The sequence below is a fragment of the Anopheles arabiensis genome, chromosome 3 (genome assembly GCF_016920715.1).
Source record: "Anopheles arabiensis isolate DONGOLA chromosome 3, AaraD3, whole genome shotgun sequence".
Classification (NCBI taxonomy): Eukaryota; Metazoa; Arthropoda; class Insecta; order Diptera; family Culicidae; genus Anopheles; species Anopheles arabiensis.
The window spans coordinates 95,387,360-95,506,262 of NC_053518.1; the positions used below are offsets into that span (position 1 = coordinate 95,387,360).

Below are 118,903 nucleotides of genomic sequence, written 5' to 3' on the forward strand. Positions count from 1 at the left end.
GGCAGGCATACGTTTTGGGGAGAAGGTGGGAATCGCAGCAAAAGTGTTGTTGTTATACATTGGCTTCGGTGCAGCACAGCCACTAGCTGGAATTGCTGGCTGCATGCTGATTCGGGCACCGGTAGGAATTGATCCGAAAAATGTTTTCGTGCTCGTTCGACAGCGGTATCGCTGTTGGGTTAAAATCCAGCAAACCCAACGCCTAAACACCCGGACAAACGGACTGCCACTGCCCAAAACCAGCCGGCCCTGCAACATGGCGTCCGGTCGGTCGGATAAGCGGGGACACGGGAGATCTGGTCGACAATCGATAATGATGTTGCAATTATCTGATCCCGTCCTGCAGTGCGCTGGACAGGTACGCAGGGCAGCAGTGCATCCTTTCGAAAAGGTTGAAGTATTTACAACGACATCGTGGCCGTGGCGACCCCTTGCAAATGGACAGTGCCGGGAGCGTGTGGTGCAGCCCAGACCCGTCCCGGAGAAAGGAGCTCGGCAGTAAATATTTGCCTTTAAAATGCAACCATACACATACCTGCGGCTAGACCCGAGGGACCACACAGGCGATGGGCTAGTCCTTGGAAAGAAGGGAACGAATAGACCGGAATGGGCAACCAATCGCCCAGCACACAGCGCACTACAGTGCAGTAGGTCAGTCGTATGCGATGGGTTGTGCAGCAGAAGGATGTTGTTTTTTTGTACTCTTTCCTTCCACCGGATGTGCTTTGTAATTGTTTTTATTGGACAAGAAGGCTAACAAACCTAATGTAAACCGTGTTTTTTTAAATATCACCAAAGCTCAAGCTCAACGTCACGCTAGATACTGGATGACATGTTTAGTGTATGATGTTCGTGACTACATCCTCCATCGGTACACTAAAACTGCTAGCTAGAACACACATACGTTTTTGCTGTGCAGTGTGTAACATTCCGACAGCACAGGCCCAGGTCCAGACCCAGGCACAGCACCTTACCGGTACACACCGAGACTAGATTGAAGCCGATTGTGGCAGACGGGAAAGATTGACACGTAATTCTTCCAGTGCGTCATTGTCCTGATCGATTTCCCACCGGGCTCAGCGGTCAGGTATGTGAACGGTGCTCGCTTTGCCAGGTCGAACGAACGCAAGGCCAGATTGCTTAATTTTTGAGCACCGAGAATCGCACTTTTTGCACTGTTTTGATCCCACGCACATCCCACGCGCTGCATTGTGCGAAGGTGATGGTGTTTGGTGCCGTCCCGCAGCGTCCGTAGTGTGTTCTGTTCCTTCTCTGTGTGGCAGGACATTTGTTTCGGAGAAAATCACACATCGTCCAGCCTGACACAAAGAGGACCGAGGCCGGAGGAGCACATGATGTGAGATGTGTTTTGTGCAAGGCCTTTCCTAAGGCTCGTTTTGTTCAACACAAAGCTCTCTCACACACACACAAACAAAATCCATTGCCAACGTTACTTGGCCCTTTTCCCATGGCGTTCGGTGCTGGTCTTTTGGAACTGGAAGGAGCGAAAACCGTTCCATGGTTCCAAGCACGGTACGGGCACGGGAAAAGCGCATTGTCGCCAGTTTCGGTCGTAACAAACCAACCTTTTTTGTTAGACACTGGGATAAAACATATAATAAACGACCGTCCCTTTCGTTGCACGTGCATTGTGGCTTCGTAAACATTTTGATGGTTTGATCGTTCCATCAATCTCGAACACTAACTACCTTTCCCTCCCACTAATCACGCAAGCTTTGGTGCCTCTGTGTGATGATTTCTTTCGCAAACTGCTTCAAACTAACTTCCAGGCAGGCAATATATGGGACAGAAAGACCGCTGCGAGGCGGCGCACAGCTGGAGCCGAGTGTACCTCGAAACGGGATCCACCACCAATGATTGAAACACAAATTATGTTGATGCATTTAGCGTATGCAATAAAACAAAGCAATGATCTATGCTGTGTGGATACTGTGCTCTTTGATCCGAGAACAAAGTCTACCGTTCAGAGCAAACAGCTTATGCGGCCCAGCTTAGAGTCGCCCGATAGCGATCGGCACAAAGCATGGCAGGGAAGTACGAAACAAAACACGAACAAAATGCTTCCAACTTGATCATGATCGTTGGCAGAGAAAATAGTTCACGATCCCCAACCGTTTTACCGACTGGCAGGGACTCACTGTACGAAACCTGCACGAAAACGGCACAAGAAGCTTGTGAAGGAGAGGGACAGAGGGGCGGCGAAGAGGGCGGTTGGCCTGAAAGAAAGCAGCAGGCAAAGGGATGTTTGTGGCAGGGCACACGAGCAGTAGGGGCCAGAGGAGCATCTTTTGCACGACGCGAGAACAAAAAGAAAAGAAATTATTCATAAAATTTAAATTGATGGAAGTAATCGAGGAAAAGGCGAAAGATGAAACCCCCGAGATAAAGGAGCATCGTTAGGCGGATGAAGTGAACCGGAGCTGCCTGGAGTTTGCCGAGGGAGGAGATTGAACGATCGAATGACAGATGAGGCTTACACAGACCCGGCGGAGTGATGGCTGATAAACGGCACGGTGGATTGGCCCCCGGTCGGGCGGAAGGGCGGTTTGGGGCCGAACGGACAAAATAAAATGGTGAAACACATCTCTCACTTGCCAGTTGCCACACCGTGGCTGTACTGTCGATTGTCGTTTATATTCATGCGCGCACATCAAACAATCACAACCATGGTTATCCTTGCCTACTCTAGACGCGCTAATCGCGAGCGAGCGAGAGCAAAAACGTACCCCGGGAGCGAGACAAAGCAACAAACGCTGCGTACTGCCTGCTAGGGTCGTTTTAGGCGAGCATTATGAGCGAGCTCTCCACCGTAGCGAAGGAATTTGGATTATGCACCGTGTCACCTGCATCACTTTCGTTGCACTCACTGTCAGCACTGCAGAGCGCACCTCTCGCCGCTTTGCATACGGGCAATTGATGTGCATAATGTGCGCCCATTTATACGCACCGCATGAAGGCGTCATAAATGAACACACAGACAAGCACTTCTTGGTGCTGCTTTTTACCCTCCTTTGCCACCACAGCCAGGTGTAACTTACTTTAAATGCTGTACACATTCACCTGAAAATAGACACGCACAGAAAAAAAAAACCAATCGCACGTATCACAACGCGTGCTTCCTTCTACCACCGGCTGGTGCTTCCTGCAATGAATTGGTCTCTACTATGCAAGAAAAGAAGTTATATTGAACACGTTTTAGTGAAAAAGTGCTTCTTCTCGATTTTGTCAAAACCAAACTCTGAACAACCCAGACACCCCGAACAAGCACCGAAGCCTGAGAATAGCCCGCGTTACCAACATTACTCACTTTCAGCGAACGAATTACCCGTGAGTCAACGAACTTCCCACCTTGAGCGCTCAAAATTAATTCTTGGGCGTTTTCTAACCTTCATCCCACACAAAACTTCTCAGCTTCAAACATAAAAAACAACACTCCCTCCAATCTTGCATTCATCAAATGTAATGTTCCCCATGCTCTCCACACCTCACTGTCCGCTTCACCACCCCTACCACACGGTAAGCCCATCAATTGGGAATTATGAAAATCATGGAATAATTACTCTAATAGCACTGGAAATCAATTTGTTTTTCTCTTGTCTTGCTCACCGATTCTGCCAGTGTGTCGCTCGCACTACGCACTGCTCTGCACACCAACCAGAATCCAAACATACTTTTTTTCCCCACCACCACCCAAAGGCAGAACGTGTATGATTACATTGTTGTTTGGGGCTATTTAAATTCATTCAACTTAATTATCCTGACCATTTTAAAATATATAGCTTTCCTCGTGTTTCATCCGTCGCCCTGAAGCTTCGCTTTTATTTCGTGCAACATTTTAACCCCCCTCGACAACCATTCGGACTCGACAACCAACGATGGATTGGCAATGTTTTAGTGCAGCATGAAGAGAACACTGCTCGTCAAAGGAAACTACAACTCATCGGAACCAAACCAACAATGGCGACAACCCGGTGCTGGCATGGCCCTGAATGGCGAGTTGCAGTTCTACCATCTCCGCAAAGAGTGCCAAATTGCAATCATACTTCCTGTGCACCGTCGTTTTGGCTAGACGGTCACGTGTTCCCTTTGATTCGAGGATGCTCGAGGGGATGCTCGTTTTCTCGAACGTTTCTAAAACGGGCATATCTGGCATGACGAATTCGAGGAGCCAAGAGGTAGTACTGGTGGTGATACGGTAAAACTGAAAATAATTCTCAATAGCGGATGAAACGGCATTACAATGCAACTGCAATACCGTCCGCATTAACCCGAGAAGCGATACTTATTCGTCCTGCATTCTTGGGACAACGCTTCCTGTTTCGTGCTTTTTTTTCAAGTCTGGCTGATGTGTGTGTGTGTGTGTTAGTGCTTTTTTGTACAGTTTCTTTCTCCTGCAGGGTAAAACCTTTTTTCTCACTCATTTCCTTTCCTTTCTTGGTTTCGGGGGCTGGTGCCAAATTTGGTCGACCGAAAACCGGCGCAAGATACTCCGTGCCACGGCCCGTCCGCCTGCCAGCCTGTCCATGGGCGTATATAAATAGGGCAAAACAAAATATAACCCTGTCGCCGTTAAGTAATTTAATGATGACAACGATGGCTGGTGAAAACAATAACAGCACCAAAACAAGCTACATAAAAGAACACGCAGTCCGGAGCGGCGGACGATCGAGAGGCAGCGCAAACAAAAACATACAATCGTTATTATCACAGGCGTGTGCGGCGGAGGAAGCAGCACCGCACAACGGAACGCATCGACTGCAACGGACGCGTTCAGCGTCCAAATCGAACCTGTTTGCGAATGCGATGGCGATTCGAGAATGGAACCGTACCACGGGCCCACCACTGTATACCGGCCCAGGGCCCGTGCATTCTGGCGCAGCACGGCAGACAGATCTCAGCAGCCGAAGTAACCGAAAATTGGCAATCGCTGGAAAGATGTCGCCACACGAACCAACAACAACCGCGCGCTTGTAGCGTTGAAACTTGCGAGATTTACAAGAAATCTTCGAATCGAAAATCAACTTCAACCGGAGAGAAAGACAAAAAACAGCGAGCACATCGGAATACAATTCGTGTAAAAGCGTGCATTTCGAAGATGTTTTTTTTTTCGCGCTATTCTCCAAAACGGTAGTCCCAATATACGCAAGGCAAAGATCTACCTCAACCATCCCTAAGCGATCGGCCGCGAACGACTTGCCGGAGAGCAAACGTAACGTTGTCGGGATGTGGTTACGAATGCACTTGAATGAGTAAAAAAGTACAGCTCATGGAAGAGCAAAACAGTGTACAAACAGAACAAAAAATACACTGACGTTGCTACGTACCTACAGTAAAAACCATTCCGGACATGCAGAGACTGTCGGCGTGGAGATAGCTAACGGAGCGACAGAACCTGGAAGATTTTGATTTCGAGAATCGATAAATGTCTCGATATCGAAAACTACCACCAACATAATTTTGCTCGTCTTAATGTCACCGTACAAGAATCCTTTTCCTACTCGATCGCCGAAAACAATTCATCCCCTTTCCTTGGCCCTAACATTGGATTTAGTGATCACCCAGTAACCACAGCTTCAATAACGCCTTCTTCCTTCCACTCGACACACGACACAACACAACTACGCAGGCATGTCGGTCTTCCGTCTTGACCGTGGCATGCTGCGGTTAAAATTGAGTGACAACTTTGTTATTAAAACGGTGTCCGAGCAGCAGATTAAAACAGGCTGCCAAGCCATTTGCCCGCTGCACACACAAGAAAACAAGACCCCTTAGTGTTTCCCGCGTGTTCGCGACAGTTTTCACGCTTTATTAAAACATTATCTGGATTTTCCAACCAGGGCCAGACATGTTTTGATTGAAATGTCAACATGTTGGGAGCAGGAAAACAAGACGGTACGAAAAGAAAACCAACAATCTCTCGAATACATAGCATTGCATCAATAAAGACTCATCAAGACTTTGCCATTTTTCATGAGATTTAGTTTGTTTCAACAGCATAAAAACACGAAGGGAGTAAAAGTTCGGAACACGTTTGCAGCGCATTGGAAAACAACTATGAACCTATGTTTATTCACACCCAGGCCAGCCAGCCTGCCAGCCAGCCAGCCAACCTGCCATCCCAACATGCCAATGGTGCTCGAACATCAGTCTTACAAACAACACTCCCATGTCTCCATGTGCTGTACCCGTAGTGCAACTTGCTTCTGTTTCCATTCACAACTGCATGCCTGCGCATCGCAATGCTTTGCACTTGCGTCACGGCGAATTCTAGTTCAACAGTCTGCAGCAGCTCTCCCATCCATCGTCATCATTACCGTGGACGACTCTAGGCGACGTTCCCGACGCCTCGAGGCCCTACCACGACGAACAAGTTTCCACAAATGCCCAATCATTTTACACCGCGAAGGCAGAGCACTAAAATACCAATCAATTAAAACCACCTTTTCGTCACCTTGCTAGTCTTGGTCGATGGTCGGCCAGAGCAAGAGAGGACAGCATGGAAGGCTCCACTGCAACCAGACGCATTGGATAGGCCTAGGGTACTGGAACATGCGCTCGAACGTCTCGAGGTGTGATGGCTACACGGCTCGTTCGTCACGGTTTCCGTGCATTCGGAGGCTTCTTAATGCGTGCCCCATCGAAACGCTGGCCCTGCTGCAAGGCGCAACCTCCCCGGACTGTTGGACCCGGGTGAGGGAGGCGGTGCGGCGGTGTCGACAAGAAAGCGATTAGCTTCCCATTCGCCATTCCGGTTTTCCGCAGGGCCGAGTCTGGAAAGATCGCATACTGGATCCCGGCCATTGAAGCCCACGATGAATCACGGTAAGCACAAACGACAACGGAAACATTCGTTCTCTTGCCACCATGCCGAAGTACACTATCCGTATCCGGAACGGATGGGCAGGAAATTGAAATTGAAGCAAAAGCCCCCCACTCTCCCAACGTCTACGGCAGCATAACCAGACGGAATGAGATCATTTGCGCAGAGGACCAGGCCGACACTTATTGGTAGGCACCCCGTTTCGCGATATCACATCTTCGAGTCCTGACCAAGCTCATCAAACTCTGCTGCCATCAGTGGAAACCGTGACCGATGGTTTAACATGTTGTACCATCGGCTTTTCCAGCCGTACCAACCATTGAGCGATCGTCAGTGAAAGATCACTGCACCAAAGGGAGACTCCAACAACCCTTTGCCGGGAACAGGTTCATCTCAACGCTAAATAAAGTAGCACTTGCGCCGAGGTGCAAACATGCAGAATTAAAACGGGAACTGACAGCACAACACCACTCGAAGTGATTCTTCACCAATGTGTTCGTTTTCCCGCGATACCGAGATAGCAGCTCTCGTGAGGCACACAATGTTTCATATACCGTCTGAGCTGATTTCCGTGCCGAAGATTAATTAATTTCCTTCTCTTTTATACGATACGAACAATTACCGCACTAGCTTAATGAGCAGGGGTGTTGCACTGGTACATCTGTACATCTACATGGTAATACCTACGACGAACTTCGGTCCACGAACGATTGCTCCAAACAGTCGCCCAACGATCACCCTCGATCGTGGGCTAAACAGCGAGAGAACAAAATTCCAAGTAAATTTAGTTACGGTCGAAACAGAAGAGGGTGAGCATCGCATTGTTTAGGCAATACTAAATCAAAATCTGTCAATCAGTGTCAGACCGCGTTGGGCATCGGACCATCGGATCGCTCACCCTCGCCACAAAGAGCACCCCACCTCCTTACCGTCGGCGCAGGGCACGAGGACGATCCCGCTAAAGGAAGAACGACCACCCAAAGATGGAACGATGCGAACGGACGCGATCCGTCGAACCGAAATCATCAATTCCGTGATCCGCGAACGGAAATGGCATCACGCACAGGTCCCCCTCTTCTCCAGTCCTGAGTCGCACCACAATGCTCAGCTGAGATATTCATGCAAGTGTCAGTGATCCTGTTTTATTCTCTGGTTTGGTCGGTCCTAATGAACTCGCGAGCATCGGTTTTGGAGAATGATGCACAAAACAAAACCATCCATCTACAGCGCGCCCCCAATAAGGTTCGCATCAAAACGGATGAATAATTTCCATTTTGGAGCGCGAGTTCTTCTGCACACGCCAGCAAAGCTATTTGAGTCCTGTCAGGAGACTCGACGGTACAACATTTACACCATTCTTTAAAATGTATTTTGAATGTAAGGCAGTAGTGTCTTTTGGCTTTTGTTAAGTTTCTCAAACAAGCAGCGCTCTTCGTGTTCCCCCTTTCAAAACTGAACACCGAACTGAATTATCTGGTGGCTTTAAGTGTTGATCCGTGGTTTAATTTCAAACTAAATACTTCCTAAAAGCCTCAACTATCAAAATACCACACCCACGGGTGACAACACACACTTCACTCATGGTAATAAACTTGTCCATTAGCATACCATCGGAAGTAGGAAATAACTTGAGTCCCTCGCCCCTATGAACGATAGACACGTGATGGTGGTGGTGTATGCGAGCAACCCAGCAGGACGTCGCACACCCAAGTGCTTTGACCGGAGAACAATTCATCCCACCCGAATGTTTCGTCCTACATCAAGCGAACGAGACAAGAAAACTCTTTCGATGGCGGTATCAGGAGTACAAGAAGTTTTGCTGTACCGAAAGGAAGTTTGAAGACTGTCCAATTGTCTCGCTCGGGTCTGTGCAAGCCTGCAACTGCATCTCGGCTATTATACGGCACCCATTTCGAATGACTTTGGCTTTCGGCACGGCTTCCGGTTTTGCCATGGCGGCTAAGAAACGAACGGTGTTCACTTTTCATGTATGACAAATGGTGTCTAATCCCAAAACTGTGTGCTATTGTAAAACAGGGGCTATGCACTGGGCGTTTGAGTGTGTGGTCAACGGCATTATTGCTGCTCCTGATATACGGACTGTTCTGCAGACGATGGGTTGTCAAAAGTTTTGCATACGACCGTTACCATGGGCCGAAAGTGGACCTAACAAGTATTTTCGAAGCGTCTCGTGAACTTCGTTATTTAGCGCTTTTCAAGTTTCTAATAGGTGGTTCCCACTCAACCTTCATTTTAAGCTAGTTAAGACGCATAGACAAACAGACAGACACACACATACACGCACACACACACACACACATACGCATACGAATGAGCTCCTCTCGTTCTAGTGACTTGAAGGAAACATAATTTATCCCAAAAACGGGTCAAATTAATGTTGGAAAGAACGAACGAAATCTATTAAAAAAGGTAACCAACCAACGAAGAGAACAGACGTAGACAAATCTTCGACAAAATTGATCATTAAACAAACGTTTCAAGCCGTTCGCTCGGTCCGGAGAAGAAGAGCTTCGAGTGGTACGAAATGCCCAGCACGCCCAGCACCGTAGCCGTGACCACGCAGGAAAATGAAGCAGAGAAAAGTTGAAACCTCATTCTTAAAAATTATGTTTAGCCTAACCACAAGAGCCTCATCACGGGGCAACAAGCCCGGTCCGGTGTACGGTAGAGTCTTGGGTGCGGGAAGCTGCGCTCGTTGTTCAGCGCGGCCGGGCGAATGGGAGATGCGAGATCCTGAAGATCGTACGGAGATAGGACCGCGCTGTCCAAGCTGTACGATCCCCACCGTATCGCGCTAGGAAGATCGAGGGGAAATAAAACACTCAGATTCATAAGGCTGTTTACACGACCATCATCGACTAGAGCGCGGGATGCGGGAAATAGCTAAGCAGCCACTGGGAGTTTGGGTGCTTTGGAGCCAACCCAGCCAGCCCGCCACAATCCCGAACGGACCTTGTCGGAGGGACAGCGTTCGAGGCGCAAAGGTACAGGGAGAAAACAAAATGAGTTTAAGAACAACAACAAAAGGGGACGCACAGACTCGCACAGACGCTGTAGTCATTAACAATCAAACATTATTTGACTTTGGTCGCTGTTGATGGGAGGTCGAGTATTGGAAGTGCGGATATATCGACGAGATCTTGGGGCGCTCAGTAACCTCATCATTTCACTTGACTCAGGTCGAGGTCCATCGCAGTGAACCATCGTTGAGGTGGTTTGAGGTTTGGCAGCAGGAAATATGCGGTCAATTCTTGTCAATCAACAGCAACGGGGGTAAAAAAAACCTGATAAAAAAAACGATCATTTCAAGATCGGTAAACAACAGTAGTGCCATTTGGCTAGACTTACAAGACATCCAGCTTCGTACACCTATTTCAAAGCGTCAGTTTTGTGGTTTAAGATGATTTTGTTTGTTTTTGGAACGATCGTCTGCTCTTAATGTCCAACGCTGGATGATCGCATCGTTGTGCAGTTATGCAAAGTATGATCTGCTGGCTTGGTCTTTCACCTCATTCGCCTGAGCCCTCGGCCACATTAAACCCATCAGAACCGGGCCACCAACCGAACGATCTCACTACGTAGAAAATTGACCTTCTCTGGATGCTTGGTGTTTTGGTATCGATGGAACGACGAGCACCCGGGAGGTAAACCAAAACCCATCAACAGAATGATTATGAGCAATTTGAATCCCGCCAGACACTCGCACACAACACTCGTGTCTTCCTGTTTGCCCTTTCTCCATCGCTCGCTTAACCATCGATCGTGTCGGGCCGTCCTCTCCCGGCTGCATCCGGGCAGCAAGAACGCCAGCACCCCTTCTAGTGTTGCAAGAGTGTTTCGGTGCGACGCAGCAAAACATTGAACGCGATGCGTACTCCACCGAAACTCCCGCCCGACTTTCACCATACGTCACGCTGTGCCCCGCTCGGTTCAACAGCCCGGCCGGTTAGAATCGATTGGATTTGTGACGGAACGGATCGTTGCGTTAACAGGGGGAGATCGTGCGAAGAAAGTGGAGAAGAAGAACGACACTCTCGAATGACGCGAGCACACGCTGGACGCCATCAAAATCAAAAACCATTATAAGCAGAGCAATTGACCTTGGATATTTGAAGCCTTTTTCCCCTCCCATCCATACAGTGTTCACACCCTCCGGCCGCGGGCAACGGATGTGCCAGAAGAAGACGACGCGGCAAGAAACCGACAGAAAAAAACCCAGAGGAACCGAATAAGGCACCCATCTATCGAGCATCGCGATATGAAATCGTATATTTCTTGGCATGTTTTTGTATACACAAAAACCAAATATCTTCGAACAAAAAAAAAACCGGGAAGGTGACGGAGCAAGAGACCCGAAGATGACTTCACAAAGAATAAAAAGAAGCAAAAACGCACATCTCGACGATGAGCAGGGAATGATTTGCGTTCGATTTTCAATCCTCCTAGAGGTGATTGGTGTTTGGATTATACCGACCGAAGCTGACAATCTGCTCTACCAATTTTGCATCTTTTGCACTGCTGTGTTTCAAAACTGTTTTAACAACCAATGGTACACTAAGTACAATAACGTTTACAGCATGCTCAAGCTTTTCCACCGTAACAAAAGCAGCCAAAGAACACCTCCAATTCGGGGTGGAAAGAGTTGTTAGCGGGTGGAATGAGATGCAGGAAAACACGCCACGGGAGGGTCGGTTGTGGAAAGAAAGCCCCAGACACGAGGGGCGAGGGAGAATAGTGGGACACACTAAAGAAGAGGAAACGACAAGAGCGAACGAACCTCAGCATAAACGAGATATAAATTTATTACTGTTTCTTACGCGAGCGCGTTCTTGTTCTTATCTCTGCTCTGCTTGGTTTCTTGCCAGAACCAGCCCCAAACTCAAACACAGCGGCCCACCACCATCGCACCTTCATCTGGCTGCTCCGTTGTGGTGGCTCCAGTGTCTCGCGCGCTACGATCGTAAAAACGAGGCCTACCACACCACCACCTGGACACCGTGCAGACCCATCATGATTCAGCTCCCTTCGCATGGATCTGTGTCGTGTCGCGCGTTTGGGTGTCGTATTTTGTGGCCTTCTCCCATTGCACGCACCCCCTCCCGCCTAGCGTCTCTATTGTGTGTAGAGTGAGCGGGAACGAAAAATTGAAAACAGGTCTCTCCCTGGCCAACAGTGCCACTAGGGATAGGGAGCGTACGAAAGCGGGATTGGGCTCCCCCACGAACCCACCACAGCTGCGGTAGAGCTCACGCCAAGGGACCCAAGGTCTGCCAGCGAGCCGTAGAGTGGGAGCGTTTTACAAGGACCAGTCGTTTGTGCAGGAACGGATTTGTCTTTTGCATCTCAAAACAGGCCTCTCCTGTCACCATTGCCCGTAAGATAACCCTTGCATCGTTCCTTGAAGCGGGCAGCTGCCTCCGACACTCGCCCAGGATACAAACGGCAACAGTGGAGCGGATTAAAGTCTTTTGTGGATTTTGGTAATTCGGGACTTTCAACTAACTTTGTCGGAAGTAAAAAGTTGTTCTATTTTTTGTGTAAACTACTCACAGCGTCCTTGCATACAAAGCTACATAAACTGTAAAAGGTTCATAATGTGAAATTCCACTTTCGCCAATATACAAAGCCGTTACTCGACTGATTTCGGTCCCTTTGCTAGTTCCACAAACGCTCGAGGTGGATAAATATTTGACACCGATTTCAATCCGTTGTTCTACCGCATGTTGACTTCACAGCGCACATACACACACACACACCCAGCCCACTCCCTTCCCGAACCATCTGTTTTTCATGCCAACATCGCACAGATCTCCATGAGCCATGTTCGCGAATCGCGGTACGCGACACACCCGTCTAAAAGGCTCGCGCACACTGCCACCACTCGCTTGGGTTCGGCGGAAGCGTTCCGTCGCGCTTTCGGGGAGGGAAAGCTACAACAGAATGTCTAATTTATTCTAATCAGCTCCATTATTACGGACTTAAAGGTGACACATTAAACCGTCCTAAGCTGGTGTCGTACCGCGAACGGTGTATGTGTGTGTGTGTGTGTGTGTGTCTCAATGTGAGGTGAGTCTCACAGCAACTTACCAGACACTCTGCCGTGTGGTTCACTCGAAACATGCGTGTGATTTACCGCCCGGCCCAGAGCAGCTATTGACAAATAACTTGCTGTGCCGTTTGCGTCATACATTTTGTTTAAATAACAATCCTTTTTGCCGTCCCACATCCGGCGGTCGGGCGCATTTTTACATGGCCACTACCTATGTTGCTTACAATTACCGTTGGCCATATCGGCAAGTTTCTCAATGTACCAACGATGTACGATTTTGTGATTGGGTTTGTGGGCAATTAAAAAAAAGACTTTCGCCAACAGCAACAGCCCAGCCCAGTCAACTGCGGCAGCGCGTTCGTCGTTGCCGAGTTGTCACTCACTTCAACAAATATGGCTCGCGTACCACGCCCTGCAAAAGTGCGGACAAATTTCATCTTACGCTCAAAATCTCCGTAAGGGAGTATCAATAACAACAGCAAAAAAACGACCCAACTCCTTAAAATAGAGACACCCGTAGTTGACATGGTTTTAAATTAGCATAACGCGCATAGCGTGGAACGGCTCCTGCCATCCATTCGCCATCCTCCAGCCGGAAGCAGGCAGCATGGCAGTGAGATGAAGCAGAAGAAACAGAGAGAAAAGGAAAGAGAGAGAGAGAATAAACAGCGAAAAAAATACAAATCACCAACCCTATAAAATACGTAACGAGTCAAAGAAAAACGACCACCAAACCAGTTCGGATCGTTTCGCAGATTCGACCCCAAAGGTAGCTTCTGGAAGACGGACATCTTTCGCCCCCTCCCTGGCCCGGTCGTACGCGGCTTGTGGGGATGGCATTTTATGTTTATGGCGTGTTTGCTCTTTTTTTTTTTTGCTTAGCCCCTACACCATGTCAAAATCGGTCCATTGTGGAGGACGGGAAAGGGAGGACGGGAAGCGTTTGTTCTCAGCCCTGCCACCCATGCCAGAGCCAAAGGACTCGAATGACAAGCCAATGCGTGATAAAAGCATGTTTATCATGCGTTCGCACGCTGGAAAAGAATCACGGCGACACAAGCAGATCGTGAAGACAAACCCTCACACACACACGATGGCAGAAGTAGAAGAATTGTTATTCTTCTAATGAGATTAACACCGATCTAGTTGGTTGGTGCAAACCGTTTCTTTGTCTGGCCTTCTGCCATCGGTCCATCAAGCACCCAAGCGCGCCCAACATCCGCATCCGAATGTTTGTGCTTATAAGGTTTCAATTTACCACATATAACACCATCGAGTTTTAACCAATCCACTAATGAGTGCTAATCTCACGCATAAACCCACCAACCAATCCCTTGCGGCACGAACGAAGGCACATTGCTAGAAATAGACATATTTATCATGAAGCGCGATGGCCTTGAATATTCGACACATATTGCACGTGACAGAGGACATGGAAATGCGAAACTAGTTTGCTTTTTGCAACCTTAAGCTAGTTCAACAACAAATACTGAACGTGTTTGTTGCATTTTGCCAAATTTCCACTCACACCCACAGGCAGCCACAAACGACGATAGGCAGTGTCAATAAGCAAGCTAAACCGTTCCATTCAAATGAGCTCAAGATCGTTGGTTTAAAATAAATTGCACATTAATTTAGCAGTATTTGAGACATCGGTCCGAACCTTTTTACGCGATCCACGCTTAAACTCGGTCCTCAATTAGTTTATCTTGCCGTTATCAGTCGCCAGTAACGCTTGGCCTATTCACGCATCGCACTCTGCAGCATCTACAGCGTCTTATGCTAACCGACGTCGATGAGTCATTGACACATTGGCATCCGGGGCAACGCGGTTAGCACGAGGAAATAGTTTTAACGCCTTATTTTTGCACACGCGCTAGCAAAAAGCAAACGCTCCGATCAGCATAATGAGGGGGCTCTGGGTTGTTTTTCCCCTGGCCAGACTAGCCTGCCGCTTGTTGGTCATTCGGCTGACCATGCAGCTTCTAAATTATGTGCCTCCATTCGCTTTGCTGATGGGCCGAGGGGTTGGATGATGCAGGGGGGGGGGGGGGCATTGTACGTTCGATTATCGTTTTTGACGTGTTATCGTTTGTTTTGCCTGTCTTTTTCGACGTTTCGATCGAGCCTCGTTCTGCTGTGGCTCTGGCTAGCATTTCCCTCCCATGGAGTACACCCTGTCCCAACAACCCCTAGTCTTCCATGGGTTTATTGCCATTCGATTTTCTCAATCTTCGCACACCCATTCCATCCGCACCCCACACGCCCTGCTGCCGCCAGTGTGCGTTTCCGCGCGGGATGATAATAATAATCATATCGTTTGTTATGTTTCAAGCGTGCTCACGAACGGATGGGTCTGTGCCGAGTGGCTCTCCGTTTCCTCACACTGCTACGAAACGGCGTCGATCGCAGCGGAGTGGAGAAAAACGACTCTAGCCATTGCCGAGGGAAGGTGATCGATCGGTCAATCGATGAGACGCGATCGCAAGCATGTGTAAAGTTGGTGTGGCGCGCTTTTTTCTGTTTTGTTTCACCCTCCCGCCCGACCGGTCGATCAATTTGGGCGCATCCGTCGCGGGTCTGAGGTGAATTGGACGTGGGTTTGCGCTTAGCCCATGGAGAAAAAATAAAACATAAGGACTCGTCGACAATGGCAACCCTCCTAGCTAGTAAGAAGCGGAGAGAAAGGGTTGATAAATGCGATTTGCAGTGTTTAATTGTAGCCCCAGCAAATGTAACTTCGTTGAAGCTGTTGGAACAATTATGCTCATCATTACGTCATACTTAGGAGCAGTAAACCCTTCGTGTTGGATTATAATGAAATTACAGTACCTCAGTACCTAAACCAACATAGAAAAGTGTTTTTTATTGTACGTCAACAAACGAATTACGGCACAGTTATTGACCGATTACCTTTTTAAGATGCATCAAGCGGGAGTCGGAAAAAAACCGGGGCAACCCGGCAAATAAACTCCTTCCACCCCCTGCCCCATCGCACTCCTAGCGCGATTCCATTTTTGGTCAATCCGGTGGCACTTCGGAGAGCATTGCTGCCGGTGGACCAGGCAAGGTGTGCGCACCAAACTCCCCCAAGCTGCCCGTGTCACAGCAACTACGGGGCACAGCCGAGAACAGTGTTGCATTCGGTCCGAGAAAATGCAAAACAAACACATACACCTCGCAGATGTGCAGCTGTGACGATGCGAGAGGAAGGTTCGACCGTACCGTGGTATGCCCTCCCCTCGGCACTCGATGTGCTATGTGCCCGATGCATAAATAATCGTTTACAAATGGTTCACTTCATTTTATTGATACATTATGGGTGCGCTCTCTTAAATCAACTCTCGGTGCCGCCGTTGCGCTACGACTCGACTAAGGGTTGCGGCGTAAACGCGCGTCGCTTAGCGCGGCGGCTTTTGCGCGCCAGTTTCGCGCGAGATACCGGACCTCTCTCTCTCTCTCTCTCTCTCTCTCTCTCTCTCTCTCTCTCTCTCTCTCTCTCTCGCTGCCTTAGCCCACTTGCCGGGCCTCTTTCGGTCGCCCACGAAACTGCATTCGGCCAGAGATTAACTCAAGTTGCTGCGAAAGCAGTTGCTAGACGGGCGGCGAGAAAGGACGCGGCGGGCCTTTGCCAATGCCGCGCACACATGTGCTGCAGGCCCGCGGGTGTAGACAGACGGGTACGGATCGATACTTAACATTTTACATACATTACATTTTAAGCCGCGTCGAACGCGTCGTGAGTGGTGCGTAGTCTATGCGCGTTTCGCTCGGCTGCGGTTTCCATGCGTACGGCATTTTAGGGGCTGCTGCTGCTGTTGCATTTTGTCGCGACGCAAAGACGACGCAATGCATGCAACCCATGGCACGAAGCAATGAAGGGCAGCTTAAGAGGTTCATGTCTTAAAGCACACAAGCTCCGGCACTCGTCATGATCCATCTCGACCCATTTGCCTAATCACGCACACGAGCAGCACACACTCGCGCGCGCTTGTTCGCTCGCTTCGTGTCTGTGTGTGTGTGTGCTGTTCGTATGGCGGCCAGGCCGGTTTCAGCTAAAGTCAGGCTCAAGTGGCTAGAGCCACTCCAGGGCACGGCCAAGGATACTCCTAAAAGTCGGATCAAGCACACACCTGAGTGCTGGGCGGAGAAAAGAAAAGCAAAAAGCGAAAAAAAATTAAAACAAATATTTACCCCGTTACACATATTGGACCAGGCACCATCCACCCCACCCCACTATTGGTTGCTGATGGAAGCGAGCGAGTGGCAGCGTGCCTGCCAAGGGCCCAACAGCGCAGAAGCCCGAGTGCAGGCCGGCCGCAATGTAAAACAATCTTTCCAACACTCGGCACACACGCCGCCTATAGGTGGCCCGCTGAAGTGCTGAAGGCTCTTGAAGATAGAGAACGACGCAGCGCGCACTGCATGTGTATGCTGCAACAAGCCCGCCCGTACCCATTTGGGGCCTGCCTGAGTGTTTGATCTAAAATTCGATCGCTCGAGCACACGGAAGATGAAAATCGTTCTGCACCATTGCACGGGCACGACCAAAGGAATGCACCGGGTGACGCAGACGCAAGCCGTCAGGTCCGTTAAACAAAAGAAGAAGAGCAGCGAAACCGAAACGAACCACAAGAGTAAAGTTCCAAAATATTTCAAAACACCTCCTGCGCGGCGTGGTCGTAAATTATCCTTGGTAGAAAGAGAGATGACGACGACGAAAATACGCATAAAATGTTCCAAGCACCAGGAAGAACGAAGCTCCAGAGAACATGATTCTCTTCTCCCCTCGCGGCTCCCCATCTCCTTCTCCACCTCCCTCCCCCCAAAAGGGCATGACCGACGGGCGCGATCGGGCGAAAACGAACCATCCAAAGTGGTGAAGGTGAATAAAAACACCTCCGGCGATAGCGAAACTTGATCCGATGACGACGAAAACGGCACGGTCGGGGCTGGACGCAACCGACGAGCAAGGTGCGCAGCAGTGCGGGGAAAAGGGCGGTCCGCTAACGAGTGCGCGCAGCCAGCACACACCCGCCCTCTCTCCTCCTTTATCTGCCTGCTTGCGTGCACCACACTCCGCCGTGCGATCCGGTTGTAGGGCTCGTTAGAAGAGTTGAGTTGGGTCAATTAGCACATGGTGAAAACAGCTCCACGCTGATGGATGAGCCGAGGCGCTGGCCACAGCAAGCCTCGAACGATCGTGGCGTGGGCATACACAGCTGCACCAGTGTGTGTTAGAGAGAGAGCAAAAGAGAGAAATAGAGAGAGAGAGAGATCAAGAGTGAGAGGAAAAGAAAATTAAAAAGTAGAAAACAACAACAACACCATTCTTCGCCCTCACTGTGCAGATCGTCATCTCCATTTCCATGGGGCGCTGAGCGGAGCATTCAAGTTGGTTCAACCGACGGCGGCCCTTGGGTTGCAAGCCCCTTTCAAAACGGGCGCTCGGTTTTGAGTCTCGGTCGCTCTCGCCCTGCTCACTGGTGTGATCTCTCGACGATCGTCGATCCCAAATGGACGACCGACGTCGTCCGAGAACGATCATCTGTGTGAGCTTTTCCACCACCACCGGCACCCGGTTGGGCCAACCGAGGACGGAGGCGCGCTATGCCCGGGACTCAGCACTCCGGTTGGATAATTAAGTGAATGATGTCTAATCGAGCGTAATAATTTTTATGCTCTCTCGTTTTCTCCTTCACGCCAACCTTCCATTTCCATCGGGGAAGCCCCATCGTTCCAGACGCCCGCGCGGGCCCCTCGCACACTAGGTGCGTGTGCAACATGAAACCGACCAGGAACGGCAGCACCAGCATCAGCCCCTTTTACGTGCAGGACATGCAGACGTCAGCTTCTGCTGCTGCTGTTGTTGCTGTTGCTACTGCTGCTAGTACCACTCTGCCATGATGATGATACCGTTTCGCCATTGCTCTTAAGATAATTTTCTCGTGGCCTTCTTACCCCTAGCCCTAACCGACTGCTTGTCCCAAACGCAGACGCTGTCTGCTGCTGTCTGCTACTTAATGCGCGTTTACGCTCGCGCTCACGTTACGCCGCTCTGCCTTGTTTCCATGCGCGCTCACACAAACACGTGTGGAAACGCATTTTCTACCGTCCTGTTATCGGTTCAATTTGAGCCACTTATCTGTTCTGCACACTTTTGACGAGCAAATTGAATCTGCTTCTCAGGTGCGAGAACGACCAATTGCGCCTTTGCCACCGAACTGCCCTGGGAAGTGTCAAACCTGGCGTGGCGGGTTCATTGAGCTCAGCTCACTCACCCATCATGTCGCTATTATCTTCGATCGGCAGCGAAGCGCCATCAGTCCAGGCGGCCATTCTGAAAAGCCGCATTCTAATAACGATGCGTTTTGCCGCCCATTGCATCATAGGTCGGGCGGCACCCACCCGAACCAGGCATAATCAATAATTGACTTCCTTTTTGTGCAAATTCTCTCTCCACACACACACACACACCCATAGGGGCGTGCGCGCGATACGCACCGCATGCATAAACAGGGCGATTGCAATTGATGCACTCTTCCCCGGTACGCCGCCTGATGCAAAACGGAAAGCTCGACTCCGCTACGCGCGACTCGGTCACATGTCGTTCGCAAGACCGCCGCGGCATTGAAGCCAATCGTTATGCATGCCAATTATTACCCTAGCCCCGACCGATGCAAGTGCATCTCTGCAGTGCGATTGCACACTGCCGGACTGCATCGTTTATGCATCGGTTTGTGGTGCCACTAGGCAGCACCCGCTAGGGCCACCCCGAAGCCATTGTTGGGTGGTGGCGGTGCCGAACAAGGCGCGCACCCGTACATAAAATCAAAAGGGAAGCTATACCGGAAAAAGGAATACTGGCTGCTTCCTGAGCGGAAGGCATCGCGCAAATCGCAAAATCGAACGATCATTGAATGACTACAGAGAGCGGGAGCGAGGTAGAAAAAGAGAGAGAGAGAGAGAGAGAGAGAGAGAGAGAGAGCTGGAGAGGCGATCTCTAGCCCCGTTCCTAACACGTTCACTCACTAGCTACCATGTTTTCCATCGTGTTTTGCCTTCACTGGCCATACCAAGGACAAGAAAGGATTACAATGAAAATAATGCCATGCACTTCGCATCCCGTGGTCCGTGGGGTTCCTTTTTCTTATGGTTGCACGCCCGCCAGGCTTACCGATGACGCAGCCCGTTTCGCCACTGATCGGGCAACATTTTATCTGTTCCGTTCACGATCGCGCTCAGTCCTCGGGCAAAGTGTGGACGTAAAAGTGGGGCGCATGGTTAGCAGAACGAAGCAAAACAGAGCAAAAGCAGAAAAGCAATACATAGTCTCCAGGCCGCCGCCGCCGCCGCAGCAAATGCGCCCAGCATCCAGCCAGTTGCGCATTTGTGCCATTTGTTGCGCCTCGCCGCTCGCGAAGGCGTGTTTTGCGTCTGTCGTCGTCGTCGTCTTCTCGTTTCGTGAATAAATTATAATTATGCACTTACATCCATTGTGTGTGAATTTCAATTACGCTTAAATTGTTTCCAATGGCACGCCGGGGTGGAGAAACTATCTTTCCACCACGATGACGCGCCACGATGATGCTTTGCGCTTCCCTTCCACGCATCCTTCCGTCGACGCCGAACCGGCTCGATGAGTCAGGATTTCGGACGGTAATCACGGATTCCGGCTCCGGAGGTATTCCCTCGCTCGGCGTTCGGCGACCGGAAGTACTTTTCCCATCCAGATTGCCTCCCTCTCCGCGGTTAGCAGTGGTGCCGGGTTTTCCGATCTTACGAATCGCAGCTCATCACGGATCGTTCTAGCGAAACCACCTCCAGTCCAATGTGCTTCACCCGTGTTGTTCGCTTGATTAGCATGGGGTAATTCTGGACCCTGTTGCTCAATCTAATAGCAACTGTGCTGCGCCCTCGCTCCCAGAATTTGTGGCATGATCACCCGCACTGGCAGCGCATGGCTTTAGCTCCCGATCCTTCGCTATAGTGCGATGGGTCTGGATCTGGGTGGAGCAGACGATCGAACACCAATAGGGGTTACCTCCCCCATCAGCTGCCGGTCGGATGTGGGAAATTATGAGGTCCGTTCGCCTCTACTTCGGCCTCCCGGACGTTTCTCATAATCACCGTTTGGTGCTGCCAGCCTACTCCAGCTGCTCCGTCATTACCGCACACACACACACACACACTCATTTGTGTGAGATGTGTGCTGGTGAAGAATATCACTAATCACTCGCCTTGCCACGAGTGCGAGCTGACCCTGTAAACATCAGCGAATGAAAAACGAAGGTATATATGCTCGCAAGCGTGCAGAATACGCTGGCCTCTTCGCTTCGAAAGCTCTTCAGCGCCAGCCAATGCCAACTGGACTCGGACCACCGACTTGAAGCTGTAGCGGAAGGGCGGTAAAGCGGGGTGCACATGCGGTTATTCAGTCATCTATATCTGTTTGTTTTCGTACGCTCCGCGAGTGCCGTTGGGAAGGAAAACATATCAATCTTCCATTATTTTATTTGCCAACACCATACACGCAGGGAATTCAGTGCCCGCTTCATTACGATTATTTACGTTCGGGTGCCATTTTCGGGGAGTTGGCAAGAAGCGACAGCCGTGCCGTCGGTACCTTGTTTTATCCGGTGGGTACCGTGTACGTGACATCAGGTTCAAAGAAACTACCGGCTATACTACTACCCTAATGGATGTAGTGCAGCAACCACTGCCATGATGTCATACCACCGACCGATTGGTGGTGAAGTGAGCGAAAATTCCATCCCCAATATGCAGCACACAGCAAACCCCATGCTCATGGCAGAAACGTCTACATTAGACACAAGCATTTCGTAGCCACGAGGTTCCTTGCGAGTGCGCATTTTGTACATCTAATAATCGCAACAATAAAATTAATATTTATCACTCGCTGTAGATTCGGTAGCCGATCGCGACCAGGAACACACTTTGTAAAGCAGGAGGAACACCACCACTTGACCACCGCTGCGCCACATGTCGGCTACCCGTCTATTAGCCACGTGGTTACGCACGACGCTTGCGCCCCTTGCGCAAGGCGAACCCTTGCCATCGAATGTCATCGAACGATCATCTGGCAATATCTGGCGCCATCGTTGCAGGCCAGCCGCTGCTGCGGCACAGCTATTGCCTCGCGTTCAAGCTGCGACGCTCCGTTCACCATTGTGACCCCGTGCCAAAACAAGAATAACAGTGTCTCGATGCGTGGGCCGAGGCGCTTGTTAATGTCGTTAACTGCACCGCGGCTCCCAACTCAAACACACATCGAGCAACTGCAACGTTGTTGTTGTTGGTTCGTGGTGCAAGCCAAACGGCACCCAGCACAATTAACAGGGCAAGCGTACGCAAGAACCAACGGTTGAGCAATACGTCACCGGTGGAGTTCTATCGAATCAAAGGCATAGTTGTTTTTTTCTTCTCACTACTGCTACTAAGCAAATAATTGGATATCAATTGCAATGTGCAGTTTGATCAGTCTACGAATTGGAACGTTCGATGATATTCTTACGCCATCAAAGCAGTGCAAATCTTTTGAATGCTATCGCCACCAACACCTTCGCCACGCACGTAATGGTTCGCAGAGAAAGCAACATCCAGCGAATGCATTTGCCAATTACAAGCATGTCTTTTCCCGATGGGCACGACACGTTAGGGTGCCGCCGCCGAATCAAAGCCCGAACCGTCCGCCGCCCGCGACTGTTTTCTCTCGCCGCGCGATACTATTCGGTCGATTTCAATTTAAAACGATCGTGGCGAGTTTATTAGTATCAATTGACGGTGATTACTCTCGGCCGTAACGGTCGCGTTTTGAGGGCACCATCACCAGCGCACTGTTGTGCCGTCTACCAGTCTATCGTTCGACACCACAACGATCTGTTCTCGAATGGTCGTCCGCTTCAACCAGGGGGACCTCCGGTTAGCCGTACCGTTTCATACCAAAAGGTAAGCAGCACTAAACACGCGGCCCTACTGCGTGACAGTATCACAACAAACGGGGGAAATGTCAAACACAGCAGCTTGATGCGTGGTAGCAATATCCCAAACATGCTTGGTGCGTTCTGCGCATGAACGATATCTCCCCACGAGTTGTGTGTGTGTGTATGGTGCTTGTGTGTAAAGTGTCTGCAGGCATGCAGCATTGATTTGCTCTACCGCTTGACAGCTCAGTAAATCGGTACGGTCACGTTAAACTCAGCTCCCAGTGAACCGGGACCAGGACACATTTTTGCTTCCGGACACCTTACGAAGCACACATACAGCTCTTCTCCAACAGGCCCACCGTCTACTTGACTACACTTCCCCAACCGAGCATGGTGAAATTGTGATACGGTAGGGTCACCAGCATCAGTCCACGCGGGCGTTACCGCCTTCTCCCGACCAAGGTTTTCCGAAACCCGAACCAAGCGAACCAAAACGTTGCCCTTTGGCCGAGGATTTTCTGCCACTGTTGCACGATCCGGTGCGTTCTGCCTGCGTGTGTGGGGCGGAAAAAGCGGCACGTAAGTTATTGGCTAGTTGACTAGTTGTCCTGGCGCTGATGCACGCTACTCACCTTATTGATTATCTTCACCAGAGTTCACCGAGAGCGCAGCCTGCTGGCCAGTGAGTGGTCCGTCCGTGCACTGCAGTCAGTTTGGCACGCTTTCCAAAATACAAACCAAACGCGCTGCTGCCATGGCAACGTTTCTGCGAGCTTTCGGTCGCTTTTTCACAAAGCACCCGTTGGCGGGAAATGGACTCGTGTACGGCACGCTGTACGTTGGTGCTGAATTTTCGCAACAAACCATTACGCGAAAATTTTTGGTACGTATTGACTGCTTCGGTTGCGTTTCGGCAAGTAAATTAGTATATAGTACTTATTTGGCCATTTGTTTGTTTACTTTTAGACTGACCCTCCGCAAGATATCGACCGCCCCACACTGGCGCGGTACGCCGTTATGGGAACGTTTATCTACTCTCCCATACTATACAATTGGTGGGTATGCGTCCGGCGTTCTACGAGAATTGCTCTATGATTTCCATTAACTAATATATGCAACAACACGTGAACAAATGCACATTTTAATTGAACATTTTTTTCCCCTAACCATGTTTCATCAAATGAACTCTTTTATTTTCCCATCTCACTTTCTTTCTTTCTTTCTTTTCAACATCATTCAATCTGCATGCGCCTTAATCGAATTGTTACATTCCACGGCACAGAAACAAGCGCGACACAATAGCAAATATCACACATTTCCGCCAACAGCGATGCACAATGCATCTCGTATTTCTCATTATGCCATCGCTTGCACATCATTTCCACATAGAAGCCTGTACACTGGAGAGCAAAGGGGAAATATAGCTGAACAAATTTGCTCATCGAAGGTAATTGCTTTACGTAATTGTCGTGAAAGGGAAAAAGTCTGTAAGATTTTGGTAATGAGATTGTTTACGCTGCCGGAAAGGAAATCTCGCAACGTATCTGCATCTGCTGCTGGTATACTGAAGCATCGTTTACATATGTATAATATGTTTGTGTGTGTGAATGTGTCTTTTAACCGAATTCCCTCCGTTTTCTCCCACATATCCCACCCTCCATCCGCAGGTACAAGTGGCTGGATAAAACATTTCCCGGTACTGCCAAGCGCATTATTGTGAAGAAGTTGCTGTTGGATCAGTTCATTCTTACGCCACCATTGTTGGTAATATTTTTCACCGGTACGTATGACATAGCCCAACCAACATTAGAATACCATACCAGCACCTAACCACCGTGTTTCACCCCCTGTCAGGAATGTCTCTTATGGAGCGACAATCATCAATCACCGAAGAGTGCCGGCAAAAGTTTTTGCCCACGTTCGCACGATCCTGCCTGTTCTGGATGCCAGCCCAAACGCTCAACTTTGTTCTAGTGCCACCGAAATTCCGCGTCGTTTACGTGGGCTCCTGTGCCTTCGCCTGGGTCAACATCCTGTGCTGGGTAAAGCGCCAGAAGATGTTAAGCTCCAACTAAGCATAAGGAAACGCACAACAGCAACTCATAGAATGTCGCCAGTAAGCTTTTAGATAGGAAAATCCAAAGGCCATATATGTTTTACCAAATGAAATAGGTCGCTAGCTAGGTGAAGCGCTTGCAGAGCATTGCGTTTTATACGTCTCTTACCAGTAGCATAAGCCGTTGCGAATGTACGATGTAAACATATTTATTATTGCTATCTGAATGCAATAAATGTCTCTAAACCAAAATGCCGCAACCGTTAGCATGAATTACAACCCCGGTAGACAAATGGTTCGAATCTGCTTTCGAGGTACGATCGCTGGAGAAAAGTTATGCGGCCCAGCTCATCCATTCCTTTCCACGCATTGCATTAGAGTGCGTTCGTTCTACATCAGCTAGCAAATTGTAAATAGTAAATCTCCACTCCGCTAGACAGTTTTGTCCATTTTCTCAGCTGTGTTGTGTGCTCCTGTTTCCCATCGTTTTTCTCATTCCCTTCCTTCCCCCCGCAATCACCATCGGGCCCGCCCGAAGCCATACGCACGGCGAATAGCAACGTAGGTGGGAATGGTATACTAATATTAGCCACGATTTATAAAAATATTTCACACCATGCGCAGCTCCAACTACTCTCCCCATGAAACATCGTTCCCCTCCTCCCCCTCCTTCGCTACTGCTCACTAAATTAATACAATTCCACATAGACTGCGTGGAGTGGTAGCGGTTTACGGTTTACCGTACGCTGGCCATATCCTAAGGTGTACACGTGAGCAGCAAAGAATCGAACCTGGGGGGCTGACTGGCTGGCTGACTGGTTGGCTGGCTGGCTGGCTGGCTGGCTGGGAGGTTCGACAACGCATTTCGCTGTTGTATACAAAACTGAAAAATTGATTATAAACAAATGATTTTACTCGATCGTATTTCGCTCTCATCACCTTACCTTACCGTGGACAGGGACTGGCAGAGATGGTGGCGGTGAGCTGATATGGCCGTGTAAAGTGCACACGGACATCTAAACCCTTTCCTGCTCAGTGGTACATTGTGCAGCCACGCTCTGTCATTCCACGTCGCTTTATTTTTGAACTTGTTATTGTTGGCCTTTTCTTTACAGTTACCTTGAATCAACCCATGTTTTGTTGCATATTCCAGCTAGGAAAGAATTTAAAAAGTTTAAAAAAAGTGAGGAAAAACTGTGGTAGCATTTTCTTTGCACAGCACTGTACCTGCCTTCAACATCTCAAGTCATCGCGCACTACCTTCTCGCCCTCGGTGCGCTTTCTGCGTTCATCCAACCATCCATCCATCCATTGTGTATAATAAAAAATTAAGAATAACAAAAACAACGCAGCATCCAGTCAAGCTCGATCGTTTCCAACACCACACCAGCAAATATGATCGCAGTACAACAGTAGTAGTGGTGGTAGTAACAGTAGTATCGCTACGCTAGTACGCGAACAAGGGATGCAGCAGGGCGTGGGGAGTTCTTGGGTGGTTTCGAGTAGGATGAAAATATGCACCATGCAGGGGGGGGGGGAGGGGGTAGGGGGCATACACTCACTAGTGGACAATGCGGCGCACACGCGGACAGAGGGCGGCGGTGTACGATTTATTTAACGATCCAACGGACGATGGACGCGCGTATTTAGCGCCTCGGCTCCCCGTCTCGTCGCCTACCGCCTACCGTACACGCGTGGTTTATGTACACGGGCGTATTTTGTCGTAAACCAAACCGCATGGCGCAGTTTTCCTCTCCCAAAAAGAGAAAAAAAACCACCCGCACGCATTTTCCACTGACCAATGGGAGCACAACTGGGGGCGAAAATAAACTCGCTCCTATCACACCAATCCCAGCCACCGTTCCTCCAGGCAATGCTACAAACCATAACTTTAGGAAAAGTGCAACAATCCCTTGGCTGACCATGCTACACATTCATTGTAGGACCACACATTGAACAAAATCCGAGGAGGTGGAGGGGGTTCGCTTTTTTTGTATGTTTTCAGCCCTCCAGATCGGGGGGGGGGGACTTATTTGTATAGCGGCGTTTGTAGTAAGCATTTTGCAAACCGTCAATCACGATACCGTTCGTTCGGTCTTAGCTGCGCAGAAAGACGCACCAGCTATCGAGGCTGTGCTGGTGTTTGGTGCTATACTGGAAACAAACAACATCTAAACGATCAAAACCCCAAGCGACACGCTGCGGGTGCACAATGTAACACGTGTTTCATATTTAACCACGTTTCTTCCGCTATTTCGTCCACTTCCTGGTGCCACAGCGGGCCCTTCTGTTGGCCCGTTGTGGCACACCGCAGGATACGAACGGAGGAAAAAGGGCACATACACCGATACGCCAGCGTAAATTTTGACCGATGCGTAATTATGTGAAGCGGCCGCCTGGTTATTGTTGTGAAGTTGTGTAAGAACAAGCTTAAATGCGCTATCCAGAAAATATGTTTTCACAACACCGAGAGCTGTCTAATCTTTAACGATGTTTCCTTTCCCAGGCACTGCGTAGTTGTTCCATGTTAGGACAGACAATAGTCCCCCATCTGCAGCAGCATTAGGCCAAAGCATGGTTTCCAAATTACTATTCAGAACGTTACCGCAGTTGATACTAGGTGCTAGGTTACATGACACACTGCTACAAGTGCGTCAGTAATACTACCTCCATTTACTGCACTTTAAATAATTGCATCACTGACATCAACGCAAACATAACTGCATTTCACCCGAACCATTTTGCGCAACACTGTTGCATACCACATAATGCTTCTGTTCGTTCTTTTGAATGGAACAAAAAGAACACAATACACAACACGCGCTAAAAAGTAATCTACATATTAACCCCTAAAGGTCAACATTCATTGCGCAAATTGAATATTTTCGAGCTTATCTACAAATATGTTTCGAGGGTTTTGTTTTGAGGCCAAGCAATATATCCGCCTCTTTACACGTTGCTATAAAAGGAACATAAAGGATAGTTATGCAGCAACTGTAGAGCACGATTTGCTTACAATTTCTACCAGATAGTGCCCAGTAATGATTGCCTTGCTGTCTTCGCCGTCGCCGTTGTCACAGAATTGATAAGGATTCATGCCACCGAGCGCGACGCGAAGCTACTGTCGTTTAGCGCTACAGCACATGTGTTCGGTTATATACCGACAAACGAACACAAAGCGACAAAATGCATTCGCAATAGCAACTACTGGGCAGTCAGGACAGTCGCAATACCAATAATTTAATATACATCTTTCCGTGGTTCGTCAACGGAGCCGTTAAACCCTCTGCCGGTGTCTACGTGCTCGGGGCGAAAGCTATAAAAACCCTGCCGCAACATTTCGCTCAACTTACTTCGCCCGCGACGGATCCCCTGATAACACCGCTCTACCATCGACCGTGCTGTGCAAACGACGGAAACATCCTTACGCATGATACTCTAGCGTGTGTGCTTCGCGTCGTGTAAGCCAACAGCTGATTGCTGGAATCGGTGCTTCCGCCACTGACCTTTGCCAAGTGATCCTCGCATTTTTGTGGTTTTGTGTGTCGCGTTCCGTCGAGAGCGCTCGATCGATCAAGTGCAAAGTGAAGTGCAAAGATTGCGAATTCCTTTCACCAATCCTCGGTTCCTGCTATACGCCGAATCAATGGCGCTCGAAGCTACCACATTCTTCGATTGGGCCTCCAACCAGGGCGTTTCCTTCTGGGAAGTTGTGTCCCGCAACTTTACCCATCCTGGTCCCTTCGGTCCGGTGCCAATATCAAACAGTGCACAATTAGTGCCGGATGAAAATCGACTCGATCTGCTGCTATCGCCGGCGCAGTTTGGACTACTTACTGGCGTTGTTTTGTTTCTGTTTCTGCGACACAAAATAGCCCGATGGAGGGAAGAGCACAGCCACCTCAAAATGACCAGCAGCGCAGACATTCGCCGGGCAGCGTACACCTTCCTAACGTTTCTCGAGTTCTTGGCGCTCGCTCCGTTCTTGTGCACGATTCTGCTCGTATTCCAACTGTACCGTACGGTGATAGGAGCTGTGCTAAAACACCGCCATGGGAAACATTTCAAGGGCTTGCTGGACGGTGCCGATGTCGTTTGGGCAATTGAAGATCAAAACTCACGTGGCATGATCAACATCATGGCGAACGTAGAGGAGCCCGTTGCGACCTGGACAACCGGTGAGAGCTCGATGAGCGCGGAAATTCTGCTGACATTACGCAAACGCATCTCCTCGCGACTCATGCGCAACTACCGACCGCATCCAAAGATGTTCTGGAAACGCAACGTAGAACTTGGATACTACTTTTGGTCCGACCAGTCCGAGCTTACCGTAGAAGACTACATTCGCTATATGGATACAATGCCCTTAGCTGATGGAAAACGATTCATCGAGGAACAACAGTTGCGGAGTTTGCTGAGCAAAATTAACAATCGACACCTTCCAGCAGATCACACCTCCTCGTGGGAAGTGCTTGTAGGCAGGCAACCATTGCTTGATAAAGAACGCAACATTCTCCAGTATCCGGTACGTCACGCAATACCACGTCCAGTACCGGAACAATCTTCTTTAACCTCTGTTCTGTTTTGCCCTTGCTCCCACAGATCCTCTTCCGTGTCCATCATTCACTAGGAGACGGAGTGGCCCTGATGCGTCTGCTTCTGGAAGCTATTGTCGACAAGGAAGTACCATCGCGCTGGAAGCATCTGTCCAAGCTAAAGGTGATGAACATCGACTACATCCTGAAAGAACAGAAAGCCTCCGATCATCACCATTTGACCATAGGCGAAACAATGCTCCAGCGCATATGGAAAAGAATTCCCTCTCTCACCGATCTAGCAACGCAACGGGACCACATTTTGCGAATCCTTTGGACCATCTACACTGCACCCGCCTTCTTTCATGATGTATCTAGACGTCAGGTCGATAACAACTGCATCCACGCTTCACAAATGGCCAACGAGAAGGTGGTCAGCTGGATACACGAGGATCACAACCGTGATACACGCTGGGTTGAGATTATCAAGCGCACTAAACGGCTTCTGCCTGGAACGCGGTTCTCGGACGTTTTCCTCACTGCACTTTCCTCCAGTTTGGAAACATTCTTTGCCAGCAAAAATGGTACATCGCCAAAAAACCTCACAGTCGTGCTTCCTGCAAGGATCGAGAAAGAGTGTAAGTTTACGATACTGAACCATTCATGGAATACTATTTCCACCTCACAAGTTCTCACTACTAATATGTTCGTGTCTATCTGCAGCTCCTCACTTAAAGCTACACAATCGCTTTTCGGTAGCTCTGCAAACGCTACCAATTACTCCCGGTATACAGATGAACGACACCAATAGGCATTATGCACTCACTAAGCGTATTTTGGCGGTTAATAGTTATTCCGATGTATTGCGTTCTTCGTCCGACTATTTGGTACGCACATATACAATCAAACAGACAGATAGCAGATATCGTCATAACAAGATAACAATCTGCTAAATTGATACCCTTTCGATACCTTTCGCAGATTAACTATTGGATCATGTCTAAAATGACTTGTCTCTTTCCGGAGACCATACTAAGGAAGATTCTCAAAAGCGCACACAGCACGCTGGCGATCTCGAATCTACCGGGACCGCAGCAGATGCCCCGTATTCAAGGCAGAGAGCTTAAGAATCTCTGCTTTTTCATTCCCAATCTGGGCACCACTGCCGTTGGAATTACGCTTCTTACGTACGGTGGTAAGCTACAGCTGGGTATACTAGCCGATCGTGCGGTCATTCGCACAGAAGACGAAGCCCACAGCATTCTCCGTGGAACGATCGAGGAGATTGAACGTATGGGCCAGTTATTAGATGAAGTTTGATTAACTAAAACTTGTGATTTTTAATTTTGACCTATGTCTCTCGCATTTAAAATATACTATCATTATTTTAATTAAAATCTTCAACGTGTGCGTTTATCTACAAGCCATTCGGTGTTAGCTAATCACACGAGGCCGGAGTGCCAGCTTTTCCTGCTGTTGGAAGTTTGACCACGATTATAATCTCGTACAATTTCGACTAGATGTATCATTATATATCTTGGGCCTGTTTTTTTTTGTAACAGTTTTCCTTTAAATGGTCATTTCTTTCTAAACATTTATGTTCTATAAGGTTGTATCAAATATGGTGATTCTATATTTTCATATTCTCCGCCACTTGCTTAACCAACGCAATTGCATATGCAATATGCAACTAACTTGTTCAATCTATTGCAACTAGCCCACTTCAACACAATCAAGACAACCGCATTACGATAAGCAATTCAGCCTATTATTTTTCTTCAGCCTTCTGGAACCTATTATTTTCACTTTACAAACTACTCTCAGTTATCTAATATCAGCCTGAATAGTCAATATCCAATATCAGGATGAATTGTATGCGTTTGTCAATAGATGTCCTTGTAAAACCATGAGTCTATTTTTTTTCTCTTTAAATCAAAGTGACCTGAACTTTCCACAAACAAAATTAAAGTTCAGTAGAAAATAAACTATTTCAAAACCAGCATGTATTGATAACTGAGAGCAGCATAGGCCTATCGAACCTGTTTATTGTTCCAAAAGAGCACGTCGCGACTACACTGCCTCACTCCAAATAAAAACAACCGAATGAAGCAGCTAACCAACACGTGCTCTTGTGAATCTTGATAATTAATTGAACGTTGCTAACAAATTTTGCAGGACTGCCAGCGAAACAGATTCCTGTTTACGTTTCGTACTCTAAACGCTAATAAATGATCATGATGCATGACAAACGTATGAATACATTTCTTCGATAGGAACTACGTAGTAAGATCTAGGACTGGGTTTGATCTGAACATTTTCGAACTAAAACATATTGCTAACAGAACGTATGACAAAGACTAACAGAACGGAATCTACCGAGAAAACAGAAGATAAACAATGATTCCAGCATTTTTTTCCCCCGATATTTGCTTCTCTACCCATCAGCAATCATCGCGTGCATCTTGACGCATACATACATTCACAATATCGCAAGCCTCAATCAAAAGCTCTCGTTTCCGCGACATCTTTGCCTCAAGAGACACACGTCAATTACTAATTAGCTATTCGTTTAAACGCTTAAAATACACATGATTAGGTAAGCAGGGGAGGTAATTCACAGACTTTTGGTTATGTTGTTAAATATTCTTTTCCCCCACCATGTCTCAAGGTCGAATGGTTTGAAATCTACCAGCAGCGGATTGGGTGGTTCATTATAATACACTGTAGACGTGCTCGATGTCGACGATACAGAAGATGTACTGCTGTTAGAAGATAGCGAGCAATTCGATCCTGAAAAGCAGATCCAACCATTAGAACAAAATCGGTATGATCATTTGTTGCATTCGTCTTACCCGTACTATCCGGTGAACCAGGTACATCGTAAGGATTATCAGCTACCACCATATTCCATGCTGAAAAATAATAACACGGTGTATGTTAGATCGCGCAACGTTAGATTCTCAACCATAGCAGCTGATGTCGGTAGCTTGTTTGCAAAACGCATAATTCGAGTTCAATGAACGAACACCTCCCATCCATCCTACCGACTAATGAATGTGCCAAACTGTGCCAAAAATAATACACTTTCACATGACCGTTGACGTAAAAGCACGGGTGAAGTAACAAACAACGCGCACACGATCAAATGTGAATCAAGCTAGTAGAGAGAGAACCTGTTGTTGTTTCGCTAGCTACTGAGATATTTTACTAAAAGGTCAAGACGCGTTATGGCCCCATGTGCCTTTCAATTTCACTCTTATCACATACGTTGGTGCCGTTCGCGCTGTAACATCACAGCACGAAAACCACATCATCGATTCATTCTCGTGCACAATCGAGGTACAGCACAGCACAAATGGTACAGAATTTTGTAACTTCAAACAGGATGTTCTGGCACGCAAAAGGATGGATGGATCAGATAATCTTTATTTGTTTAGGTCGTGAACCAAGCGATAACGAAATGATTATCTAAATGGTTGGGCGATTGCTTCACTAACGGCATATTATTGAATACCTACAATCATTGATGTATTTGATGAGCTCTTCATGCTGGGGACTGACATTCTGTTCATGCTGCTGCTGCTGTTGCTGCTGAGCCTTTAGATACTGTACTGCAGCGGATTTTGTGGACGCTTGAAACACAGGCCGGGGCACACTGCAACAGAAGAGAAAACGCAAATATTTAAGATACCGCTTGCAATATAGTATTTGTACAGACTCGTAGTCGCACAAAGTAACATTAAATATTTATTTCGCACTACGCTTCCCCCAACTGCCCTGCGCCTCACACCCATATTGTAACAAAGCTTGTGTGAGGCTGCAATCCAATGAAATTTGTTCACAATGATGAAGGAAAAAGCTTTTCCTCTTGTTTGCATTGGTACACTTTCTTTTCTACTTTGTACAACACTGATTTTCAAATTATTAACATCCAACAAAAAACTACCTGATAGATAAAGGCATGCCATTTGCTCTTCCGGAATTTTACGGATAATCCGGACGCAAACCTACCACTAACGATGTACAAAAACTACAAACCGGATAATAGGACACGAAAACAAGATGTGGTATAAAGTTTATACTTTCTCAGAAGGATTGCCAGACTAAAACCACTACGACGAAAAACAAAAAAACATTTTAACAATAAACGACAACACTTATACCAATTTAAAAAAGACAAACAATCAGCATTTGAACGCGCCTCACAAGTTACATTTTGCTTACAAGGAAGTTGTTTAAGGATGTGAAACATTCTTTGGGTGCAGTCCAATGCAACTTTGAAACGTATGTTTCATTGCAAATGATGATGATCATCATCATCTCGAGGGCACAAAGCAGCCTTAGTGTAGCAATCATGATAATGGTAACAATCTTCTCGCACATGCCGCTTCTAAATGGACCACTTGAGCCGACCTTGTCAAACAAATCTTTACTTCATTTCATTTTTCTTTTCATTTTGCCCCTGCGCCTTATCATTTGCTTATGCTTTCGGCGTCATAAACATCCTCTTAAGAAGTTTCCCTTAGCAACCAAACAGTAATACCTGATTGTTTTCCTATTGGAACCACCGTACAATCATACATTCATCGAAGGAAAAGAATTCATCGTTGAACCGGCATTCCGTAACTTTAAAAATAGTTCTGTCAATCATTATCCATGCTGCCGCTTCTAAGTGTGGTTCATAAATCGTTATATAAAAAACTCCACGGTCTCTGCCCTGCTCGTAAACACGTGACTACCATACGGCTGCTGGGCACATCTTGGCAGGAGACGACGTTGATTTTTTTTGTTACATTTCGCTACCAGCGACTAGCCGTTCCTGTTTCTTTTTCTCATAAATCGTGGAACTGATTCCTGACATTTAGTTGATTAGCTTTTTCCATAACCCGTGTTTCCATTACCACGTGTAGTTGATGTTTCACCTCTTTGCTTAATAATCAGAACGATACGGTGTTAAAGCTAACATGTGAATTGAATTAACACCTTGAAGCGTTTGGAAAACTTTCCCAACAGTGCTGAAACTGATGTACTGAATGCAATTGCCTGCATGGGTTCAATTTCGAGCACCGAGTAGAGCGATTCTACCCATTACATAATGCTAGCTCAAAGCACGCAGTCAGAATATATTTCAGAAGTCACTCTTCGCCGTTCCAATGCAATTGTCCCGCTTACTTCCATCATACCGTTAACCGTTCCTCACCACATTGCCTGACGTTAGCGGGTTGTTATGTAAACTTTTGCGATTTCTCCACTCACCTGAATTCACTGCTAATATCACATTCTTTCCGGCCCAGGTCACGAAACAGTTCGTATTTCTCATAGTTTTGTGGTATTCCTGTGGTCACAAATGAGAATCAACATAAAATTATGTCCTGCAGATACAAAAATCACATTTTCCGTTGCTATTCGGCACCAACTCTATTGCACAACATTGCCTCAGCTGTTTTCCGGCCTACTCCTGCACAGTTTCTCGCAAATCTTACCTCTCCGAGTTTTTGCCACCAATTTACTAGGCCCTTTCGATACCGTATACATGATTTGTACTGTTCACTTACACCACGATTCAACTTTTGTTTCAATAATTTCAATTCAAACAAATGTCCCTCCACGAAAACAACACACTTCTTGCGACGACCGAACTTGCCCAAGTGACAATTTCAAGTGGAAATCGTGAGAGTTTCTCCCTCTCTACACGCTCCCAAAGCATCGATGCTCTGTTTGACAACCCAATTGTCACGCAGAAAGCGCCCGTTAGCAATTCAACTGTATGACTGTCATTTTGGAAAAAAATATCAACGTACATACCTAAATTTAAATGCTATTTTTTTATTCAAACTTGTTTGTCTGTGATTTAAAAAAATAAAAACCATTTGCCTAAAGGAAACTATACGATCTTGTTAATGTGTTGCTACTGAGTGGCTGTTTTTTATTGTATTATTCCTTTGATAAACTGTGTAACAATTAAAGCCGCAGATATTTCCTTTGATTATTCGGTTGTCTAGTGTGGATGCGTTGATATTTTATTGCCGTATCTGGTGATAGTTTCACCGGTGCTCTTGGAGTACGTATGCAGTCGAACTGACTTAGTAGATGATGATCGATTTCGTAGTCTTTTCTCCGCTTGCTTATAGATTTCAGGATCTCCTCTTGGATGATTTCTTCTTGTTCTAAATTGTATATACTGGAGCAATTGCTGGGTTCCAATGTGTACATTAATAGACTATTGCTAGCACCGCTACTCAACACCGGTGTCGATGTAAGCAACGTCACTCGTTGACCATTTTCTCTCTCAGCATCTCGATTCATCTCGACAACGCGTGATCGCTCCAAATGTGTACCAACTTCGTCATCAACTTCTACCAACTGTTCAGCATACGAAGTAAAATACGATGGATCTGATGGACGATCGTGCAACGATTCCATTGTTTGCCGCAGTGACCACGAAATTTTAATCACAATTGTCACAACGATCGCACTTATCCACTCTACCAACTCCATGATGTGACTGAAGCGTCCGTACTCGGTTATTTCAGAATAGTAACTGAACACGTTCTCTATGGTTTACATAGAATTCAACTTTGTAGCTGTGTAGTCATTGCTGTTATGGGGTGCGTACCATTTTCAGACTCAACCATACATAAACGATTGCCACAGGTAGTTTTACAACTTTTTAATGTGAGCTTAGACGAGACGAAAAAATAATAATTGTACCCAGCATAGCCGCACTGTACCTTTACATGGAAAATACTCATTCCTAACAGCCCAAAAAAAACGTTGATTTAGGTAATTTAATGTAGGGTCATGTTTCTAAAGATTATTACGGGTACTAAATATTCATCGTTTTTGTTACATCCTGCACTGGAGAATATTCGTATCTGGAGAAATACCTAATGGCAAATGTGTTACATGGGTACAGACTAATATGCTTGTCCAATTATGCTCCCACTGTGTGGTTGAACTGCTGTCATTTAAGCTAGCTTGCATTGTGCCGGTGGTTTGTAAACATGGAAAACTCGAACAGCACGGAAAATGCTGCTACAATCAAACCAGATGCAGGAATACCACCAGACACTGTCGCTGATCCGTTCAGCAACCAGGAATATCTTCAAAGAAAACTGTACTTCCTTTTAGAGCATCTTAAAAAAATGCACGGCGATCTGCCAGAGTAAGTATGTTGTTTACATCGAACAATTGCACGGCTGGTGTAAAAAGGCTCCGTATTTCTCTTTTTCAGACAGTATCAAATGAGAATATCTTACGATCTATTAGCTGGCCTGGCGAACTCTTTGCTAAACGATACGATCTTTGAAATCGTAAAAGGATTGATGGAAATTCAGCATGTAACCGAGGCTCATTTGATGCAAGTGCGCGAAAAAGTCGAAAATGACCACCAGCGTACGTATGCACCAAAGTGAGTAAATGGCTCAAAGTTCTATCACTAATTCTTTCTATATTCGCTACAGTCGAATTGAAACAATGGGAATCGAAAATACAGGATCCCGAAGAGCTAGAGCATATTGTAGCTCTGATGAAAATCAAGCATGGAAAGAATATGAAGGAAACCGATATGAAACTAGTTCTTCATCTCGATCAGAAAGTTAAAGATCAACAATCCACTCTGGAAAAAGCAGGCGTTCCTGGATTTTACGTCACAGACAATCCAAAAGAAATCAAAATTCAGATGTATTTATTGGATTTCATTCTACGACTTAGTCGAATTAAGTTTGAATCGAACAAATAGCATACGGATGAATTTGGATTAATACTGGCTGATCCGGAGACAGGTAATTTTCTCAAGCTTAGCTAATACAAGAACCCAACGTTAGAAAAGGCCTTTCGCCTGGATAACAATCATTACATGGTAGTGGTGGAAATCGGTTGGTTGTGTATGGGTAGTTTGTGCATGTGTGTGTGAAAACATTGACGTCGGCAGATTTATGCTACGATCTGGAACATGTGGCTGTAGGAGACGGGAATAAAGCAAGCCGCATCTTCCGTAGCTGCTACAACTTCTGTTTCTTTGCTGATTTTCGCACGCTTAATGTCATTCGTTTCAACAGCTGATGCAAAATTGTAAAACTCTATACATTCGGTACATGTAAATGCTACATATGCTAAACTACAACTGCATACGGCAGCTGATGTATAGCATAAAGTCAATGACCTACTAATACATAGGACACAAAGCAGTTTTATGTACTTTCAAAACATGTTTTTTACAATCGTTAAAAGCACGTGATCGGACATTTGGGCGCCTTTTTGTTTAAGAAAGTAATAATCAGCACAATTACAATCACGTTATCAAACCAAAGCAAAAGACGCTCTTGTATAAAGCATCATATATGCCGCTCTTGGCAACGACTTAATTATATATGTAAGTTATTAAACAACAAAAACTATAGAAATAAAAATCCTAGATATAAAAATAATATATCTGAGTAGTTACGCATCAATATTCAGTTTCATATTTACACGCATCACAAACTGTATCGAAATAAAGATCTCGTTTCACCCTTTCCGAAAAACTTACTTTCACTCCAGTTCGCCCTTTGGAAGTGGCTGAAATCGCGACGAGAAAAATAATTTGAATGAAATTCGCCATCCCACATCGGAAGCAAGTGCGCGCCGTTATCATCGTCACGAGCAAGGTATTGCCCCGACCGACAGCGACGGAAAGTCTTGAATCACCGCCAAGCGAAGCGAGAACGACAAGCAAGCAGCGTTTTACGCCGGCAGGGAGAGGCAGCACGAGACAAAGACGAACCACGCCGGTAATTGCCCATGCGCACGGGCTAAGCGTGGTTTGGCGGTGTGATGATCTTGAAAAAAAAAAACGTCCTACTGTTTCTTCGCAACAATAATGGACGGCTGCGAAGCGTGAGCTTTCTGAGCCGGAAAGGGAGTCACAATTCCTTTTGGGAACTGACCTCACATTGGTACCGCCAATATGCGAGACATTTTCTGCGACGCAATAAGGTTTTGTTGTGTGAATTGGCGAATGTTTCTTTTTGCTCAAATTTGATTGGCTTTGATTATCACAGAAATAGACCCATTTCATCCCCTCCTGAACTTGTCCAATGATTACTAGTTCACGTGCACATTGAAAGCTTGTAGCGCACACTTTCAAATCTCACCGCAAGATAGCTCAAACACTAGCGCACGGTACGCGCACACCTTCAAGTGAACCGACGGGCACATCAGCGCACAGCTGGCACCCCCCGAGATAACCTCATCATCACTTATCGCTCACGAAAGTTGCAAATCATCTTATTTTTCCGTCCCATTTTTATTCATATTCATATACTTGACATTCAATTGTACAACAATCATCAAATGCCATGTGTTTCGCTATCCTAACGAGATATTATTTGATAAAATAAACCGCATGGGACTGTCCTGTAGGATAACCGGAAAACGAATCAATTAACAAAATCCCATTCTGGATTTTAAATCTCATATGAACCGGTCCGAAGGAGGTGCATCTGAAGTGTGCTGATTTGTTTCATAAAGAAAAACCATAACGCTTAGTTGGTATGACTCCGAGAAACTTAGACTCCTTTGGACCCCTTTCGTCTTTTAAACCATACTACGGCGCACTAGCCGCAAACAGTAAATAAGCTCTCCGTAACATTTGATCCCCTGGATCGCTGAAATCGCCGCTAGGATCACCTGATAAGACATACTGTTTCGAAAGTGGTAGTAAGTTTCTTCCTCTGTTCGGTTATATCAAGGCCCAGTCCATCAAGATACAATATGACGTAGCTGTGTTAAAGAAGTGCAACACTTCAGTATTTTATTCAATTTCTTATTATCTATTGTTGGCATCTTCTAAGCTCCTAATACCTTATCACACCAGGTTTATCAAGAACGAATCTGCCATTAAAAAAACATCTTGCTTGTAATCAGTATGGCTAACATCACTTGTCCAATCGCATCGTAGCGATCGATCGCTAATCTATCGGTGATCCAGTTTTTAAATGTAAAAGTGACAACGCTTTATGAAACCGTTGTCAGCAATCGCTCCAGGGACAGAGAAAGCTTCACTGTGTTCAGTTCTCCATCAAGTTGAGAATGGATTATATGCACTGTTATTTCTTTCCTCACAATGCGTCCGGAATGCTTCAACAAAAAATGCCACCGCCCTCGTTCTGGATGACGTACTCGCGGACGTACTGCACCTGATCCTTACTCAATCCCAGCAGATCGGCCTCATCTTCAAACTGCTTCAGTCCGGATACGCCGATGAGATATCCGTTCAATCGAGCCGCCACGTGTGACGTATGCAGCAAGTCCGGCGTGAGTCCGATGCCCTTGGCCAGATCGGTGTGGCCCTGCAGGCGGTACTTTTGATGGTAGCTGAATGAGGAACACAGAACGAATATGCCAAACATCGTGAGTATCTCGTGATTGCACAGAAGGCCAGTGTATGATGAGCAAGGGGAAGTGTTAGACGAATAGACGTGGTAGTGCGTTAAAATGCGGTTAATCTCTACCGTAGTGGTGGTGTTTTCGCGCTTTAAATGCGAACACAGCTTGTTTGATGTTGGTGAAGCCTTTCGCGCCGTCGCCATAGAAACTGAGCTGTGACAGTGAACTTGTGAGATCGACTTGCGGCACACGCCTCAAGTGTACGACCCTGAAAGTTGAACGATCTTTCGCGTTCGGCAAGAGATACTCACTTTTCGGCAGGATAGAATGGACCGGCTGGTGCAATTTCGGTGATGATCTGCTCCGGAGCACGCTTCACCTGCTCCTCTGCCCGGCTCGCTTCCGCAATTTGCCGTTGTTGCTCGTTATGATACAAAATCAGCGACATGTACTGGCGCTTCATGCGAGTGGTCAGACCGTACTCGTGGTTGTTCCAAAACAAATCCAGCAGATCGTTGTAACTGATCGTTTGAGGATCATAATCAATTTCGATGACTTCCGTGTGATCTCCCCTGTGGAAAACAAGACACAGCAAACACACGGGCGCAACCATTAGAGCTGTCGGTCTCATCGACGCACTATGCACAGGCAAGAAATACGTACATCTTCTTATAGGCCGGCGACTCGGTAGAGCCTCCCGCATAGCCTACACGTGTCCGCAGAACTCCCTTGGTGGCGCCAAAGAGCGAATCACATCCCCAAAAGCACCCCATTCCGAAGGTGGCCTTCTCAAAAGGCGTGTCGATCTGATGCAGCGGCTGTTGGGGGATATTTTCCAGCCTTCCAGCTTGATCGTGTGCGTGTTCCTAGAGGGGCAAAGCGTCAAAGGAAAGATTAAGCGTCGACCATCGATGCAGCAGACCTCAGTTCGTTTCTACTTACTGTAGCTACCATGTTGATGGTTTTGACCAAATTAGCAGCGATCGCTCGAATAAATAACGCGTGTATGATAGTGTTCTCACGCAGCTGTCTGAACGATTGTGACGATCGCTCGGCACAAGCAGTGATTTAGGTTTGATGCTGCGGTTTCTCGCGCGCCAGATTTATATACATCCCCCACCCCGCTCGGGGTGAAAACAAACCGGTCCGCTTGTAATACTCACACAACTAACTGGTCCGTTTCGCGATAAAGCATTCGATGTAGCTACACAACTTGTCGTTATTATATGAGGTTGAATGTATTGTGCACGAACATTCAACGATATTTCTAGCCAGAGTTACATTTTTTTAGTTTTCAATTAGATAGCTTCTACAGACAAGAGGCAGATACAGGCAAGATGATAAAAATAACCAAGCAGGTAACCCAGTTTTTCGCGTACAAAAAGTATTTCTGGTTGTAGCTTTAAAACACTCATAGACAACTCATACAGATCTGCTAGCATATGCGTACACAATACATTCGTTATGTTGTGAATACGATAGACTCGGGCCGTATTCGTACACCAACCAGTTAGTTGTGTGAGTATTACAAGCGGACCGGTTTGTTTTCACCCCGAGCGGGGTGGGGGATGTATATAAATCTGGCGCGCGAGAAACCGCAGCATCAAACCTAAATCACTGCTTGTGCCGAGCGATCGTCACAATCGTTCAGACAGCTGCGTGAGAACACTATCATACACGCGTTATTTATTCGAGCGATCGCTGCTAATTTGGTCAAAACCATCAACATGGTAGCTACAGTAAGTAGAAACGAACTGAGGTCTGCTGCATCGATGGTCGACGCTTAATCTTTCCTTTGACGCTTTGCCCCTCTAGGAACACGCACACGATCAAGCTGGAAGGCTGGAAAATATCCCCCAACAGCCGCTGCATCAGATCGACACGCCTTTTGAGAAGGCCACCTTCGGAATGGGGTGCTTTTGGGGATGTGATTCGCTCTTTGGCGCCACCAAGGGAGTTCTGCGGACACGTGTAGGCTATGCGGGAGGCTCTACCGAGTCGCCGGCCTATAAGAAGATGTACGTATTTCTTGCCTGTGCATAGTGCGTCGATGAGACCGACAGCTCTAATGGTTGCGCCCGTGTGTTTGCTGTGTCTTGTTTTCCACAGGGGAGATCACACGGAAGTCATCGAAATTGATTATGATCCTCAAACGATCAGTTACAACGATCTGCTGGATTTGTTTTGGAACAACTACGAGTACGGTCTGACCACTCGCATGAAGCGCCAGTACATGTCGCTGATTTTGTATCATAACGAGCAACAACGGCAAATTGCGGAAGCGAGCCGGGCAGAGGAGCAGGTGAAGCGTGCTCCGGAGCAGATCATCACCGAAATTGCACCAGCCGGTCCATTCTATCCTGCCGAAAAGTGAGTATCTCTTGCCGAACGCGAAAGATCGTTCAACTTTCAGGGTCGTACACTTGAGGCGTGTGCCGCAAGTCGATCTCACAAGTTCACTGTCACAGCTCAGTTTCTATGGCGACGGCGCGAAAGGCTTCACCAACATCAAACAAGCTGTGTTCGCATTTAAAGCGCGAAAACACCACCACTACGGTAGAGATTAACCGCATTTTAACGCACTACCACGTCTATTCGTCTAACACTTCCCCTTGCTCATCATACACTGGCCTTCTGTGCAATCACGAGATACTCACGATGTTTGGCATATTCGTTCTGTGTTCCTCATTCAGCTACCATCAAAAGTACCGCCTGCAGGGCCACACCGATCTGGCCAAGGGCATCGGACTCACGCCGGACTTGCTGCATACGTCACACGTGGCGGCTCGATTGAACGGATATCTCATCGGCGTATCCGGACTGAAGCAGTTTGAAGATGAGGCCGATCTGCTGGGATTGAGTAAGGATCAGGTGCAGTACGTCCGCGAGTACGTCATCCAGAACGAGGGCGGTGGCATTTTTTGTTGAAGCATTCCGGACGCATTGTGAGGAAAGAAATAACAGTGCATATAATCCATTCTCAACTTGATGGAGAACTGAACACAGTGAAGCTTTCTCTGTCCCTGGAGCGATTGCTGACAACGGTTTCATAAAGCGTTGTCACTTTTACATTTAAAAACTGGATCACCGATAGATTAGCGATCGATCGCTACGATGCGATTGGACAAGTGATGTTAGCCATACTGATTACAAGCAAGATGTTTTTTAATGGCAGATTCGTTCTTGATAAACCTGGTGTGATAAGGTATTAGGAGCTTAGAAGATGCCAACAATAGATAATAAGAAATTGAATAAAATACTGAAGTGTTGCACTTCTTTAACACAGCTACGTCATATTGTATCTTGATGGACTGGGCCTTGATATAACCGAACAGAGGAAGAAACTTACTACCACTTTCGAAACAGTATGTCTTATCAGGTGATCCTAGCGGCGATTTCAGCGATCCAGGGGATCAAATGTTACGGAGAGCTTATTTACTGTTTGCGGCTAGTGCGCCGTAGTATGGTTTAAAAGACGAAAGGGGTCCAAAGGAGTCTAAGTTTCTCGGAGTCATACCAACTAAGCGTTATGGTTTTTCTTTATGAAACAAATCAGCACACTTCAGATGCACCTCCTTCGGACCGGTTCATATGAGATTTAAAATCCAGAATGGGATTTTGTTAATTGATTCGTTTTCCGGTTATCCTACAGGACAGTCCCATGCGGTTTATTTTATCAAATAATATCTCGTTAGGATAGCGAAACACATGGCATTTGATGATTGTTGTACAATTGAATGTCAAGTATATGAATATGAATAAAAATGGGACGGAAAAATAAGATGATTTGCAACTTTCGTGAGCGATAAGTGATGATGAGGTTATCTCGGGGGGTGCCAGCTGTGCGCTGATGTGCCCGTCGGTTCACTTGAAGGTGTGCGCGTACCGTGCGCTAGTGTTTGAGCTATCTTGCGGTGAGATTTGAAAGTGTGCGCTACAAGCTTTCAATGTGCACGTGAACTAGTAATCATTGGACAAGTTCAGGAGGGGATGAAATGGGTCTATTTCTGTGATAATCAAAGCCAATCAAATTTGAGCAAAAAGAAACATTCGCCAATTCACACAACAAAACCTTATTGCGTCGCAGAAAATGTCTCGCATATTGGCGGTACCAATGTGAGGTCAGTTCCCAAAAGGAATTGTGACTCCCTTTCCGGCTCAGAAAGCTCACGCTTCGCAGCCGTCCATTATTGTTGCGAAGAAACAGTAGCACGTTTTTTTTTTTTTCAAGATCATCACACCGCCAAACCACGCTTAGCCCGTGCGCATGGGCAATTACCGGCGTGGTTCGTCTTTGTCTCGTGCTGCCTCTCCCTGCCGGCGTAAAACGCTGCTTGCTTGTCGTTCTCGCTTCGCTTGGCGGTGATTCAAGACTTTCCGTCGCTGTCGGTCGGGGCAATACCTTGCTCGTGACGATGATAACGGCGCGCACTTGCTTCCGATGTGGGATGGCGAATTTCATTCAAATTATTTTTCTCGTCGCGATTTCAGCCACTTCCAAAGGGCGAACTGGAGTGAAAGTAAGTTTTTCGGAAAGGGTGAAACGAGATCTTTATTTCGATACAGTTTGTGATGCGTGTAAATATGAAACTTAACACCTGCATTACACAAATTGATGCGTAACTACTCAGATATATTATCAGATATATTACTTTGATTGTTATTTTAAATCAAAATTCGCAATAATTCTATATAATACACACTGAGTTCAAGGAAACACAGACGCCACTTCGTTCATGTGTGTTAGTGCGTTTCATTTAATGGTTTGTTTTAGTTAAATTTCGCCTGTCTAATCAAATGTGCTTCACACAAGCTTTTTTAACAGATAATTGAGCACGCACTATCACTCTTCAAAACATTTTAGACGGCAAATAATCGGTCACGTGTGCTTTGCCTATTCGCACGGTACATGTATGCAAGGAATGCGAACGACCGGACATTATCCGAGTGATGTTGAATTTGAACAGCATACATGTACATATATCATACGTGAGATATTATACCATCAAACTTTTCGGAAATTAGGATGATATTAAAAGTGCGAAAACCCCGCAAAGAAAAATGTTTTGAAAGAAACGAAACGTGCTGCAGACATACATTTGTTTGCATTCCCGCCCCTTTAAATAGATGTGTTAGTGTATGGTATAAATACACCGATGTATGCTGCTTCACAACACACACATACACACATTACACTGTTCTTAAAATATTACTCACACATACGCAGCCAATTAAAAGGCCTTTCAAACCAAAGTGTATGAATATCAGGTGGTCTCGTCCCATACAAATTGACAACTAATTTCGAAATAAAAAAAAATCTCCTTTTGACAGAATGGGTGAAGTGAATTTCCATAGGAACCGTTCGCTTTGTTCTTAGCAACACATACGTAGTACACATTGGTGTCCTCATCGACGGCATTATTTTGATCCAAAAATGGATTTTAATTAGTTCAGATTTGGTTTAGCTTACAGTAACATATATTTTGAGTGCTTTTTAAGGTATTTCAGTGCAAATAACGAAGATTCTAAGATTGTTTGTGTGTAAGGCAAGTCGTCAGAAAGCTTGTTTGGGGAAATGTTTTCACCCATGCTGTCAAAAAGTGACGTTCAACTTTTGCTATAAAAAACAGGCTATGAGACCACCTGATATTCATACACTTTGTTTCAAACGGTGCGATGAGGGGCGAGCGATTGTTGCATAGGTTGTTGTATTAGCTAACATTATAATGCTTCGCTTGAGCTAGCACCGTTACTTGTTTGACAGATGGTTGCAGCTACCGTCTGTCAATCGTAATTCTGTCCATGTTTATTTTTCACGAAGGCTGCTACACCAATAGGCTCCATTTTCATAACCTTGTAAACATTATTGTTGATAAAGTTTAAATTATTTCCCCTTAAACAACAGTGCCAAAACAATTCCGCATACAAAATGTGCAAATGCATCGCTGGAACATGTGTCTGCTGGTAAGAAATAGATACTCACATTTCACACACATTTGTTGCGCAGCATCTATCCATACTCAAAAATTGGCGTCTTTATTATAGCTTTTCCCTTAATTTATTACTTTGCGTTTTCTATAAAACAGACTAAAGCTCCCATGACAATAGGAATATGAACCTTCTTATCGCGGAGCTCATAAGCGAAGCGAAATCAAATCATTGCTTTCTATTCCCAAATGCATGTCTCAACTCGGTCAAATTTGAAACCCATATACCATATTACGTACATGCATTATAATTTTAATGGTTTATTAAAAGATACATTTAATTTTCTTTTCTATTTTAACAGTTGCTGCCAATGCGCTATGAGCATGTTCATATCGCTGCTGTTCGTCTTCATACTGATCGCTGCAGCTGTCGCATTAGGAATTTACTTTGGACTGCTGAACGTGGACGATACAGCTCCGAATGTATCGGACTTCGTGCATAAAACTGGCGATTCTATAAAAGATAGCATTAAGGACAAGTTCCAATAGTTCCTTTCCATATTCTATGGGTACATCATAATTTTAAAGTTTTTACATCACATTGTGAATCTCTCCATAACTATACGCTATGCACACCCGAAAAAAGGGTTAACTACCATTGTAAGCCAACGATAGTGGCCTACAACAATTAAGCTACGCAATCGTACAAAACATAAGTGCTTTAATCGTCTATGCATGAAATGGTCAGTACGACCAGCAAACGTATTATTCATCGCTGCAGAGCCACCCAGAGAAACATAACAAGCATGATCGATACATACATTTGCTCAGGAACAATTACCACTGCTCCGCTCTTCATTCGAAGGCGCTTCATTGTCGTGGTAAGTTTACCAAATTTAAATTCCATCTCCGGTCCTTGCGTTATTATTTCCATTCGGTGACTGACACAATTCACATTCTGTTGGTTCGCCATTCTGTATGATTCATTCAAAACAACTGAACCAATAGTATGTATTTGTTTGTCGTTATACGTTTTCACACTGCACACTGAGAGCTTAGTACGCCCAATAGAGACATTGAAGTTTACGCTAGGTTTCTTTCAAATGTCCCACAAAACATGACCTTAGTTTTCAGTCAACTCAACAAGCTACCGCACTCATACAAGGAAGGAGCTTATCCTCGATTTAGGATGTCATCAAGGTTCAATGGTCTTTTTTTAACCCCGGCTACCTGTAGAGCAAGTGGTGAAGGATATCGCGTTGCTTGCGTGCTAACTGATTTGGACAGTGGGCTGGTTAATAGTTCAAGGACAGGTATGTCCATAACTATTTTGAGCTAGATGTACAACTATACATGTTAAATACATCTATGTTATGGATACAAGTTCACAAATTATCATATTTGAACACCATTTGCTATAAAGAAAGTTCTTTCTCTTTCGATTTGCTTTACGATCACTGTGTAAAGAGGAAATATCACGCAGCAACCGCATTATAGGCAAGGGTGTTGCTGGGGTGAAAATTACTCATACCCTCTTCCATACCGTATATTGAATTAAAAAGGTGCGATAATGGCTTCAAGCGTTCCGACTAGTGTTGGGCGTTCCGGTTCGAACCTAGTAAAAAAGTTCCTTTCTTTCCTTTCCGTTCCCTCCGTTCCGTTCCTTTCAAAATGTTCCTTCCGTTTCGTTCCATTCATTTCGTTCCTTTCGTTCGTTTCGTTCATTTCGTTTTTTCCCGTTCTTTCCGTTCCGTTCCGTTCTTTGCCGCTTCAATATTGTTAGTAAGGTGCTTTTGTTCGTGCGTTCCGTTCTTTTTAAAAACCGGTTTGGTCCGGCTGTTGGGGCACAATCTGTGTTGCTTTCGCTCTCTCACATGCTCACAAGAATATTTATCGCACTTCGTCGCTCATCGTTTATACAAATCGCGGTAAGCGAAACAGGAAATGGTGCAGCATTTAGTATTATGATGCAATTTGAATATCTGTTATACTTAACAAGGGGATTTAACAAGGGGTTGGAAGAGATTGGAGCTTGAAGGTTGGAGGAGTCGATAATATTTTCATTGATTCGAATTGATTGACATGATTCCAATATTTGGCCATTCGATTCGAAGCAACAATTTGTTTAAAATAATTAGTCGGTCTCGTGATTCACTTGTCAAATCATACGTCTTAACAACATGCTCGTCACGGATTCAAGCCTCGAATGGACCGTGATCCCATACATAGGAATGATTATCCTGCGATTATGGTAATTAATAAGTCACTGATAGCCAAGCCTTAGTGGTAAAGGAAGGCTTCGACCGACAATTGTTGTTACATCAAAAAAGGAGAAGTTTGAATAATGCTAGTTAGCTTGATACATCTAGATTTGGTGCCATGTATGATTTCAAATTGAAGAAATGTCTTTTTATATCTGTTTACCATCAACCGCAACCATCCCCCTCCCCCTCCCACTCCCACGGATTATCGTTTGTCGTATTAGCTCTGGGTCGATTCTTTAGTTCCGTTCCGTTCCTTTATTTTAACTTTGTTTTCCCAACACTAGTTCTGGCATATACCAATTGCTTGTGTAGTGGTGAAGCATCAGACACGTTTGAGTGCGATCGTGGTCGCATAAACATTGGCATTCATTACAAGGCTCATTGGTCGAGATCGCAAGACGTGTTTTCTAAAGGTTCTTCGAAAAGTTTTGCAAGCCGTAGGGAAAGGAGTTGCAAAAATGTGTCACTGTGGAACAATTATTGTCTGGTAAATAATCAAGTTTGTTGTTGTATCGGGTTTCAAACAAGTGAATAGAAATCAGTACTTTCCTTTCGTACGCCATAGCCATCGATCATCCAAATGAGCAACTTCATTCCAGAACAATGTCATATAAATCAGAGGAAAAGGCTTTTACCGTCGTTTACCGAAAGTTTACCGTCGATTACTAACATAAAAATGATTTCCGTTTTTACAAGCATGTTTTGCTCTTCCGCTTGAAATCTTATATTGTGAAAGCAAAACGTGAGTGTAGTGTACACTTTTGAACGGCTCTTTCCCCACTCCCTCGTTTCAACTCAAGGTTATTCTTGTTGAACAAAGTTAATTGAGTTTTTGTGCACAATCAAATTACATCATGTGCAAATAAAACGTGGGAAATGTGTCCATGAAATAGAAAAATAGACTCAACTTTTAATTGCAAACAAACGTATGAAAAGGAAATTCCCCAGCGGAGTCAGAATATGTTACGCTTCTCACACGGTAACACTGATACAGTGCCTCAATTGGAAAACCGTACGATTCAATAAAGTTTTGTCTAGTTCAAAATAATTCAAACTAGATTTGTATAGTTTTCCGATTGAGGCACACTGTATGTTATTTCCTACGATCTCAAACCCACACAACGACAACAAACAGCCAACAAAGAAACACAGACTACGGAGTAGACTACGGAGTTACGCGAATCATGAATCACCACACTATCACAAAGATGCATGCAGTAATAGCAAAAATATAGAATTATAAATTGCGTTTGTAAACCACTTCTCATTTCAGTTGCATTCTTTTCGCTATCGCCATTGCCGTAGCCGTTTACTATGGAGTTATTCACGTCGATGAGTCCGCTTCCGATGTAATAAAGGACACTGGATCGAAGATTAAGGATTCCATTAAAGATGGCTTTAAAAAGTTAAGCGACAATTGAGCGTGTTTGCAAATGTTACAACACACAACATAGAAGATGCTACCTGAAAATGGAACACCACCTCACTACCAAAAACGTGCCAGCTATTACGCATACAGATATTTGCTCCCATCTATACAAACACCTACATAATACTATTCCGTATAAAACGAAGCATGTAACGCGCCTACCTCGAAGGTGGGCCTACAATCACAAACAGAGATCTGGTATTAATCTCAGCAGATTGCTAATTTATTAAATCCGCGATTCAAAGGAAGCTTTTTATGAAGAATTTTTGCGATATTAATTGAATAAAATTTCTATTTAACATGTAATCGTCTAATTTTGCTGAGTTTCATGTTTCTTGTATATCTCTGTTCAGAGATCGCTTAACAACTAGCACAACTGACGTACCCAGATTTGGTAACAGATATCTGATCCTCAGTATGCTTTGCATGCATGAAATAACCGTGGCTCCTCTACCAATGGATTCATCCCAAATTTCCGAAATCCAACATACTTCTTGGTTGTGGTAAGTTTTTGAAATCACGAAAAATCAAATGCACACGCCTAATAGCATTTCTGATTATTAATTTCAGTCTCATTTGTACGACACTGGTGATTCTAGTGATGACAATAAGTGTTGCACTAAACATTTTTTTATGGATACGACTTTCAAAAGCATTCCAGCAATAGTGATCATCATGAACCGGGGTAAAATAAAGTAGATAAACTCAACTCACGTTTGTTCCTTGTTAAGTGTACTCAGGTACGAATACAAACTAAAACGCCAGCTTCTTCATTAGCAAAAACATGTGTTGATCAATTTCAAATCCATGTAGATTGTTGGCATCTCCCTGCAATCGCATCAACAGACCACCAAACGAAACGTACGCCGACAGCCGATTGGAAGACTCGGTCTGTGAATCGTCACCTTCAATCCTGTAAACTTTGCCGAACATTACGTACTCGAAACTGTCGGCACGCGATCCTTCTATTTCTGCAGCGTTGTACTCCATGCTGGCTGTGAAAGAAACGATGTTCAAATACAATGGTAGGTAAGACCTTCTACAACAATATTTTCTGTAGTTGTACGTATCCCCTTCCAACCCACTTACCTGCTGTTCCATCTTCGTGCAGAGTCGTTGCCAGAACGAGACGAAATTTGTCTCCCAGTTCCAGAGGGTAAAGCCACGAGTTGATGTCCAATATGAGATCCATTTTGAACGATTCGGATTCACAGTGAAGCCGGCTAACTCGATCAAACTTTTTCCCTTCTGGGTCCATGTCTTTCACATTGAAAATATCTTCGAACAATATTCCCGACATTCTGTTGCCAATGTGAAGCGCGCGTGCCTGCCAAACTTGAGGTTATGATGACCGGTTATTTGGTTTCCAAACTTGACACCACAAACCAGACCGATCTTTGTTTGTTAATTGTATAAAAATGGTGTCTAATGTTTTAAGACGCTATTTGGTACTTATTTTAATTCGATTGCGAGGAATTAACTTTGTTTTAAATGTGCTATTTCGCGATTGCTTGTGGCAATCTCGTTGCCGCACTTGTTTGTTTATTTCTGTGGCGTTGCCATTTTGACGTTTCCGTTCCGCTGATCTGATCTACACCGTGTATTGCAAAACTTGCCCACATCATTATCTGGCAAAGTTCATCGTAAAATAAATGAAAATATTACATATTACAGTTGCTAAATCAAAGTGCTTATTTCTGAGGTATTTTATAAAAATGTGTATATTTTACCAGTGAATGCCACAGTTTTATTATTTCCAAATTTAAATTAGCTAATATAAACGAATATCATACAGTCTGCTCCCGAGTTACGCGCTTTGTGCGTTCCCGAGAAATCCGCGTAAGTCTAATTTCGCAGTTTTAGACCAAACTCGGTATTTTTTATTCAATTTAATACTTTTATACACTTTATCATTTATTTTATACGATTTGTGTAGAACATTATGATATTTTTCGCTTGCAAGTGGATTAAATTTATTAACAAAAATGCAATTTATACTGCATTGGGAGCAAATTGTTCTGATTTGACACTTGATCTATAAAATTTTGAAAACCGCGTACAGGCGGTCCCCGAGATACACGGTTAATGGGGACCGAAAACGGCCGCAAAATACCGCGTATCTCGAATTTCCGCGTAAGTCGAATCTCGTGATTTCCAGCTAAAATATCACAAATTTTCGTGTAATTTTGCAAGAAGGGGGCGGTTTTAGTCACTTTATGAATTATTTGATATGATTCTGACTGAATATAACTGTTTTAAACCTTTTGAAATAGTTTTTAACATTCGATCAAAACGGAAATTATTTGGCAATTTGCAATTGATGTGTCAAATCAGTACAATTTGCTCAAAGAATTGTCAAATTTAGAAAACCGCGTATCTCCGAATCCGCGTATAAGAGGTACCGTGTATCTCGGGGACCGCCTGTATCTCTGAATCCGCGTAAGTCGAGAATCGCGTATCTCGGGAACAGACTGTATCTGCAGCTCGTAAATGTCAATCGATGTTTCCAAACCATTTTCTCGCGGAGTAACAAATATAACAGGTCGTTTGGAAGAAAAAGTACAACTAGCACCATGACTCCGGAATTATCGAATTTTGAAACCGACTCTCCGGCCCGTCAGCAGTACTCAGCGCACAATCCAATAGAGCAATACGTTTTGCTCGCTAAAGGAGCCAAAGGTGCGGCCTGTACGGAATTGATCAAACAGGTACTGGAAGCACCGGGAGTTCACGTTTTTGGAGAACTGTTGGCCATGCCCAACATTGAAGAGGTAAGCAATAATGGAAGGAGGATTGTGTTTGTTGATTTATTTTACTACTGTACCTGATGATTGCCTTTTAGCTACAAAATGGTCCACACGCTAACTACTACAACACACTGAATCTGTTTGCCTATGGAACATATCGTCAGTATCTAGAGAATCAGACGAAACTTATACAGCTTTCCCCGGCAATGCAAAAGAAGCTGCAACACCTAACGGTGGTATCTTTGGCGATTAAAAGCAAATGCATTCCGTACAACGAGCTGCTCGATGAGCTGGACATTAAAAATGTACGTGTGCTGGAGGATCTAATCATCGAAGCAATTTACGCCGATGTGATTCATGGCAAGCTGGACCAGAAAAATAAGCAGCTGGAAGTAGATTACGCCATTGGACGAGACATCCGCAAGGGTGATGTGAAGGAAATTGCCTCCACCCTGCAAGAATGGAGTGATTCGTGCGAAACCATTCTGCTCTGTCTTGAGACCCAAATTAATCGAGCCAACACTGAAAAGCAGAAACGTATAAAGCACAAGGAATCGATCGATCAAGAGGTGCGTTTGGGGGGAGTGATGGAAAGATACGTTCGAAAAGTAAATTACCATACTTTCTGTTTCAGATTGCCAATTTGAAAAAAGCGATAAAAACTCAAGCAGTAGAGTCCGACGAAGCAATGGCTACAGACACATGCCGGGATATCGTTGGTGGGCTAGATCTGCGTAAAAAACCAGCCAAATCGAAGAGCCTTAAAGGTTCCGGTAAGTCGTGGTTTAAAAATTTTACCTAAGTCAACTTAAAGGGCTATTTTTATGGTCAGTTATAGATGATTTCTTGTTGCTTTACAATGGTCTTACGGCCTGCTACCGAAAGCATCCATTTCATTCCGTTGAGTGTCAATGACGCTCTCTGTTCTTTCATTGTTTCTTTCAACATCGTTTTATTATTTTGTTTTGATTTTGTTTTTCATACAATTCACTTATTTTCTCATTCGAAAGGTCCAGGAAAGTCAGTATCGAAATGATTGGCTTAACTCCCTCCCAAGAAGACACACGCGCCTCAGCCTGCTAACCAAAGGGCAGCTTTTGGGATATTAAATCATGAGTGTCTTTTTACTTTACTTATTCACATTATTTATTCGACGTTTCGAGGAAAGACGGTACACGTGGTGCCGTTTCTTTATTTTTCTCATTACTAACCTATGTAATGAAATGCGCGAATAAAAAATATATATATATATCAGCGATTCAAAATGAACGAGTCTAGTCTAAATGAATGATAATCCGAAAGAGTAAAGGTATGCCAATACAGTGTACTGTTTAAAACAATGCGCCATTTACTAGATTTGTACAACTTCCGGCTGAATATGGTATGCCACTAGAACGAACGATTCCTTCGGTCCCACAACTATGCTATCCATTAGCACTGGTTCATTTTTCTCATGAACAGAATTGACACTCAAAATCGCAAGCAAGCCTACTTTCAGGGACGGTTCATACAGAGTCAGATTGATTGTTGGCTGCTGATTTCCAATGTTTGCAATTGTGTAGACAGAGCTTAACGTACCACCTATATTGGCCTGCCGCAAGATGATTAGTACATTCTCTTGCACAAATGTGGCTAAGGTATGCGGAATATATGAAACTATCTGCTTCATTCTAACCAAACTACGATAAACGTGAAGGTGGCTATGTTCATATTCTACAAGCTGCTTTTCTACATTCACTAGTGTGTAGTTCGGTGAAACTGGGAGCCATGTATGGTTTGCTTTCGAGAAGCCAGCATTCTTAGACGAATCCCACTGGAAAGGTGTCCGCTCCGGATCGCGTGTAGTATACTGGTAACGATCTGGGCCCGCATTACAAGCCGCTGGATCTACAGTGTCATTGTACGATATCCATACGTCGTCCATACCTATCTCTTCACCCTAAAAGTATATGCAGTTTTAGATGCTTTGGTTTCGAGCTGATGGCACATATCTGTTAATGCGTACATTGTAAGTAACGGCAACACCCGGCAGCGAAAGCATAATCATATTCATGGAATCTATCATATCTTCGCCAAATCGACTAGCTACACGGTGTTGATCGTGGTTTCCAAGCTAAAATGGATACAAGTTGCATTCGAGATTAAATGTAATACATGCTTCGTACATGCTATTAGACCTACCACCCAATTTGGAACGACAGAGTCCATCGGAGGCATATGGTCGATCCAGTAGTTGATAGTATTCAGAAAATCCTGTGCCGTAGAATCTTTATTGAGATCGGTTATGAAATGAAAATTGAACGGAATTTGTGCTCCAGGCACGGTTTCATTGCCGTAATATTTCATAACGATATCAATAGGCGAGTATGTTTCCGCCATAATAATACGTTCCCGTACGCCGTATTGCTGCTGGAACTCGTCCAGAACGGCACGCCACTGATAAACCATATCAAGCGTTTCGTTTCGATCCTGTGTATAGATGTGCACCAGATAGCCAGGGTCGTCCGGGTCATTGGTGTTTCCACTCAGCGGCTCATCCGGGTACTGGCCATCGGCATCAGGCGCTACTTCGAACAAGGTCGGCACCGCATCAATGCGAAACCCTGCTACGCCGCGTCCCAGCCAAAATCGCATTACGTCTTTCATTGCTTCCACCACGGCTGGATTGCGGTAGTTTAGATCCGGTTGCTTCACCGAGAATTGATGCAGGTAATACTCCTTGCGTGTCTTGCTCCACTGCCAGGCACTGCCGCGGAAAAAGCTAACCCAGTTGCACGGTGCGAGGGGTTGACCGTTGGTATCGTTTGGATTCGGTCGTCCAGGATGCCAGATGTAAAAATCTTCAAAACCGGGCACTCTCAGCTCGGATTTTTTAAACCATTCGTGCTCATCGCTGGTGTGATTGGGCACGAAGTCCAAAATTATCTCCATATTCAAATCGTTAGCCTTCTTTAACATTGCGTCGAAATCAGCCATGGTGCCATACTCTGGTTGAATTTTGTAGTAATCCGATATGTCGTAACCAAAATCAGCCATCGGCGATGCGAATATTGGTGATAGCCAGAACCCGGTTATGTTGTGAAGATCCAAATAACCTAACCGTGACGTGATGCCACACAAATCGCCTATACCATCACCATTGCTATCCATGAACGATCGCGGATAGATTTGATAGAATACAGCTGATTTCCACCACCCGTTATCATTTCTTTTATCATGTTGTGCACTTCGGGCTAGGAAGTTTCCTAAACCTAGCCAACACACAAACAAAACACTATATACGGCAGACAGTTTATTTCTCATCGCACCGCAGCCGAGTGCCGAGACAGACTGAAGAGAGAACACGATCACATTTCTTAGCAGCACCCGTATTATGTGTGCCCGAAGGGAGATAAGATTATTACCCGAATCATGTGGTTAGCTATTTTTAGAACCGCATAACGAGTGCAGCTCGCTGCTCACGCTGCTCACTCGTCTTTCCCGTCGTACACAAAGCATGGAAAGCGATCGTGATGCGATTGTATGCTTTGTACCCCAAATGCAACGCGATGAGTGTGTTTGTGTATCAAGACGCACTAATGCCTTATACGCACGCGGACTGACATGCTGGAAGAGGTGTTTTGAAACCTTTCTTACCTTCAATGTCCAATAGGAATAATCGAAAAGGGAAAATACTACATGCGAACACGGCCGTGTGATTCTGTGTCCCCTCGAGAGCCATTGTCGAGAGGTTTGCAAATAGGAAACTAGTAATCAACGCTTTCCGCGATTATAAGATCCGCTCGATAACGGTAGTAGGTGTACCTATATATACAACTATGGTTTTGAAACACCGACAGCAGTTTGTTGAATTGTGTGCACCTAACTACGTCTGAACTGTGTGCCAGTATGGCCCTCTACTACTGGCTAGCTTTACTACTGTTGGGCTGGTCTACTGTGACTGCCCAGAAGGATTGGTGGGAAAGTGCGAGCTTCTATCAAATCTATCCGCGATCGTTTCAAGATAGTAACGGCGATGGAATAGGCGATCTTAATGGCATCAAAAGTCGGTTACCGTATCTGAAGTCACTCGGTATGACTGCATTTTGGCTTTCCCCGATCTACCCTTCACCGATGGCCGACTTTGGGTATGATATCTCCAACTTTATGGACATTCATCCGAGCTTTGGAACGTTGGCTGACTTTAAGCAGCTGGTGGAAGAAGCGAAAAAACTGCAATTACGCATCATCCTCGACTTCGTGCCTAACCATTCGAGCGACGAGCATGAGTGGTTCAAGAAAAGCGTTCAGCGAGTAAGTGGGTACGAAGACTATTACGTGTGGCAGGATCCCAAACCGGGCACGGAACGCGACCCTCCAAACAACTGGGTAAGAAAGAAAGAATAAGAAAAAAAGCTTCGCTTTGCCGCTTGATGCCGTATCGAAGTCGTTCTTTTGATTTACAAAACTCTGCTTTCTGCTTTAAAAAGGTTGCAGCATGGTACGGCTCGGCGTGGGAATGGAATGACGAGAGAAAGCAATTTTATCTGCACCAGTTTCACAAGAAGCAGCCCGATCTGAACTACCGCAACCCGGCCGTGGTGCAGGCTATGAAGGATGTGTTGCGCTTCTGGTTGGACCAGGGCGTCGACGGCTTCCGAATTGATGCGGTCCCGTGGCTGTTCGAGACGGTGGGTTTCCCGGACGAACCTGTTAGCGGTCATTCCACCGATCCGTTAAGTCAGAACTACCTTACCCACATTTATACGCTCGATCAACCGGAAACCGTTGACATGGTGTATCAATGGCGGGAATTGATGGATCAGTACAAACAAGAGCACAATACCACCACCAAAGTGCTCATGACCGAGGCATGGTCCTCGTTGGATGTTGTAAAAACGTACTTCAACGACAGTAATAACCGGCAAGGATCGCAAATGCCGTTCAACTTCCAGTTAATCATGCGGCTGGATCAAAATTCTAAAGCATCCGATTTTCAGACGGTTATTAACTCGTGGCTGGATATCATTCCTCCTGGCCACACGCCCAACTGGGTGGTAAGTAGTGGATTTCTTCCTACTGGTTTGTTGTAACCTGACCAGATAATTAAAAAAAACCGTTTCCTCGTTTCCTACCAGCTTGGTAATCACGACAAACGTCGTGTTTCGTCACGAATGGGTGGAGATCATATGGTAGACATAATGGCTATGATCGAGCTCACCTTACCCGGCATAACGGTCACTTACCAGGGAGAAGAAATTGGAATGCATGACGTTGATATCTCGTGGGCGGACACTCAAGATCCTGCTGCATGCCAGCTGACCGAAGAGACGTATCAGGAAGGTACACGCGACCCAGCCAGAACACCGTTCCAGTGGGATTCTACTGCAAACGCAGGTTTTACGAACGCTTCTGTAAAACCGTGGCTTCCGCTAGCTACCGATTATCCGCTGGTGAACGTAAAAACACAACAAGAATCAGCCCAAAACAGTCATATAAAGGTGTTCAAGGAGCTGATGAACTTACGCGGCACAAACACGCTTATCTGGGGCTCGTTTAAGTCACTGGTACTTGGCGAAAATGTGTACGCTATACTGCGTTCTTTCCCCAACGACAAACGAACATATGTCGTGCTGGCAAACATTGGCTCCAAGAGCGAAATAATTGACGCTACAAAACTGGACAACAGTTTACCGAACGAGCTTGTGTTTCGCGTGGTAAGCGTATCGTCAAATCATATCACCGGGTAAGCCAAACCTCGCCAAATTTCTTTGACCTGCACTACATCTATCGTTTATTTTTTAGAGAATCGGTCGCAACAAACAACATTCTTTTACAGCCTTACGAAGCCGTAGTTTTGGCTAACCATGCAATTCGATTGGCGCAGCAGCTTTATGTATTGATCGGTGCTGTTTGTATGTTGGTGGGTGTGCAATTGTTTAAGGCGTAAGCACAAAATTCGCTTAAAAGTGTAGCAGTGAAACAATAAAAAAGGAAGATCCTTCAAAATATGTAATTGTATTTTATCATATGTTTTGAAATACTATAAAACCTATATAAGCTTTGAGAAATGTATGATCCCGCTAACATGTACGGCATCAAAGGAAATTAGTTTGAGTTTGAATGGTCCATTGGCCGGATTGTCACAGACCATACATCTTATCTCTTCCGCCTGCCTGTACCACACTCCTGGGTATGGCTTTCAGTGACTTACTGATCTGTACACATCATCGCAGGATAGTCAAGTCAAGGACCTACGGGAATGGGGGAGGGGAGGGGGCACGATCCATTCGGGGTTTGATCCATGACGGGCATGTTGTTAAAGTCGTTGTCGTTGACGACTGTACCACCATTAATATAAATAACCGGCTTAAATCCAAATATCGTTTATTTGTATGCGATATTATTCATTCTTAACCATGTTATGTGTTATGGTGAATGGCTAGCTAAAGCCTTTTCATAGCAGAAAAACCTTTAAGGGTTCTCATTGTTCGTCATTAGATGGAAGTAGATGTTATCGGAATCTCGAGAAATGTATGAAGGTTATGCAGTATAAAGGAGGTAGAAGTGTTCGAAACAAACAAGAATTTGTTATCTTTTGGAAACTTTCATAATAAAAATGATATATTCGAAACGATATAATAATTTGTAGCTCTTTGATAGCATTGAGTTTAAAGAATACAAAATCAAATCACTCACTGTACTGCACTTTAGGTGGCAAGTGCAACCATTGAAGTCAAGAAACAATGCCACCCCCGGTGACCCCTTCAATGCCGTTAGTAGGTATAAAAAATGATCAATTTGTCGCCTCGTGAGTGTCCGGAAAAACAACACCGAACTCTGTGTGATTGTGTCTTATCAATCAGCAAACATCGTTCAAGTCATCGCGTTTAGCGATTCATTTCTATCTCGCATGCCGGCTTGCATAGGCATTGTTTAGTTTGTGCATCAAACAGCAAATACTCATCATCATCAAAAAGATCAACTACCGGTGGCTTCAGGGCGAGCGCGAAGGGAACGAATGTAAAACGCCTATAAAAATAGCAGCTGCCGTATGGCCGGGAAGCATAGTTGTTCCCCCGCCCAACGCAGCGCGTGGTCGTGACAATGTGGTCCACGGTGATTCTTCTAGGTGTGCTTTTGATCGTGCCATCGCTGCTGGCCGACGAACACTGGTGGCAGCATGCCAACTTTTATCAGATCTATCCACGATCGTTCAAAGACAGTGACGGCGATGGAGTCGGAGATTTGCGCGGCATAATGGAAAAAGTTCCGTACCTGCGACGCGAGCTCGGCATCGATGCAATATGGCTGTCGCCGATCTTCAAGTCACCGATGGCCGACTTTGGCTACGATATTGCCGATTTCCGCGACATTCATTCGGAGTTTGGAACAATTGCTGACCTGGAAGCGCTGGCGACCGCTTGTAATGCAGAGGGGCTCAAGCTAATCCTGGACTTTGTTCCGAACCACAGCAGCGATGAAAGTGAGTGGTTTCTAAAGTCCGTCCAGAAGGATCCCACCTACAGCGATTACTATGTGTGGCACCCGGGTAAGACGCTGGCTAACGGGACGCGCGTGCCTCCTTCGAACTGGGTGAGTGTCTTCCGTGGTTCAGCCTGGGAGTGGAACGACGTGCGGAAGGAGTACTATCTCCACCAGTTCCTGGTTAAGCAGCCCGATCTGAACTATCGCAATCCCGCGCTAGTACAAGAAATGAAAGATGTGATGACGTTCTGGCTTGGCAAAGGCGTCCATGGATTCCGCATCGATGCCGTGCCGTATCTTTTTGAATCGCTGCCCGTTAATGGCGTGTATCCGGACGAGGAGAAAAGCGGCGAAACGGACGACCCAGACAATCCGACGTACTTGGTTCACCAGCACACACAGAATCTAGATGAAACGTTCGACATGATGTACCAGTGGAGAAAGGTGGTGGATGACTTCAAGCAACAGACACAATCCGAGGATATCGTCCTGATGGCGGAGGCTTACACGCCTCTACTGAACATTATCCGGCTATTTGGTAATGAAGTTTCGGAAGGAGCACACATTCCGTTCAACTTCGAGGTCCTTAGCAATACGTTCAAGGATACGACGGGACAACAGTTTTACGACAACATCAAGCGTTGGCTGGACGTGGTGCCAGAGAATAGATTTTCCAACTGGGTGGTATGTACACCCGATGGACCCGGGCACCGCACGATTCTGCCTTTCTCATACCGTTTTTTCCCTCTTATTTTGATCTGTTTAGCTTGGCAATCACGACAACAAACGAGTCTCGTCGCGCCTGGGTGTTGCACGGGCAGATCTTTACCAGATAGCGCTGAACGTGCTGCCGGGAGTTGCTGTCACGTACAATGGCGACGAGCTAGCGATGGAGGATGTCTTCATCTCCTGGAAGGACACCATCGATCCGGCAGCCTGCAATTCTAACCCCAAGGACTATCTGCTGTACAGCCGCGACCCGGTGCGAACACCGTTCCAGTGGGACGATTCGGTTAGTGCCGGTTTCTCAACCAACCGCACCACCTGGCTACCGGTCGCGTCCAACTACAAAACCCTCAACTACAAAGCGCAGAAAGCTGCGCCACGCTCCCACGTGAAAATATTCAAAGCTCTCGTTCGGCTCCGCAAACAGCGCACACTGCGCGAAGGAACGATGGAAATGCAGTTGGTAGGCGATAACATAATCGTGATTAAACGGCACCTGGAAGGAGCGAGCACAATTATTGCCGTGCTTAACTTCAACAAAACCACCGAAACCGTTAAACTGTCGTCGGTGTTTCAAGGACTTCCATCCGCCTTTGAGGTGATTACCTCGTCGATGCAAACCGACTACATAGATGGGTAAGGTTGTTCGAACAATTTGACTCACCAATTACTTTCAAGCTTAAACGAGTGGATTTCCATTTTTACCATTCCAGTTCCATCGTAGGACGAGATGAGGTTGTGTTGCCCGCTGACGCAGCTATCGTCTTGGAAGGAAATGTCGCGAATGGCATTTAGATCGCGGCTGTATTATCATTTGACTGTTGTTATTCAAAATATGTAGCAAACTTTAAGTGTATAGTTTGCGAGTGGACAGTTCTCTGCACAAAAATAAAAAAGAATAAAAACTACTCCGGACCATCACGGTACCCTTGATTCTTCCCACTTCCGGTTACGATTCCTACTAAAAACTAGCCCGCGCGGCGAGACTTTATATTAGAACCGCTGTATTGTTATGATTGCGTATTTAGAACAACGTCGTTTGACGTACGTTTCGGTTCAGGATGACGTTTCTACATAACCTCGTCTTGTGGCGGCGCGCTGCTGCAGCACATTCATTTGTAAACATTGTCGCTAAACGATTGCCCTGCGGCCCCCAAAACGATGGATCTCAAAACGTTCAAGTGGGTATACACTCTTGCAATTTGCGCACTTCATACTGTTTCAATGTATGGGCCACTTATTTTGTACAGATTGCTGCATCCTGTGAAGTACTACAAAGATTACCTCGAAAACAACATTCGTCCCGATGGGCGCGAACTGGAAGAGCTGCGGCCACTGGCTATTAGCTTCGATGTGATCAAAAGCGCGGATGGATCCGCAATAGTGAAAGTGGGCAACACAACGGTAGTGTGCGGAATTAAAGCAGAACTGGCCACACCGAATGCGTTAGCACCGGGGCACGGCTTTCTCGTACCGAATGTCGATCTGTCACCGGTATCGTCACCGTCGTACCGTCCCGGGCCACCGTGCGATGAGGCTCAGGTGTACAGCCAATCGGTAGCGGACGCGATCAGCAATGCCCGCTGCATCGATTTGCAGCAGCTTTGCATCTCGCCCGGAAAGCTGGTATGGTGTTTGTACTGCGATTTAGTATGTCTGGATCATGACGGATGCGTCTTAGATGCTGCTATAATAGCACTCGTAGCCGCTTTCCACACAGGTAACGAAGAATGGGATACCACGGATGCCGAGTGCGCTGCATAATACTGCTCCATCGTTTGATAATATATTTTATTTTGCAGTAAATCTTCCCACCATTCAATACAATAGTGACACAGAGGAAACGGAAGCAGACACATCCAGGCTTTTGCCGTTGACGGTTGACTGTGTGCCTGTAACGACCTCGTTCGTGATGGTTGCTGGGTAAGTTAGATATATGACGACAACGCCCAACACGGAGAACCTTATGTATGATTCGATAGGGTAAATAAGACATCATCTATCATCTTCTAGCCGCTTGATTGCGGATCCGACCACCGAAGAAGAAAAACTTGCGAGCACGACCTTAACGGTAACGGTAAGCGATGGCAAGATGAGCTTTTTCAACCAGTCCGGTGGCGATCCAATGGACAGCAGAACGCTTAAAAAGTGCACCGACAGTGCAATAAAACGCGAACGGTCCGTGAAAAAGATGATTCTAACCATGCAAAGAAAATCATCCAGCTGAACGCAAATGAAAATAAAAGGATTAAGAATTGAGAACAGTTTCGGTCATGAGTGTAGCTCATTTTAATTAAGTTTCAGTTCATTATTCACTTTCGTAACAGAAATACATACACTTCGGCGTGTGGCCGTCAGATGAGTAGTATAAGTACCTGGGTGAAGCTGAGAATTCCATCAATAATTCATCATTCGGTCCAACCACAAGCGTCGAACATTATATGTCCGATGGATAGTCCGTTGTAGGTTTCATGGCTAAATCATCCGGGCTTATCCGACTACTAAATGGTTCCTCTCTGTTCCTCTCGCCCCTCCAGTCCTGTCTCTGCTTTCAATATCAAACCAACCACCTGCAAGATTATTCAAAGCAGCACCGCCTCAAACTACATATGGGAAGCGTTTTTGTACATCAGGAACGTTACACTGTGGTACACTGTCTACGAACATCCAGATTCCATGTCTAACATATCATCTAGATGATGGCTTAGCACTGTTTATCGTTACACGCAGCAAAGAGTAGTAGCAGCACTACACGCGATCCTGTTTCTCGGCGGGCAGTACAAACATTTAAACCAACTATCTGTTTACTCTCTTACATACATAATCACATACCTATGGATAATATTTTCTTAGCGCATGGGTCGACTCTTGGTTTAATCAATAGCGTTAAAAACAACAACTAAGAAACAATTAGGAAAAATAACTAAAAAAATGTTTCGTTAAATAATACAAATTTTTATTTACACCAAAAATAAACCAGCTGCTTTGAGTTTCAGTCATACTATTTGTAACTGAATTCTGGCTGTGCATTACACAAATCATACTCGCTTGAGCATGCGTAACCAAATCAACTTAAACAACAAAAAAACGTCGATCCATGTGTGGTGTCCTCGCTTACTATTGAGATATGTTGAACACAATACACCGCCGCTGCCTATCGGTCTCGTCACTTCGTTTGTGAAGCAATTGAATTTTGCAAATTATCAGAAAGATCAGAAACCCATTGGTTCTGCGGTTATGGAAGGCCTGGATTCATTCTGCTGCTTTACATTTGTCACAACGTCAACATTCCCTCTATACAGTACGGCAAAGCTTTCTGCTACATGTTGCTGGCTGTTCTGTCTTTCACACTGCAAAATGTATTGCATCGTTTCGAAACTAAAATTTTACAATTTTCTCTCGTAACATTCCTTACTCCATGGTCTATCTAACTTCTTCTTCTTCTTCTTCTTCTTTTTTGCTCGGGTTTCTTCGGTGTTCCCGGTATGCAATGCCCTTTCACTAGTCAGCCTAACAGCGCAGTATTGTATTTTCTATTTAAATATATTAAATTGTTATTACCTTCACGTGTTTCCGACGAATTTTCAATTTGTTTGTGTTGCCTATGTTACTACTTCTTTCACCCGTAGCATTCGGTACATGCAATATCAACATATTATTATTATCCACGATTATGCTCGTCCCCATTCACTTATCTCTGCCGTTTCCTACTTCTCTATCGGTTGCAATCTTTAAGTTAGTTTGTATCGTGACTGGAGTTACCAACACCACCACGACGACCAATCAGACTATTTCAATAGTAGTAGGTTCTGACTTCGGTAGCGGAATTACTGTCGATACCATCCATCCAACCATCATATCGGTTAAGCTTCACTTATCTACGTGTGCATTTTAAGATGAATGGTTTTCAGTTAATTTATTTATGCATCGGACTACGTCTTAACATTAACGGCAAGGTAATTTTTACTTTTGGTTCGTACGTACGGTCTACAAAATGTGTCGCACTCCTATCACGTATTTCGCTTTAATCAACATCTAATTCGGACTAGCAGAGTGCGATCTGACTAAGATGATGCCTTTTCCTTGCCCCTGTTGACTCTACTCATGCTTAGTTGAAGCAACCATACGAGTTACCAAAAATTTCAAACCAGCCCATTTGATCATTCAATCAAACAAATCAATTTAAGAACACGCGAAGTATCATCAAACCAACACGTGTGATATCAGCCCACTTTTCAGAAAACGCATCAATTTAAATAAATTTGTACGACGTATTGTTCCGCATATGAAGATACAGAATCGCAAACACAGTTGCAAAAAGAAATGAACAGACATGCACAACCGGAAGGAGTTTTTAAAAAGTTGAGACAATGACTTTCGACTTCATTACACGAACTAAAGTCTACAGGTACTGAGAAAAAAAAATCAGTAAGAATGTGTCTTCGGAAATAAAATTAAAATTTTACTCGAGGAAAGATAACAAACTATAGTAGCAGTAAAAATTAATCAATCTTATTACAAAAAGGTACATTAGAGTAAAAATACGCCTCATCTCACTGAGTTTTGAGGAGTTTTGGCCATCATGCACCGTGTTATGCAGTATTTACCAACTTTTCAGTATGCGCACTTAGTGTAACAAACCTCCTCATTGTAATGTTTTTACACATTTTTAGCTTTTTAGTCTACTCTCGGTAACCATGCACGGTAACCAGTAAATGTCTGTTCCATTATGTTCACTTTATCGGAACCAAGTAGACAGTAATACCAACTTTGGAGTTGGAGCAGTAACATGACAGGCAATATTTGACTGATATCGCTTTGCTTCGCATAACTTAGTTGCACTGCACACTGGGGCCCGCCATAGGCTCCGACCAACGTCCACGCTTCGTGTTTGAGCTACAGGAGTAAAACTAATAATAGCAATACGTGAAACTATAATAGCGTTTTGCCAACGTCTTGATCACCTCTGATGGGTATGTCAGACCTACCTAGGCTTCACATCTGTTATCGAATACGTCTGCTACTTATTCATGTCAGCTGCCGATCTTCTCCTATGTTTGCTAGCTGCAGTAGCCGCAGCGATTGCGTTAATATTCGGATGAGCGGTCGCTTGGGACACTGCTGCACTCGCCACTGCCACCGGGCTTGACATCGATAGTGGAGTCATCACCGTGTTGTTTATAATGTTTATCTGCTGAGTAGCTTGTGGTTGTGCTTGTGGTTGTTGCTGCTGTTGTAACAATTGCGGCGTTTGTTGTGATTGCTGCTGAATGTGAATTTGGGTCGTACCTGGCTGTTGTTGATTACTAGCAGCAGCTATTATTTGCTGTGCCGGTTGTTGTTGTTTCTGCAGCTGCTGTAGCTGTTGCTGTTGCTGTTGCTGTTGCTGCTGCTGTTGCTGTTGCTGCTGCTGTTGCTGTTGCTGTTGCTGTTGCTGTTGCTGTTGCTGTTGCTGCTGCTGTTGCTGTTGCTGTTGCTGTTGCTGTTGCTGTTGTTGTTGCTGCTGCTGTTGCTGTTGCTGTTGTTGTTGCTGCTGCTGTTGCTGTTGCTGTTGCTGTTGTTGTTGCTGTTGCTGCTGCTGTTGCTGTTGCTGTTGTTGTTGCTGCTGCTGTTGCTGCTGCTGCTGCTGTTGCTGCTGTTGCTGTTGCTGTAGCTGTTGCTGCTGTTGAAGCTTTAGCTGTAGTTGTTTCGTACTCATGACCAATTGATTAGACGTAGTATTAGTAGTCACGTTTAAATTACTGCCCAGTTGTCCTGCATGATGGGAAGCTAAAAGTGTTCAATAAATATTTCAAGTTCACACTGCTAAGCACACATTTGTATGGCAAGATGTACAATCACAAGACCAGATTATTTACCTGTAATTGGGGTTGCTATTTTCAATGTCGATCCGCCTGCTGTGCCCATTTGCTGGCGATGATGTAACACCCGCGCCGTTAATTGTTTGGTTGCCATCGCAGAGGTGCCTGTGCAGCTAACCACAGGAAGCTGTCCAGCACGTGGACGTTGGCTGATGTTCAACAGTTGAATTTGCTGACCCGGTTGACCAGTATTTACAGTTAACGGTGTGCCGGTTCGTATACTCTGCTGGCCAAGCCCTTTCATACCGGAAGTTACAATTTGAGCTGAAACAATCCCGAACTGTTAGTAAAAGATCCACACGAAATGAGCTAAGTTATCGCTTAGGAGAAATGCATTTACCAATTGGAAGAGAGAGTAGACTAGATCCACTCGTCTGTGGATTTGTAAGAACAACCGTTTGCGTCGTCTGCGAGTTGCCAGAGAGTATGTTGCTAGTACCACTGGCGTTGATGGTGTTCACAACCTGTGTTGTGTTAGTCACTGGGACAGACACTAGCAAGCTAGTTGTTTGACCTGCGTTGTTAGCAGCCGTATTGTTCAATACGCTCGTGGCACCTCCAGATGGTGTTGATGATAGGGACAAAGAAATAGGTTGCGCAAGTCCCGGAATTTGTACCTATGGTTGCGAAACAAAGCATTTTGTTTATTAATTGGATACGCCAAAAAGAAAACGAAACACACAGATGTTTTCTCTTAGAAGCTGCAGCAATCGCTATTATGCCATACTATCTCATTAACCATAGTATCATCTATCTCATAGACATCAGCAAACTAAATGAAGCTCTTGCATGTCAAAGAAGTAAAAGGAATAAATTCCCGACCACCGTGAAATCCACAAGGAGAGTTGTTAACCAAGCATAAATGATTTAATATATTTACCTGCACATTTTGCAATCCAGGGATGGAAGTCATTGCGCCATGTAGGCTGGCAAAGTTCAAGCCTTGCAAATTGACTGTGGTAGGTTGCTGCTGTTGCGTTCCAGCTTGTGGCTGCACCTGGCCGTGCTGTGATTGCTGGGATTGATGCTGCTGAAGCTGTTGGTGCTGCTGCTGAGGATGGATGGTGGAGGACTGTGGTGGAGGACTAGAGAGGGGCGATATCGAGCCTGCGGGTGATTGTATCTGGAGATGCGTTTGAGATTGCTGTTGAGGCGTTTTTGGCGATGGGATGGTAAACTGCAATCCGGGACTCGCCGCCGGCAGGTTACTATTACTAGTTAGATTTAAGCTACTAGATGAAGTCAGTCTTTCGATTAATGCTGAGTTTGTAGAACTATTGCCGCACACGGTAGCGTTGCTGCTACTGCTACTGGCAATGTTGTTGCTGTTATTAGAGTTGCTTGATAATCCACCTAGCCCGACGACGGTCGTTGCCCCAACCACGGATACAGGGTTCTGCATGGTCCCATCTCCATTGTCACTGACACCGGTAGCTAGTGTGGGTTGCGTTACACCAGAACTGGCTGTATTTGCGTGCGAGGCGCTTAAGCCGGTCATGTTGTTAAAGATGATGCTATTTGCATTAGCACCATTCAATGTACCTACACTACTACCAGCACCGCCTCCATTGCTGGCAAGTGAAGTGGACGATGCATTGGAGTGATCACTACCGGGCGAAGCAATGCTCTGTATCTGAAGCTGGTCGGACATAGCTGTACGGCGCAATCCACTTTCTGATGCGACGCTAGTAATATTGCTTATATTTCCACCTGCAGAAAGGTTTGCCGAGCTTTGAGTGGCAGTGAGTCCCTGAATTTGAAGCTGTATGCCACCATCAGTACCGGTCGCAGGGTTGCCAGTCGCACTGACCCGTCGAATTGCTCCTCCGAAAGCGGCAGCAACAACAGCGGCTGTTGAGGTGGCTGTCGCAGCGTTGGTATTGATGTTCAACACACGCTGATTGGCGTTGTTTATTATCAATTTACTGCTAGAAGAGTTACCACCACTAAACGAACCAGTGTTTTGGGTGGAAACTGTAGTACCGGAAGCATTGCCACTAGATGTTGCAGCAGCTGCAGCAGCAACATTGAAGCTCTGCGGCAGATTGGAAGTAGTTAAGATGGCGGGTGGAGATGCCAATTGCGTAGCTAATGCAGACATAGTAACGCGTATATTTCCTGGTTGTTGCGTTTGTTGCTGCTGCTGTTGCTGTTGTTGTGGCCCAATTGATTGAACTGATGTTTGTCCAGATTGATGTTGCTGTTGGTGATGTTGCAAATCGCTTGTTTGAATATTGATGAGCTGCGTTTGATTGCTGGTTCCGGTACCGCCACTGACAGTGATGAGATTGGCATGGTTGAGGATACGGTTTTGAGAACCTTGCGCTTGTTGAATGTTTATTTTTCTGCCTCCCACACTGTTAAAAAGGGCTGCAGCGGTACTTCCACTAATCGTTGTTGTTGTGCCTACCCCTGCTGTTTGAAGATGATGTATGGTATGTTGCGGTTGTTGTTGTTGCTGCTGCTGCAGTTGTTGCTGCTGCTGTTGCTGTTGTTGTTGCTGCTGCTGTTGCTGTTGCGGTTGCTGTTGTTGCTGCTGCTGTTGCTGCTGCTGTTGCTGTTGCTGCTGTTGCTGCTGCTGCTGTTGCTGCTGCTGTTGCTGCTGCTGTTGCTGTTGCTGCTGCTGCTGCTGCTGCTGCTGTTGCTGCTGCTGCTGCTGCTGCTGCTGCGGTTGCTGCTGCTGTTGTTGTTGTTGATGCTGTAGCTGCTGTTGTTGCAATTCTGTTACTGTTTTGCCAGCTGGTAGCGTGAGACTACTGCTCAATACCGGTGAATTGGTCATCGCTGCAGGTGCGCTGTTCAAGAGGCTAAGAATTGCTGCATTACTATTCGATTTTGCACTGGATTGTTGCTGTTGTTGCTGCTGCTGCCGGTTGGTAAATTGATTGGCTGAATTCATTATGCTTATAGCAATTGCCTTGATCTCAGGATTTGTTGTGTGGATCGAGCTGGACTGATTTTGCAATTGCTGTGTGTGTTGCGTTAACTGCTGCGGTTGCTGAATTTGTACCACATTCTGCTGTTGTGTTTGAAGTTGTACATGACCGGCAGATGTTGTTTGCTGGGATAGAGCGGAAATCAAATTTCCCGAAGCATCCCGTGACACCTTTGTGTTGTCCAGGCGAACGAGCAGCGGAACGGTGTTGCCAATTGTTCGAGCACCGGCTTGATTTATTATTGTAGCTGTTTGTCCACCTGATGAGAATGTGAAACTTTGCGCTCCGGTCACTGCATTTCCACCAGCTCCGGCAGCAGTGGCTAACAGTTGCTGTTGTCCGGCAGCATTGGTGGTCATTGTAAGATTCGATATTTGACCAGAAGGTTGCACGAGCAGCAACGATCCATTGCTCAGACTGAGCGTTTGCTGTGGTTGTTGATTTGGTTGCAATTGCTGCTGTGGCTGCTGCTGTGACGATGGTTGAGTTTGAAGCGTAATAGTTGTCCCTTGTGAAGCCGCTATGTTGTTAGCTGTTGTGCCTGCACCAGTGTTTACGATGTTGGTCGAATCGTTGCTTGTATCACAGGTGTTCGTGTTAAACATTTGCTGTTGGTGGCCAGTACTAGCTATTAAATGTTGCGGTTGAATATGGATGTGCGTTTGCGCAGCCTGCTGAACTGGTGAGTGTAATGGTTGCGTAGCTGACGCTGTTGAACCAATACTTATAATATTTGGACCAGCAGTTGCTGTCGATATAAGCTGCTGGTGCGACAAGGTCTGATGAACGGTAGCCGATGGACTCGAAGTAGTTTGCGACTGCTGCAACTGATTGCCTGGAAGTGTGTTAGGATTCGTTGCATTCAGTGTGATGCTGCCATTGACTCCCGTTGCTGTCGCTATTTGTGATGCCAAAGCTGGATTGGTCGCCTGTAACCGGGTAAGCAATGCTTGCGTTGGGTGTGATTGCAACCGTTGTTGAATTTGAGATATTTGTTGTTGAACTAGCGATTGCTGCTGTTGTTGTTGCTGCTGTTGTTGCTGCTGTTGCTGTTGCTGTTGCTGTTGCTGTTGCTGTTGCTGTTGCTGTTGCTGTTGCTGCTGTTGCTGCTGCTGCTGTTGGTGCTGCTGCTGTTGCTGCTGTTGTTGTTGCTGCTGAAGTTGTTGTTGCTGCTGAAGTTGTTGTTGCTGTAACACCTGTTGTTGCTGTTGCTGTAATTGCTGTTGCTGATGTTGTTGCAACTGCTGCTGCTGCTGTTGCTGTTGTAACTGTTGCTGTTGAACGTTTTGTTCTCGCATACCAGCTGTGTGCAACACCTTGGGAATCTGTCCCGGTACAAGATGGGTTATTTTGACAGATTTTCTACCTTCTTCAGTAAATATTTCCGTAAATTGTTGAATATACCGATGGGCATGAGCACGCGTTCCGAGCGAAAATTGACATGCTTCGCCATTTCGTTCGTTCTCGCGATAGTCTCGATCGACATACAGTTCACCAAGATATTCTGAATTGGATGGCCGCTGAAATATGGACAGCTTAATGTGATACACTCTTGTATCGCCCCGATTTACAACACGGTCTGTTTCCAAAATGTATTCTTCGATCAGTTGCGGTATACAATCGCGACTTTCCTTGGGAGCCTCATATTTGCGGGCATACTTCTCTACGTTTACTTCAGAGGGTGAGGCCAGTTCGGGCAGCTCCAGGTTGGGTAGGTTCACAGTCGGCACCACCTCAGAAGGCTTTTTAGGTAAAGTGAAGCTTACCACACCACGCCGGATGCTCTGTTGGCGGGGAGGACGCGCCCGGTACTTATTCATAAAATCGCTAAGTTCCAGCCCAAAGTTGTGTGTAAACTGATCGGTTTTCCTCTTCCGGTTGACTGCGACCTGAGAGAACTTTTTCGCCTGTCGCCGGATTGGAGCTGTGTTGAGCAATTGTCTTCGATGTTGCTGGTTAATAGCCATCATCCCGACTGCCGGATTTGGATCAAGACATAACGGTTCCGCAGTTGCCAGTACAAGCTGACTTTCCAATGCCAGCTTATCCTCAGCACTCCACTCTCCCTCAGCAGTCAGAATATTCACATCGGCCAACAATGTCTGAAAACAAAGATCATATTCTAAGCAAGGTAAACCAATGAGCACCGCCGTGAACTGCTCACCTGATTGGTGGGTTTCAGCAACACATGGAAAGTATCACAGGTAAAAATAGGAAACGATTGTCGGTAGTCGCGAACCTCCGCCACCACACAACCGCAGTAAAACAGTGCCGGACACTTGCTCTCCAATATATCCACTAACACCAACGGCAGTTCCTCTCGATCGATGGATTCTAGCAAATCCTCTTCCTCATATGGCCATCGGATGGTTTCCTGCAGGTTTTCACTATTGAGATCACCAGCATTCGACGTCATTGAATCGTTGCCGGACGGTGGCCCTACTCCTGTTCCCATCGACGGGAAACCCGACAGGCTAGCAGCAGCTCCACTTTTCGAGACCTAAAACCAAATATATAAAACCATATAAAGAACATTTAACAAAGTTACACCAAATCCAGCAGAAGCTTTGACCGCTTCAATCGTTTGCAAGACGGGTTAAAACAATGATGAAATGTTACATACATTCCGACATCCTTCCTCCTGTGACCCGAGTCGAAATGCTAGGGAGTAGCCTTTATTCCCTGGGTACAGATTCACAATCAGGGTGTTCAACTGCTCGCGCAAGATGAGTTTTTCCAGCAAAAAAGATGTACTCCTTAGACTTAGTCGGTCACTTTCACTAGAATCCTCCGCAAGAAGTTCCAGAAATAATTCCCTAAGCTTGTCATGTATGTTTAATCTCTCGTGTGTGCCTCCATGCCCCGCAGTACCGCCTGATGTTGGCGAGGAAGTGCACAGGAGGCCATCGACAGTTCGCGATGGTTGCAGTACCCCGCTGGCCATAGTGACTCCATTGCCGCTGCCCGCATCTTCACCACTGTTATAGTTGTGATGGTATTGGTGCTGACGATATAGGACGGAAGACGAAGAGGTTGATGCCGTGTAAACGTGAAAAGAGGATGCGGACGACGACGTCGAGGAAGAAAGCTTTGTTTTTTTCGAAGGAGTTCCACTCCCGTAGCATGACGCATCTGATGCTAAACGCTTTTCTACGTGTGGATGATGATTGAGAGCTGCTGAAGATGAGCGGTTCGAGCTGCTGCCCGTAGGTGTAGTAGGTGTAATCGTTGTTGTCGTTGTGGTCGTCGCCGTCGTCGTTCTGGTGGTCGGTGAGGATGACGGTGAAGGTGATGCTAGTAACGTCGCCGGCGGCGAAGTGGAGTGATGCCCGGCGCTTAGAGAGGCGAAAGTCGTCAATGGTGAGCCAGGGTTAGGACTGTTGCCGGATGACGAGGTATTGAATAGCGGCGTGCTGTCGTTAAGAAGGGGACTGGGTAGATTGGGATACTGCGGTGGAGGATCAATCATCAGGGACGATTGCCGTGCGGGGGATTTCCTCAGCTTGCAGTAAGCATCATTTAGCATAAACTAGAAATGAACAATCATCCAATCGTGTTAGATATTCTATAAATATTCGCTGGAAGAAAAAAATCTTATCAGCAGTGATCGTGTTTGCTTACGTCGGCTTCTTGGCATGCTGTTGTTTCCAGACTTTGCATTGTGCTCTTTGCCACCACCGACCGCGACTGCTTGTTGATGCATTCACCCAGCAAGCGATTATGGGAATCGCACTCTTTGGATCGCAATGTGTGGGTATAGACACTTTTTTACATTGAACAGCTTACATAAGAAATCTGCAAAGAATATGGGATTTGTTTTCATTATTTCTACCGCAGCTAGCAATACTTCATGTCCTGACACTACACCAAACCCATTCAGTCAACACAAGGTCGAATGCCTGTTTTGCAGACTAATGCGCCATGTAATACATGTACCTCTGCCCGTCAGCCTACAGTACGCATGCAAAATTTCACTGATTCGGTAGCCGTGTTTTGCTTACAAAGTTACTTTCTCGATCGCTGATTCAATGAAAACGCATATGTATGCGAGCAATAAAACTTCATTTTTGTACCTTCAACATCGTCCTTCAATGTTCAGCACTAACAACGGAACTATGTGTGCATGCCTTTTGATTGTCGCATTTAGAGAATGTTTCGTCAATGGAAGCTCATAGCAGCACGAACATAATAAACATTTATCCATGCTAATCCTTACATTTCTTCCACCGATCTGCTGTTGCTGAGTCTGCTGCTCCTGCACTGGCGACAGTGTAGGATGCAATAATGATTGTGGAATCCGCCTAGTGCTACTGCCTACAATAGCGTTACCGCAGTCGCTTTCTTGCCTCTCAAAATACTGCTGTTTCGGATATGTGCAAGTATCACGGACCTTTCCAGAAGACACTAGCAGTTCAAGTAAACGAAGTAATGTAAATTTCTCGTCGATTGCTTCGTCTGCCGAATAGGAGCATTCGGACAACAGCAACAACAACAGAGACAGAATCCTTGTGGCCACTATGTGTACAGCATCATCACTCTGTATCCTTGCTTGAATACAGAAGCATTTAACGCACTTTTGCACACGGTGTTGGATACGCACTACCGAACGTGACGTACAGCAGCTTCACGGCGATCCTTTCTTTTCACAAAACATTCATTTTTTCCTCACGATTTCCTTAAGCCTCTTGGACTGCTTTTTCGTGCCTGCTTTTGATGGACTTTTCAGCTTTTCTCGTTTTCGCTCACACCACCCGTTTCCGTGGGTTCTCTGTTTCCTGCCTCGTCTTTCGCACCTTTCCCTTTCGCTCTCATGCGAATTTGACAATTCATAACTGACAGTTCTCTCGTGGAAAATCTGCACATGTTTACATTAAGGTGCTTGACACTTTAGCTCTGGCGATGGTTGCGGCATCCGCTCATTGTGTAACCTATTTTCGTATCCATAACAAACATTACGCCTACAGCAGGAGCAAGACTAATCTCTAACAGCATTCGTAAGTTTAATTTTATTCCTTAACTAAGCACTAAAAAAACACAAACATTAAGAAACAAACTTACGCTTCAGCGATTAGGTCGTTTTCGCGAGCAAGGAACAACCTACTCTGCATGCCTTAGCATTCAGCAAACACGATTTGTCAAGCCAACCGACCAAAACATTCACTTTGTTTGGTCTGTGATTACCAATTGTTTTGCTTGCATGTACTTTCCTCTGCGTTCGCGCAGCGTTCTGCTCATCACGACCCAGCACCTACTACCGTTGCTGGAGTACTTTTCTTTGTTGCACAGCTGCTAAAACAATCCAGCAGAGGATGCATGTATCGCTTTCCTGCAAATCCTTACTCTAGTAATCGTGTTCCTTGCAAATGACCGCAATGCGTCTAGACCGTATCGGATCTGCTCACGTACGTATGAACGAGGCGTGCGTTTCGCGATTATCACTACCTCAAAACACACTACAGGGATACCGAAAGCACATGTCGAAATTATTCACAGTCGTAACGAACGAGACGATACATGAATTGCTGGATGAAAATGGAACGAACACTTTTCTTTTCCGACGTCGCTTTCGTATATAAACATGATCATGACGTTTATCGTTCACCGCTAATCGCGTCAGAGCTCTTTTACACCGGACGAATGTGGAAATTCGCGCGTTTGGCGAACTTGGCTCATTTACAAATTTATGAATGAAAATCAGGCAGTTCGTGGTACTCGCGCACCCTTCAGGTGTGAACGCAACAAGAAGTTTGTCGATTACACGTTCAATCCAAAAATCAAAAACTTTGTAAAAAAGGTCATTTTAAATTGTTTTTTTTTTATTGAAAATGTTTGCAACACTAGTAAACAATTGTATGTAATACGGACGTCACACTAGGCGTAAACTTCGTGTCCAACGTTTATAGGGTTGTATGGCTGAAATCCAATTTACGCCAAAGTGTATACTTCGTGTGACGTCTCTATAACACATACAGTGGAGCGCCGTTTATCCAGGTACCTTTCATCCGGATCTCCGTTTATCCGTGCTGTTGTTAAATGGCATTTCAATGCAAATGTGTTCTGAGGAGGATATTTGAAAACACGGTTATCAGATCACACTGCAAGAATAAAAAATACCATGTTTTATGGAAAATTTCAAATATTCTCAAAAACGTTAAGTCAATAAAAATTGGGTATTTTTATCAAAACATACAATAAAATTAAAAAAAAAACCATTATAAATGGCGCTCCACTGTATTAACATGTTTTGTAACAAGTCGGTTGAACTGTCAAGTTTGCGAGTGTGTCGAGAGTTCGTGCCTATTTCGGTATATCGAGCTACAGCCGGACTGAGCTACACGTTCGTCGAACGCGCGAATTGTCACCGCGGTGTTCGGAAAGAGCTCTAAGCGGTGGATAGACGTTGCTGTGCGTATTATCCCGCACAAAAGCCTGTTCGTCCGAAGGCATGCTGTAGTCGTTGTGATTTTGAATTTAATCTTTGGCCGTTTGGAAGTTAATTTGTGATTGATAATCAATAATATATTTTGCAATAAAATATTTAAATCCGGCAATCTCACGTGAATGGCAAAATATCCAACACGGAAGAGCAGCAATGCGTTTTATCGCTTAGCAATCTCTTAAGTGGTCGCTTATGTTTACTCGATTTTCTCAACAAAATCAAGTTTTTCTTCAACCTGTGATTGATTACTTAAAAAAAAAAACAATTTTTTTTCCATCCTAAATCAAGCTGCATCCATCTAATCGTTGCAATTTTGGAAAAAATAATTTCCAAAGCATTATTTGCATATTTTTTCTCTACATTACTCATTATTTCTTTAAGTAAATATAAGCATGAAGTTCTTCTGTCCATAAGATGTCTTCATTTTAGAATAAATTTAATGACCCGTCCCGCAAATTGCGTGTGCTCCCTTCTATAACAAAGAGCAGACCAAATGCACACAACGACTATTGCGCCCGATCGTGGAACCCGCCTGGGTCGAGAGTAGTGGGTCAGAAATATTCATTCAATTTCATCCGCTCACACCAGTCTTCCGTTGATCGCCGAGCGCTGAAGTTCATCGGTGCGGCACCCTCGAGCGACGTCGGACGTAAATTGCAATCAAAACCAATACCGTGTGCGCTTGTGTGCTCTGCGTCTGTTAACGTATGCCCTGTGAATACTGTTAATACGTCCCTTTGATTACAACTGGTGCTCCCTTTTCCACGTGGTGTGTTTTTGTTGTTCCCTTTTCAAACGTTCAAAAACCACGAGCGGTTTGAGATGCTCCTGATGAACCTACAGCGCTTATCAGGTTAGTCGGTGATGTTGATCTAGATTATACCACTACTGCACCAAAAACTACTAATCGATGTTAAACCGAAACGTGAAACTGAACAAACGATTGAGAATTTATGTTTTGCTGCAAATCGCAAGTATGCTAACGGTTTTGTGAGTAGTTGAGATACACGTGTTTTTTTTTTTCTTAATGTTCCGTGGGCATGGATTATGTGTGCGTACCTCGTACGTGACCATTATCTTGTGTCTACGTGAGCTTCTGCTTGCGCGAGCATGGTAGAGAAGCTTTTCTGGTTCGAGGCTAAACTTCCTTAGGCGGACATGAATGAAGCAAATGGTGATCTTTGGCACGATCATAAGGAAGTAAAACGAAAAAAGTAAACGCACACACACACGCACTGGCTTGTTTCCCTCGACAAAAACCAGTTGTAAACCAGTGACACAGCTTTAAATGGGGTCTTTTGCAAAAGATCCGCCGTCTTTAAGATGCGAATATAGTTCAGCACGCTAAGAACACAAATGGCCACGCACGCTATTGTGATGGTTCATTGGTTAACGAAGAATAACGCCGCAGCGATGATGATTGCCGCTCAACTCGTGCTATTTTTAGCCACGATCGTATCGCGTTCTAACTGTTGATTAAGCGCCGCAAACTGGTCGACATTCTTAAGAGAGGATCGAGATCGCTACTACAGAAATGTGAATCGGTGACAATGCACACGCATTTCACAGCAAATTCATGATAAAACTCGCTAAAACAAGTTCCTTTCTTACGCTTCGAATCGCACAACTTGAGTCTCGCCTTTTCAGTTTTCACCGAACCGGTTTAAGCCCCAACAATCCAACAATCCCCCCGTGCCCGCAGGCAAATCTAACCCACTCGAGCGGTAGGAAATCGGAGGATTAAAGGGCATTTCCGATGCGCAAATAAAAATGTAAATAAACTTGACCTTCGCGATCTCTCGCCGGAGAGCACGAGGTGCGTTGAAATGGTCAAAATTTTGTCGATAGACCCGTTCGCCTTGATATGCACCGAACCCAGTGGAGCAACAAAATCATTTCCTAGCATTGGTAAAACATAACAAAGGAATAATAACATTTCATAATAACATCTACTCCTAACAGCTAGTTCACTTGGAGGCCGATCACTGTGCCGAAGACTCACAACGCAACCCAACACCCAACATCCAGAATCGTTAAAGCGGCAGCAACGACAGACCCCAACGCAGCATGAGTCGCCACCGTACAAGGGCCAAAGTTTCGATGAGGTCGTGGAGCTGCGTAAGCAGTACCTAACGCCAAATGTGACCTCGTATTACAAGAAGCCGTTGTTAATTCACAAAGGCAGCGGGTCACAGCTGTTTGACCAGGACAAAAGTTATTTGGACATGTTTGGTGGTATCGTTACGGTGTCTGTAGGCCACTGCCATCCGTAAGTGTTATTCCTTTCTTGTTTGTTGATAGCTGCAGTTTGCATCCTTTAATGCCATTTAAACGTCGTTCATGCGCTAGGAAAGTAAATGCTGCCCTCGAAGAACAGCTGCGCACCCTGTGGCATACGACGAACATTTACATGCACCCAAAGCTGCACCAATATGCGGAGAAGCTGGTCGCTAAAATGCCGGGCGATCTGAAAAACGTTTACTTTGTCAACTCGGGCTCTGAGGCGAACGATTTGGCCATGATGATTGCGCGCCTGTACACGGGCAACCATGACATCATCAGCTTCCGAAACGCTTATCACGGAGCGTCGCCATATACGATGGGCCTGACGGCCCACTCTACCTGGCGCTATCCGCTGCCCGGTCTCAATAGCGGCATTCTGCACGCGATGAATCCCGACCCCTACACGGGAATCTGGGGCGGCAAGCAGTGCCGTGATTCGCCGGTGCAAACTACACGCAGTTGCGACTGCCAGGAGGGCCAGTGCAAGGCGACGGATATGTACTATGACCAGCTGGAGCAGCTATTCAAATACTCGCTGCCGCGTGGCAAGGTGGCCGGCATGTTTGCTGAATCGATTCAGGGCGTCGGCGGCACTGTGCAATACACCAAGGGCTACATAAAGCGGGCCGCCGAGCTTGTGCGAGCAAACGGTGGACTGTTCATTTCGGACGAGGTGCAATCCGGTTTCGGTCGCACTGGAGAGCATTACTGGGGGTTCGAAGCCCATGACATCGTGCCGGATATAGTGACCATGGCGAAAGGAATCGGAAATGGTTTCCCTATGGGTGCGGTGGTTACTTCGCGCAAAGTGGCGGAGGTACTGTGCCAGGCCCTGCATTTCAACACCTTTGGTGGCAACCCGCTCGCCTGTGCGGTCGGAATGGCTGTTCTGGATGTAAGTTGTTGGGATATGGTTTATTTAACAGAAAACCGACCGTAAGCACACCCTTTCTTTGCCGTCGCTTCAGGTCATCGATGAAGAGGAGCTACAAAAAAACTCACTTGATGTGGGCACCTACATGTTGAAGGGATTAGAACGGCTCCGGGACAAGCACGATGTAATTGGGGACGTGCGAGGAAAGGTAAGACGTTTTGCTGTTACTTCACGAGCAACTCCACATCATCGAACACCTCCATTGCGGGATCAACCTTCGGCGCAGGCTTTTCGTACATAGGGTTATTGAACGAGGAAGCGTGATGGTTTTCCACATCATCAACCAGAGCTGCTGATTCTTCTCTCTCTTCGTTGGCTAGTTGCACTGCGCTAGGATAGGCAACGTCCACCGAAAGCCCGTCCACATCATTGTTCGGATCGAAACGTGCAAACACGAAGGGTGTTGTGAAAAACTGACGATTGCGTACCGCCGCTCTAAGCCGCGGAAGCAGCACATCGTCATAGTAATACACATAAATAATGCTGAAGAAAGTGGACGCAACGATAAGGGTTAGCATGACGAACGCCAACAGCTGACCTCCCTCCAATGGTGTATGCGGTTGACCGGCGTGTGTTACTTGAAAACCTGTGGAAATGTGCAGAAAGGTGTTACGCCTTTGGCTAAGACGGCATCAAACATCATGGCTCTTACCTGAGGAGAATTGCTTCTCGAAGAACGGTCGCAGACTGTCCATCATACGGGTACTCTTTTCACCATACTCGCCCTTGTCTACGATGATCAGCTGAACAACGTTCGCCCCAGCCGATCGATCCACCCCGATATGAAACTCCACGCCGGAATCGTCCACCTCCCCCGTATTGATCTTGCGTCGCAATTTGTCCATGAACGTTTGCATGTTAAACACGCCCTTGATCGTGGCCATATCCATGCGAAACCAACTACCACATATCGGACAACAGTGTCCCGGCGGATGTATAGGCGAAAGACAATGCGGTACGGTACAGCGTACGTTCGAGCAAATGGCATCCATCTGCCGTGGTTCTTGACACGGGCATTTGTCCGCATTTGCACATTTACCTTGACGGATTAGCGTGTCCTCGGCATTGTAGAACAGGAACTGTCCCAGCTCAGACGACACGAAGTTGTGAAAGCTGTCCAATCCTTCGATCGTATCTCCAAAGCGTACATTTCCAACTTCGATCGATTCGTGGTACTGCATGTCAATTGGTTTCGGCATATTTTTTCCCACCTCGAAAACGACCAGCTCATACTGACAGGGCACACGCTCGGAGTGCGGAACGGCGGCATTGGGTGTCGAGTGGGTGGATCGTTGCTCGTCGTAAGTTGCCCAGTTGCTACCGGAATAGTAGGGTGTGCGCCCGGGAGCGTTGAAGATCGCTACAGAAATCGCCGCCGGGTCACGCGAAACGACATTCAGCGAAAACGAATGGTCAGGAAAAAGTAAGCCACCTTGCTGTGGGAGTATAAGCGACGACACGGTCCAAATGCCCACCGGGAGACTGACGAGCGCGTTCAGTTTGCTGGGAAAGACGATCGTTTGGCCAGCGGTAGGCAAATTAGCCGATACCCAATTCGCGGCGTCCGAGAAGCTTACGTGAGGCACCCAAACTTTGACACCATTGCTAGGATGGGTCGCAACTACTAGCAGGATTACAACAACACTAACTGCGGGAGTTGCTTTCATATTGAATACTTGAAATGAACTGTATTCGTTCTATCCTAGCCCATGATCAGAATGGGGCGTATAGCCACTGAAAACTACTCACTGAATCAGCGATAACCACCCGCATCCCATGTGTGTTTTTTTTTGCCTTTTTCAGGGATTGATGATTGGTGTGGAGCTGGTTGCCGATAAAGAAACGCGACAGCATCTGAGTGCACCACATTTTGTCGACATCTGGGAGATGTGTAAAGACATGGGCGTTTTGTTCGGTCGCGGTGGTCTAAATGCAAACGTAAGTATCTTTGCTCGTATGATTATTTGCGATCATTTCCAATGTCCCATCCGTACATTTCGCCACAATCAATATTATTCTTCAGCTCACCTCTTCTAACGGTATTGATTTTTGATTTTTTTGTTGCTGTATGGCAGTAGTAGATAACAAGCGACAAAAACACCGATAGTAGATATTATTTAACGAATTGAATTTCGTATTGTTCCCTTCCTCTCAACAGGTCCTTAGAATTAAGCCTCCGATGTGTATAACAAAAGCTGACGTCGATTTTTCCTTGCAAGTTCTTGATATTGCCCTGCGCAAACATTCGGAAAAAACGCACTAAAATATTTGAGCTTCTGATTAGCACGGAATTCGCAATAATGAAGAAGATGTTCCAAACATACATGCGGGCACTATTTGGCAAATAAACAATCAATTGAAACACAACTCAATCAACATTCTAAAACAGTTTAGGAATAACTATTTCATTCGAATCTCCTATCAACTAGTTGCTCTTAACACACTAGCTTTTCCTAATGCAATCGGGGCACTCATTTGATATTAACATCGTGTTTGTGGTTATACGTTTATCACGAGTGGACATGTTTAAGCAGAAGCACAACGGTATTAGTATTTTGCATTAGCTAGACTAGATTCTTGGCTTTATTTATTTTGTGTGTGCATGCTTTTTAACCAAGCTATCCGATTGCTTATCTAACCTAGCGCTAATTGAATCGTTCCATCCTTACTAACACAATAATGTCTTCCTTGGTTTTGTTGCGTGTATTTTACCGGGCGTTTTGTATTTTGGAACAAACACATTAAAATTTTTACAATAATCTTCATCGATTTGTTTGATTTGATTATTATAGGTATTACGTATTAAACCGCCAATGTGTGTCAATCGAACGGATGCTGACTATGCACTGGCCGTCATCGATTATTGTTGCGATCAGTACATGAAGAAACAAAAGCGTGGCTCCAGACGCTGACTCTTGTCAACTGTGTTCTACTGTGATTTTTGAGATTCCCTTCAGGTTTTGTGGACACCTGCATATATTTAAAGTGCAAGTATTTTTTTATGATTAAGTAAGTTTATGCCTGCTCTTACGAAACATGACATTCCATATTTTATCTGTGATGTAAGACTGTGAAACAATAAAAAGAACAATAATAAATTCAGCTCTTTGAGTGGATACGATTTCGGATAACAAATGAAACGAAATGGTTTTGTTTTTACTTATACGCTCCAAAAGGTTTAATAATTTTCTTTAGGTATCTTGGGATCGTCTTACTTCGATACTACATTAAATTACAAAATTTAAAATGTGTCCACGTGATATATTTTACCGAAAGTTATGGAATCGAGGCAAAATCCGATGCCCATTAAAACTGCCGCTAAAACGAATTTCAACGCTCAAGCTCGCCAGTGACTCAAAACTTAAACGTTGAAAGGTGCAAAGAAATTATTCTTCTTTAATTAAATTATTAAACTATGATTATTCAGCAAGTATATATTGCATGTATGATTTTTGTTTGTTTTACATTTCCACATATATGTTCGAATCTTAGTTGAGCCGCGTATAAACATATTGAAGACATGCATTCCACCAGCATTTGAAAAAGTTAGTAAAATTACACGTATGCAACAGCATTTTTGGTATGCTACAGACTTGTACCATTCATTTGGGATATAGTTACGGCGTTGGCAAATGCATTGCAGAAAAATAAAACTATCTTACTTGCTTGCTTGTAACTGTTTAGTTCTATTTTTGTTTTTTTCCCAAAAATCCCACCAACTCACAACTTGCCACAACTTGTACACACTCTTATGGAAAATTAGTTCGTTGCTATTCCAGATGGAAATTAAAATGCATATAAATAGGTGAACAAAGAGTTGTTAGCCTACGGACGGTTTTTGACAGTCAAGAACGTGCTCGGTCTGATCTTCGATTGACGTGGTTAGTGTGATTGAGATTCTTTCTTTATCATAATTCATACGAGAGAATGTTTTTTCGTTGTGTGCATACAGACTTACAGCAATTACTGTTGGTTTTCAGTGGTTTCGTGCATGGGTACATGACTGCTAATGCGTTTGGGATCCTTAATCGCTAGCTGGGTCTGGTGGACCAATAAATATCACTATCACCTAGAACAATACAAATATTAACAACTGATTGACTTATTTCACTAGCCTGGCGTGGAAGGACTCGAACGATTTTTTGGAGCCGAAACTGACAGTCGTATCACAACTATGCCTCGATTTCGATCAGTATTTTTTCGTCCGAATCCGCATCGGTCGTAGCGAGCAGCGCTGCTGAGAGTTCCAGTCGCGCCTTTTGTATAACCCATATCATAAGAGCGGCGCCAACAATCACCTAACAATTGAAAATCGATCGATATTAGCACTTCACACTTCCAGAGCACGCAAAAAGAAATGGTTTATTATGCTCTTACCTCCACCACAAATACGCCATATCCTGCCAGTCCCAGAGCAGCATTGTGGTCACTTAGTACCTCGTGAATAGAGCGTAGCTTCGAGCCTAAGTATACGTTAATAGTTTGCGCTGGGAGCAGTCCAATTACCGTTCCGGCATGGTAGCTCCGGGTATTTACGGAGCTTATCTGTAAGATGAAAGATTGACAGTATAATATCAGTTGGCAGTTGACCACGTTGAACACCCGAAAGCCGTATTTACACGCTATAAACAATACAAACACATGCCCCAACCCGAACGTACGTGCTCGAAGGGAAATAAACTAGCAAAATGAAAAAAAGAGAACGTTACTGCTCACCATTATACCATTTCGAAAAAAAACTCTATGAACCAATGTGAGTGCAAATAACAGGCTACGATTATTTTAATCTGATTTTATAAGATATAAATAGGCATTTATAACGACAACTATTCCAGCACTGTACTGATATTCTGTTCAAGGTAACATTCGCAAACAACAGCCAACAGAAAACGAGCGTGAAAAGCTGGCAAAATCTCTGGGACAGTAATGATTCTACCTGCAATAGAATAGCTACAAACTTAAAAAGTTTATAATTGTACACCTTCGAGTAAAGTGGTCCATTGTTAGTTGATTGTGTTTGGGATGTTCATAATATTTGATTTGGCAAAAATACGACAAGGTTTGCTCATTTTAGTATACGCATCTTTTTTCTCTATGCCATTTGCAGTGACTTGACACATTAAACACAGCCTGTTACAAGACTGATTCTACCAAGCGAACTATCACGCTTTTCTAGCCTAGTTGCATTATAAGCTCGAGAATAGTTTCTGGCTCGCACATCACGTGAAACTAAGCCACATGGTGTCACGTTTTACGGATTTCGTTCAAGCATGTCTACTCACGAGGCGACACAGTCTAAAGTCAACTTACGCCGAATATGGTGTTTTGCAGCCCGAATGGTATTGGTGTTAAGCGTGCAAAGAGTACAATTTTGAAGGCCCTTGGTCCGGATATAACCCGAAGGATGGCACGGCCGGTTTCGTTTCTGATGAGCCTGAAAAAAGAGAAATATGACGAAACATTACCAAACGACAAATGCAGCTAAACGCAACCAGCCAGATGTTATGTATGTTGTAAAGCGAACACAGACCGAAAGGCGAATTACGTTTCATGGCCACTTAATAGGGCCAAGTGTTAACCAGTGCGATTTAAATCACCACAACTCTCAATTCTGCCACCCTATGGCTATGGGTAAAAAACCAAATATGCCTGACACATACATATATTCAAACTAAACAAATATGTATTAATTAACACGAACAGAGGAAAAGTCCAGCTTCGTTACAGCCTGATACTACTGTTTCCAAATCTTTGAATTAATTCTTTTGAAGTATTAGACACAAACTTTGCAGCAATAATTTACTAAAACAAAATTAATACTGCAATGTTTCAATGATCTAGAGCGACTCTTTTAAAATATTTACTCGATTACGCTACAAACGCACATAGGCAACCACTTTGATCAGTTGTCAAAGCGGCTGACCTCGATATAAGCGTAACCTAAAACGAGTGAAAATTGAAGTGATGTTTCCACGAGCGGCTGCTGTAAGCCAACGCATGCAATGGTAAATTGCAGAGACATACGAATTTAGTAGTCTAGCTCCCAGCTTCGGCCATTGCCTTTATAATAGCTCCATGATGCTGTTTGTTTGTTTGTTCGACGTTAGTGTAGGGTGCGAATGTCTCTCGCTGTTACTCATGGAGCATGCGTCTGGTGCTTTAATACATTCTAACGCTTCGAAGAATATTACATCAATTTTTGTGTGTAGATACGTTTGCGCTGGTGCAAAAAACTCTTATTCACATTCAATGCGCAATGCACCGCAACGGTTTCCGAAAGCCGGTGATATTTTTAATTGGGAAACAATCAAGGAATGATGGATTTGGATAAATAATAATGACGATTCTGTTAACCGAAATGAAATGTTCGTACTACAACTTAACTTTTAGACTTTTTTTTTGGCTCATGTATTATTTTTGTTCGATTATTCGATTCGATTGTTCGAATCATTAAGCGAACTTCAATTGCTACCTTTAGCAACTAGCAACTAACTCGCTATTGGAAGACATTCTTGGTGAGTGTAGAAACACAAATAATTGTTGCCCCAAGTGTGCTATGGAAAAGAGTTTCAACTGTTCTATGCCACGTAGCAACCGTTTAGTTTGCTGCTGTTGCTAAATTATTTGAACACATGTGCCACGTCACATCCACCCTTTCCTAAATTGAGACTTGTAAATTAATGTTAATCATGAGTAAACATACTGCTCTTGCTTTAGTATGTGCCGTGTCCACTGCTATCTGTATGATACAACAACAATTTCAACAATATTGGCAACAGTGGCGATTTGGCAAAAAGATTCGTGTATCACCATAGTTCATCACAGTGAGTCAGATGCATTACATTATTAAATATTTAAAATATCGTATCTATTCAGCATTTCAATATTACTACGATTAATGTAATTATCAGCATCCACCTATAACACATATAAGCGACTCCTTATCGATCGCATGCGCTTAACGCATGTTAAACTTTTGCGTAAACAAGTAGACTTCTATCATCACATACCAACCATCATGTACTATGTACAGTATTAATTTGCAGTCCCAGAATAACCGCTGGAAAAATAACAGCCTCAAACAGCCCCAACTACTAAAGAAATGTTTGAAATAAATAATACTCACTTGTGTACGGGCAGTTTGCTTTGGAGCGATTTGATTGTATTGTGCGCAATGGCCACACCAAGATTAGCGCCGATCACCACTGTCAGCAGCCCGCGAATGAACCCAAACAGGTAGCCGCTGGCAATGATCAGCACTAGATAACCGACCGTTACGGGAAAACTTACGACGGTGAACATGCACAGAAAGATGACAAATATTATCCACGTGTTCTGCGTTTCGATCCAGAACAGGACACCTTTGGCGGTATCTCTGAATGTGTAGATTAATAGCATGATCCCGATCAGCAGGCACAAGGGAAGCAGATAGCTGAACATGGGCCTACGCTGTGAGGCCACTATGCGCTGCAGCCGGTACAGCCAACTATCGCGCATTGCGATCGTGTCACCGTCTATCGATGGTCGCTTCCTATCATTAGTGATCGTTGCCTTGGTAACTGGCAATGAGGAAGGCCTTGATAAAACTGCTTTTGCGGGTAGTTCCCCGAACAGACTGTAGTTTCCAAACTGTTGCTGTTCGTAAAACGATAGACAAGCGCCGCTGGCCGTCTGTTGCGTCACAGGATCGTACTCATATAAGCAACTGCTCGGTTTCTTCTTTGGGCTAGTTCCTTCCAGTGACACTACTGTGAAAAATGCTTCTGTCGGTTGTACCAATGATACTGGCGATTGGTCCTTTGCAGTAGCAGCCGAATGATGTATGCCCTTAAACAAAGGCTTATTGTGATGGGCGTTCCGGATCGGAGGCGAAGCAGGTGTTGGTATCGTCCTAGGTGATGTGATAGTTTGTGATGCCGTTAGAACGAATGTCGGTGAGGTCAGTGTCGGCAACTGACGAAAATCCTCCGTCGTCTTTTGAACCAATGATATTGCTTGTTCATCGAATTTGATTCCATTCTCGTTCGAACAGTTCATACTGGTTGCAAGATCCACGGAAACACGCAGAACGCTAGGTAGGATTAATTTAAAACGAATAAAACCAATCAGTACACACTATCAACGTTTCAAGTGAGGGCCAGTTAGTTATTCCCCTTTTATGTGAGATCGGTTACCGCAGTTACTCTGGTTGAATGGAGACCGGGAGAAAGTGAGCAAAATACCACAACCATCAACAAATGTGAGCAGTGTGTTAAATCGGTGTCGGAATGGCGACAAACACTCACAAAAGAAATGAGTGAAAGCGGGTACTTTAGCCGGAACTAGCCCACAGGAAGACAATAAAAAAAAATTACTTAACACCATCGGAATTGGTGAATCATAGTATGTAAGCTAGAAAACGTACGTTAAGGCAATTACATATGAAAATAGATTCTTGTTCCACCACACCATAATCAAAACAAAACACGCAGAAGCGCATTCGCACCCAAACCCACTTCCACGTAGATAACATATTGAATAGAATGAGATGAAAAAATGGTACAAAATCGATCGTTTTAATTTACAGCAATCACCATCACCGTACAAAGGCCCACTTGCACTCATTTACCACTGATGCACGAAAACGGGACGGATGGGCAATATGTTCCCATCGACGCTGCGATAAATAAAGGTGTTACTCCAGTAGCAGGGTCCATTTTCCAACCAAAAACACACCAGTAAAGTTACATCTTCCTACAAGTCTGCAAATCTTCCAACGTTACATTGACATACACTGCTCGAAGCACCGCACTATCGTTTTAGAGACTCGTTTGTTGTGCAAACTTCGCAAATGCTTTTTATTACACGCCACAACTGCATTGCGTTTATGTGCTCCGATGCGTACACAGGAACCACGCAAAAAAACTTACTTCGACTTCGGAGTTTCAATGCACAGAGCCCGAGTCCGAGCGCGAATGTTTACATTTTAACTTATTTTCGCACGCATACGAACAAAGTTTTCTCTTTGCATTGCAAACGGAATAATATATAGCACTTCACGACTCGCTCATACTTAACACACAACACACTTCTTTTCTTCACAACAGACTACGTGAGAATACGAGGATGATCGCGCTTCCATCGACAACAAACCTTATTTTTGTATTTAGATTTTTCTTATTTTCTTCGCAGTGTCGTTTGACTCCCCGTACAACATGGCGAGGGTTTTTGACGTTCGAATATCGCTGCACCTCGCTCATTTTCTCTACCTTTCCTTTACTTGCTTCCAGTGGTCTTGCTCCAGCGAGCTTATGTGCCTCCCTCTCCCACTTCACAACGAACGCTTCGTCCACCATTGTACACATGCCTTTCGTTTCGTGGTTGACTTAATTTAGTGTGCCCAATTTTGTTCAATTATTTGCATAGGAAGCGATAACAGTTTAGTACAAATGTAAATAACTTGATGGGTAAGGACCGTAGGAAAGTTACGCAACCCGTAGGAGCTCAATTCAAAGAGGCACACGCAAAAATCTGCGCGAGAAAAAGACCCGGATGAACAAAATGATTGATCTTTAAGCATTACATTAACAAGGCGTGCTATTTTGCATCTTGCCGATCATCATTTTACCTCTAATCCGTCATGCTGTAGCGGGTACATTGCAAGAGATATGTGTGTTGTAATCGTTAGAAAGTGCTACAGTGTACGCTTATCCTGATGTGTTTACTTGCTCTTTTTTAGACAATCACTTAAGACAGATTTTAGTGCACCAGTTTTGTAGAAGAATGGGAATGACTACAAACATCGGTATATTCACATGCCATCATGCAGCTGAATGCATATCGACGGAAAATTGAATACATCGAATGTAAAATTCAGTAAAAAAAAAGTAGTATACGAGCCAATATGCTCCGTAAGTACAATAAGCCATCGGGCTATGAAGTGTAAACTATTAGAAAGATATGTGTACTTGTTTTTTTACATGTTTGCCTCACCGTTTTAGGTAGACTGTGCACTGCTGAGCACGTAGGAAAGGTGAGGGTGCCAAACATTATCCATGGCGCTCTGTCTACGATTTATAACAGACGCAGCTCCACCTGATCCAGCCCTCGAGCACGCTGTGCGATGCTGCGCATAGTACCGTACAGCATGTCGTATCATTAATCACCCTTTTGACAACGCATGTGTCCGCTTTTTTGCCATTTTATTTTTTCCACCAACACAATCGCACACCATCGCGAGCTTTTTGGCAGCCATCTTGAACCCTCAAAAAGACTTACAAAAACGCTCGCCAGCGAGGGAAAATCGCACTGATTTGGTGCGTTGGCGAACTTGTAAAAACCGGTTTTTGGTCTGCGGGTTCCGCGTTTATACTTCCAGCGCCAACAGTTACTCCACAGCCAACGATATGCCCAAGCAATGCCATGTCATTGTTTGGACCTTTGAAAAATGAATACGAATTAAAACCGTTAGATTGGTATGTTATTTCATTTCTCATAACGGGCCTTCTGGAGTAACTTAGGAATTAAGTTTTAGGTGCCTGCCGTAGATGTTGTGAATTACAGAGTTGTGCTCGAGAAATTGTGTACGTAAAAAATACATTGGGTTGTATCTTAACTTTTGCTTTTTTTATAACTTAGTCAACGCGATACAGTAGAAAATTGAACAATTATCGACACTTATCAATACACGTTAAAATACTAGGACGCACCAGCTGAACCGAGCGCCCCTACCGAGAGCTCCTGCTCGATCGGCCTTCATGCACACTTCATTCAGTGGTCGGCACACCTGTCCACACCAGGATCGGTATGGGTTCAGTATCGGTTCCAGGACCGGTATGAGTTCAGTATCGGTTCCAAGACCGATATGATTTCATGATTTTTTTCCAGAACCGGTATGGCTCTAACTTCAACTCCAGCAGCGGTATGGGTTCATCATCATCGGTTCCAAGACCGGTATGGGATTCTGATCTGTTCTAGGATCAGTATGAGTTCAGTTTCAACTCCAACACAGGTATGAGTTAATGGAATAAAATTTATAACTAAAATAAAAAAAAAACCATGCTCGTTGGATAGTCCTGCAATCGTGGCCCGTTTGGCCAACCGGGAAAATGACGCGGTTCTTTCTGAATATAAAAACAAACTTCGCAAGAAGCTGCAAAAAATCCGCTAATGTTTCAGTTTTGTTAAGTTTTCATTTTAATGCCTCGAGTGTTATTACATGGTTTGTCGTTGGTGTTTGTGTCTGTGAATGTGTGTGTGTGAATGTTGACTCTGTATCTTTGTTGTGTGAAGGAAGAATTCTTCTGCCTTTAGTCCATCGTAGAAAATCGACGGAGATGTATATCCTAATGTTAATATAACATTCTTCTCGGCATGTTCTTAACGAAGAATCTATCAAATGCAATTTTTTGTCTGGTTTAGTCACTACCTGTTTCTCCATAGTTTTGGAATTTTCGTTTTAACATGGAATTCATACACCACCATACTGTGTTTGTTGCTTCTGTCCTAGTAGTCCGATCTTCCCCTACTGATGGATAACCAATTTGCTCGATTTTTTCGGCTGCGCTTCAGTGTTAATTAATCTGTTGAGCTTACCTCTTATTTATGTTAAGCTTTCAAATTAACTAAGGAAGAAGGAGCGATTGTAAGGAAGGTCGCGAAAACAAATGAATGCAAACATAACTATTGCAAAAATGTAGAGATCTTGAATAGTGGGCCTATCAGATGTTCAGACGTTTTGTGTAATTTATCTATATCGCTTCATCTAACATATTACAGTTTCCTTCATAAAATATAGTATATTACAGTCTCTTTGCGATGTTTTATATTACTATTATGCATAAGCTATCTCTTCTATTCTTTTGAATTTTTAAGTTGCTTCACTTATGATTTTTTAGGCTTCACGGGCGTTCGTTACATGATGTTTCTAGTCGATAACGCTTGAGAACCTATGAAACTGAAACATTACTGTATTGTTTTGATGGTGATTTGGACTTAGAATATTTTTGTAGTTTGTTATGGTATTAATTCACTTTGTTGCTTTTCCTTCCCCGCAGATTTAACGATCTAGGGCAGACACTGTTGACGATCGTGTTGTTTATAAGCCCGCTCTCCTCACGCTTATAGCTCGTCCTTCGTCGGTTTATCGTCCTTCTCCTCTTCTTCTGGTTGCTGTTTGGTGAAAAGAAAAATTCGGTTACATTAGCGTTACATGCCGGTAGCATAAAGCACTTGCAGTCCAAACGTACCTCATCCTTTTCGCCTTCCAGGAATTTAACGAAACCCTCCAGCGTACGCTCGCCCTTAAACTCCACCTTCTCGTTGTCGCCCTTTCGGTACAGGTAAATTGTTGGGAAGGAGGAAATCTTAGTATGCTCCAACTCGTTTGCAGTTGCGTCAATCTTAGCAATGACTACACTGTCACTGTCCTTGTATTTCTCTCCGAGCTTGTCATAGATCGGCACCAGCTGTTTGCAGTGGCCGCACCACGGAGCGTAGAATTCTACCAACACGTCCTTGGTTTTATCGAACGCAACCTCATCAAATTTGGTGGCTACAAGCACCTTCACTGGCTCTTTGTCCCAATCTTCGGGCAAGTCCTGTGACAGCAGGTGCTGCTTCACCTTGCCATCCAAGAACGACTGCACAAACTCAAGAATCTTGTCTGCTGATAGGTCATTCGTTTCGGGCTTGTACTTGGCCATGTCTTCCTCCAAGCGAATGATGCGGAGCGAAGGGACTTCGTCTTTCTTCATGCCGAAGAATTCTAGGATGCGGGTATGGTCCTCCTGATCGGCGTCGATAGTAACGAACAAGATTTGTTCACGGAACTTCTTAGCAACTTCCTTGGCCGGTTCGACGAATTCCTTCAGGTGTCCAGCCTCCTTTGAGATGAAGAACAGAAGGTGGCTCTTGATTTCTCCACCGAAGATCTTTTGGGCCGTTTCGTGGCTAAAGTCAACAATCAATGGCAGGGCCTGGGCGGTGACAAACTTCTTCAGAGCCTCCTCAGTAGCTTCTCCTTCAAAGACAGCCTTTCCTTCATCGAAATGTTTGAACAGGATCACAGAGCCACACTTGGCTTCGTACTTGGCGTACACTTCCTCACTGCTGGTCACACCGAACGGATAGTCGTCAACAGCGACTGCCGTGGACATGAATGCCTTGGCTTCCTTTGAATCACGATCCTTGAAGAAACCAACCACAGCTACATTATTTTCCTTCAGGAATTCTTCAGCTGCCTCAACAGTTTCGAGCTCCTTAGCGGCCGGGCCAGTCTTCTTCTCCAGCCACGATACAATCGTGTCTTGTTCGCGTCCACCAGTATAATCGACCTGGGATCCACTGCGGAAAAATTTCAGGGTGGGGTAACCACGAATTCCATACTTCTCAGCAAGTTCCGGCTCAACCGTGGCGTCCACTTTGGCAAGTTTGATGTTCGATTCCTTGTCCGCGAGCACCTTGGCAGCTTTAGCGTATTCGGGAGCCAGAGCCTTGCAATGTCCGCACCATGGAGCGTCTGTAAAATATGTTTACCGTTTATATTATTGGTATCAGCAATAAAATGCAAATAATACAATCCAAATTGCGAGTACAGTTATCCGTGTAATTTATTCATAGTTTTGAAGACTAGCACTTCACATTATCATCAAATTGATGAGTATAATCTGTATGGTAAATTATATTTTAGCGAAACCACCGATCTCCCGTGCTCTTTTCCCCCTTCATTTTGAACAAGATTATATATATTGTCATGCATAGCCAATTACAGTCATTGGCAGTGTGTAATGAAGATAACAACGGTTTAATTCTACAGATGGTTGTTTTGCTTTCCTACACATGTCTTGTTGGTTTGATATCTGTGTCTTGGTTTGATATATATCATTACCAACTATAGAACCGAACATATTTTTGCAACTGTATGTTAAGTACATTCATTTTTACTTTGACATCAAGGCAACATAATAAGTGAACAAAAGACCCTAAAATAGTAGATAGGACATTTTTGCTTCATTTTGATAAGTTTTTAATAATTATTAAATCGAGAAACACATTATAGATTTTAATATTATCATATATTTTACAACATTACTTTAAAAGGCGCATGATACATATACTGTTAGCAACAAAAGCAGCCAAGGAAAACAGAATATATTGGAGCCATAAATGCCAAAGAAAACATTAAACATGACCCTGAACTTGAACTGAAAAAAAAATCCACTGATCGAATCTATTATCGGCTGTTACTGACTAGAGATCAGTTAATGAATGCAAACGTTAACTCTTTTAAATCATGCTTCTCTTACTTTTTGAAACAGTTTCCACGTAACCGGTACCGTATAGGGGTCGATGACCGGAAACATAAACGACAGCGTTTTCTTCGTGAATAGGCAAGCAACTGTAAAAAGGCTGCGAGTTTCATCTCGGTACAAACACACGTACACATTCGATGAAGAAAAGACTATAAGATGCGAAAGCGGCTGTGGCGATGCGCGATAGACCCTAGCCACTGACGCGTACAACATTCATGGAGAATATGTGTTGGTTTCTACAGTCTTGCCTCACCAATCGACACGTCACGGCTGCTGAGCAGCTTATTAGAAAAACCGGTTTACTGACGCATCTTAGTCTTCGTAGCTCCCGATGGTGCATGTATTCTCTACCTTACTTTGTCAATTTTCCTAATGGATGTTATGGAAAATATGTGTTCAACAAACTTCTAATGTGTATACACGTACGGCAATATCACGTCCGGCTCGCTAATTACTCGTATCAATTTTACAGCCGAAAAAATAGCTTTTTGTGTGGCGGAAATTCACAAAGAACGAGCGAATTTATCGTTTTGTTAAGATACTTGTAACTGATATGAGAGCTACGAAACTACACCGCAGCCCAATTGCTCCGCAACATTACATTGAGACATTTGATAAGAAACTATATATGGTATTGCTGTGCAAAGGGCGGGCTTTAAGGAGACTGTTCGAAATTTAAACCTTGGACCTACTGTTCCTACTAGGTTTGACACAGCAAAAAAAAAACAAGACTGAAGAAATACATGCTTTGTATGTCACTTGTATGTTTTGCTTTCGGCCACGTTGGTGCTCTTCCAAGGGAACACACCCTAAACACTTCTCTTGTGATTCGTAAGATAAACAAGGTGAAAAAATACGCTGGCAAAGCAGCAACACACACTTCGAAACACAAACATTTGTGTAAACACAGAGAAAAATCTGTATCATCTTTTTGTTTTTTTACGTGTCTCACAGTCCTCTTAGCATCGCGCTGTGTTTGCACAGAAGTAGGCTGCACAAAATGTGCCAAGCTTGTACTGGAACCTAATACACTAATTGGAGCGGTTTGATATGTACCTGATAAGGGAACGGGAAAGCGTATTATCGACGTGGCCTGCTGCAATAGACTTTTTAAATAATCGAAACACGTAAGCGGATTCGCAAGACGATGATCCCGCTTTACGTACACGTAATCGTAAAGGTCAATGACGAAATTCTTCGCCAACGTTTGGATAAACCAAATGTGGGAGGAAAATTACAAAATCAGGTGTACGTATATATATAACACTTTTGTCACATGTATTTGAGTATGAAAATACCGTTAACCGTTTATTTTGTACTAGTAACATTATTCGTACATAGTTGAAAAATACATCACAAAACCGTATGGACTTAACCGAACGACGTCCATAATAATCTTTAGTTTCTTAAAGATTTTGAAGCCATGAACAGCTATGTCCGACCAGCGCATATCTTCTACTAGTAGTTTGAAGCAGCCAGTTTGAAAGTGCGCATAAAATTCATTTAGTTGCCGGCCGGCTACTTAAGAAACCGGTTGAAATCATCAATTTTGCCCACCAATCCCAGTATAGTGAGTTGATGCTTGCTAGGCATTTCGCGATCAACGGGTGAAACGAGGGAAACAAGAAACTTCCACGTATACAAATCTTCCAACGAGGCATGACCACTGGCCGTCTCGGTTCCACTAACAGACGAGCCGGCGCGTTCATGCTCCTACATGGACTGTTCCTTTCTTTGTTTCGTTATCGTTGAGAACTGGTTGTCCGAAAGAGAGAGAGAGAGCAACTCCTTCAAGAACCACAGATAACATACTCCAACAGGCAGAATATAGCGTTGAGGAACATACCGAAACATAGCCCCTGGAGAAATGTGGCTAAACTGACTGACATTGCGTTTCTTGACCGGGTCAAACCGCACGCACTTGTTGGCGTAATTGTGCTAAAAACTGCGCTCGCTATCGCGTATCGGATATTTGATGCATTTATGCATCTCCATAATATAAGTATTTGCCTTAATGGAAGGAAATGCTTGGAATCCTTTAAATCCCAATTCTAACAAATTAAACTGCATTCCTAATAATAAACTGTACAATTGAGGTCATTTGCTGCCTGTCCGATTTTTTGCACTGATTTTTGCTCTGTTCACTACACTTCAGGAATAATCGGTCAAATCGTGAAACTTTTGCAATAAATACGATGAAATAACGATTTCTAATCGAAAAATATAAAAACTGCCCCACTACACTATCGTTTGTACTGCTAAACAATTAAGGAAACGGCTTCGCACTAACATCAGACTGGATCCCATATTGAAACTCCGATTGCCCCTCCCTCCCTACCCCGCAAAAAAAGGAAAAATAAATCTACAGGTACTTACAGAATTCCACGAGCACAAATTCGTTGTTGGCGATGACCGAATCGAAATTGTCCTTAGTCAGTACCAGCACTCCATCTTCCGTTTTGACCTCTTCGGCTGCAAGCGCCACGGTGGCGAATGCAAGCACCAGCCCGAATGCCGACAGCAATCTCATTTTTACTCGATGGGGTAGGAAAACTGGAAAATGCGGCTTTCGTTGATTCAAGGGACAGGGAACACAGGAAAACTGCACGCGCGTTGGCGACAATGAAAGGACAAGAGTTAAAGTACTGTTAGCCTCGCATATAACCGAACTGCGGGGCACCACTGTCTCGAGCGTCGGATCGACCGAACCGGCAGACGAAAAGTTGATCAATGGAAGCTCGAAGGAGAACGGAAGCGCTTTAAGCCACTGTCGCCATGGAAGTGTTGCAGGAATCTGTGGTATACGTGGGACGCTGGGTGCTGGGGTACAGGTGGGAACCGTTTGTCAATACGGTCAGCGACAGAATCTGAGACACGTTAGGGTTGAACGGAGAAATGGCTAAAAATCCAATAAAAATCGTACTTACGCTCACTGGATCACTTGAATTCACGAAAAAACGAACAATTGTATGTTTTTTATCCTCTGACGTGGCCACAAACCGAGGGATGGCTGCACGCACACAATCGCAACGCACAATCCACTGAACTGGAATTCTATCGCAAACGTCATCGCAGTGGCACTGCGGCTCAAAATCCAAGGTTATTGAATGTGTCACAATTGATTGTGTCAGCTCACTTTGTTTACAAAACACGTGCTTTGCGATTCGTGAGCCGGCTGCATGGCTTGCTAAACTTTTAGTGGCAAGAAAAATACGAAACTTACAACGGCGCAAAATATGGAAGTAGAAAATGATGCTGCTATCGCTGAGGAATCTCCAAAAGAAGAGGTGCCTAATAAGCATGATGATAAAAGTGAAATGAAAGGTGAAGAGTACGCGTATCTGGATGCCACCGGGTTCACCTCCGAGTTGTTCAAAATCGAACTTCGAGGCCTTCCCAAGTATTACGGAATTGGTGTAAGTTAAATGGAATAATTTCATGTTAAACCCTGAAACGCCCTTAGTTATGCCAATTCTATTATTTGCAGGAGCTCAAGAAGCTGTTAAACGTGAAGATGAAGCTTTCTACGAATAAGATAAAAATTATGAAGCCTGGAAGCCCTTTCATATTCATTTGCTTTCGCAATCAGGAAGATCGTGAAGCAGCCATCAAAGCGCTTGATGGGTACAAATGGAAAGGCAAATCGCTGTCTGCCTTTGAAGCTAAGCCTGCTCCCGATCCACTGATCCGTAGGCGCAAGGAAGCATCGACCGCGGAAGGAGAACCATTAAATATAAAGCGACGCACGGTGGAAGCATCAGCAACGTCGCTCGCATACCTCACGTATGATGAACAATTGAAGCAGAAACAATCGGAGATGGAAAATGTGTTGCAAAAGTTTGGCAAAGAGCTCTGGTCCTCCATTCCAACGCTACGAACTTTTGTGGAAAAACAGCGTCTTTTACACGGCGGCCTTCCTTGCGCGTTTGAACCGATTCGCCCGTCCCCAATGCAAGACGGTTATCGCAATAAGTGTGAGTTTTCTATCGGAAAGGATGCTTTAGGTGTGAAACGTGTGGGCTTTCGAGTAGGCAGCTACTCGAATGGATTTCTAGAAGTTGAATCGATAGCGCACCTTAAGCACATACCAGAATGCATGAAACAAACAGTCGTACTCTTTGAACAGTTTGTACAAAGTTCCCCATTCGATGTGTATAGTGCCGAGACGTATCAGGGCCACTTTCGGCAACTGACCGTGCGTATGTCGCACGCTACCGGCCAGGTAATGGTAGTGGTTGGTGTGCATCTACAGTCATTGTCAGAGGAAGAGAAACAGACCATGAAGTCTTCAATTGTCGAGTGCTTAACATCGGAACCGGGCAAACAAGCAGGCATCAGTTCGATCCACTTTGAAGTGATTCAAAAACGGCAGCAAGGACAGTACACAAATCCTATAGAACATTTGTATGGGGAAACACATATCGAGGACACAATTTTAGGTCTCACATTTCGTATCAGTCCTGCGGCGTTCTTTCAAATCAACACTCCTGCGGCCGAGGTGCTTTATCAGTGTGCAATCGATGTTGCTGCTCCAAGCAAAAGTACAAGCATTCTCGATATTTGCTGTGGCACTGGGACGATTGGACTTTGCTTTGCCCGCCATTGCAAACAAGTTCTTGGTGTCGATATCGTGGAACAAGCCATCGAAGATGCGAAACACAATGCCCAAAAGAACGGTATAGAGAATTGTAGTTTTTTTGCTGGAAACTCGGATGATTTAATCATGTCGTTGATAAGGCATGCTAACATTATGCCGGATCAGCATGAATCTTTGATAGCGATCGTCGATCCGCCGAGAGCTGGACTTCGTAAGTAATGCTAAAAATGTTGGTAGAACGGTTCAGTTTGATTTTTTACTTCTCTTCTTTCAGACATTCGCTCTATTACACAATTGAGAAATGCCCGGGGACTCGATAAGCTGGTGTACGTGTCGTGCTCTCCCCAAAGCGCTATTAAAAATTGGGTTGACTTAATGCGTCCCTGTTCGAAGCAACTTCGCGGGGAACCATTCGTTGCGAAAAAAGCAATGGCTGTTGATTTATTTCCACATACTCCACACACGGAATTGGTCATACTGTTCGAACGTGAGAAGGAAAGCAAACAGGAACTCGTGGTGGATTCAGAAAATATTTGCACCGATAAACCTGTTGATCCACAGCCGGAGACATAAAACAAAAAGATTAATATAACCATGGGGAAACCAAGTGGTTTAATGGTAGACGTGCCGAGCCATGCAAAGGTTTGGCGCGAATCAATCCCCATCTGGTCAATTCCCTCTCTATCAAGGTCTTAGGTGTCATCTGGTTATGTAATATAATCAAGTCGATGTAGTAAACCTTCCGTAACGTCCTAACACCAAGCTAATGAAGACGAATAATTCTATTGTTTATTCTATTGAAGAGGAAACCATGTTTATTACAGACTAAAATACAATTATGCTATACTACATCAGATTCGTTGGCATTTTAATGTTGTGACGTGTACCGATGACGCAGTTGCAATAGGGCCAGTGGTATCGTGCTGCGCTTCGATCTAAATCGCTCATCCATTATACTGTATGAATGGCGAATTCCCACGATTCGTTTCAAACGCCCTTCGAAGTAACGGAAATCCCATCTACTGGAAAAGGTGTGCGGGTTAGCTTAGGTGTGAGGGTTTGTGTAAGATTAGTGAACAGCTACATCTACAAGCAGAATGAATCGTTTTCTGAGACTCTTTATTTTACTTTTTGTGTTTCCCTTTTCATATGGTGATCCTCGTAAAAGTAGTCGCTATCAGCCGCCAAAGCCTCGATTCGAAGTGTTTGATCCGAAGGGATTGATTGTGTGGATTAACGCTGATCCAGGAATTAGTTCGTTTACATTTCACGGGAAACTTAATCAGCAATTTGTACAGAATTACGATGTTGGACGATGGGCTCAGACAATAATTAAAATAAAAAACGGCCGATACCTTTTCATCGATCGCGAAGCAAAACTCGTACCAGGTGATACCATATTTTATCGTACAGTGATTGTTCGTAACGGACAGACCTACCGTACGAATTCCGGAGCGTTTACCGTGGAAGAGCTGCGTCCGGCAGCTACACCTTCACCCACATCCACTTCCGGTATCGTGTCGCGCTCTGCTACGTCCGAGCTATATCCATATGTGCTCACCGCAAATGAACGACGAACTAAGGACGTGAGGTCAACCGCTACCCAAACTGATGATTACGAGGGAAATTCAGCTGAACATTGCGCTAAAGCACAAACCATTGTAAATGGACGAAAAGTGTGTGCTGGTAAACTGTTGTTTGAGGATAATTTTAATGGTCGTTCGATAGATTTGCGCAAGTGGCGCATTGAGAACCGTTTTGCATCTGACCCCGACAATGAATTTGTGGTTTATGCTGATTTCCCGGAAAATATAATGATACAAAATGGTCTATTAGCTATCCGCCCCACTCTGTTCGAGGAAAAATTTGGACCAGGTGCGACGACTCAGCAGTTTAGGTTTGGCGAAGAGTGCACGGGCCATAGCAGTTCGCGGGACTGTATCCGAGACACGAAGATTGATTTTGACATGATTCCGCCGGTACTTACAGCCCAGATTACAACTATAACCAGCTTTAAATTTACATTTGGAAAGGTGTTGATTCGGGCAAAATTGCCTGAGGGTAGTTGGATTTTTCCACGTAAGTGCTCTTCCCAGAAACTACAAAAAAATATCAAGAGCAATCTTGTTAAGAGTATTGTAATCGTTTACAGAGCTATATATCATCCCTGCCACGGACTTTTATGGCCAAGACAGTTATGCTTCCGGATTAATGCGCATTGCATTTGTACCTGGTGGACCGCAGTTCAGGAATCAACTATCCGGTGGACTGCTTGTGAGCGACAGTGAACCTTTGCGCTGCTCTAAAATGTGCACTTTGAACAAAAATGTCCAATGGAGTTCTGATTACCACGTGTATGGGCTGAAGTGGACTCCAGAAGGGGTATGGATGGAAGTGGATGATGAGGTGTACTGTGCCATTGATCCTGGAGAAGGGTTATACCGAACCATTCAGTCTAGAAAGCCTCAAATTGCAAATCTGTGGCAATTGAGCGGATCCCGGATGGCTCCGTTCGACAAGGATTTCTATCTTGGTCTTGGAGTAGGTGTGGGAGGTCATTATGATTTCCATCAATTTAACGGGAAACCTTGGAAAGATTTAGGAGTAAAAGCCATGTTTACCTTTTGGAAAGCTAGAGACAAGTGGTATCCTACTTGGAATGTGAATAGTACCATGCTTGTCGATTACGTTCGCGTGTTTGGTGTTTAACCATGTTTGCCTTCAAGAGCGTCGAATAACATCGACTCAAACCATATGCCAGTCTCAAAATGCGTAAAAACATTTTTGCTTGATATTCAGATGGCAGAAGAGTTATAACCTACAGCCATTTTTTAATACATATGTTGGTCAAAATTGCCCTGCCTTAATATGATTTCAATTGCCAGCAATAAAATGGACTAAACAAGTTTCAACTCAGATGATCATTCACGAGAAAAGGTGGAAATGCTTTATATTAGATTCATACTACTGTTAATTTTAAGTAAATTAGGATGTGAGAACTAACAAATAATGTAATACGGCACAATACATAATTTAAAAAAACAACATAATTATAAAATAAATTGGCGTATTTTTGTCATTACAAATAGCAGCGAAAACTTTACAGTGTACGATACGGAACCAAGTCATAAACTGGCAGCCCGGCCGCGCTTGCGCAAAACGTAAACAAAACAAGCTTGACGGTGTTCGTAGATGTCAAACAGCGGAAAGTACAATACAGTAGAAATTTAGCAAAAGTAAAATCCTATTGTACTGTATCAAAACGGTCTCCTGTTTTCGGCTCTCTATTTAGTGATTAATGCAGTAATATGTACATTTGAAGCAAAGTCGAGGTTTTCAGCTAAGTAAAAAAGTGACAAACGCCCAAAAACGCAATCGTAAGTAAAACTTATCTTGTGTGTTCATGCGAGCAAGAAGACCCCGATTTGGTATGTTGTGCATGCAATTTTGTACAGTGATTCGACACTGCAAAAGAAAGAAACTCTCGTTTTATCGCCCGATCCCCGATGACGAACGCAGCTGCATGGTACGTACGCATGAGTTAGTTTTGTTACATTTTCACAGCCAATGCATTACAGTCTATTGTAATCAGTAGCAGAAAAAGATCCCACACAAACGCTGTCCCGAAAGGACAGACACTGGAACCCTCGATCCCACATTTATTCCAAGAGAAATATGGAAAACTTATATATACGTGGCCGAAATCGTGTGATTCTCAGTCTCTCGAATGGCTTTCCACACTGATTGTAATGTAGCGAGTGCAGTTTGAACAGGAGCGAATCCTAAAATAGAACATTGCGTAAGCAACAGAAAACGAAAACTGAGATGTGCCGTGACTGAGATGCTGCGTGAATGCATTGCTGTACGTCGAACCACAACTGAGGTATGGGACAGTTTTAGCAAATGAAACTACTCTTTCTACAGGCGCTAAAACTCTGTCATAGAAAACCTTGAAACTCTTATCACTATCAATGTTGTAGGACTTTTTTTCACCTCAACCATTATCTCCGCTCTCTACCTATCGCGCATGTTTCTCACCACCATAGGGGTGGTGCTTTCTTATCAGTCTAAAGAAATGTCGTGAACTAATGTCTAAGAAAAAGACTTCAATGCCCGGTAATGCCCTATGTTTCGTGAGGGCAAACGAGCCTCGATTCGGTGGCCAAGGGCTAGGTGGCCATTTTATAATCGGGCTTTAAAATAAAAAATAACTTGGACACTCGATGTCATATTGATGCCACGCTTAATTGAAGAGCGCAGCCAAGTGCAAACTCTCGCCTTCTCGTCGAATCTGGAGAGCAAACCCATTGGCAGGTCCTGGGAACTGACATCGGGCTGAACGTGTTATTTGTTTGATGTGAATTTGCTGCAATGAGATTACAATTTTGCATATTTTTAATTATTTTTTAAATATGATCCAAAAGGGATTTTTTTTTGCATTTGAAAATAGATGGAACAATTTGTAAAATTTAGCCAACCAGGTATCACTGAACCCCTCCGTATCCGTGCTGCTTGTGTAGAGAGAAAATTCAACTACAGCCGTATTCAATTAAGGCCTGATGTAAAGTAATTGTGGAAACAATACTTTAAACTAATGTATGATGCGTTGAACCTATGGTGAAAAGAAGGCAGTGTTTTTAAAGTTAGTAAAACAGGCGAACTAAATAGAGTTGAATTATTCGTTTCAAATCGTACTTTAAAAATGAGATAATTAGTAAAATGTGTTGCTGTACTATTAACTTACAAAACAATTATTGAAAGAATAGATAACATAACTGCTGAAGTTCGTTGCCTAAACAGCACTAGAGACTTGGTTTAGGTAATCGGCACTTGACAGCTATTTCCTGCATTTGTCACTACTAGAAAATAGTAAGCGAATCGTTAAAGAGTCTCTAGTTCTCTAGTAAATTTAAAGATACGCTATACTTTGTCGAATGACAATTAGTGAACGTTACAAAAACCTCACAAAATGACACGATTCAACATACTTTCTACTGCAGTAAAGTTTCTTAAAGCGCCTCCGTATCGAAAGTTGAGAAAAGCATTGTGTGTATTTTGTGCTGTTGGAATAAATTGATGTCACCACCAAGAGACGTTGCAGTCCGCGATGAGGCACGGAACAAACAGAAAGGAACCGTTTTATTAATTTATCTATCGCTTCCACTTAATTAAACATAACACAGTTCGCCCAACGCTGTTGCACGTTTACACGCATACAAATGTGTAGCAGGCGAATCAAACAGGGTGGTTTATGTTTCCTGATGTATTCATACAGTGCCAGTGTTGGTGCGATCGCTTCTGCTTATCAATGTAAGCAAGAAGCTCTTGGAAATGCACGTTTTGGGTATGATAGTATGGTGGTGCCCGAGTTGTACCGGCAACTCAAATTCAACCAGCCAAATACAACACAAGTAATCAGAGGGTTGCCGCAGACCCGCCCCGAACTCATCAGAAGTTCTTCTACGGGGTGGAATGAGGTGTGTCGTTGCACCACCACAATGCTGAAGGTCGCACATGTGTTATCTTCTCCGACAGCATGGAAGAAAAGTGGCGAATGGCTTATCTTGGCCCAAGGGAATGAGTTTCTAAACGAATGAGAATCGAACTGTTGCTGGTACGATTGCCCAAAAAGTGTGCGATCGTTTATACTGTACAACAATATTAGATTAGTATGAGTCACTTGCGTACTTGCGGAACGCGTATGCGAGCGATAGAATGCGCTGTACCCAAGGAAATTATAACAGCGCACACATATTCTTACACAATATCGTAGGATAGTTACCCAGAGAACTAGCTGGCAGGGAAGTTCCTTACAGCTCGTAAAGATGAGCACTGTGAGTTCAATGTGTGGTCTTAGACGAATCCGTGTCGCTTCAAAAGACGCGGGATGCTTATTTTTACCATTCTGAGCACTTTGGTGAGAATGTACTCTTGCCCCATTTGACGCTATATGTTGCCTTTTCTCCAGTCCGAGATTCTCTCTCTAACTTAACGCGAAGCGAAGAGTGCTCGATGTGTGTGATAGGACTATGCTGGTTTCAACCAACTCATTCGTTTGCGCTCAGTTAGGTCGATCGGTTGGACTTTCAGTGTACGCAGGCATGCGGTTCGATCAGTAAAGCATGATCATGCGGTGGACTTTTTGCAGAATATTAGCCGACTTCTTTGAAATCAGTACAACCCATAAATGAAAATAGTGTTTGGATACTTTTTCCCTACTAAATGTTTCATTATTCCAATGATGCAGCAAAGGTAAGTAATAGTTAGTAGTGACTACTGCTTAGTTGATTAGTGCGCTTGCGTATGTGCATGAATGTGTGTGTTTGTGTGTGTATGTGTGTTGTATGTGGATATCCCATATTCTACTATATAAGTGTTTAAAATTAGTCTAAAGTCTGATAAGTCGTATTGCATCACTGCATTCAATTGAGTCAATAAGATGTTCAGTGCGCTGCATTAATTTTATGAATGCATTATTTTGAAGAAAATAACCATTTGGGAAATACTTTTTGCTCATAGTGATACATGCGATCGTGACAGTAGAGAAATTTAAGCCCATTGCACATAAGACTTGGTAAAATAAAATGTCTCGTTTTGATAAGAGTTTATTTACTCAATACCAACACAAGCAGCGTATCGCCAAGTGTTTGTTTTTAGATCTTGCTCGAGACGATGCGATAGCGCGTGGACGAAAGACTTCAACGAGGTTTACAGCCAGCAACATTAGGTACAGTATCGTACTGGTTTGAACAAAACGACTGTCCTCGTTTCCTTTCCAAATCTCTTCGAAATTAATCTGGAAGTATTAACTCCAGTATTAACTCTCACTGGTTTGAATATAGAGCAATATTGTTCAAACAACATTTTCTACAAAAACGAACAAAGAATCGGTGAACAAAATCGTTTCACACAACGTTATACACTTATAACGAGTAATTTTAATATATTGACCTTCTTGGCGTATAGAGCAGAAGTAACAAAAAGAAGCAAACGCCGAACGGTTGGCGGCGGCCCGGTTTTGTTTTTAATCATTCAAGCATTGCATATGGATATGTTTGTGCTCTCGGCTGGGGCGGGAATGTATCAAGCATCGAACCGCGCCTTCCACATCGTATGCATGCTTTCCAGAGCTACAATATTGCGCGTGTCATTTTTATTTTTCTTCTTTCAATCGTTAAATCAGTACGCTTCAAACCCAAGAATAGCTTTGCCAGACGCGGCAACAGTATTCGTTCCATCGTTGGCTACTGAATAGATGCGTTTCCTGAACGGGCGGGCATGGTCGCTTCTTTTCTCTGTAGGAGGTTTGCAAGAGGCAACACAAACTATATTGGCCTCCCCTGAAGCTTCGGTTTTCACTACCACCATAAACTGCGTTTTCAGCTCGAACTGAACAAACGGGTGGAGTTCGAAATGATGGTTTCCTTTTTGCTGACCTCAGTCAGACGCCAGCGTATGCCACACCAGATCTTTAGCGCTACGACCGAAGCGGGATGTTGGCACTCGAACGCAAAAGAACAGTCGCGTAAGATCTCTTCCAGAACACACGCAATAACATTTTGGGAGAGAAATGAATCAGATCGTTTTGTTTTTCATCGCGAGTGTATACGTCTTAGGTTGATGTTTTGTTCATATTTCTCCCACTACATGTTTCCTACTCGTTTTTGCCTCACTGCAGTAGCAGATAAATCCAAAAGATCTTGCATTTGTTATCGTCCATTGAAGGCAAAGATTTCAACGATGTCCACCAGAGAAACCTTACCTCCATGGCGGATCGCTGCGCAAACACATCGAAAGGGAAAGATGAGATGATCTAGCTACCGGAAATAAAGCATAGCCGAGGGGTTAGGACTGCATTCTGAAACAGAAACACCAAATGTGCGACACAGATGTGGGTTCGCGTAGCAAACGATGTGAAATGGAAGAGAAAAAATGTTTGCCAGCAGCCGAAAGCCGGGCGCGTATGGCATAGCGATATAGAGACGAAAGAATGGTCCTCATGGATGAAAGGGAAACAAGATAGAGAGTAGGATAGATTGCAAGAAAGGATGTCGTCACGCGTTGGCACGTGTGTTGCGTTTATTGTGTTGGTGTATTTTGACTGCACAATCGTGTAGAGCAGGGGTCTCCACACTTTTCAGCTCTCGGACCGTATTGCTTCAAAAATAACTATGTTAAGGGACATTTGACGCTACCTTCAACTAATGGGTCAACGTTTAAATCTCGTTTTTATAACAAAATACTAACGAGACTTTTACCGCTTCGTATTACTACAGCTTGGTTTTTGTGTAAGAAAAGTAAAAAAAAAATACAATTTTATTCAAAAAAGTCAAAATAATATGATATTTATTTTAAACTTTCACAAGTTCGTCGTGGGCCGCATTTTAAGCTCTCAAGGGCCGTAGTTTGGAGACGCCTGGTGTGTAGAGCATTATATGTATCTAAAAGATCGATTCACCAATGATCGACGAATATGACAATGATCAACATGATCAATCGTTTGTATCCTTCTATTTGAATACTATTTTCTACTAGTGATCATAACACACATTCAAAGAGAAGCGTATTACGCATCGTAAACATTAGAAATTTAAAATGTAGGGTTGTTTGCTTGAGCTAATGCATAGGCCACAGTATGGGGTTCCAGCTTGAAATCGTGTTGAAGTTATTCCTTGCGGTAAGGGAATGTTTCATATTTTAATTCAAGGGGTCGTTTTATATATGTGTGTCTGTGTGTGTGCGTAAAATGTATTTAAATGTGTTAATGTAATCGTAAGCATGTCGTCTAGATTATGTGACGAATGGGTCAATGCAGTTGAAATCTCCGCCAATTTCTTAGTTCATGAATAGAACACGAACCCGATAATTCATTTTTTTTATGCGGTTCAAACCATGTACAGTTTGTGTACAATGAACGAACCATTGGATCTGCTTTTTCGGTGACTTCTTTACGTCTCCGTCATGGAACCGATCATGTTGAACGTGACATTTTATGGATGAGGGTGTTTTCCTTTATGTTAATAGCTGGTATGGTATAGAATTTGTTTATTCAGCTTATCTGAACAAACTTTTATAGTTTACATCACTGTATTCGATTGCTGTGAACGGGCTCGAAATGATCAGATCGATGCTAGTGTAGAAATAAAATAAAATAAAAGAAGGTTGCCTGTTGCTGCCAAACGATGTGGTGTTTAGCCTTATAATCCTTACGGCTACAAAAGGTAACTGTATGTAAAAGAGTATTAGTTATAGTTGTTGCTTGTTGTTGGTATGCGAGGTAATATGCTTAGCTCAATGCTTTTCGTTCATTATGCACTCGTTTCAGTCTACTAATAATAATTTCTATTCATTTTCACAGCTCTCACGAAGCATTGACAATGTAAGTGTGGTCATTGCGCATGGTAATAGCCTATATTGAGCAGTCTTTAAAGGAAGGAAGAAAGAAAGGAATATTACGCGGCAACGGATGGTAATACAGGTCACCAAATGGGTCAAAACGGTTAAAGGCCAATCGTTGCGATCTGATCGAGACGAAACGTGTAGAAAACAAACGAACCGGCAGTCGTTGAAATGTGATGCATGCATAATATCTAGCTAACCTCGTTCATCGACACCGAGAACAGCGCCGGAAACAACAATTGGTGTGACTTAGTCATCGAGAAGCGCATTTGGAAGCAAAGCAAAGCAGCGCCAAAAGAACATAACAACCAAAGTTTAGTCAAATGGTTGTAACCGCGTAGAATGTAAAACAAGTCCGTTAAATATTAGAAATGGCATCGTACCTAGCACACGGTGTGCCTTTGTATGTCTAAACCATTGTATTTCTTAACGCCTTAAGCCTAGTGGTGTGTGCAAACTAGTGCCATAGCAAGCGCGCCCAAAAGACCATGTGTTAGTGTTATAGCGCCATATGTGATCTCTTCCTTTCTGATGGTGGTGGTGGTGGTGGTGGTATTCTATTAGGTGCATTTCTTAAACTAACGCTGCTGATGGTGAAGGTGATACGGCTCTTATCAGTAAGCTTGAAGCTCTTTCCACTAACACGCTAACGCGGTGGACACTCTTACTTGGTGGTGGTGAAATATATTTGTGTTACTAACGAAACTCAACAATTTCGAAAACGAACTACGTGTACGTGTATGCATCGATCGCCTATTAACACGATTCGATAAAACACAAACTTCTCTCCCCGGGAGAGCAGTTCGAACGAAGCGACATCGCGTCGTGTTTGTTTCTTGTGAGTTTGCGATAGTTAATAGCGACGTGAAGTATACCGATTACAAACCCGGCGTACGAAGGGTGCACACTGTTCAGCCAATAGTGGTTATCGTGCGAAACGATGAAGAAATCAACGCGACAAACTCGAATGTCCCGATACGTGGGGAAGCATTCGCCCAAAATCGCATCTCCAGAAGAAAGCAACAATAATATCAACAACAGCAAGAACCCGATCGAAACCGTCCCGAAGGTAATCAGCGGTGATGAAGTGATGAGCGATCTCCCTTCGTACATTGTGGAAAAACCGATTGGATACGACGAATCATCCGCGGATGATGAGGAGGATGACAAGTCGATAGTGAAGAAACTAGTAAATGCGTCTGTTGATGCCGGCGAGGGACGAGACGGCGCAGAGTCCGGTAGTGGCACTGATGCGTCCGCATCATCGACCGGTGGGTCTTCGTCATCGAAACGTGGCCGAAAACGTCGTGAACGGAAGCTGTATCAGTGCGAGGTGTGTCAAAAGGACTTCATGGGCACCAACGATTTGCGCAAACATTTGCGAATACATAACGACGAACGGCCGTACCCGTGTCCACACTGCAAGAACCGCTTCCGGCAGGCGGGATGCCTGAAGAATCACATCGCCTCGCAACACGGCACGGACGAGCAGTATACTTGCGACCTGTGCGGCAAATCATTCCCGATCAAGGAGCGTCTACGGTTGCACATGCGTATCCACACCGGCGAAAAACCATACAGCTGCTCGCTATGCCCAAAAACTTTCGCACGTGGTGGTCAAGTAAGTACAAAGTGATATTTCACAAACAATGAATAGCAGAATGTAATATTATTATTTTTGCTAATAGTTAAGTACTGCATTGCGATGGCAGTACAAATCATGTATCTAGTAAGACAAAAAAAAGATCGTCGTATGGGGAAGTGCGAACTAGCAGAAGGTGTTGCACGTGTATAATCACTTAAATTATCTAAACATTCGCTTCTGCCTGCTCTGTCAGGCAAGGTTTTAGGTCGATTAAAGCATCCAAGAAGAACTAACAGAAGAACGCATACAGTCGACAAATTCGAACTCGCTGTAATGCCCACCTAACAATAACAGGCCCAGATCCTGCAGTCTCAGAACATCGTACTAGCTTTTTGCTGTCCATACTGCAGAAGAAAATCCTTCACCTGCGTTTGATGGGTATATTTTTTCACGATCGAAGATGAAAGCAAAACGAATGTTACTTGTGCGATTGTGCTGTTATTTTCCAGCGGAGGCACCACGGTAGTCGTTTACTTACGGTGGAGTGAAAAGTCAACAAAATAAACGAAGCCAATGCACAATTATTGGGGGCAGATTATTCGAAAGATCTAACAGAATTTCGATGCGCACAAAGTATGTCACAATTTAGTTCGCTATGTTTGCGATAAAAAGAGATTTTTCCGTTTACTTGGTGATTCTTTTTTACACTGCCAGCCCATGACTGCGTACACAACGATTGCTAGAGCAGGAATGGAAGTTGTATCTTTCTCAGGTTCCCTTACGCGTACGTTGGAGAACATAACGTTCGACGAAAGGACGTCGACAAACAAGAAACGAAGCAATATTTGTACATCTAATCAAATCGGCGTCTTTTTGATTACAACCAAGTTGTACTGGTTTAAAGCTTTGCTCTCTTCGATAGAACAAACGGAAACATTTGGAACAACATATTGCCAAATTGCTTTTGTTGTTTTTTTTAAATCGCTGAACACAGAACGATTTGCATGACAAATGTTTCAGCAAAAATAACCAAACACGAATTTATCGGATCACTCAAAAAGTATATATTATTTCAAAAAGTATGTACAAATTGTCAAAATTTTAAATCAACTGGATAATTACAGAAATTAGGAATACTTGGCAATTACAACTTTTGGCATCAGCGTGATGCTCGCATTCTTAGCTCTTGTGACTTAATATAACTGGCTGATTAATGAGCAAATGGCGTGAATGATGGGAAAGGGATTGAAATGTTGTAGAATGATTGTAAAAACAGATTATCCCAGTTAAGGGAAAAGTGTCTGGTAAAATTCATCGTACCCGAAAGATTGCTTGTCAAGGTTTAAATGAAAGCGACAAGTCCACGCAGAAAACGTTCCCCCTAAAAGCGAAAGAAGATGAAGGGGAAAGATAGGATAGATGGGATAGAGAGGAGAGTGTCAGAAACAGGAAAATAATTTCCAGGAATGTTCAGCGCATAATTCTGCAGCCTTTCCTGCGGTTGAACGGTTAGCTGGCGATGGAATGATGTGCGTAGAGAGCAACTTGAAACAGCAATGTTCTGTACAGTAAGCTAGGTATACTAAGGTGTCTTCAAACTACCCTCAGGTTCCCTCAGGATAATTAGGCTAGCTTTCTAAATAGAAGTGGCAGCAGGTATCGTGACTAGAATAAAAAAAATTTGATATAATATACCAGGGTAGCATAACACCTGCTAAAATGCTCTCAGGCTCGGTAGTAAATTGTCCTTGAGGGTATAACAAAACCATGTTTAGTTTTTCGTATGGGTAATTTTCTGTTTTGACTTTTTTTCGAACTTTGTTTAACTATCCGTTTTTTGCATCTTTTGTTACAGTTGACCCAACATCTTGCTACACACAATGGTGTGAAGAAGCACAAATGTGACCAGTGCACGGCAGCTTTCTCCTGTGCGGCTAATCTGAAGATGCATCTTAAAAGCCACATGGATATTCGTGACTATACGTGCCATATCTGTGGCCGCGGATTCTATAGGCCAGATGCTTTGAAAAAACATCTGCTTTGCTATCATGCCAACCTGAAGGCATTTCACTGCAGCATTTGCAATAAAATGTTTAAGGGCCATTTACCACAGCACATGCGAACGCATCTAAAGGTTCGTCCTCACGGTTGTGCTGTATGCGGTTCGGTGTTTTCTCAGCGATCACAGTTGATCGTTCACCAGCGAATTCATAGCGGTGAACGTCCCTATCGTTGCCAGGTAAGAGCATAGAACGACGAACTTTTTCGTTACACGTCTTAATCCTATCTTTTCGCGCATTGCAGGTTTGCTGGCAGGCGTTTGCACACTCAAGTGTGCTGAAGCTGCACATCCGTAAACACACTGGCGAAAAACCGTTTGAATGTCCGCTTTGTTCATCAAGCTTTTCGCAGCTACCACATTTAAAGAAGCATATGCTGTCTATACATCAGCAGGACAAATCGTACCTATGTCAAAAGTGCAAAGAATTTTTCAAAACCAAGATGGATTACCAATTACACGTTACGGCGTGTTACAAGGATCCGGCAGCTGTGAAGAATCTCGACAATATGATGGACCCAATGGTAAAAATCGCTGTGCATTCGTTTTAATGAAACACCAACTAATCGAACTTTTACTATCTCCATACAGTATCGACCGACCGAAAACAATGGCGTTGATCCACCAATGACTATTTCTAGAATGCGTTTTCTAGTGGCCATTTTGCTGAAGAAAATTTCTAATGAGGATCGGCTGAAGGAGCTGGGCTTCGATAAGCGATTGATTGACAATGTTCTAATTGATTCCTTAAAATGTGCTGGCCGAAAGGTTTGCGATGACAAATCGTATGATCCTTTGGAACGATTGAAGCTAAACGTGCAGGAGCTTCTCGAATGGACAGTGCCGCCCAATTACATGGAAGAGTTTCGTGGTGCCAATCGTAGTACGGAGGAGTTGCTTGAGGAACTAACAAACTAAGATCGTCTCTTCGTTCATTTGTTTTTTTTCCGGAGGGAACTATATATATTTTTGAATCATTCTATTTTCCATGCCCAATCTAGGCATCATTATGAAATTATTTAGAATTTTCTACAGCTAAATGGAAATTTACATTCTTTATTTCTTCTAACCTATCACTGGTGGTGGGGAATTTTTTTTAAATATAATTTGTTTTTTTTCCTATCGTTGCCAATTATTAAAAAGAGCCGTTAATAATTTCTAAAGTGTGTGGAATTTGTAAAATGTTGAGTAACATACTAATATCTTTTAACTCTTCGAACTTTCTACTAACACGAACAAAAGCAAACTATTTGTGGGACTTAGCAAAGCATGGTAGAACAAGAACGCACAAGCCAAAAACGTAAAAAAAACAAACAAACAAACAAACCAATGAATGCGCACACAAACGGTGCATAAAAGCCATGCCAAAAATGTAATTTTGATGCCATGCAACTTCTTATGTTTAATTACGTTAATTGAATTATTATGTTTTGTTGAATTATGCTTAAGTCGCTTAAAAACTACTTGCGAATGAAAAAAAAGCATTTGAAAAGCATTGTAGAAAACTACACGGTTAGAGATTTTTCCGATGAATTTGCATATCTGCCTTAACACACACACACAGCTAAGTTAGGCCGCCATTGTTATCCTAGTCTATTTTTTAATGACAATCCGTGAACGATTCCAATGAGTGTTTGAGTTTCGGTACGATTGAAAACCTATTCTTGTCAAATGAAACTCCAATGCTAATTGCACTCGAGTACAAAGTCAAGTAAGGGAAGTAGGAGATGTATCTTAAACTACGAACTATTATAGATTTGTCATTGATTTTGTTTGGGATTTGTTTGTTTCTTTATAGACGTTATTTAACCATGTATGTATGGTTCCAAGAAAATGGAATATTTCAGCTGAAAACCAAAAATGAAAAGTAAAAAATATGAATGTAATGTGTCACGATTATTGTTTCCTGCGGGTAGCACTCAACAACAGCTATAGAAATAGAGCTCAGTACTGTTATCTTGTTCTCGTAGCTTTCCATAGTTGTCTGCAGGAAGAAAGACCGAGTACACGCATTAGTCTGTACAAAAAGTGAATAGAAATCAAAATGTATGACCGTAGCCCAGTGTACCAAAAAAAGAAAAAGATCAATTTTTATACGATCTTCTTCTATGTATGACCGTATAGTGACAGCTTCACGATGGGCAATTTAGTGGCCATTCATGCTCATGCTCCGTCTTGAGCGGTTTCATATTTATTTTGAAACGCAGTAGTTTAGTAAATTTTATATCTCATCGTTCAACTGGTGTCTATGTGCCGATCGTTGTCTCGTACGCCTAACCAATGTAAAACCAAACATGGTACCAAGAACTACCAACACAAAAGTTTACCATCTGCGTTTCGCTAACGAAAAGTGAAACGTTTTATCTATAGGTAAAACATACAGTGTATAGTGACTTCTAGTTAAATGTAGTAGTATTTTGTGTGGAATACAAAAATAAAAACACACGTGCAGAACATCTTAGAATTAATGTGAGTAACTCAAATTTTTCGGTGGACGTTTATTATAACCAATGATATACACTCTGCTGCTTCAATATAGCAGTGAAATCTTACGTTAACTATATCTTAGCTCTGAGACAAAGTGTATTAATTGTATGAAAAGTAATATACTATGTGAATTGTGATGTGACCATAATAAAAAAATAAGCGTTTGTGAATTTAATCCGAAATTTAGTTTAGAAAGACTTCATTTCTATAAACCTTACAATAACAATCATGATTTACTATTCTACCTTAGGCACTTCAACAGTCAACATCTCTTCTCTATCTCTATATACTTGACATCTCGTGTCAAAGTGTTTGTTGCCAGCACCCTCCGAAACGGCTGGATCATTTTCAACGAAACTTTGCATTTACTTTTTGGTGGCATGAGAATAGGTTTTAATACTAGCAACATATTCAGATGTTTCACTTAACTTAATTTAATTGGGGGCGGTCCCGTGGTACAGTCGCCAACTCGAACGACTCAATAACATGCCCGTCATGGGTTCAAGCCCAGAATGGACCGCCCCCTCGTAGCAAGGATTGACTTATCCGGCTGGTAATGAATTAAGTCTCGAAAGCCTGTATAGGCCGGCATGTCCGCGTAGGACGTTACGCCAAATAGAAGAACAAGAATTTAATTGCCATTTTCTAACTCCCATACCTAGAGCAAGAATGTTGCTGTTGTTGTATTCAGCACTTTGACACTCGGTGTAAGGTGCCTAGCGGTTTACACTCGATGTAAAGTGCCAAGCGGTTTATGATGCTGTCTCAAATCCTATCCTAATTAACAAAGCAGAGATGGCATATTTTAGTTATTTGGGAATAACTAGGTTTAGTGGGCTAGCTAGTTTATATATAATTTTCCCGTTTACTGCTGAAAACGGTGAAACTTTTCAAAGAGGGTGTACACATTTGATTTGGCAAAAAAACAACAACTTTGATGTTAATTGCGTCACCATATGCAAATCTCACACCATCATGTCCCCCCTCTTCATATGCGCTACAGAATGATGATGATTACTTGCGTAGCCGGTAGGGCTCTAATCGAATTGCTCAATTTTTGTATCTGTAATTTTTGTATAAGTGAGTATTCAATCATGTAAAGCAGGGGTCTCCACACTTTTCACTTCGCGGGCCGCATTGCTTCACAAATATCGGTTTTGAGGGCCATTTTGGCGTCACCTTTAGCTAATATTCGAACGTTCAAATTTCCTTTTAATGAGAAAATACCAACTGAATGCATCAAAATTGTACCGCTTTCTCTTATTGAAGCTATATTTTAAACATAAAAAGTAAACATTGCAATTATGATTAAAATAATCAAACAAATACAATGTGTGTTTTAGTCTTTACAAAATTATCACGGGCCGCATTATAGGCTCTCGAGGGCCGCATGCTGCCTGTGGGCCGTAGTTTGGAGACCCCTGATGTAAAGCATAGCAAGTTGTATATTGAGCTAATGGTTGTAGATGAGTCATCACGACTTGTGTGTGTGTTTTTAAGGATTTGTGTTGCTATTTCCATCTTTAACATACAAATCAACCGTCCTGGGAGCAAATCAAGTGACAAAAAAGCATGTAATGGTAACATAAACCTTTTGTTTGAAGGCTATTTTTTGTTGTGAATCGCTCATAAACTCAGAAACATATTTCTCTACGTGCAGCATCCATTCAGGGGTCGTGGTTTTGCGGCTTTTACCTTACCTGGCACACACAAATGAATAGGCTGAGGAAGTGTGTGCGACACACGTACAAGCACACGTACGTTGGATCGAGGTACTTCAGCGCTTTCAATGCGCACACGCTTGCAGCTAACTTTATGGGAATCAGTACTGGTGCCGCTGAAATACAATGCAGACGATGGCTCTTTTTGCAAACGATGGTAGGATGTGAACCGGAAATGGGTCTAGCGCGCACCCTTCAATAGGAGTGAAGTAGAGTAGAAATGAATGCAGGTTGTGTAATGCATCTCATACATCTACATAGTATGTCGGCCTGATTTCCCTTCCTTTCTACGGATAATTGCTTCTTGTACGACAGCTTGTTCCGTTTCGGACGATGATCCGATTTGTTTTGTTGAAGTTTCGGTAGATTGTATTAAATTTAACATTTGCGGTCGGTTGCGCTTTGCCAACAATGCTGACATGGTTTGAAATAGCAAAGCAATCCAATCTCCTTCTAAGCATGACTGGATAACTTCTCCATGACCTAAGCTATGTAAAATATACAAAAATGTTTTTGTTTTTGTTTATTGTATTGTAACAGCGGGTAGCTGAAACGATCTGAATAATTTTTAAGATTTTCTGCCATTATATATCCTCTGCTGGGCCGTGTTTTCTCATTTCAAACCGCCAGTTCGTTCCACCGGATGAATTCAATAGCAATACTTCAAATGCATTCAAATGCACATATGTTTACCACCCTCAGCCAGCACATTCGCATGCGTTGACTTTTATCAGCATCGTTTCATCGTTGAAATCCCCTTGTTAGTCCTGTGCAACTTCTTGCCTCATTACATTCCGTCCTTGCTTTTATATAATAACCATGATGGGTTGAAGCGCTTGCATTCCGGGCGTTGCACCACCATTCCGCAGCAGACTGAAGCCGAAGCACGTCGAAATCAACATGAAACTTGAACACGGATAGTTCAGTGGAGTAGTTTCTGTTTGCGTCAGCATAGTCAGTAAACAGCGGTAGCCAGTTGCTCCACGCCAACATACGGACTGTAAGGTTGTGGTAACAAATGTACGGTCGCCCTCTTAATTGATCGCTCGCAATTCATCGGCTGGGCGACGTACGACGACTCCGCTTTCTTGCCATGCAGTGCGGTAGCTATCGACTGATACCACCAATGAATGATGGAACCATTTTCCATTGTGAACTGGCCTAATCGGAAATAAATGTTCTGCATTATAGAAACATCGCGCACCAATAATGCTGACTTACATGTACAACTTTATCATATGCACAACCTCGACTTCGTTTAGCATGCTGCGACGGAACAACCACCATCAGCTAAGCTAACAGGACGACAGCGGATTCGACAATTTTCAGACTTTTTCCCAAAATGTACCAATCTCTCGCTCTGCCGCCACTAATGCCTTATGCCTTTTCTATAAAATTGTGGGCCCCGAGATTCCTTTCCTTTTTTTTTTTTGGCTCTGAACTCAGCAAGCCGCTTTGTACCATTTCGAGGCCATTTTTATTCACCATTTTACGGGCCACCCTCTTTACCCACCCAGCCTCTGTGTGGCATACTGTGTACTTTTTTTGTCGCTGATTCTACTACCATTCCTTGCTCAGTATTTTACTTCGTCAAGCTCAACAACCCTATTCCAATTATTTTTACATTCTATCAACTCTCGACTCGATTTTCCGCCCCATTCGAATACTTCGAATTTGCCCGTGCCCAATCATTCAACGAGACCACCCGCCTCGAAGACCCGCGCGCTGTGCGCACTCCCGCCTCGCGGTCCATCGGATCGTTTCGTGCTACCGTCAACAACGCGGATGACGACGAGGCTCGATGTTCAATGAAGATTTTCCTTTCAATCGTATCAATGCTGATTTTCTGTTTTACATCCTTCCTGCTAGATTCCGTTTGCCCAAGCTTCTGTTTGTGTCTCAGCCTTCCACGGGATACTAACGAGTAATCAGAGGGATGGCATGGTGCGCGCGGTAACTGGAATGCCAGAAAAGCTTGCCTTTCTACATAGGCGATAGCAGGAGTAGAAGGTTTTCCTTCGATGCTGGATGACAGTTTCGGTCATGCGGCCATTTTTTTGTTGTTCCCCTTTTCCGTCTTGCTGAAGGTTTTCCGGGATTTCCTTTGTCCCATTTCATTGTCGGTAGAAGCTAAAATGGTGTATCAACCGCCGAGAGCAGTTACGGGTAATGGTACGCTTGAAGAAATTTCGAATCGTTTTTATCGGATTGGACTAGACGCTGTGCGCAATTCGTCATAGAATTGGGAGACGTAATTGAATCATTTAATTGGTCACCAGCAAGTGAAATGTACAACAAATATCGGCTTTTGCATACTTTTATTAACTAACGCAAATGGTCGATGTGGCTTACGGTTTATCCTGACATATCTTTGGCGTTTATTAATGTTGCTTACTTAGTAAGCTTGCCAAGGGCACAAGAAACTGAGAAACAACTTCCTAGAGCTGCTTTAGCTTGTACTGTGTGTTATGGTTCCGATGTAAGTCGTTTTACCGACAAAGGTAAGGGAGCGATTTTTTATTTGTGTATTTGTTCGATTGTTCTGCCACCTAATGGTTCTTGCGCGGGTTTCGATCCACAAGAAGTGAATAGAATCGTCATCGATACTTCTTTTTTTTCAATTCTACACATACATGTGTTCTTCAGACGGAAATCATTTATATTTTATTATTCTACTCATTTATTTATTTCTCATCCGCCTCGTACGAAGCTCCAAACCCATGATTTAGTCCTAAGTTTTTCAAAGACGGGAGGTTCAAAGGTTCTTTGCAGGTGGTATCATACAGTAGAAAGTTGGTTTTAGTGCTGCACTTCGTCAAACGAGCAAGTATGATACGTGTATGTACTATGTTTGGAGCTTACCGCAGGAGCTTCCCTATACACCGAAGTATATTTAACCCCAACATAGCATTTTATTCGTTTAGCACATACCACCTGACTATGAAGGTGTGCGACATGGTGGCGACAACAACGGGCTTTCGTTCGCGTTTCTCATTCCCATGTTAACTCAGCCTTCAGTTGCAGCTTCTTTGAGCGATGGTTTTTTATCGTCTCTTTCCATCAGGCACTCGATTGGTGGGTGGAAAAAGCTATTTGCCTTTTATTCTACGCAACATTTTCGCTTTTCAATATCGATTATTATGCGTTGAGGCGTATTTCGCTTTTCCCCGTGCGTTCCCACTACCTCGCGTCAGTTAGCTTTATGAAAAACCTGCTTCTGTGCCTCATATTACATTCTTTTTCGCTGCACCTTCTCACTGCCAGTTGTTGATAGCCGCACGTAAGAATAAGATGGGTCTTTCTTCCCCATAGCGAAGACGAAACAACCGTTGCAGTAAATATTTTAGCAAGCATAGGGACTGTTTTTATTCTGGCTTTTCAATACGCCTTTCCCCCCCTGCCCAACGTAGGTTTTCGATAATCATGGCTACTATATTGTGTATACCAATATCAGTGCCGGAATATGCATTTAGTCTGTTTGTTTTGTTAGTCATTTTTAAAGCTAACAATTCGGTTGTTAGCAATTTAACAGTTGCAACATTGCAATGCCGTTGGTCCCGTGGTGAAATCGTCAGCTCGCACAACTTAACAATATGCTTGTCGTGGGTTTAAGCCTCATATGGACCGTCTCTCCGTAGCAAGGACTTTACTATCCGATTGCGTCAAGTACCACGCAAGTCTTGAATGCCTGTACATAGCTCGGCATGTCCGCGTAGTACGTTAGGTCAAATAGAAGAAAACTAAATCGACAAAATATAAAATCATTGACTTGTGTTTATTTTGTAGGCTCTTAAATAAACATTATTGTTCATCATTTACGTATCTGCTTTTCAATAAAATCGTATCTGAAGGGGTCGAGAATTGATCAAATTGCGCCTAAGATTCTACATGCACTTCGTATTCACTTTGCTATGCATTGTGGCAAGCTGTATAA

The 118,903-nt window shown here is 44.3% G+C and overlaps 19 protein-coding genes and 2 long non-coding RNA genes across 29 annotated transcripts; 13 read left to right on the forward strand and 8 right to left on the reverse strand.

Annotated features, from left to right (window-relative positions):
* Positions 1 to 22,758: 22,758 nt before the first annotated feature.
* LOC120904604 (mpv17-like protein) lies at positions 22,759 to 25,166 on the forward strand. 4 transcript variants are annotated; one of them, XM_040314712.1, is made up of 6 exons: positions 22,759 to 22,880; positions 23,198 to 23,437; positions 23,512 to 23,741; positions 23,825 to 23,913; positions 24,526 to 24,638; positions 24,713 to 25,166. In XM_040314712.1, the coding sequence occupies exons 3-6, from the start codon at positions 23,613 to 23,615 to the stop codon at positions 24,931 to 24,933; spliced, it is 552 nt and encodes a 183-aa protein (XP_040170646.1). In that variant the 5' UTR covers positions 22,759 to 22,880; positions 23,198 to 23,437; positions 23,512 to 23,612; the 3' UTR covers positions 24,934 to 25,166. The 4 variants fall into 4 exon arrangements, with proteins under 4 accessions (XP_040170646.1, XP_040170645.1, XP_040170647.1 ...); XM_040314711.1 differs by having other exon boundaries at positions 22,767 to 22,880; positions 23,101 to 23,437; XM_040314713.1 differs by having other exon boundaries at positions 22,779 to 22,880; positions 23,067 to 23,437.
* Positions 25,167 to 28,237: 3,071 nt separating this feature from the next.
* Positions 28,238 to 30,846, forward strand: LOC120904600. The gene is made up of 4 exons (XM_040314707.1): positions 28,238 to 29,439; positions 29,517 to 30,087; positions 30,173 to 30,336; positions 30,431 to 30,846. Exons 1-4 carry the CDS (start codon positions 28,561 to 28,563, stop codon positions 30,767 to 30,769), a joined length of 1,953 nt encoding a protein of 650 aa, XP_040170641.1. The 5' UTR covers positions 28,238 to 28,560; the 3' UTR covers positions 30,770 to 30,846.
* Positions 30,847 to 31,062: 216 nt separating this feature from the next.
* Positions 31,063 to 35,124, reverse strand: LOC120904606. The gene is made up of 5 exons (XM_040314715.1): positions 34,933 to 35,124; positions 34,706 to 34,784; positions 32,968 to 33,104; positions 32,302 to 32,361; positions 31,063 to 32,239 (listed from the first exon to the last, which is right to left on the reverse strand). The coding sequence occupies exons 1-5, from the start codon at positions 34,982 to 34,984 to the stop codon at positions 32,064 to 32,066; spliced, it is 504 nt and encodes a 167-aa protein (XP_040170649.1). The 5' UTR covers positions 34,985 to 35,124; the 3' UTR covers positions 31,063 to 32,063.
* Positions 35,125 to 36,412: 1,288 nt separating this feature from the next.
* LOC120904603 (gonadal protein gdl) lies at positions 36,413 to 37,894 on the forward strand. Its single transcript, XM_040314710.1, has 3 exons — positions 36,413 to 36,614; positions 36,684 to 36,844; positions 36,913 to 37,894. Exons 1-3 carry the CDS (start codon positions 36,454 to 36,456, stop codon positions 37,188 to 37,190), a joined length of 600 nt encoding a protein of 199 aa, XP_040170644.1. The 5' UTR covers positions 36,413 to 36,453; the 3' UTR covers positions 37,191 to 37,894.
* A 1,314-nt stretch (positions 37,895 to 39,208) lies between these two features.
* On the reverse strand, positions 39,209 to 40,903 carry LOC120904601 (peptide methionine sulfoxide reductase-like). Its single transcript, XM_040314708.1, has 4 exons — positions 40,760 to 40,903; positions 40,481 to 40,683; positions 40,129 to 40,389; positions 39,209 to 39,805 (listed from the first exon to the last, which is right to left on the reverse strand). The coding sequence occupies exons 1-4, from the start codon at positions 40,769 to 40,771 to the stop codon at positions 39,571 to 39,573; spliced, it is 711 nt and encodes a 236-aa protein (XP_040170642.1). The 5' UTR covers positions 40,772 to 40,903; the 3' UTR covers positions 39,209 to 39,570.
* A 508-nt stretch (positions 40,904 to 41,411) lies between these two features.
* LOC120904602 (peptide methionine sulfoxide reductase-like) lies at positions 41,412 to 43,106 on the forward strand. Its single transcript, XM_040314709.1, has 4 exons — positions 41,412 to 41,556; positions 41,633 to 41,835; positions 41,927 to 42,187; positions 42,511 to 43,106. The coding sequence occupies exons 1-4, from the start codon at positions 41,545 to 41,547 to the stop codon at positions 42,743 to 42,745; spliced, it is 711 nt and encodes a 236-aa protein (XP_040170643.1). The 5' UTR covers positions 41,412 to 41,544; the 3' UTR covers positions 42,746 to 43,106.
* An 8,813-nt stretch (positions 43,107 to 51,919) lies between these two features.
* LOC120901487 (COP9 signalosome complex subunit 7) lies at positions 51,920 to 53,449 on the forward strand. The gene is made up of 4 exons (XM_040309468.1): positions 51,920 to 52,208; positions 52,280 to 52,753; positions 52,819 to 52,957; positions 53,195 to 53,449. The coding sequence occupies exons 1-4, from the start codon at positions 52,011 to 52,013 to the stop codon at positions 53,218 to 53,220; spliced, it is 837 nt and encodes a 278-aa protein (XP_040165402.1). The 5' UTR covers positions 51,920 to 52,010; the 3' UTR covers positions 53,221 to 53,449.
* LOC120901485 (maltase A3-like) lies at positions 53,341 to 55,531 on the reverse strand. Its single transcript, XM_040309466.1, has 3 exons — positions 54,366 to 55,531; positions 54,190 to 54,297; positions 53,341 to 54,123 (listed from the first exon to the last, which is right to left on the reverse strand). The coding sequence occupies exons 1-3, from the start codon at positions 55,485 to 55,487 to the stop codon at positions 53,536 to 53,538; spliced, it is 1,818 nt and encodes a 605-aa protein (XP_040165400.1). The 5' UTR covers positions 55,488 to 55,531; the 3' UTR covers positions 53,341 to 53,535.
* Positions 55,532 to 56,011: 480 nt separating this feature from the next.
* On the forward strand, positions 56,012 to 58,179 carry LOC120901486 (maltase A3-like). The gene is made up of 4 exons (XM_040309467.1): positions 56,012 to 56,552; positions 56,654 to 57,220; positions 57,302 to 57,909; positions 57,969 to 58,179. Exons 1-4 carry the CDS (start codon positions 56,073 to 56,075, stop codon positions 58,111 to 58,113), a joined length of 1,800 nt encoding a protein of 599 aa, XP_040165401.1. The 5' UTR covers positions 56,012 to 56,072; the 3' UTR covers positions 58,114 to 58,179.
* Positions 58,180 to 59,219: 1,040 nt separating this feature from the next.
* Positions 59,220 to 61,285, forward strand: LOC120900020 (probable maltase). The gene is made up of 3 exons (XM_040306499.1): positions 59,220 to 60,335; positions 60,418 to 61,013; positions 61,091 to 61,285. Exons 1-3 carry the CDS (start codon positions 59,271 to 59,273, stop codon positions 61,170 to 61,172), a joined length of 1,743 nt encoding a protein of 580 aa, XP_040162433.1. The 5' UTR covers positions 59,220 to 59,270; the 3' UTR covers positions 61,173 to 61,285.
* Positions 61,286 to 61,412: 127 nt separating this feature from the next.
* On the forward strand, positions 61,413 to 62,643 carry LOC120900021 (exosome complex component RRP43-like). The gene is made up of 4 exons (XM_040306500.1): positions 61,413 to 61,558; positions 61,628 to 62,097; positions 62,180 to 62,300; positions 62,391 to 62,643. Exons 1-4 carry the CDS (start codon positions 61,539 to 61,541, stop codon positions 62,602 to 62,604), a joined length of 825 nt encoding a protein of 274 aa, XP_040162434.1. The 5' UTR covers positions 61,413 to 61,538; the 3' UTR covers positions 62,605 to 62,643.
* A 668-nt stretch (positions 62,644 to 63,311) lies between these two features.
* On the reverse strand, positions 63,312 to 65,481 carry LOC120900022. Its single transcript, XR_005739134.1, has 2 exons — positions 65,366 to 65,481; positions 63,312 to 65,287 (listed from the first exon to the last, which is right to left on the reverse strand). It is a non-coding gene; the product is annotated as an uncharacterized LOC120900022 (long non-coding RNA).
* A 390-nt stretch (positions 65,482 to 65,871) lies between these two features.
* LOC120901259 (probable serine/threonine-protein kinase DDB_G0282963) lies at positions 65,872 to 74,194 on the reverse strand (the record flags this gene model as incomplete). Its single annotated transcript, XM_040308960.1, has 10 exons — positions 73,391 to 74,194; positions 72,796 to 72,969; positions 71,798 to 72,703; positions 71,339 to 71,674; positions 70,365 to 71,276; positions 68,874 to 70,259; positions 67,119 to 68,777; positions 66,579 to 66,855; positions 66,236 to 66,502; positions 65,872 to 66,146 (listed from the first exon to the last, which is right to left on the reverse strand). Coding segments are annotated over exons 2-10 (6,057 nt in total), but the record flags the coding sequence as incomplete, so codon positions are not given.
* Positions 74,195 to 76,184: 1,990 nt separating this feature from the next.
* On the forward strand, positions 76,185 to 81,932 carry LOC120901399 (alanine--glyoxylate aminotransferase 2, mitochondrial). 4 transcript variants are annotated; one of them, XM_040309316.1, is made up of 6 exons: positions 76,185 to 76,466; positions 77,576 to 77,882; positions 77,963 to 78,791; positions 78,865 to 78,978; positions 80,634 to 80,768; positions 81,623 to 81,932. In XM_040309316.1, the coding sequence occupies exons 1-6, from the start codon at positions 76,436 to 76,438 to the stop codon at positions 81,740 to 81,742; spliced, it is 1,536 nt and encodes a 511-aa protein (XP_040165250.1). In that variant the 5' UTR covers positions 76,185 to 76,435; the 3' UTR covers positions 81,743 to 81,932. The 4 variants fall into 4 exon arrangements, with proteins under 4 accessions (XP_040165250.1, XP_040165249.1, XP_040165248.1 ...); XM_040309315.1 differs by lacking the exon at positions 76,185 to 76,466 and adding an exon at positions 76,507 to 76,587; XM_040309314.1 differs by lacking the exons at positions 76,185 to 76,466; positions 81,623 to 81,932 and adding exons at positions 77,407 to 77,521; positions 80,989 to 81,206.
* Positions 78,793 to 80,577, reverse strand: LOC120901401 (protein amnionless). The gene is made up of 2 exons (XM_040309318.1): positions 79,483 to 80,577; positions 78,793 to 79,416 (listed from the first exon to the last, which is right to left on the reverse strand). Exons 1-2 carry the CDS (start codon positions 80,495 to 80,497, stop codon positions 78,995 to 78,997), a joined length of 1,437 nt encoding a protein of 478 aa, XP_040165252.1. The 5' UTR covers positions 80,498 to 80,577; the 3' UTR covers positions 78,793 to 78,994.
* A 298-nt stretch (positions 81,933 to 82,230) lies between the features above and the next one.
* LOC120901402 lies at positions 82,231 to 88,066 on the reverse strand. Of its 3 annotated transcripts, none has more exons than XM_040309321.1 (5): positions 87,883 to 88,066; positions 85,957 to 86,901; positions 84,141 to 84,264; positions 83,208 to 83,375; positions 82,231 to 83,128 (listed from the first exon to the last, which is right to left on the reverse strand). In XM_040309321.1, exons 2-5 carry the CDS (start codon positions 86,865 to 86,867, stop codon positions 83,003 to 83,005), a joined length of 1,329 nt encoding a protein of 442 aa, XP_040165255.1. In that variant the 5' UTR covers positions 86,868 to 86,901; positions 87,883 to 88,066; the 3' UTR covers positions 82,231 to 83,002. The 3 variants fall into 3 exon arrangements, with proteins under 3 accessions (XP_040165255.1, XP_040165254.1, XP_040165253.1); XM_040309320.1 differs by having other exon boundaries at positions 87,740 to 88,066; XM_040309319.1 differs by having other exon boundaries at positions 87,439 to 88,066.
* LOC120901405 lies at positions 88,041 to 89,636 on the forward strand. The gene is made up of 3 exons (XR_005739294.1): positions 88,041 to 88,461; positions 88,549 to 88,720; positions 88,811 to 89,636. It is a non-coding gene; the product is annotated as an uncharacterized LOC120901405 (long non-coding RNA).
* Positions 89,637 to 89,981: 345 nt separating this feature from the next.
* Positions 89,982 to 96,159, reverse strand: LOC120901404 (protein disulfide-isomerase). Its single transcript, XM_040309322.1, has 4 exons — positions 96,049 to 96,159; positions 95,498 to 95,723; positions 91,058 to 92,328; positions 89,982 to 90,980 (listed from the first exon to the last, which is right to left on the reverse strand). The coding sequence occupies exons 2-4, from the start codon at positions 95,649 to 95,651 to the stop codon at positions 90,930 to 90,932; spliced, it is 1,476 nt and encodes a 491-aa protein (XP_040165256.1). The 5' UTR covers positions 95,652 to 95,723; positions 96,049 to 96,159; the 3' UTR covers positions 89,982 to 90,929.
* A 24-nt stretch (positions 96,160 to 96,183) lies between these two features.
* On the forward strand, positions 96,184 to 98,569 carry LOC120901397 (tRNA (uracil-5-)-methyltransferase homolog A). Its single transcript, XM_040309310.1, has 3 exons — positions 96,184 to 96,537; positions 96,609 to 97,929; positions 97,993 to 98,569. Exons 1-3 carry the CDS (start codon positions 96,358 to 96,360, stop codon positions 98,289 to 98,291), a joined length of 1,800 nt encoding a protein of 599 aa, XP_040165244.1. The 5' UTR covers positions 96,184 to 96,357; the 3' UTR covers positions 98,292 to 98,569.
* A 113-nt stretch (positions 98,570 to 98,682) lies between these two features.
* Positions 98,683 to 107,531, forward strand: LOC120901400 (beta-1,3-glucan-binding protein 2-like). Its single transcript, XM_040309317.1, has 3 exons — positions 98,683 to 99,797; positions 99,871 to 101,095; positions 107,077 to 107,531. Exons 1-2 carry the CDS (start codon positions 98,816 to 98,818, stop codon positions 100,425 to 100,427), a joined length of 1,539 nt encoding a protein of 512 aa, XP_040165251.1. The 5' UTR covers positions 98,683 to 98,815; the 3' UTR covers positions 100,428 to 101,095; positions 107,077 to 107,531.
* Positions 103,996 to 113,222, forward strand: LOC120901398 (zinc finger protein 260-like). Its single transcript, XM_040309311.1, has 4 exons — positions 103,996 to 108,738; positions 110,558 to 110,941; positions 111,007 to 111,285; positions 111,353 to 113,222. Exons 1-4 carry the CDS (start codon positions 108,058 to 108,060, stop codon positions 111,677 to 111,679), a joined length of 1,671 nt encoding a protein of 556 aa, XP_040165245.1. The 5' UTR covers positions 103,996 to 108,057; the 3' UTR covers positions 111,680 to 113,222.
* Positions 113,223 to 118,903: the final 5,681 nt, after the last annotated feature.

What these genes read in the sequence shown, in the direction of transcription:
- LOC120904604 (XM_040314712.1), top strand. Translation starts at nt 23,613, where the DNA reads ATGGCAACGTTTCTGCGAGCTTTCGGTCGCTTTTTCACAAAGCACCCG. An exon ending in CCATTACGCGAAAATTTTTG is followed by an intron (nt 23,742 to 23,824) that starts GTACGTATTGAC and finishes GTTTACTTTTAG; the next exon opens with ACTGACCCTCCGCAAGATAT. An exon ending in TCTCCCATACTATACAATTG is followed by an intron (nt 23,914 to 24,525) that starts GTGGGTATGCGT and finishes CTCCATCCGCAG; the next exon opens with GTACAAGTGGCTGGATAAAA.
- LOC120904600 (XM_040314707.1), top strand. Translation starts at nt 28,561, where the DNA reads ATGGCGCTCGAAGCTACCACATTCTTCGATTGGGCCTCCAACCAGGGC. An exon ending in GCAACATTCTCCAGTATCCG is followed by an intron (nt 29,440 to 29,516) that starts GTACGTCACGCA and finishes TTGCTCCCACAG; the next exon opens with ATCCTCTTCCGTGTCCATCA. An exon ending in TGCAAGGATCGAGAAAGAGT is followed by an intron (nt 30,088 to 30,172) that starts GTAAGTTTACGA and finishes GTCTATCTGCAG; the next exon opens with CTCCTCACTTAAAGCTACAC.
- LOC120904606 (XM_040314715.1), bottom strand. Translation starts at nt 34,984, where the DNA reads ATGTATACGGTATCGAAAGGGCCTAGTAAATTGGTGGCAAAAACTCGG. An exon ending in GATATTAGCAGTGAATTCAG is followed by an intron (nt 33,105 to 34,705) that starts GTGAGTGGAGAA and finishes CTTCTGTTGCAG; the next exon opens with TGTGCCCCGGCCTGTGTTTC. An exon ending in CATCAAATACATCAATGATT is followed by an intron (nt 32,362 to 32,967) that starts GTAGGTATTCAA and finishes ATTATTTTTCAG; the next exon opens with CATGGAATATGGTGGTAGCT.
- LOC120904603 (XM_040314710.1), top strand. Translation starts at nt 36,454, where the DNA reads ATGGAAAACTCGAACAGCACGGAAAATGCTGCTACAATCAAACCAGAT. An exon ending in ATGCACGGCGATCTGCCAGA is followed by an intron (nt 36,615 to 36,683) that starts GTAAGTATGTTG and finishes TCTCTTTTTCAG; the next exon opens with ACAGTATCAAATGAGAATAT. An exon ending in AGTCGAAAATGACCACCAGC is followed by an intron (nt 36,845 to 36,912) that starts GTACGTATGCAC and finishes TATTCGCTACAG; the next exon opens with TCGAATTGAAACAATGGGAA.
- LOC120904601 (XM_040314708.1), bottom strand. An exon ending in TCGCCGGCCTATAAGAAGAT is followed by an intron (nt 40,390 to 40,480) that starts GTACGTATTTCT and finishes TGTTTTCCACAG; the next exon opens with GGGAGATCACACGGAAGTCA. An exon ending in CCATTCTATCCTGCCGAAAA is followed by an intron (nt 39,806 to 40,128) that starts GTGAGTATCTCT and finishes TTCCTCATTCAG; the next exon opens with CTACCATCAAAAGTACCGCC.
- LOC120904602 (XM_040314709.1), top strand. An exon ending in TCGCCGGCCTATAAGAAGAT is followed by an intron (nt 41,836 to 41,926) that starts GTACGTATTTCT and finishes TGTTTTCCACAG; the next exon opens with GGGAGATCACACGGAAGTCA. An exon ending in CCATTCTATCCTGCCGAAAA is followed by an intron (nt 42,188 to 42,510) that starts GTGAGTATCTCT and finishes TTCCTCATTCAG; the next exon opens with CTACCATCAAAAGTACCGCC.
- LOC120901487 (XM_040309468.1), top strand. Translation starts at nt 52,011, where the DNA reads ATGACTCCGGAATTATCGAATTTTGAAACCGACTCTCCGGCCCGTCAG. An exon ending in CCATGCCCAACATTGAAGAG is followed by an intron (nt 52,209 to 52,279) that starts GTAAGCAATAAT and finishes ATTGCCTTTTAG; the next exon opens with CTACAAAATGGTCCACACGC. An exon ending in GAAGAGCCTTAAAGGTTCCG is followed by an intron (nt 52,958 to 53,194) that starts GTAAGTCGTGGT and finishes CTCATTCGAAAG; the next exon opens with GTCCAGGAAAGTCAGTATCG.
- LOC120901485 (XM_040309466.1), bottom strand. Translation starts at nt 55,487, where the DNA reads ATGAGAAATAAACTGTCTGCCGTATATAGTGTTTTGTTTGTGTGTTGG. An exon ending in CTGTCGTTCCAAATTGGGTG is followed by an intron (nt 54,298 to 54,365) that starts GTAGGTCTAATA and finishes TATCCATTTTAG; the next exon opens with CTTGGAAACCACGATCAACA. An exon ending in GTGTTGCCGTTACTTACAAT is followed by an intron (nt 54,124 to 54,189) that starts GTACGCATTAAC and finishes ATATACTTTTAG; the next exon opens with GGTGAAGAGATAGGTATGGA.
- LOC120901486 (XM_040309467.1), top strand. Translation starts at nt 56,073, where the DNA reads ATGGCCCTCTACTACTGGCTAGCTTTACTACTGTTGGGCTGGTCTACT. An exon ending in GCGACCCTCCAAACAACTGG is followed by an intron (nt 56,553 to 56,653) that starts GTAAGAAAGAAA and finishes TGCTTTAAAAAG; the next exon opens with GTTGCAGCATGGTACGGCTC. An exon ending in TCGTCAAATCATATCACCGG is followed by an intron (nt 57,910 to 57,968) that starts GTAAGCCAAACC and finishes TTTATTTTTTAG; the next exon opens with AGAATCGGTCGCAACAAACA.
- LOC120900020 (XM_040306499.1), top strand. Translation starts at nt 59,271, where the DNA reads ATGTGGTCCACGGTGATTCTTCTAGGTGTGCTTTTGATCGTGCCATCG. An exon ending in ATAGATTTTCCAACTGGGTG is followed by an intron (nt 60,336 to 60,417) that starts GTATGTACACCC and finishes TGATCTGTTTAG; the next exon opens with CTTGGCAATCACGACAACAA. An exon ending in CAAACCGACTACATAGATGG is followed by an intron (nt 61,014 to 61,090) that starts GTAAGGTTGTTC and finishes TTACCATTCCAG; the next exon opens with TTCCATCGTAGGACGAGATG.
- LOC120900021 (XM_040306500.1), top strand. Translation starts at nt 61,539, where the DNA reads ATGGATCTCAAAACGTTCAA. An exon ending in ATGGATCTCAAAACGTTCAA is followed by an intron (nt 61,559 to 61,627) that starts GTGGGTATACAC and finishes TATTTTGTACAG; the next exon opens with ATTGCTGCATCCTGTGAAGT. An exon ending in CGTAGCCGCTTTCCACACAG is followed by an intron (nt 62,098 to 62,179) that starts GTAACGAAGAAT and finishes TTTATTTTGCAG; the next exon opens with TAAATCTTCCCACCATTCAA.
- LOC120901399 (XM_040309313.1), top strand. Translation starts at nt 77,440, where the DNA reads ATGGTCAAAATTTTGTCGATAGACCCGTTCGCCTTGATATGCACCGAA. An exon ending in AAAATCATTTCCTAGCATTG is followed by an intron (nt 77,522 to 77,575) that starts GTAAAACATAAC and finishes TACTCCTAACAG; the next exon opens with CTAGTTCACTTGGAGGCCGA. An exon ending in TCGGAATGGCTGTTCTGGAT is followed by an intron (nt 78,792 to 78,864) that starts GTAAGTTGTTGG and finishes CCGTCGCTTCAG; the next exon opens with GTCATCGATGAAGAGGAGCT.
- LOC120901401 (XM_040309318.1), bottom strand. Translation starts at nt 80,497, where the DNA reads ATGAAAGCAACTCCCGCAGTTAGTGTTGTTGTAATCCTGCTAGTAGTT. An exon ending in CGAGAAGCAATTCTCCTCAG is followed by an intron (nt 79,417 to 79,482) that starts GTAAGAGCCATG and finishes ACATTTCCACAG; the next exon opens with GTTTTCAAGTAACACACGCC.
- LOC120901402 (XM_040309321.1), bottom strand. Translation starts at nt 86,867, where the DNA reads ATGAACTGTTCGAACGAGAATGGAATCAAATTCGATGAACAAGCAATA. An exon ending in AGCAAACTGCCCGTACACAA is followed by an intron (nt 84,265 to 85,956) that starts GTGAGTATTATT and finishes CTCTTTTTTCAG; the next exon opens with GCTCATCAGAAACGAAACCG. An exon ending in TGCAAAACACCATATTCGGC is followed by an intron (nt 83,376 to 84,140) that starts GTAAGTTGACTT and finishes TTCATCTTACAG; the next exon opens with ATAAGCTCCGTAAATACCCG.
- LOC120901404 (XM_040309322.1), bottom strand. Translation starts at nt 95,651, where the DNA reads ATGAGATTGCTGTCGGCATTCGGGCTGGTGCTTGCATTCGCCACCGTG. An exon ending in ATTTGTGCTCGTGGAATTCT is followed by an intron (nt 92,329 to 95,497) that starts GTAAGTACCTGT and finishes CATATTTTACAG; the next exon opens with ACGCTCCATGGTGCGGACAT. An exon ending in TGGAAGGCGAAAAGGATGAG is followed by an intron (nt 90,981 to 91,057) that starts GTACGTTTGGAC and finishes TTCACCAAACAG; the next exon opens with CAACCAGAAGAAGAGGAGAA.
- LOC120901397 (XM_040309310.1), top strand. Translation starts at nt 96,358, where the DNA reads ATGGAAGTAGAAAATGATGCTGCTATCGCTGAGGAATCTCCAAAAGAA. An exon ending in CCAAGTATTACGGAATTGGT is followed by an intron (nt 96,538 to 96,608) that starts GTAAGTTAAATG and finishes TATTATTTGCAG; the next exon opens with GAGCTCAAGAAGCTGTTAAA. An exon ending in TCCGCCGAGAGCTGGACTTC is followed by an intron (nt 97,930 to 97,992) that starts GTAAGTAATGCT and finishes CTCTTCTTTCAG; the next exon opens with ACATTCGCTCTATTACACAA.
- LOC120901400 (XM_040309317.1), top strand. Translation starts at nt 98,816, where the DNA reads ATGAATCGTTTTCTGAGACTCTTTATTTTACTTTTTGTGTTTCCCTTT. An exon ending in GGGTAGTTGGATTTTTCCAC is followed by an intron (nt 99,798 to 99,870) that starts GTAAGTGCTCTT and finishes AATCGTTTACAG; the next exon opens with AGCTATATATCATCCCTGCC.
- LOC120901398 (XM_040309311.1), top strand. Translation starts at nt 108,058, where the DNA reads ATGAAGAAATCAACGCGACAAACTCGAATGTCCCGATACGTGGGGAAG. An exon ending in AACGTCCCTATCGTTGCCAG is followed by an intron (nt 110,942 to 111,006) that starts GTAAGAGCATAG and finishes CGCGCATTGCAG; the next exon opens with GTTTGCTGGCAGGCGTTTGC. An exon ending in ACAATATGATGGACCCAATG is followed by an intron (nt 111,286 to 111,352) that starts GTAAAAATCGCT and finishes ATCTCCATACAG; the next exon opens with TATCGACCGACCGAAAACAA.